Genomic DNA, 105,789 nt, shown 5'->3' on the forward strand with positions numbered 1-105,789 from the left:
GATTGTCGGAGTAGGCCCGCTTCATGCTTGACAATAGCAAGGATGGCCGCGTGCTAGTTGAATTGTTCTCTCTATTTTGACCAAATTCCCTTCTGAATTAGGGTTTGGAGAATTAGGGGAAATTGCTTCATTTGTCCGAATCAGGGTTTGAAGAATTTTAGGGTTTATATTTGAGGAAAAAACTGTTGAACAACGTCATTTAGGGCTACTAATGCTAACTTGGAGTGTCGACAATCCATGTTGGTCAAAAAAATTGAAAAATTTTTGCCACTTTAGATTTCCGGCAACCCACATTGGCGATGGCACTTAAGTAATCGTTTCTTTCTTTTTTATAAACGTGACACTAAAGTGATCTGACGAAAAGTTTTAACACCAAAGTGAGCGTCGTACAAAAGTTTGACACTTTTAATGTCCTTTTCCCATTTTTAAGAAAGGTCTTTTCCCCTAGCTGGATCATTTGAACAGAAAACTCTTTGATGATTTAGGCTCCGTTTGTTTCTCGTAAAATAAATGATTAAAAAAATATTTTTCTTAAAACAATATCTTGTATCGCTTACAACATGAACAGACAAAAAATATTTTCATCGTCCATGAAAATATTTAGTCATAAATTGTTATCGATAATGAAAATATTCTCCATTAGTTAATTATTTCAAGTAATACAAACGATCATTTTAGGAAAACTGTCTTCTAAATCATTCATTTTTCGCGAAATAAACAGAGTCAGTGAATATTAGTTGCCCAAAAACAAAGAGAAAACGTCCATGTACTAAAAAAATTATTTATTCACAAAATGATGAGATAAATAAAAATTAGTAAATGAAATGAACTTCAATATAAGGTCTCAAAGAATAATTAATCGAAATATTTCGTACATTTGAAATGCCATATAATTTGGTAAAAAGAAAAATTAACACCCGTAGTAATGCTCTCCTCTAGGCACCCAATGATCGAACCGGTCTGAAGACTGATCTTAATGGGCTATTTTCTAGAAACTATCGTCTGTTTTCTTTGCTTCCACATCACTCAAGTCACATTGCCACGTCATTTTCATCCTCGCAGGTGTAGTAGCCACGGTATCTGCTTCGATGTAATCCCAACGGCGACCCATTTTTTCCCGGACTGGTGTGCAATATGTAACAGATAGTCGAAAGATATTGGGACCATCCATACGAAATTTGACATGTGTCACTATATACAGAAAACGAGGTGGTGGCTTTTGGAATTGTGTAATGATTAGTATATGTACGTCGCAGGTTCATAAAAAGGAGGGTTGGCGTCTTCCGACGTTCGAATCTGGGATGGTGTAGGAAAGCGACGGTATACAGAAATAGTTAATTAACCTCGAGGCGTACTTTCGACGGCATTCTAAAGTGAATCTGCAGGAACTTACAGATGCAAATGTTGGATACCGGAACTGCTTATAATATCAAAATCTCTTGAGTTAATACTACGAAAAACTTCAAACTGATACATTTATAATAAATTTATACCAAAAATTTCAAACCGGTATACTTGTAACAAATTTACCTTCCGTTAAATTAGATTAATATCACGAAAAATCACAAATTGATAAACACGTGATAAATAGAGGGGTAAAACCCCAAACTAGTACACCCGCCAACTGTCATGTGTCATCCAACTCAGCAATTTGACGATAAAATTTAACATAAACTAACGAAGGGTAAATTTCTCAAAAGTGTACCACTTTGGAGTTTTTGGTAGTAAAAAAATTAGTTTGAGATAAATTTATCATAAGTGTATCAATTTAGGCTGCGTTTGATTGTCTGGATTTCTAGCAAGAATAGGACTGAATAGGATAGGATATAAAATGAAATCCAAGAAATTTGCCATATCCTATCTATTGTTTGGTGAATCGCAGTAATAAAGTCGGATATTTTCACATCTTACTATGTCTATTATTTGCTATAAACGTTATATCAGTGTAAATGAATTTAAAAATTGCACAAACAAAAATGATAAAAATCTCTCATGACACTCTTACCAACTTCATTTTTATTTGCTTAATTTTTATTATTTTCCCCCTCTTTTTTAATTCTTTCTTTTTTTTATTTCTTTTTCCCCCTTCCATCATTCTCTATTAAAATTTTATTAAATAGTAAACATACTAATATACCTAAAATATGTAATAAATATACATACTAAATGTATTTATTTATATATATGAAATTTATATCATAAGATAGAAGGAAATTTGAATATATAAATAAAAATAAGAATAAGTAAAAATGAAAATTTTGTTATATTGAATTTTTTATATTAAAATTCAAATATTATCTTAATTTTATTAATTTAACAAGTTTTTTATTTGAGAAAAATAACTTTTATATTATCGATATTAGAAATCCGATCCACCTTTATCCCACCTCCCCCATGGGATAATTTTATCCAGGCTTATCTCTCTTATATCCGACTTTATCCTGTCTTGGATAGGCACCAAACATGAGGTAGGATAAAATTTATCCTATCCTGAATTTTATCCCAACCGCTAAACATAGCCTTAAGGTTTTTCGTGGTATTAACCAAAGACTTTGAAAGTTGAAAAATCATAAGGACGGGGAAAAATAATTACATCCTGAACGCGTGGTTCTTATCTTAAGAAAAAAGTAGATTTGGTGTCTATGTAGGATTGGTTTTTAGGTTGATCGAGTCCACTCAAATGTTTAGCAGTTTTAAGTAAACACCAGTTGAATAATCCATCGTTTAAAAAAACGAGAGAATATTCAAAATTCTTGAAGAGCTACCAAGTCAGCTCTAGTCGCGATATGGCCTTAGTTGAATAATGTTTTCGACTTTGTTTCCGTTACATGATTAAATTTTTTTTTTGTATGTCCTACTCTAACTTTAAATTCACTCTCAGACTTTTGCCCTACCTCGTACAGGGCGTGGGAGTCGAAACCCACATCTAAAACTACACGTCCCCACCCTTAGCCTCCTGAGAAGGTAGAGAATCGAACTCCCCATCTCCTCCTTCCCAAGTAGGAAGGGTGGCAACTAGGACAAACCCCAGTCGTTAGTTACATGATTAATTGAAGAGGGTAAATTGTCCAAAAAATTCTCAACCTATTGTATGGGTTCAATTCAGTTATAAACCTCTTAATTTTACCAATTTAATTTAAACATTTTTGACAATTTACTAATTTAGTCCTAAACCTAGTGACCGACTAGAGGAAGAAAGAAAGAAAGAAAAGAGAAAGAAAAAAAAAAGATAAGAAAAAATATCGATAAAAATTCAAAAAAATAAAAAAAAAATTGTCAACGTCAGCGTCTGTCACGCCCCGGACCCTCAAGCGCGTGGACATCCTTCCTTGGTCGTGGAATTGCGACGTCCCAGGACGCATCGCCGACCCATTCATTTTAACTTTCAATTAAACGCAAACGGAAGCAATCATAATCCACCCAATCACAACAACAGGGATAGTCAAGAAGACATACCTCAATATATAAAACATCATCAGCAATATATCAGGTTAACATATTACAAGTCCGCTACGCGGACCTTCCCAATTACAACCACAAAAGGTAGGGAGTTAACCTATCTCCTCTATCTATAAGGGCAACCTCAAAAGGTGTTCCCCCTCAAAACAGCCGGTTCCCATGGAACGCGACGCGTACTCATACCTGAGCACCTGAAAAATAGTTAACAACAACGAATGAGATAAATCTCAGTAAGTTAACAACCTAAGCCTCGGTTAGGAAGTCAACTCACCTCGAGCGCTCCTAAACATTCAGCAACCTATTGATGGTAAATCAATAGCAAAGCAACCCTTGCTTTGCCTTAACTATAAACACAAGCAGGTTACTCAGCCTAGCATAAACAAACGTGCCATTAAACAATCACAGGCATTCTTACATTGCCTTGGCACACACACATGCCCTGCACATAATAAACCAACATGTGCAATCATAATGCAACAAGCACGTAATACAATCTAAACACACTCAGCAATTCTCATGTACAAGGTATCCAAACGAGTCCTGATTATGAAGTGAAACCGTTTTGGCCCGTCCCATACCGTGCCTCACAATTTCATCCCATAATCAGGCGCAATGCAACATACTCTTTCACGCGAGTTCCGATTACTACGATCTCACAGAGCCACGGCACAACCCGCGTTACTCGCATCAGGTTGGCCCTTTACTAACCATCATAACTCCGCAATCGCTCCAATGAGCATATAATAAGATCACATGATTGCATAAACCAGAGGCATATCATAGTGCATAAGCAGGCACAACATCAATTTAATAATCCAGACACATATAATTATCACTTTCAGGCACAATACATTCATTCGTGCATGTTGCACTCATAATAGTCTAGATTATTAAACGACCACTCAGGGCCACAACCGAACCCCCGCCGGTGTCTTCCGGCATAACCGGGCATCGTGCCGCTCCGTCGGGCATGGCAACATCTGGAACCCCGCCCAGACGGCATTCCATAAGGATCATCGGTTCGGCCTCAATCGCGACACGACATCGTCTATAACCCCCGCCTAGACGGCATTCGAACCCCCGCCGGGCATCGTCTAGAACCCTCGCATAGACGAACTTTCATGTGACCATGCAGGCACACCAACCACTCAAGCCAATTCTTTATCTTTGAATTTAGCCAATGCAACAGGGTATATGATGTGCTATTCTCTTATGCACAATGTTACATATTGCACTCACTTTTCGCACAATGTCACACATTGCATCCCCATACTCCCGCTGGGTGACAGGTTCCTTTATGTGATCACACGAGCACAACAAACACACAACTCATTTATATCTCAGCATTTAGCCAAATGCAAACGTGGTCCGTGCTCACACAACAAATTACTGCAACTTCCACACATAAAAATGCGGTAATAAATTCACACGTGATCACATACATATAATTAAACCATCAAACTTGACATACTTCCCAATTCAAACATCCACACCCTATTTAGCTCATAAAAATTGACATACAAACTCGACACCTCTGGATTTACCGTTCATATGCCCGCAATTTCATCCTTAAAAATGGCAATACAATTCATTTAGCTATACAAGCTAATTTATATGGCAATTTCTAACATAGGCATCACAATTCAAGCCTAAAACAATCACAATTTATTATTAAACTCTACACAAAAATATTAATATTTAAATTCCGAAAATTAATTTATTTAATAATAAAATAATAATAATAAAATAATCCGATAGCTTATCGTCAAATCCTCGATAGCTTATCGCAATATTGGCGATAGCTTATCACTAAAAATTCAATAGCTTATCGCATTTTCTCGATAACTTATCGACTAATCCTTAATTAATTAGCACTAAGCAAGATTAACTTAGTCTAATTAAACCCTAAGCAAGTTTAACGTACTAATCAAGGGATTAGAGCGTTAACTCACCCGGAAAAGATTCCGACGACACGGGCACGACGGCGGCGACGAGGGCTACGCGTGGCTCGGTCCGGAAACGACACGAGGTGGCAACGACGGCATGGACGGCAGCACCACAGCTTCTGTGGGCTGTTTTGGCTCGCGGTGAGGGCGAATCGGCGAGGAAACGGCTCGGACGGACGGCACACGGTGGTGGCTCGGCAAGGGCGGCTCACGGCGTGGCTTGGGGGCGGAGATGGGGGTGAACGGCGGCCAAAACAGCAGCCAAAAGGGGCGGTGATGGTGGCGGAAAATGGTGAGGCCGAGAGGGAGAGAAAAAGGTGAGAGAGAGAGAGAGAGAGAGAGAGAGAGAGAGAGAGAGAGAGAGAGAGAAGAGAAAGAGAGAAAATGAGAGAAATGAGGAAGAGAGAGAAAGTGTCTTGCAAGACACCCCAAAATGGATGGCCAAGATCCGTCCTTGCCCAACAAGTCAAGATCCAATGGCTAGGAATCAATCTTGCAAAAAGCTTCTAGAGGGCAATTTGGTAATTAAGAGAAGATGAGAGGGGTATTTTGGTAATTTCAGCCTTAACACTATTCACGTGCACTATTCACATGGGCTTGGGCTCGGGTCAACAAACTTGGGCTCGGGCTTTGAATGGGTCCAATTTGAAGAGAAACGGGCTTGAAAAGGTTAAAGGGCTTGAAATGGGCTTGAAATGTTTAGTGGGCTTAAAATTGGGCTAAGCTCATTCTTCTTGGGCCGAAATCCTCCTTGGGCCCTGTCATTGGGCTTAGTTCCTTGCGGGCTTATCATCTCAAGCTTTTCTTGCACAAATTCTCAAAACTTCTTAAGTTGGGGCCAAAAGGGCAAAATCGTAATTTCCCTTCTATTGGACCCTCGTGGCCAACTATATAGTCCATGAGGCCCATTAGGCTCTTAGAAATTCGTGGGCCCCCTTGCGAGCCCCAATTTCCAGCCCGAATTTCACTTTTCTAAGATTTCTTGGTTTATTGATAATTAAGCAATTCCTAAAAATTTTCTAATAATTGTCTCTTACACCTCTAGAGTCCAATATCCTCAACTGGATTAGAATTTGTGGTTAAAATCACTCAAATGCATCTTTCGTATAATTAGAACAATGGGCGGCTTTTAGGGGTTTCGTGTGTTTAACCCGTGGTTGATTCCAAATCAATCCACGTTTAAGCATTTTCAATCCATGACTGACCCTCGGTTGTCATGTAATCATGAGGGGTCAATAGCCCGTTTCGAAGCATCCGATCATTAGGGATTGGTTTAGTGCCGTTCGAAATCAATATAATAATCGTGCGGAATCACCCACAATCCGATTCTATACTATTGTCGAATTGATCTATAACCATTCATGGATCGGCTTGAAATGGCTTATGGTCGTCCTTCAACGATCTTTATGGTCGAATTGTCAATCCATGATTGAGTGCTTTGGTCGCGCGCAACGAAGTCTTAATTCGCCTTTCCCAAAGCTTGGAATACCCTTGAATGATTGAAGAATCAATTCAGAGCCTAATTCTACTCATTGCGCATTGATGAAATAACCATTCATTACATCCTCAATAGGATCGAAATTTGAGGATATCATAGCGTCAACTGTGCCGTATAGGACGGCCAATGCTTACTATATCGCCATGTCAGCAATTTCCGATCAAAATTGATTTGAAGGACTAAATTGGCAAATCGTTAAAGGATTTAGGACTACATTGACAAATTATTAAAAGGTTTAGGACTAAATTAGCATAACTGAAAGGTTTAGGACAAAATTAGCAAGTTACCAAAAGGTTTATGACTAAATTGGCACAAGAAAAAAAGGTTTAGGACTGAATTGGCCGTCGTATGATAGGATTGAGACTTTTTGAACGATTTTACTTGATAGAAGATAAAATAAAATAAAGGCTATAGTCATCAATTTAAAGCCACTCAGTCTATTTTTCTCGCTTTTTTTTTAATCTTAACAACAGTTCCTTAGTCATCTATAAGCATGACTGACAATGTCGAAAATACATATCCGAAGATATAAATAAAGAAAAAAAGAGAATTGTGGAATTTTTTGTATATTTCGATGTGTATATAATGACAAGTATAGGAGCCTATTATAGGTTTTACAGAGTAACTATTTAGAGTAACAAATTATTACAATATCAGTTACAATCAATCAGGGAAGATAATGTGCAATCCTAAGAGATATACAGAATCAATGGAAATAATATATCTACGATCCCCCTCAAACTCAAGGTGACGTAGAAGAAGTCAAATGGAGTTTGGAGAAAAGAGAAAACTCCCAGGTGGATGTGTCTTGGTGAAAACGTCGACAGTATGATCAATAGATGAAGTAAAAATGTGACGAACAGTGCCATGAACCATGTGATAGCGTATGAAATGGCAATGCATTTCATTATACTTAAGGCCCGTTTGGTAACGTGCCAAATAGTGAAAATTTCTGTTCTTTTGTTCCCAGAAATAGTTTGGGAACAGAAATGCGTTTGGTAAACTTTTTGTTCCTGGGCACATTTTTGCAAAAATTTGTACCGAGAAACAGTTTTGGAAGAGAAACAAGAAGTAAAAAAGTTGCTTCTTGTTTCTCGGCACAATTTTGAGAATCAGTTTTTTTTCTTCTTTTTCTTTTTTTCTTTTCTTATTTTGTGGTGTTGTTCTTCCTGGTGAGCCGGTCGCGTTCGCGTGCGGCGGCCGGCTGACCGGCCACCCAGGGCCGGCGAGGGCGTCACGGCCCTCGCCGGCCGCCGGCGGAGGCGAGTCGTCGCCCCGGCGAGGCGAGGGCGGACTCCTCGCCGCCGGGCGAGGCGGCCTCGCCCGAGATCGAGCAAGGCCGAACCTCGCCGTCGGTCGCGCGGCGAGGTCGGCCTCGCCCGAGACGGCGAGGGTCCGGCCCTCGCCCTCGCCGGCGAGGGCGACCCCGCCTCCGCCGGGCCGGCGAGGGCCGTGACGCTCTCGCCGCGGCCCGGGCGGTGTCGCGGCGACCGGCCATGGTCAAAGAAGAAAATGGATAAAAAGAAAAAAAAATTAAACAATTTAAAATATTATTTGTGAACAGAAATTTTGTGTAGTTACCAAACGCATTTCTGTTCTTTTCTACTCTGGGAATAGAAATTTTGGACAGTTTATCAAACGCCTTCAAATACTCAGAAATTGTTTCCGAGCACAAAATAAAAAAAAATTATTTCTGTTCAGAAATAGCGCTCGGGCACAGAATGGTATTCATGCACACCCTTAGTGCGCTTATGGAAAAATGACACTCTGATTGTCGCAAGAAATGAACGTTCCACCGTTATGACAGACGCCCATGTCTTCAAATAACTTTACAACCATAGTGTTGACGCACAAAAAAGATAAACTTTTGGTTATTATCTATGAGTATCATACTAAGTCGATGAGAGTAGATTTTCATTAAAATATAAGTCGTCAATGAACAGAATGATCGACAACTTGAAGATCAACAACACACAAAATGAAAGTAATAGATGAAAGTCTTCACTAGTCAACTAAGTTACTGATCACAGGCTATTGTGGATTTTACAAAGTGTTAGAACTCAAAGGTAGTGATGATGAATTGACACAAGAACATAACTGCTAGGTAGTTATGCCTATAGCTAACTTATTGTGGATAGGTGTTGTTAGATAATAGAAGATCGTGTAACCTCTTGTAACCGCCGATAGGATTAGGAAGTTATTTCTTTGTTCAAATTTGGTAACTGTTGTATGCAACCGTCATATGTATTCGTTGATGGAGGGTTACAAATACCCCAAGGGTACTCTTTGTATGGACCCCTAAATCAATCATAAAACTCAACGTTCTTATATAAATTTATCTTTATCTTTACTTTTCTGCAATTTACATAGCTGGCTGCGATTGCCTCCGATCTCAGTACCTTTAAATTTCTTGCCAATCACTTTTTTGTCCAAAATCAACAAAGAATCCTTCACAAGCTTTGTCGATTAACTCATCAATCCGTCCATATTCTACAAGGTATTTCGCCTTTTTTGGCGAAACACATAGTAATTCTGATATCATATCAACCAGAGCACAATATTCTGCTTTTGTGCTAGACCAAGCGACGTCGGCCTATTTCTTGCTGTTGACACCTATTTTTAATTTGCCCAAAATTAATTACACAAAATTTAGGAATTAATTTTCTTTAATTCCTAAAACAAAAAAATATTTCTATTTAAATGCATTGCATATAGACATTAGGCATATGTGCATTAATAGGGCCTATTAGAGCATATTTTCTTAAATTTTAAACAAAAATTTAAAAAAAACAAATCGAAATCGATTCGGGCCGGGTCGGGGCTGGGCCGACCCGGCCTTTTTCTTCCTTTTTCTCTTTCTCCCCCACGCGGGCCCAGCCCACTTCCTTTTCTTTTCTTTCTCTTTCCCTTCCCCGCGGGCCCAGCCCGCTTCTTTCTTCTTCCTTTTTCTTCCCCTCGCGCGACTGGGCCTGGCCCGGCCCAGCTCTTCTCCTCCTTCCTTCTCCCCCCGTCGCTCTCCTTCCCCTGTTCTGCCCTGCTGCTGATGCAGATCGGCGAGCGGCGGAGCAGCCTCGCCCCGTCCCTATCCGGTCAGAGGAGGCCCAGGCGGGCACGCCACAGGGACTGGCCATTAAGGCCAGTCCCGTCTTCCTCATCTCCCAGGCTCTCTCTCCCTCTCTGCCCCGTCTCTCCGCACCTTCACCGAACCCCCCTTTGCTCGCTCCGCACCGGCTCGCAAATGGCCACGAAAGTCGTGGCGTGGCGTAGGCCGGTGCGAGGTCACGCCGACGCAGAGAGGCAGAGAGACGCGTCGTCGCCGCCTATAAAAGCCGGAGAGAGAGAGAGAGGCCCGGTCGGCCATTTTTTAGAAAAATACAGAGGGAGCGTGAGAGCGTGAGCCGGGAGAGACAGGAAGCCTCCGGCAGCCACCGCGCCTCAGCCATCCATCCCCGTCGCCGAGCCGACGACGGCGACACAGAGAGAGAGAGTGGGTCGGCGATTTTCAGAGAAAAACAGAGAGAGAGAGAGAAACCGAGAGAGACCGAGAGAGAATAGAGAGTGAAACAGAGAAGAGAGAGCAAACCGAGGCCACGCCGGAGCCAAAGAAGAACCAGCAGCGGTCGTCGACACCGCCAGACCTGCCGGAAGCCATCCAGACGCGCCGTCGACCGGTGAGCCCCCCTCGGCCGAGAAGCTCCCCTGTTTTCCCCTGTTTTTTGCCTCGGTTTGGCCGGGACTCGCGCCGGCCGTTTCGCGCGAATCCCGGCCCATACCGACGTCTGTCCCGGTCCCTGCTCACCGTCTGAAGCGAACCCAAGCCGCTGGAGTCGACCGGATCGCCGGAGGAGGTCGGAATCCCCCCTTTTTCCACGCGCCCGCCAGGCGTTCGACGAAATGCCTCAACCAGGTTGGTTTTTGTTCCGTCGCCGGCCGGCGAACGGTGGTCCGACGGCGGTTCAGGTGAGTGGCACGGCCAGAGGCAGTCCTGGTCGGGCGATTTGGGGGCGGCGCTGGCCTGGGTCGGCCGGCGGACGGCCAATTTTGGCCTCTCCGGCGCCCCCCTCCCCGCGGGTCTGTTTGTTCGGGTCGGATTCGACCCGAATCAACAGATTCGACCCGGGTCAACGCCCGGGTCGGATCCGTTGACTCGGGTCGGTTCCGACCGACCCGGATTAACAGTTCCGACCCGGGTCAACGCCCGGGTCGGATCCGTTGACCCGGGTCGGTTCCGACCCGATCCGGATTGACCGATTCCGACCCGGGTCAACGCCCGGGTCGGATCCGTTGACCCGGGTCGGTTCCGACCCGATCCGGATTGACCGATCCGACCCGGGTCAACGCCCGGGTCGGATCCGTTGACCCGGGTCGGTTCCGACCCGGATCCGCCCGACCCGGGTCGGTTCCGACCCGGATCCGCCCGACCCAGTTAATATTATATTATTATATTATTTAAAATTTTTTTAAAAAAAAAATACAAAAAAATAAAAAATTTAAAAAATTTTAAAAAAATTAATTTTTTTTATTTTTCTTTTCTTCTGTATTATTATTATTATTATTTTTTTCTCGAAAAAAAAAAATTTAAAAAAAATTAAAAAAAAATTTGTGTGATATATTCTAAATGTTTAATTTATTATAGTATTATTATGCATATTTTTGTCTTGTTTAAATTAGACAAGCCTGAATTGCGCGGTAATATTTTGCATGTTAGTTTTTATTATCGCTGTATTATTATGCATGTTTTTAATACAATCGCATGAGTTGTGTTTTTGAATGTCATCTGACTTAGTTAAGGTTAGAACCTTAGGCTGCATGAATTGTTGTGTTCCTGACTGCTAATCATTTCTGATTATGCACTCGTTTGATCACCTCACATGTTAGGAGAAAGGTCCTAAAATCAATCCAAATTGCCTGACAAATGTTTTCAGAAATGAACAGGGTAAAATGGTACCGAAAGGGCATTAGTTATCCAACTAGTGTAACCAAGTCCCCGAATTCAGTTAATCTCTGGTTCGTAGGAATAGGGTGATTCTCCCATCACCCTATTTGGGTTTCTAATCGACCCACCCCAAATCGATTAATGGCGACTCCTTGGTATAAACCACTTGCATGTTAAATACTTAAACCCTAAGTCGCGATATGGTATGGGTTTGGGAGAGCCCGAGTTAAGTCCCGAACCTAGACTTAGCACGTACCAGGCGAGCCCCCCCTTTTTTTTTTTTTTTTTTTGCATGTTCGATAAAAAAGGGCTCGGGAGTTCGGTCGCGACACTTGCTATACCATGAGATAAGTGAGTTACCTAGAAATAAGCAGTAGCCTATAATGGAGCAACGAATCAAGACAATCTCCAGCTCCATCGGCATTAGAATAAGACTTCAACTCTAAGGTAGAGTAAAGAACATGAAATTAGGTATCCTTGATGTATCGAAGAATTCGAAGAATAGTAGCAAAGTGAGTTGTACACAATGCGGTCATGAACTGACTAACAATGTGGACATCATAGGCGATGTTAAGAAGTGTAACGGTAAGATATACATGACCACCAACCAGTTGTTGATAAAGTTTAGGATTTGGAAGAGGAGTCTCATCTTTGTTATCAAATTTGGCATTAATCTCACTGGGAGTTGTAGCAAACTTGTTATCAGTAAGTCCCCCTCAACAAAGAAGATCAGTGGCATATTTTGCCTGGAGGACAATAACCGGAGGAATTTGAAGCAACCTCGAGCCTAGAAAATAGTTGAGTCATTTGAGATCTTTCATTTCAAATTGTTGACTGAGATAGTACTGGAGTTTTGTAATGCTATGTTCATCACTAGTAATAACCATGTTGTTCACATACAATAATAACAAAATATACCCATGAGATGTTCGCTGAACAAAGAGAGCAATGTCATAGAAACTGAATGTAAATCCAAGACGTCTGAACTTGGAATTCCATGCACGAGAAGCTTAATTCAGTTCATATAATGCTCGACGTAATCAACATACTTTGTTGGAAGTATGAGTGTATCTAAGAGGAGGTTCCATATATACTTCTTTAGTAAGATCATCATTAAGAAATGTATTTTTAATATCCATCTGGAACAAAGGCCATCACTTAACATATGCAATAGCAAGAAGATTTCAAATAGAGGTAAGATGTGTATCTAGAGCAAGTGTCTCGTCATAGTCATTGCTGCACTCTAGAGTAAAGTCTTTCTCTACTAGTTGAGCTTTGAAGCGTTCCACCATACCATCTCCCGTTGTTTTGATCTTGCACACCCATTTACAACCTAAAACAGATTTTCCAATAGGCATATCAACCAAATCCAAGTATGAGATTTGTTTAACGCTTGCAACTCATTGGCCATTACTTGCTACCAAAGAGGATTAATACGAGCTACTCTATATGTGCGAGGCTCATGAAAAGAAGTAATAGTAGAATAATAATGGAAGCCATGAAGCTGAATATAATGTTGACTTACATGGGAGGAACGATGAATAGGGGAAGAGGGAATAACCAAGGGTGGAGAATTCACGGATGTCGCTGACATATCAGGAGCTGCCGAAATGGCATCACCAAAGGTACTTGCATCAGGATTTGGAGAAGCCAATTCCGAAGAGGAAGATTCAAAAGTAGATTCAAGTGTGTCGTCTTCAGGAAATAGATCTACTAAAGGCTTGGAAAAGAAGAAAATAGTAGGAAAGGATTCAAAAGACAGAGAGATGAGAACATCTTGCGTTCCCAAAAGGTAACATAACGAAACACGCAGAGACGATTAGAGACAGGATCCCAACATTAGGGAAACGGTGATCGAATTTCGACAATTTTAAATCGCTGCATGCACACAATTTTATTATATAGGGAAAGGAGATCGAATTTTCGACAATTTTATTATTCAGAATTATTTATTACACTGAAATCGATCGCATCCTTATTTGCTGAGACCATTCTAACATATGTCCTATGTATACGATGTATTCTTGTATCAAAACTTGTTGAGAAAGCCCTTGAACCAAACCGCTGACTGTTTCGGGTATCTCTTCAATCCGTTCTTGTAGTCGACATAGTTGATCCCAAATCGGACGGTGTATCCCGAGCTCCATTCGAAATTGTCTAGCAATGACCATGCAAAGTAGCCCTTCACGTTGACGCCATCCCTACGACAAATTTTCCACACATCACATTTCAGGTCATGTATGATGTGAAAAATAAATGAAAAAATAGAAAGGAAAAGGTGATTCCACAAGTGAAAATTGCATAAAAATCAGGAATTGAATTTCTTACTTGATCGCTTTACGAAGGTACGAGAGATGGCGATAATAATAATCGATCCTCATGTAGTCAGCCAATTGTTGCTCTAGTGGTAATGTCGAGTTGTTGAACTCATCGATTCCTGATGGCCCAAAACCAAGACATGGGGGTGTGAGAAAAAGAGTAATTAATCATAAAAAACTATTAACTCGCAATTTTAGTTAATTAATCATTAGAAATAATATTTCTCACCGTTCTCAGTTATGTAAATAAGTGGATTTTGGTACTTGGTCTTTACGTACATCAAAAGACTTTGTATTCCACTGGGATAAACAAAGAGCCAATTTGAAGCAGCCTGCAATAACATTCTTAATAGGATCATGAACATGACGGGGAAAAAATTAACTTGAAAAATTTACCTAATTCTCTCGAGTTTTAGTTCATACTATTTGGTGTTTGCAAATACTCAAATAAGGTAGGAACCCTAAGAAGACCGCACAAAAGCAGCAAATCTAGAATGTAACAAACTGAGGTTGCACGAGGATTCAAACGTACCCCTGGGCCAATTGGAACCCCGTTGCGTTCAGCTACAAGAAACCGTCGCGAAATTATTAGAAAAGAACTTCATCGAGACCGTGATTAATGTCATCCAAACAGAGATCGTTTTTCTTACTTGAGAGGTTGGCACGAGCGTCAGTTAGGTAGCTCGAATTCAAAGCATTCGAGTAGGGCATGTACTTTGCGTAGTTCGCAGTGTAGTAGTTCAACCCGAGAAAATCATACGATCCTTTCACCAGGAGTGACTGCTCCTTCGTGAACTTGGGAAGCCTTTCCCCTATGAGCGAGCGCATGCTGCGCGGGTAGTTGCCGTATGTTATCGGGTCCAAGAACCTGAAAAGGAACCACATGTTTTCGTAATGATTCACCATTTAATCAAACTTGCAAGTACTTGTGAAATTCATAATATGTATTTTGGGTGTATATCATGTGTGATTTTGGTCGCTGGAGAAGGACACTCACCATCCCAACATCCAGTCCAGGGCTCTAAGCGCTGCATTTTGATTATGCTTTGCATCTGAGTAAGGCACCATCCAATGAGAAATCAATGTTATTCCTATTACTCCTTGTTGAGATGCCTGCAAACGTCAATTTTTTTTCAGTCAAATTGCACAAGTCAATTTAAACTCGCATTAGATGTTCTATTTCTGCATATAAGCATTTGTTTTCTTCTTGGTAGATTGAGTCCATTTTTTTTTTTATTTCGGTCCATCTCAACGCCACAATTGATCAAGAGGTGAAAGATTAATTTAATTGCAGTTAATCATGAGTCATCGTAAAGCTTCAAGATTGGAGACCTGGTACTTGTCTCTGTACAATTTAACAGCAGCCGCATGAGCAAGAAGCTGGTTGTGTCCGACGATGTACGGCTCGGTGCCCGAATCGCCACCCGTGCAGTTGAGCATCTGCCAGTCAGAGCACCGACCCGGTGCGAACTGTCCGTTGGCATACCCGCTGCTAGCGTATGACCATGGCTCGTTCAGAGTTATCCAATGTTTGACTCTGTCCCCAAACTCCTTGAAGCAGACATCCACATAGTCCCGAAAATCATCCCTAATCAAGGCGGCAGCAGAATGTAGATCTGAACCTAAGCAGCTACAACCAAGGTTAAAGACCAAATCTCTTTTGACTTACACGACATGGGAACTCAAGAAACCACCATATTCCTCCTCTAGGGCTTGGGGAAGGTCCCAGTGAAATAGTGTCACAAAAGGTTGAATACCTGCATTTCGCATTAGCCAACAATAGTAAGAACAGAATAAAGAAATCGATCTATATAAGAAATATGACCAAGTTAAAGAATTGAAACAAAGCCAATACCGTGGGCTAGGAGCTCATTGATGAGGTTGTTGTAGTACTGCACTCCTTCCTTCTTGATGCCCCCCTCAAGCTTTCCCTCTGAAAATCAGCACAATCTCCTGATTAGCTACCAGACGCATGTGTAGCCTCGTGCAACGAGACAAAAATAGTGATATCTATTGGAGGGGGGAAAATAAAAAGAGAAATGAAATGGTGATGGTCTCACTAGGTAAAATTCGAGACCATGAGATTGAGAATCTGTAGGCATCTAATCCCATTTCCTTCATTATACGCACATCTTCCTGGAAAAAACAAAAAACAAATTGATCACGAGATTCCCGAATTGGTCAACCTTTCGAATTGCTGCCGAATCCATGGGCAGGCAAGAGATAATCTAGTGAACTGAAACATCCAATTTCTTTTGCCAACATCAAATTTAATTTAGTGGTACTCAGTACTGATTAGGGGGTACCTTGTACCGGTGGTATGAATCGATGGCCACATCCCCGTTGCTACCATCAGCTATTTTGCCTGTCATTCACGACACAAAAACCGATCATCGTTAAAAAGGGTTTTGTTAAAAGTACATCCATAATGTTTATCGAGCGTATTTCATTCAAAATATTTTAATTCTCAAGATGGTAAACGTGCACATAGCACAAGGAAAAAGCATTTTGAAACTAAACAACTTTTCTTAATCGCTCGTTTGGTACGTGTTTTAGGGACGCTCAAGTTACCAAAATCCTTAAGTCATTGCAAGTCATTGATGACACGTAATCATGCCGTATTGGTCAGATAAGCTGAGACTCGGTACTGATAAGACAATCACGTAAGTAATGAAAGGATGGACAAGTATAATTAGGAAAATATTAAAGAGAGACAGACCTGGATACTTGTGAGTGTAATAATCCCAGATACTTGGCCCTCTGCCATCTTCATTAGCTGCACCTTCATACTGGAAAAACAAAAGGAACAAGAAAAAGACCAAACAGATAAGCAAACAAACTAACAATATGACCGTTCTTGTAATGTTCTGTTGAAAAAATAACCACGCAGGATGCATATATGGACTCAGTTTCCCCGAGGTATAAAAATGGGGATGAAAAGAAAGTGGCGACAACGGAATCTGAATCCACCTGGTACGCGGCAGAGGCAGTCCCGAAGAGGAAGCCGGCTGGGAAGCTACTCCGGTTGAGCGAGACGGTGTCGTAGTCGGCTGGCTTAAAGGCGCCATGCTCGGCTTTGCAATGACTCGCTGAGCTCACGAGGATTAGAATGCATAAAAGCATCAGTTCATGAACACGAAACGCCATGACCGACGCACTTTCTTTAGCATAGTCCGTGGCTCTTGTTTTGGCTGTATTTATAGAGAGATCCAAAGATGATAAATGCAACGAAACCCCTATTCACGTCTCATGCGGAAAACCAGCCGTGGAATAAGACAGAATGGTGCGTGTGTTTTGGCTCGTGTGAAGATATAATGATAACTATTCCACGTAATTTTCAGTGGTCCTCTTTTTTTTTTTTCTACATTTTGGAATGAATTTTTCTGTAGTTAATTTCAATGCGGTGAAAACAAAGTTAAAAAAGATCGGAAGTTGGAGCTAAAGCGAATAAATCTTGCGCTCATTATATATACACTGACCTACCTCGTGATGCATCAAATTTTCTTCCTTTTATATTAAAAAGGCCTCCCCGAATAATTAATCGAAATATGTTGTACATATGCAATGTCAGATCTTTTAGAATGATTTCAATTCCTACTGGATGCACGCCAATGGGACCCTATTATTTTATAGCTGAGGAGAATTTCTAATTTTTTTAAAAGAAGGATTAATATCACTAGCATTGCTCAAAGACATAATAGCCAATCTCCATTCACTTCTCCTCTTAAGCATCCAATAATCAAAGCGTCTAAGGACTAATCTTAATGGGCAATTTTCTAATGCAAAATCATTCCACTCTGTGTAATCTTTGAGTCCGATGCAATCCCAATGGTGACCCGTTTGGCATGCATATAGACTTAACAAAAAGTTGGACGATATAGACACCTTTCATTAGTAGGATCATCTATACAAAATTTGATTATCTTTTGTAAAAATTAGTATAAAGGCTGGTGTCTTGTCTTCCATTCAAGAGGCCTTATTATATGTCAGTCTTTTCTGAATGAATTGAGAAAATAGTTTAATTGAACCCTCGACGTGCTTCAGACGGCATTTTAAGGTAAATCTGCGGGAACTGCCTAAATGCAGATGTTGAGAACCGGAACTTCTTATGATATAAAATTTTTTTGTCGTGTCCAAGGATTTGGTCGTTGAAAAATCATAAGGAGGGCGGTACATGCGGAACGCGTGGTTCTTATCTTAAGAACAAATAAAGCTTGGGAGAGCTGGTGTCTACGCAGGATTAGTCTTTGGGGTTGATCGAGTCCACTAAATGGTGTAGCTGTTATCAGCAAACACCAGCTGAACAGTCCAACGTTTAAAAAAACCATAGAAAGTTCAGAATTCTAGAAGAGCTATCGAGCCATCTCCGGTCGTGATGCGGCGTCAGTTGACTCCGATAAAAGAACGTCGCTATCCGACAAATCTGCGTATCCCTTGGTAGTTAGTACAGTGTCTTCGATTCCAGTTGCATTCAATGATTAATACAGGATAGAATATAAACAAAGGCTGGAGTCACTATTTTAGAGCAAGTCAGTGTTAGTTTTCTTCTTCTGTATCTTTCTGACGACGGTTCCTCAGTCATCTCTGAGCATGAATCACGATGTCGCCAATACATATCCGAAGAAACCCACCTCGTGTTTTTGACTTTAATGGCAGCAAGAATTTTCCTAGGGTTTGTCTTTCTTGTATCAGTCAACAGAATCTGCGTATCCCTTGGTAGTTAGTACAGTGTCTTCGATTCCAGTTGCATTCAATAATTAATACAGGATAGAATATAAACAAAGACTGGAGTCACTATTTTAGAGCGAGTCAGTGTTAGTTTTCTTCTTCTGTATCTTTCTGACGACGGTTCTTTAGTCATCTCTGAGCATGAGTCACGATGACGCCAATAAATATCCGAAGAAACCCACCTCATGTTTTGGACTTTAATGGCAGCAAGAATTTTCCTAGGGTCTGTCTTTCATGTATCAGTCAACAGAATCGATCGCACTCATCCAAAAAGATAAGCATTACCTAAACCTAACAAGAGAACTGTCAGCCATTGAAAGCTAAGGAAGGTCTAAGCAGAAGGATCAGACACATTACGTGAGCACCGCATTGAAGAGCAATCCCGCTCTGGGACCATACTTGAGGGACGGCCAGTCCGTCCCCAAGAACGAGAGCCAATTTGTCAAGGCCTTTTAGGGTCAACCAAGCCGTCCCTTTCCGGCTACCTTTGCCGACGGTGCAGAGAACCGTCGGTGAAGAACTCCGGCGATGGGGTCTCGAATACCATCCCCGGCTTTCTTTGGAGGCAAGCATGTCACGGTCAGGAGGTTTCAAAAACCTTGGATGATCTAACAAGAAGTGTGCCCTCAAATCTTCCAAGTATTTTTGGATTATTTTTGTATGCACTAGAATATATTTACTAGGATATTCCCTAAGATATTCTCAAGGGAGGGCAATACGGTAAATATACATATTTTTGGATTATTTTTGTATGCACTAGAATATATTTACTATGATATTCCTAAGATATTCTCAAGGGAGGGCAATACGGTAAATATACATAAATGGTGGTGTTAGATTGAAAGGGCGATCTACGACCGTAGTTCAAGCCGTACTTGTATATAAATAGGGGCCTCCTCCCTCTCATTTATATCATCTCACAAGTAATAGAAATTCAAAGCTTTTCTTTGGAATTTCTCTCAACGATTCTTATGAAAAAAGTTTTAAGGCCGCACAAATAAGGAAACGTAAGATAAGTGACCCGTGACACAAGCATATGTGCCAAACTGCACAAGGGGAACAATCCGCCAATGCTCGTTAGGGTTTAGGACTTTTGGGGACGGTTTCTCCTGTCGTTTAAAAAAATTGTCTCCTGTCGTTTAAAAAAAATTGTAATGGTGAACTTACTATATCCGTTGAAAAATACAATTACCTTTAGGTAATAACTATTAATAAAGAGGGTGTTTTCCTCGAAATATTAAATTACGATATACCTACTCTGGAACTCATAGATCATATCATAGCTGTAGATGTTTTGAAACTTGACTATTTAATCAAATACTTAACCTTGGCTTATAATAACATGTGGTTTTCAGTTGCTTGTTCATTGATATTATAGCTTGGTAAAATTTGAATCGCTTGTCTGCTCTTGTGCTCTGAACCAAATCAGTGCATTGGTATACTTTAAATTGACAAGTACATTAGTATATTTTGCATTGTATGTGATGTATATCCTCATCTTCAATACTTCTTGAGAAAGCTCTTGAACCAATATGCTGAGCGTTTGGGGATTCTCTTCAACCCATTCTGGTAATCGACATAGTTGATGCCAAATTGAACGTTGTAGCCGCTAGCCCATTCGAAATTGTCGAACAGCGACCACACGAAGTAGCCTTTCACCTTCGCACTGTCCCCGCAACAAAACGGACGAACCACGCATCAGTCGAAAGCTAAAGCCACAGCTCGTGAAGTAGCGAAACTAGCATTTCGAGAAGCTCTCTAGACGCTTTCTTTGGGTATGTCTAGCAAAAGGAGTACCGCGAAATGACAAACTTACTTAATCACCTCTCGAAGATAGGAGAGATGGCGATAGTGATAATCGATTCTCGTGTATTCGGACAGTTGTTGCTCCAGCGGTAGTGTCAAGTTGTTGAATTCATCAATCCCTAAACTTTGACCAAGAGAGGTGTTAATGACTCGAAAAGCATTTACTTTTCATCATAATAGTAGTTATCACATAATCTTGATTGCTTACCATTCTCAGTAATGTAAGTGACTGGATTATTGTACTTTTGCTTTATATAGAGCAAAAGACTGCGTATTCCTCTGGGATACACATATAGCCAACTGGAAGCAGCCTGTAGCAACAATGCTTAAAGTAATCAACGATATCAATTATGCTATTCATGTTAGTTCAAGCTCAACACTATAGAAAACAATTAGTAAGATGACAAATTTAGGACAATTAATTGTAAACGTGAACAAACCTGTGGACCAATTGGGACCCCATCGCGCTCGGCTGTACAAGAAACATAAGGTTCAATTAGAATGAACTTTAATCACTCGCTATTGTTGTTAAATATTGCAAATCGAGACCGTCTCTCTTACTCGTTTGGTTCACGAGTGCGTCGGTCAGGTAGCTCGGAGGCAAATTCGAACAAGGCGTGTTTTTTACGTAGGAAGAGGTGTAATAGTTCAATCCGAGAAAATCGAACGACCCTTTTACGATCAAAGACTGCTCCTTCATGAACTTGGGGAGTCTGCTTCCAACGAGAGCACGCATGCTATGTGGGTAGTCGCCATTCGTGATTGGTTCCAAGAACCTACGACACATGAAAATTAAGAGAATAGTTAAGTACGACTAATCACACGATGGAGTGCGAAATTAATGAGACATAGTTATAGTTCAAGGAACAAGTAATCACCATCCGAGATTGAAATCCAAAGCTCTTAATGTTGCATTTTTGTTATGCTTTGCATTAGAGTAAGGCACAAACCAACCAGACACCAACGTTATCCCAATTATCCCCTTTTGAGATGCCTGCAAAATTAATCATGAAAATGCCGTTAATCATGTCGATTTCTTGCATGATTGTTTTTAGCCGGAGTAGTAATTCAATTGAGTTCTTGATCGATTATCCGACCAACCACCTGGTACTTCTCTCTGTACAACTTCACGGCGGCAGCATGAGCAAGAATCTGATAGTGCGCGGCTATGTACGGCTCCGTGCCGGAATCACCGCCCGTGCAGTTCAGCATTTGCCATTCCGAACACCGGCCGGGTGCCGCCATCCCAGTCGCATAGCCGAAATTGCAGAAGCTCCACGGCTCGTTCAGAGTTATCCAGTGCTTCACTCGATCTCCAAACTCCTCAAAACAAACATCTACGAAATCGCGGAAATCGTCTCTGCGCGACACTAATATAATCAAACAATCGTTAGGGCTCGCCAAGCAAAAAATCACATAGAAACCCTAGCCACTGATTCGTGACTGGATTGAATTCTATGGTGACTCACACAACATGGGGACTCAGGAAACCGCCGTACTGCTCCTCTTAAGGCTTGAGGAAGGTCGTAGTGGAATAACGTCACGAAAGGTTGAATACCTGCATCTCATGTAGGCCAACAACAACATAATAGAAATACTCAAAATGCTATACTTCAGATAAATTATACGACTAAACATGCACCAAGAAAACCAGACACTTGGAAAAATCGAATTGGAGCACAGTGAGTGAGACCGTGGGCTAGGAGCTCGTTGATGAGGTTGTTGTAATATCGCACTCCTTCCTTGTTGATACCTCCCTCTAGCTTTCCCTCTTGAACATTTCCCAGGTAAAGAAAAGAAAATTCCAAGCAAAACACAATTGGCAATGTTACTACTTCGGATGAAACCAAGACCACGCGTGATTTTCTTGTTCTGGCCATGAGAATGACACGAACTTACTGGGTAGAATTCGAGGCCATGAGATTGAGAATCTATAAGCATCTAACCCCATTTCCTTCATTATCCCCACATCTTCCTGTACACAGCCAAATGACCAAAAAAAGATAATAACGATAATAGGAATTAACCCCATAATTCTAAGGGTTAATACCACAAAAAACCCCGGTATACATGTGACAAATTTACCACAAACTAATTTCGTGACCACAAAAAATCTCAAACTCGTACATTTATAACAAATTTACCCTTCGTTAGTTTCCGTTATTAATACCACAAAAAATCACAAATTGGTAGACATGTGACAAGCGGAGGATTAAAACCCCCAAACTGGTACATCCATCAATTGCCACCTGTCATCCAACTCAACAATTTGACGGTAAAATTTAACGGAAACTAACAGAGGGTGAATTTATCACAAATGTACCAGTTTGAGGTTTCTGATGGAAAAAAATTAATTTTGGGATAAATTTGTTACATGTATACCGGTTTGGGACTTTTCATGGTATTATAACCCCATAATTCTAAGAATAAGGGGCTCAAGAAATCTCAAATATATTCTTTCTTGGTCTGTGCGGGTATGAGTACCTTGTATCGATGGTACTGATCTACGGCCACGTCTCCATTACTCCCATTAGATATTTTTTCTGTCATTTACCAAGGAAAAGATTAGAAAAGAGTAATAATAATCAAAACCGAAGTAAAAAAAAATAGATAATGGATTAACTACGCGATTAGAGTCGAGGTTCAAACTGGAAGTCTTCGATGGTGGGAAGTTAAAAAGGCAAATGATCTTTTCTTCCTTTTGGTCTTTCATGCCTACGACAACAACAGCGGTCATCGGACGTCGCTTGCTTATTTTTTACAAGTCCCAACACGACAAAAACATTATTTATTCAAAAAAATATTTGATTATTAATCTTTAAATCACTCCATTTGAGAATTTCATATAGTGGTCAAGGCTCAAAGTTAAGGCTTGATTAGAGGTGTGCAAATCGGACCATCCAAATCGAGAACTGATCAAACCAAACTGAACTGGCCTGTTTAGTCTGATTTTTGGAAGTGTCAGTCCGGTTTCCAATTTCTAAAAGTGAAACCAGTATACTGGTGGTCTGGTTCTCAGTTCTAAGGGGAAATCGGACCGGACCGGATCGATTCCATATATCTTTTTTATTCTTCAAAAATATTAATAAATTATGAATTAAATCCTAAGTGATCAGTTCCTGATCGATCACCCCAAGGCTTGACAAAGTAAAAAAACATATAGATGTGACTCGTCAAAGATATGACAAGATTTCAATTTGGACTGTGCAAGATGGACACCGTCTGCCAAACACCATTTGTATAAAGTCAAAGTCAATCTCAACCTTTTACTTAAAAAATTTCCAATTAGAAGCTGGTGCATATCATATAATTAACGATGGTGACTCTATTAGTAAATAATGAATAATATGGTACCTTTAAAAAGGTCTACATAAAATTGCGACTTAATCACGTCCACCTATAATTATGTTATTTTCGATTTTTCCCGGCAAGCTAATACCATCCAAAGAGTACATTTCCATCCCTATCGACATGCCTAGAATATATATATATTTTAATCAACTTCCTACGACAAAGGATATCTCACCTTTCTGCTAAGGCATTATTTTCTTTTACTTTTACTTATAGCAAACTACTATCTTGGACTTGAGGAGGTCGTTAGAAAACTCAATCTCGATTCTCTTCCGGATCTCGAGATCATCAAGATGTAAAACATAAAGAGGGTTTTCCCTCTCCTAAGAGAAGACAAAGATGCATGGAAAATTATCGGTACAAAGCGTGCGGGCACCGGCACGAGCCCGTCTCACAAGATGGGGACAAGCCGCGGAGGCCCTCGGAAGAGTAAAAACTCCATTCCTTTAATGAGATTACCTCTTAACGGAACACCAATGCATTATTTTCTTTTGCTTTTACTTATAATTAACTACTATCTACTTGATCCAATAATTTGAAACTGCACCAAATCTTAGATGAACATGACGGCCACTATTTAATTATATAATTCTGAAAAGTGACTCCAGCCATCTTTTCGTCAGCATTCGAAGAAAGGGAGCATGCATGATCGCCGAGATTTTGCCTTTTCACTAAATTTGAATAAAAACATTAACTTATCTTAACTTAACTTCTACTTTTCATTTTAGTACCATCGGTAGGTAGTCTCACTAATCACAAGGATTATCTACAACAAGAGATATTATTGTGAGCCTCATTTTGGGGTGTGTCTTTATATATATATATATATATATATATATATATATATATATATATATATATATATATATATATATATATATATATATATATATATATATATATATATATATAGAACCTTCTTACGTGTACTCGATTCATATGTCTCGGTGCGCCGTTGGATCTTGTGGGCCACACGTGGGTCCCACAAGACCCAATAATTCGCTTGTATTGGGCTAATTATATCAGGCGCACGCAATGACTTGTTCATATATATAGCTTTGTAAGTTGCATGTAAGTGGGCCAAACAGAATCAATATGAATTTTTATCTATTTCAAATACGCAGAAAGGTTGAATGTCTTCATCATATATTATGAGCTATAGCAGATAGACCGATGCCCGAAGACAGCAGCATCTCTTCTGTTTTCTTTTGTATTAAACAACAGCATATTCTACTCCTTATTGCACTGTTTTTTTTTTTATCACAAATTCGAATAGTGTATTCATCTGTCTTCCCTTCAGAGAAATTTGATTTCTTTATCATGAGAAGGTTGATTGATATGATTATTATAAAAACATTAACCAAATGTTTCAAGTGAAGCTTTTCTAAAGGGGAGAGAGAGAGAGAGACCTGGATATTTGTGAGTGAAGTAATCCCAGATACTTGGCCCTTTACCATCTTCATTTGCTGCACCTTCATACTGAAAACATTTCAAACGTGAAATGACTTATAAAAACCAAAAAGCAAAACTGCAAATATGCTTGACATTTTCTCAGGGTATACATTGAAGAAAAAAAGAAAACCGGGCAGGAAACTGCTCCGGTTGAGCGAAACGGCGCCATAATCGCCGGGTTTATACATATAATCATTGCCGGCAGCTAAACAATGACTCAGTGAACCCACAATGACAAGAAACCCTAAAAGCAGTTCATGATGAACATGAAACGCGATGACTAATATCACACATTCACTTCGAAAGACTAACTTTCGCCTTTGCTCTACTTATAGAGGTCTCAAGAAAGCCCCTAAATGACAATCTCCAGCTCAATTTCATTCATGAAAGAAAACGAGACTTGACAAAGACGGATGATTATGTAGGTTTGATGTGTCGATTCATAAACTCACTCTCCCACCCCTAGAAAAAGAACTTTCTTGTGATCCGGTGATATCTGATTTAGTTGTGCTGAATTACTATTTTTTGCTTGACACCATTTATGAGGCCCTCCGTATGTCAAAGTATCGAAACTCCCGCTTGGTAAAAGCTGCGATCTGGTGTAACCAAGTAATTAAAGACCATTTGCCATTTTGCAGCGGCACATGAGCACGGAAGCCCGGCTATCTAAAAACCCATGAAACAGACCGAAAATTTCGTGAATCGGTTAAAGACCTATTTTGGAACTACATACTCGGGTAGGTGAATGAATCTAAAGAGGAGCAGACATTTTGGGTAATTGTGTGGACCCCTTTGTTTGGTTTATCTTAACGGACTAGTTAGGGGCATTCAATCTGGACTTTCATTTCGTGCAACCATAGCTAGCGTGGAACTTCATAAACCAAGACTCACTAAGACAAGAGAAGGGCAACACCTCTTATTGACCATAAGTCTCGTTTAAAGAAGAAGAGGACAGATTGGTCCTATGCTTAGACGTAGTACAGACGAAAAATCAATCTCGGCACAAGACATGCATAGTAGAAACAAGTCGATCTTTTTTATTGGATTACTATATGGTCTGCCGATTCAATTATAAAGAATGATTTATTAAAATGATTCTCCAATCAAAGTTCAAAAGACACGTTGATCGCCACATGAAAGTGAAACTGCAATTAATTAGAGCTGAACCTGGAAGACTGCCCAGTTTGAGGGTCCACGCAGATAAACATGTCATCGAATTACAAGTTGCATATCTTTGACTTGTGAGCATGGGAATGCACTTGAGCTATCCTATGGATCCATGCGTTTTATCTTTCGGAGCTGGCAAATAATTATTATAATAGTAATAATGATAGTAATAAGAATAAAAATAATAATAGTAACACGAAAATGATGATTAAGCTCCTCGGTTCCTGAAAAATGATTCTCTTTGCTGTTGAAAAATTCTTAGATGATCCGGATGCATGTGAACTCAACACATCCAAGCTCTTGATGTCATCAGATCTCATATAAGATCCACAAGATCTCATAACAGGGATGCACTAGACTCAGATACACCTGGTGCATCTAAAAATGTCCCCCGGCTATCGAGGTCTAGCTAGAGCTGAATTGACTACGTTTTGTAAGTATGTGGTGAGCAATGAAAATGTGAAATCATTTCAAGATTAGAAGCAAGAAGCAAGAAAGCACGTCTCGATTCATTTTTTAAAAAATTGACGAATCATCGCACCCAACGCACGCCAAAATCTTGCCCATCAAAGAAAGGTACCCGCACCAACCAGCACCAAAAATCAAAGGCCATAATAAATCTCATCTGAAACTCGAAACTGAGTAATAGCCACGTCCTCGGATCCTCCTTCATCTTGAAAAGTCAGAAAGTTTCGTGCTTCTTCAGATCACGTGGCGCCACAGGAAGACTGAGTTTGCCATCTTCAAGTCCAAGCCCTTCTAAAGTTCCATCTTGGCGTTCCATGATTAGTCAGTCGTGTATGTCCATCTTCTGAGGTATCGTTATCATTATCGTGCAATTTCTTCGGTTAACTTGCTCAAGTGTCCAATGTACAAAACCCTATCTTTTCGAGGGGTTTGGTTTGGTTCTACACATACGTAGTACCTACCGTTTAAATGCACGTATAAATTATCGCATCAGAGAATTGACATGATGTGAAATAATTAATATTTAATAATTGACTCAAAATTCATTAATTTAAGTTTTTGAATGAAATTGTGTCTAACTGGATATATTGACGGGTTCTAACTTAAACTCTCTCTTAGCAAGCTCTCGAGTGAAAGGTATCGAGCAAATGATTTTGGTAGGCCACTCCCAATTTGGTGATATCTCAAGAAGAGAATCTAGTGACCAACACAGAGTTGAAGGTGGACGTTGGAGATTCTAGTTTATCTTGATGTGGCCAATCTTAGTATAGATGGAATAGGGTTCGAATTTAGACCCCCTCTTGGTGATTTTCTTGGGTGAAAGGTACCGGACTTCTGGTGGCGCTCCCAACACATACATGATATATGGAGAAGACAGGGGTGTGAAACACCCGACTTCCCAAATCCCAAATTAATCCAATGCACTTTGCAATCATAATGTTATGAGCGCATCCACTACCAACCTGTTCATACGCAAATCACGCTGCCTCTGTTCCCGGCCGGAGAAAATTTGCTGCAGTCCATCTTCTGATTAATGGTTTGTAAATACAAAAATCGCCCAAATTTTATCTTCCATTAAGCTTTCATGCGCGACCATCCATAATTCGTAACTTGCGAATCAGAGGAACGGCTTCCTCCAAGCTAAGAATGGAGGAAAATATAGCCCAGTCTTAGTTATACAATTACAACTATTAAATGTGTGCGCATGGCATTGATTCGAGGATTCGCATTTGTCGTGCGGACAGATATCGCTCGACTGTGAGTTTCGGAGATTTTCTCGGGCCACGACTGTATATTCATATTGAATTTCTTGCTTTCCTCACGTGCTCTAGTTGACGCTGATTATCAAGTGATCTCCACTTTAATCCTTCTCGACGAGGAAAAATGTCGACCACGTCATCCTCACCTCATTGCGGCAAACAAATCAATTGGGAAAATGCAGGCAGAGCATAATTAGTGGGACCATGCAAACATTCATACTTGGAGCATAGCAGAGACTGAGATTGCAAGAAGACAACTTTGTTTAACTTAAGATGATCATGCCGTTTAACCCCGAATAGCAAGAATGATGCACGACCCTTGAGCAGCTAGAATGAGGCCAAGCACCGAAGTTGGTCGCCAGAACAAATCAAACATCAGTTCCTACTTCATTTTCAGGACTCCAAGATGATAAATGTGCAGGAAGGAGCGCACCCATTAGGATTCACGTCAACCAATTGGGTAGAATGTCAACTTCACTCCTGTGACTTCTAGTTTTTGTGTGATTTTGTCTTGCAACTTTTTCTTTCGCACGATTGAACCCTTTAAATTATAGCATTTGCTTGTCCTAGGTAAAAAATTTGACGAACAGTGCGGATGTAGTGCTAACCAGGATCTAGCCCTTTAAATTATAGCGTTTGTTTGTCCTAAGTCGAAAATTTAACGAACAGTGCGGATGTAGAGATGGAGAGCTAACCAGGCACCGCAACAGCAAAGATGAAAATAGAAGATCTAAAACATAGAGAAGAAACCCATCAGGAGAGTCCGGTAGAGAGAGAGAGACTTTTACGTACTCCAAACGTACGATGTCTCATCCTCCCAAAGTAATCATCGTCACATGCCAACTATATTGAAGATGATTTGTGTAGATGGACGAAAATGTCATGCTCCTGGTACATCTGAGAATCACATTCGACCATCAATTGTCAGGGCAGTTCCCAGTCTCTTGTTTCATCCTTACTTATCAAGGATATCTCGATGACAGAATTGCAGGAAGAGATCACCAGAAAGGTTTGGAGCTAAATGAGTACAGATAAACTAAGGAATCTTTTGGTATCGGAGTCGAAACATCTGCCAACTCTTTGTATCAGCTCATGTGTTGATCATTACACTCAAAACTGGCAAACTCCCAGCCTTTTGATTTCAGCTGCACTTTCAGGTCTTCACCATATAATATTAGCACTAGAGGCAAACCTGCACGTGAAGGCTATGATTCACCTCCAATCGATGAGACTTTGCACGGATCCACAGCTCATTCTATCCAAGCGTGATGCCGTGAACTACCGATGCCCATGGTACTATGTTACAGAGTGTAAATGCATAATGAAGCATGCACATACTCAGATTACGAAATCAAAGTACAAAACAAGAAACAGACATACATTATACAATTCTTTGTATCCAGCTATGGTGATCGACGACCTCTGCCAAAGAACACGGAGGCTATCACCACCTCTGCCAACGAAGATGGAGGCCACTTGCCGCAGAGGCAGTAGAGGCATTAATAACGTCGAGCTGAAGTGCAAACAGCATTCTCATGACCCAACTTGCTTCAGCCACCAGAGCTAGAAATGAATAAGTAGATGCAGCGGGAGAGATTCAAGGTTTAAAATCTGCAGGCGTTGATGCGGCAATATTGAAGCGCTCACGTGTATAAATTGCATCATCTGGTTGCTGCACGAGTTTATGTTTCTCTCAATCTTCAAGGAGAAATGAGATCCAAGAGGACAAGAAAGAATGAGACGTGGATTCCACAATAAGCTCTGCTCTTGCAATCCAAGAATTGAGTTAAAACACAATAAACGTTCACGGCGGCCTTAAAGGCTAGAAGATAACCTGCACGCTTGGCAAGACAAATCTAAAACTCACAACTGCAACGAGCCATCATCAAATTAAAGCATTAGAATGACAATCTTGACCATCCAAACCGTCTAACATCGAAACAAATGAAGCTGTCTGATTATCGCTGAAGTAGCCATATCTTTTTAGGTGCTTTATGCAGCTGACCAACCAATTTAAACCAGAAAGGGAAAGAAACCAGAAGAAATACCATTGGAAACGAGAAAATATGATGCATAGGATCACCAGAATATTGCTTGGGCAAATGTAACAGCGACTGGATAAACATGCTTGCAAGTGACCTATTAACAAAGCTGATTAAGTACTCAACGGGAAAAAGCTATCCCTAACTTCAGAGCTGTATATGCTATGAAAGCTCTACTAGACCAAAAAGAGATCAAGTAAGGGAATTAGCCTCAAAAAGGTTAATAACCCCGAAAACATGGAATAAAGAGCTTCATCGGTATTCATCAGGCAAAAGCAAAAGACTTTATCCGCCAAAGGCAAACGGAAGACATCCTGATCAACTTCAATCTAGCCACCAGAATCTCACTTGCATTCCACCCCTACTTCAGCAGCTCGGCGAGGTTTGCTTTTACGCCTGCTTCCATTATGCCGGAATCCATTCAACTTGGTCAAATCATTGCCACTTGATCTTGTACCAATGCCTTTCTCCTCTTTCACCAAATCCAGTTTCCCTCTTACCCGTGAGTTACGTTTCCTCTTCTTCCCCTTCTCCAATGAAGCTTGGTCTTCTTTTTCTTTGCTAGAGATACTCAGCTTTGCATCATCACCATCTTCCTCTTCTATCTTTTCAACTTCTTCCTTGTCCAATTCATCCCTCGAGAGCTTTTGTGGTCTCCCTCTCCTCTTCTGAGCCAGCGATTTTTCTTCCTCGCCACTTCCTGGATCTTCATTGTTGCTAGAAGTTACCTTTTTTGCCTTTCCTCTTCCCTTACGCATCATTCAAGAGTGACAATGCCAACGTCTAAACAGACATCTGATACACCTGCAATACCAAAAGGCAAAGCAAGTCAAGTATCAAAGCAACTGCAAAACACCTAACAGCAATCGTATGTTTGATGAATCGCAGTGTAATGAAGTTAAGTAAGTTCATTCATTCTCTGTCCATGGGTAAGAAAACGTTTCGAACTTTTTTTCTTTATAATGCGGACAGATAACAAGTAATACCAATTGGACAAACCACCATCATTTTAGCCGTTCCAACCCATAAATTGGTAAAGGGAATAAAGGAAAGAATAGACACGAGAAGGTGAAAACATCGGAGTGTTCATCCTATAAATTCAACAGATTAATAGCTAGATAGTCTGCTCCAGAGGTTAGGTGCTACAGAAGACCGTGATATTCTTCCGTGTATTACTCAGAGATACGACACAGAGAAGCACATGGACAGATAATACGACACAAGACAGCAATAAATATGTATATAAAGAAAAGTTCCAGTCATCCAATTCTGAGAAATGAAATTATACTCGTACACTCTGCGATTTCCAAAAAGAACTAAGAATCAGTCGAGTACTCTAATGCTATTTCCTGGATCCCGATTCAAAGTCAAATTATTTTTAAAAAACGAAACCTTTGCAAACAACATGAAATGCCCACAGAAAACCAAACAACCAAGATTTATTCCTGCGCATAAAACTAAAATAGCTCTCCAATGAGTGCAATGAAACTAAAAGAAACCACCGGCAGCTATTAACTTCAACTTCTGAACGACAAACCCAAGCTTTGCTACAAACCGAACTACTCTCTCAAACAGAACATGCAAAAAGAGAGAGAGAACTAACCCCATACACAAGCCTCAATCGCATCACAGCATGACATCCACCGGCTTGATTCTTGGCAGAGCAAGGGAAAGAAGAAGAAGAAGAAGAAGGGCAAAGTCAGAGACGGATTTCAAACTGTGCGAGGATTCTTGTACAGAGCGAAACGAAAGCAGGGGAACAAACGAAAAAGGAGATCTTTTTTTTTTCTTACTTGGTAAGAGAGAGCGGTCACAGGAGGAAAGATCGCACGCCCAGACCAAGGAACTTCAGCCCTCGAAGATGCTGAGGATCGGCACGCGGAAGTACTCTAGTACCACAGGGTGGTGCGCCTTCCAAAGAGAGAATGGCCAAACTTGAGAAATGGAATGCAAAAGACTCTCAAAAACTCAAAACCAACAACGAGAGAGAGAGAGAGAGAGAGAGGAGAGGAGGGTGACACATGACAGGATGTTCATTGATTGGATAAAGACTTTCTCGTAAGTAACATGTCTAGTCTACCATCTTTTGTGAATGGCTCGTGTCCTTTTCCTTGCCTATGCTCTTGTCTCATCTGTTTTTTTCCCCCAAAAATCAATTTTAGAGGTATCGAGACCTTCTTATGAAATTTACTACTAAAATAATATGATAAACTAATCCATTCTTTATTAAGAAGTTTTATAGCGATTATGGCTGACGATACAAAATTCTTTGATAAAAAGAAAATTTAGTCAGATTGTTTCTATTCAGATAAATTCAATTATGAGTTATATTTGAGTAAAAGTCATTTCGTTCTATAAATTTTTTAAGTTCGGGATGGTCGGCTCAGATCATCTCGATCCGGGTCTGTTTCGGGTCGTTTACTTCGTGAATGCAAATAAGGATTTGTTTGGGCCCTAGTAATTTTGGGTTCTCTTGGATTTATGACAATTCTGATATAAGTCGATTTCAATTTTGCTTTTGCTTTCGATTGTTTCGGGTCGGGTGTAGAAATATTAGAATTTGGTCTTGACAAGTTAAATTACTTTAAATTGATTTTATGTATATTTATGCCTTACCTTGTAACAATTTGAATATGAAGTGGGATCTGAACACTCGCCCTTTAGGCCGCAACATAGATAAATTAGAACAACGCCTAATTTTAAAGAAAGTAAAATTATATTACACCAACATTATAACTAATAAGCTATTAAATTTCCACTTTCGTGTATAAAGTAACAAGTGACGCGTGGACAATTGCTCTAGTCTTGTTTAATAAAACTACTTTTCACCGATAACAGAAAGCCACTCAAAGTAAATAAAATAACGAGTTTAGAGATGATAGACAATTATCTTTTTTTTTAATTAATCTTAAATATTTGAGGTTTGGAGTTTTGTATATTAATGTATAGAGCAAAAGAAGATAGATATTGATTTAAGAAAGGACCGTTGTAATTGCGATCCAGAAACACCTACGACTAAAATTTTTCTTGTTCTGATGCTGTCCAACCGAGACAATGGTTCCCTGATGAAGCGTCTCTTCGGGGCCTGAACTACAACCAGCATCACCGGAATTTTGTCGTCTGCAGATACCATGAGCATTACCTATCACAGAAGAGAATCTGCAGGTTCTTTTGCTTGCAGTTTGTTCCTGCAATGGGTCACATGCTTCACCTTCTGACAAAAACGAGTTGTCAGGAATGACGATCTAAGAGGAGCGAAAACCGCGATCCAGAACAGTGGACATGTATCTTCAATCTTCTGCTCTGGTGCTTTACGATAGGTTCTGCGTGTTCCGTCCGATACTCGAGCTTCTTCGCAGTAGAAGTTGACTAGAGCAGTCTGCCGTCCTGTAACGGCTCGTTCCTGGTCCGATAGACTCTGTCCTATCCCTCTTCTAAATCCAACTGTAGCCAGGTTTCTTATGGATCCTTTTCTCCCTCATCACATCTCGAACATTCTCGACCCCCTCCCATCCTCCACCGGCTGCAAGAATATTCGACAGTGTCACAAGACCCGCAGGTCTTTTCAACGTCTTGTTTGCAATATCATCTGCAACTAGTTGAGCCAAATCATTTCTTCCATGAATCGAGCACCCGTTAAAAAAGGCTCCAAGCATTGAATCGGTGATATCTACGGGCATCTCCTTCAACAAATTGTAAGCTTCTGTCATCCTACCACAACGGCACAAAAGGTCAACCACACAACCGTAGTGTTCTTTTCGGGGACTAACACCATAATCCTCTTTAATGGATCTAAAAATTTGTAAACCTTTCTCTAGTAAGCCACCATGACTGCAAGCAGAAAGAATGGAAACAAGAGTCACTTCATTTGGCCGAATCTGTCTGTCCTTCATTCCCTCAAAAAGCTGAAGAGCCCGATCAACCATGCCATGCTTGCCATAACACCCTATCATTGCATTCCAGGAAGCCACATTCTTGACAGTTACCATGTCGAAAACATTGGAAGCATCCTTGACACACCCACTTTTTGAATACATGTCAATAAGAGCACTAACTACATATACATTCACATCAAGTCCCATTCTGTATATCAAACCGTGAATTTCTCTCCCTCTGTTTATTGTAACCGTAGATCCACATCCTGGGAGAAGACCTGTGACCGTGACTTGATTTGGTTTAACCCCCGACACCAACATTTCCTGAAAAAGTTTCAAAGCTTCGTGGACTTGGTTGCTCTGAACAAAACCAGAAATCAATGCATTCCAAGTGACCAGATCGGGAATCAGCCCCTCATTTTTCATCTCATTCAAGAGTGCCATCGTCCCATTTCTATCTCCGGTCCTAGCGTAACCAGCTATCATCGCGTTCCACGTGAAGGCATTTGGTTCTAGCCCTTCCCTTCTCATTCGCTCGAACAGCTCGACAGCCTTTTCCATCTTCCCCGCATGGCAATACCCACAAATCATCGACGTCCAAGAAACTACATCTCTTGTAAACATCTTGTCAAACACCTTACGCGCAAGATCCAACCTCCCGCATTTACCGTACATATCTATCAAAGAATTCGCTACAGACACGTCATCTCGTAAATACATTCTGCACACAACACCGTGAATTTCTCTCCCCTTGAATACATCCATCACGGCAATGCAAGCCTTGAGCACGATGGAGAAGGTGAACCTATTGCACGTCCGACCCAGTTTCTGCATCGAAGCGAAGTACCCAAATGCCTCCTCGTGATCCCCATTGAACGCCGAGATCGAGACCATCCAGTTCAGCGCGAACACGCTGGGGTGCCGAATCGCGCCGAACACGAGCTTCGCGTAGCCCGAGTCGCCGCAGCTCCCGTAGGAGCCGACGAGGGTCGAGCTCAGGGACGGGGAGGAGCGACCGGCCCCGGTGGTGATCAACATGGCATGGGCTTGCCTGGACAGTGACGAGGACTTGGCTTTCATGCATCTTTGCAGCAGCGAATTGAGGTCGTCTAACGACAAGCTTCTCGATGCGAGTTTAGAGCGGCTCATCGTGTGGAGTTCGTCATGGAAGCACCCAGATTCTGATCCACGAGCATGAATCTAGAGGAGCTTGCTTCAGCACGAGCGAGCCGAGAACTGCATGCGCATTGCGCTCCGGAACATCTGAACGAGAGAACTGTGGGATTCGAGTCCAGGAGCGCTCACACGAGCGACCTTTTCTGTCCTACGACATCCCTCCGACGCACTTTTGATTCCGATGCTAAGAGATACTTTTCACATGCCCTCGGAAGAAAAGCAAATAATTGTTATTGAGATATTGTAAATTACCGAAAGTCTTGAATAACTTCCTTAAAAATAAGAGTCAAAACAAACGTACTCATGTCCATATTCAAGTTAGATAATTAAAGTTCCCGACCAAAAAGAAGTTAGATGATAAAATTAGACCTATGTTTATTCAATCTGTTTTGGTTGTGACAGTGACGTAGAGGAAGCCAAACCTAGACGCATACCGCCAACTGGCAACGCCGTAATTATTGGAAAAGGAATTTTCAGTGTGCGCTCATCGCTAACAATGTTACAAGATCCAATGATCGGTCACATATTATTTTGCTTTGACAAATATGTTCTTATGGTGCGTGCTCAAGCCTGCGAGCTAGTGCTCTATTGATCCTCATTGATTTCTGGATTTGGCATTGTTTTGTAGTATTATGGGCTTTGCTTTACTTCGATTTTCTTTGCCATAAATGTCTATATACTTATCATGTATCATTCGAGCAATGAATACAGTTTTCTTTCGACAAAAAAAAAAAGTTAGATAATCTGTTTTTGCGAACCAAAAGAGTTTGGTAATCTCGTTCCCGATCAATTTAAATTAATTTACGAACTACATGTTTTAACAGGAAAAATGTTCAAAAAGTCCTAAACTTATTATACGACGGCCAATTCAGTCCTAAAATTTTCGATTGTGCCAATTTTGTCACAACTTGCCAATTTAAGCCCTAAACATTTCAATTGTGTCAATTTAGTCCTTAAACTTTTGACGATTTGCCAATTTAGTCCTAAATCTTTTAACGATTTGCCAATTTGGTCCTTCTGGCCAATTTTGACCGGAAATCGCTGACGTGGCGGTGTAGTCAATGCCGAACGTTTTATGTGGCACGATCGGCTTTGACTAAACAATTTTTGCAAGTTTTTATAAAAAATTAATTTTTCTTCCTTTTGTTTCCTTTTTTTTCTTTTCTTTTTTCTTTTTTCCCTTTTTCTCTCCGCTAGCCATCACCGGGCCTTGTCAATGGCCGGCGGAGGTTGCCGGCCTCGAGCGAGGGATGCCGGGACTAAATTGGCCGCCGTATAATAAATTTAAGATTTTTTTTTGAACAATTTTTCCGCGTTTTAACTTTACCATATCATTTTTATTCAATATGTGACCTAGTTTAACTGATTTTCTAGTAGTTATTCTTGTCATGGAGCTAATATCTCTCGCTTTCGCTTATACAAAAGAGAAAATGGGTCGCTCGAAAGGCTAAGACTTAATAAGTGAGTTATTAAATGGGTTGAAAAACGATCGATTACAAATCCACTTTCAATTCATTTATTTTGGATATTTATCTTTAAAACTCATATTTCGAATTTAAAGTGACTTGTATATAACCCACTTCGCTATACGTAGGTTAGAATATGAGTTTGCGACCCATTTTGATAGCCATATATAAAAGAGAAATTATTGGGCATTCTTAAATTGTGATTCATCCCTTTTCTAAGTTCGTCATACAGAGATTATGTCGCCATCGGTGATGGGCAACAGCTCGTCAATTACCGTACGCGACGAGCAAACGAGATTCGAAGCAATTTTCCCATCTGTTCACTTCCTCTGTTGAAGCTGTCCTAAGAAATGGTCTTCCACCTTAAAATACACGAAGGTCCAGGTTGGGTTCCGATTTCTCAGAGCGATAGAGACTTTGCCGGCATTCAGAGATCCAACAAAAACGAAACTAAATAAAGAAGATACCCTCTCATTCTTTGTTACAAATGAAGAAAGTTGATTTTTTCAGCCATCTCTGGAGTGACGTTTGCACCTTCGTGGAGTTAATTTAAAAAAGAAGGGTATTTCCTGTCTCATTGCTTGTAATGCGCGAAACTTCCAGCTATTGCCAAAGCGTTGGAGGAGTTTGACCCTTCTTCTGATGCATTGAAGTCCACTGTTTTTGGTGAAATGCTGGTTTTTCCTGGGTTTCTGTGATCGGATGTGTTGAAGCCGTACGCGGTTTTCGTTCCGTCTGTTGCGGTTCATTTCTTACCGTTGACGAAATCTATGATGAGAGGCAAGCTCTCCTTCATTGGATGTGTGCGTTGATTAATCTATTGAAGATGACTCCGAAGTTAGCTGTCCGAGTGGGACTCATGAGATCGCTTGTCGATACTCCCTGGATCTTTCCAATGCCGTTGCCTCGGTATACTTTCCGGTTTCGTCCTGTTTCGAGCCCAGTTTTCGTCGAATGGCATTGACTGTGGTTGGTCGAGTGTTTCGGTCAAGCTTTTGGATCATCACAGGAAAAGTATGCATATGATTAGAATATCATCTGCCTTGATGTCGCTGTTCGTGATTTCTTCGACGGATGAATTACGAAGAAAGTTCGCTTTCGTTATGCTTTAAAAAATGCGATTTTGCGGACTGTGATTTTATTGGCCTATTAGGAAGCTGGCCAGCTGGAGGAAGTGAAAGTCCGCTTCTGCATGAATAATTTTATGGGACTGTTGAAAATTAGGATTTTCAGGCGCCGTCCAACGACTTAAGGATTGGAAAATTTTGTATGGTTCTCATTGTCTAGTTTAGCCGATGACCGATAGGAAGAGAGCATAGGATATTTTCATAGAAGAAATGGAAAAATACGGGTGTCTCGTTAGGCAGGAATGCAGATTTTTCAGTTGGCAAGAAGGAATGAGTTGCAGGATCTGTTTTGGTTAGATCGGGTCAAGATACTCTTCGACGGGGTCAAAGAGTATTTTGCCGAAGCAAACTTGGTGTTTAAAATGCTTCGGTAGAGCCTTGTGAATCTTTCTGCGGCGTAAGGGGAAACGATTATCCAGAGTTCCTGGAAAAATTCAAAACGAGACTACCTCTGAATGTATATTTTCATGTACTGATACCACATCAGTATAAACTAAAACGGTTTTGGGCTCGGTGTAGTTACTTGATCAATCCACCATTTGACTATCTAGCCGTAATAGCGTGTAGGATCGCATGCAAAATCCCTTTTCGCCAACAATCGTCAACCCTCTCTCTCCTGAATGCATGTAAAGAACGTTAAATCTTGATAAAACTTAGCTTATTTAAGCTGCATCCATGCGAAGATATCACAAAATGTTTATTCCAGCTTAGCGGCACTTACAGACCACACAGAAGGCTTTTCATGATTGCATACACCAGTTGTCTAACTAAGCAGAATCATCTTGAACTGATAAAAGAGTCTGGATTCAGGGGGACTGAGACTTCGACTGCTCCTTCCAACATCTGAGTGATTGTCTTCATGAAAGGCCTGAAAGCCGGATCTCCCTGGATGCACCATATTGCTGTCATCACAAATCTTTCCATCCTCTTTTTGTCACTCATTGCCTCCTCGTCACTCTCCACAAGCAGATGTACATTCCCTTCATCGTAGCAATCGTACACCCAATCAACCAATACTCTTTCAGCTTCATCTTCCACTTCCAGCTCATAGTGCTTTCTACAGCAGATGAGCTCGAGCAACACAATACCGAAGCTGTAAACGTCTACCTTGCCAGAAATAGACATATTCCGAAACCATTCTGGCGCTCAATAACCTCTGGTTCCTCTGACTCCGGTGGTTGTTTGTGTCTGGTCCGCCATCAAGAGCTTAGCCAATCCAAAGTCCGATATTTTCGGACTAAGAGAGTCATCCAGTAGAATGTTCTGCCGCTTGATTTCGCAATGGATTATTTGCCTGGTGCAATCATCATGCAGGTAAGCGAGCCCCCTTGCAACACCACAGGCAATTTCTATTCTTTTGTACCAGCTTGGCCTTGAAGCGCCGAACAGAAAATCCGCCAAAGTGCCATTGCTCATCCAGCAGTCGGTGTTGACCCTCGTTGCAGAATCCAAGCAGCTGCACTAAGTTCTTGTGGTTAGTCTGGCCAATTGCACTCACTTCTCATTTGAACTCCTTTTCGGTATCTCCAGTCTTTTTTTCCAACACTTTTACTGCCACAAAGTTTGTGTCATTCGATTCAAGAACACCTTTGTACACTGCCCCAAAAGCACCCCTTCCCAGTTCCTCTTTGAATCCATCTGTTGCTTCTTTGAGCTCCTGATAAGTGAAAGTTTGCATACCTTTGGCTTGGTTGATCTGCAATGGTCGTATCCACTTACCATTCCTATATCGGAAGCTTCCACAAAGCATATAGGTAATGAGGAGTAAAAGCAAGTTCACACACACAGAGCTACTCAACAGTGCTGATCCAATGATTATCAAAGTCGAGTTCTTGTGCTTCTTCTGGCCGTCACCTGGGAATTTCGAAGTTGAATTATCTATCCTGACCTTGATCAGAGCTATCCCACCCACGCTGAGATCCATCCTACCATTTGAAAGCGGAATCCTCTTTTTCCAGCAATTCCCGTCTCTGAAAATAGCTACTGCACAGAAACAATCAGCCAAGCAATCCTGTCTGCACCAATCCTCAGTTGGTGGCTGATTAAATGCATAATCAGATATCGGCCAGTCTGTGTTGGGCATGTCACGCAGAGTGAATAGGTCTGTTTCAGGCTTACTTCCTTCACAACTCTGTGGATCGAAGTCCTGTCTGCATCCGTTCATCTCGTTTGTTGGATCTAACAAAGTATATCCTGGTGGGCACTGACACCGTGGTCTCTGGTCGTATCCGAGAGTACAGTAGCTGTTGAAGCCACAAGCTCCAACTCTAGTAGCTCGCAGGAAGCTCGTGCATATGTTTGGAGTAAGGGTGTGCAAAGGAACCGAGAACCGCTCGGACCGCCCGGAACCGGACCGGACCGGCCCAGAACCGGCGGTTCCCATGAGGCCTGGTCCGGTTCCCGGTTCTAATTTACTAAAACCGGTGAATACCGGTCTGGTTCCCGGTTATAGGTGTGAAACCGCCCACCCGGACCGGTAATATATATAATTTTTTCGAAAAATTTCAACAAAAAAAAAAGAAAATATTTTTAGAAAAATGAAAATCATAAAATCACTAATCTAAAGCTCAACTCTCAACTCTCATCAACTCACTACCGCGCATTTAACCATTCATCGCCTCCCTCTCTCACTCTCGGTCACCTCCATTTACGTGAAACTTAGTGGGACCGGTTCCATGGACTCACCTGGGAACCGGACCGGACCGGCGGTCCGGTTCCCGGATGGATCCATGGAACCAACAGGCGGTTCCCGGTTCTAATTTCTCGGAACCCGTCCTTAGTGGGCGGTTTCCAGTTCTATGTCAGGAACCGCCCGCCCGGACCACACTCACCCCTAGTTTGGAGGGACAGGGGAAGAGACCATTGACCAGCCCATCGGCCAGCCAGAACTTGAATTTGCTGTCTTCGGGTGGACATATTGCCTGAAGACACCGTCATATTCAAGGATCGCTCTTTTGTAAAATCCACTGGTTGCGACTGTGCCTGAGGTGAGGAGATTAAGTACTGTTCCATTCCTTGCTGTGACGCAGACCTGACCACTTTGATAGAATACCAATTGAAAGCCGCTACCTATGGTTCCGGAGGACCAGTATGCACCTGTGGAGACCAGCGGCGTAGGAGTGGGATAGAACACAAGATTTCCATCGGCTTGTAATATGAAGTGGAACCTCCCAGTGGAGTAATTTGTCACCAAGTAGCGAGCATTAACCTTACTCCCTTGATTTAACGTTGGTGTCGGCAGTATTGTGTCAGTGGGTTGGCTGAACGTCTCCCACAAGTTGATGCCATCCTGGTTCGCTAGGATGAAGTTCCGCGTGTCAAGCATGGCTGCATATGCAACGCCTGCACCAGTTGGGCTAGGAGCCCAAAACTCTTCTCCTTTTGGATCGGTGAGCACTAGGCGGCCGTCGGCGGTCAACTGGACTTTGGAGCCTTCAGCTGCTAAATTGTCGCCATTTGCGGACCAGATTATAGTTTTCTCATCTATTTTGTCGAACCATACAGCTAACAAATAATCTCTGGTTCCGATTTTCTGAAACCCAAAAGCGAATTCACCAGATGGCAATAGCCAGGAGGAGATCTGATCATTGTTGTTAATGAGGAACCCAGGGTTAGGTTGCTGTAGGTCTCAGCTTTGGTGGAAAGTGAAAATGGAAGAAGTAGAAGGATCGCAAGTACTATGGAATAAGCCATGATAGATGAACTTTCTGGTTCTTGAGTTGAGGTACTTAACGATGAAACAAGAAGGGCGAGCATTAAAATATATAAGTGTAGGGGAGGCTACTATTCTTTTGTCCTTCTCCTCTTGCCTTCTTTCGAAAAGTCTCTCTCACCTTAGATGGAGCTCCTATCTGCGTGCTATATAGATTAGTGTTTTTCTCATGGACTTTGTCTAATTCAAGTCCTTGTAAAAGGCTTAGCAAGCTTCGCCAAAGAGAAGACTCGCAAAAGACTTTGTTTATTCATCACTACCCAAGTTTGAAACCTCAACTCGAGTTCACCATGAACTAGCAGCAGCCAACTTCAGGATATTTTTAGTGCAACAGAAAATTATTGAATTTTCCCCTCATGAATAACGAAGATAACGAAGATATCCATCCCATGATACGATACAAACATAAGATGCGACATTAGAGAGTTTTTTGCATTCATAATGTCAACGAGCTCTGTTCTAGATTGAATCTTCTAGTTTATCTCGAGTCTCCCGCCATTGGAAGGTGACTTTCTGTTCTCTGTTTTAGTGATCACTCCTTTTTCCAGAGCGTACCAAGCTAGTTGAACCAAATCCACTGATGAACTTCGCCAATCTACGATACTTTGGATGTCCATGTCTACATTGCTTCTTAAGTATGTACTCACTTTGTGAATGCACCATCGATGCAACTGTTTGTAGTCTCTTCTACTCTGAAAGTCGTATGATCATATAAAAGAGTTGTCAGGTCATGAAAGGAAAAGATGGCAAATAGAACTACGGTCTACAAGCAGCCTTGTGAAGAGCATGTGCTCTGATTGTTCTCGTTTCCTGATGAAGATGATATATTTAAATTGTTGTCGTAGGAGGGTTCTCTTGATCTCTGTTCTTCAAAAGAACTGTTCAGCCGAAAATGCGGTTATTGTTGCATGTTTTATGATTAGGATAAGCTCATACTGTTATTTCACTTTTGTTCAGTAGTCTAAACTTATCGATCTCAATAGTTGTAAAGACTCACCGGTCACGTAACCTTATCCTTCTATTTATGGTTTCTGACCAGAAAAATGAGCTATGTACGATGAAGCTAACATAGCAGAGGCTTGGCCATGTCAGACCAATATTGGATCGATGTTTTGTGGTTATACATTAATAGTCAACTCTATGAGTTTGAGATGTTAATATCTGACAAAGCAGCGATTGTAATTCGAAGAGAAACCTTCTCAAGGTTCAGACATTACTTAGATGGCACAAATGAATTTATGTCTCTCCTTGGCACTTCTACATCCCATTATGCTTATCCATCCATCCGACAGCATCGGGTTCGGGCATTCAAATATCAAGAAAATGGGCTTTCTGCAAAAATAGTCTTATGCTTCTTCAAAGAAGTAAGAAGAAAAGTTGAAAACTAAATACGACCCAATGCTCCTTATAAAACGTAATTTGCAATCGTGCTGCATTTATTGGGAAAGTGTACAGCAGATTTCTTCTCACTGAAGTCTAAAGACATGACAAAAGACGATATTAAGAGCAAATCATGTGGCTAAGTTGAGTACATAGAGGACCGGATAGTAGAACAGAGCTGATAAAGTTTTTTCCCTCAACGGGACTAAGGTGGTTTTTTTTTTTTCTCAATAAGACTACTACCGTTGATTGATGGCTTCTCTTCGCTGCATATTTTTCTTCCTTAGAATCATCCTAGACTGGTTCACAATGCAGGACTTCATTCGTAAGAAATTGTCTACATAATATGATAAATATGTATCACAAAGACAAGGGCTGAAATGGCTCTAAGGAAATGCTAGAACATCTCTCAGCTTACACCGTACTTATGGTACTATACGCGAAGGGGGACGGTGGTGCAGACACCTGAATTATCCCTTCAAGCATTAGCATAACCTTCTTCATGCTTGGTCTTAAGGCTGGATCTTCCTGAATGCACCAGATGGCAACCCTCACAAATCTCTCGAGCTTCTTCATGTCATTCATGGCGGCCTCATCTTCTCCAACAAGTGCTTCTAGCGTACCTTCTTGATAGCAGTCATAAGCCCAATCAGCTAAGATCACTCTATCTTCATTGCTGGCTTCGATGTCAATGCTTCTCCTACAGCAAACGATCTCTAGCAGCAGGATACCAAAACTGTACACATCGACCTTCACGGTGATTGGCATGTTCCGGAACCATTCGGGCGCAACATATCCTCTTGTTCCCCTTATTGCAGTGTGAGTGTGGGTTTGGCTGATCAATAGCTTGGCTAGTCCGAAATCTGAAATCCTGGCATTGTAATAATCATCAAGAAGGATATTTTGAGGCTTTATGTCGCAATGGATGATCTGGGTGCTGCATTCTTCATGCAAGTAGAGGAGTCCTCTTCCGATTCCCAAGGCAATTTGGGCCCTCTGTTCCCAACTGGGTTTCAGATCCTCAAACAGGAAGCTCGCTAACGTTCCATTGCTTAAGAACTCATAAACCAACAAGCGGTTTTGCCCTTCGTTGCAGTAACCGATCAACCTAACCAGATTCTTGTGATGGGTTTGTCCAATCACTATAACTTCAGTTTTGAATTCCTTCTCACTCTCCTGAAAAGACCTATCCAACTTCTTAACAGCTATGACATTTTTGGAGTCTCCAATTGCAATAACCCCTTTGTAAACTATGCCGAACGACCCCCTCCCAAGTTCCTCCTTGAAGCCACCCGTGGCATCTTCAAGCTCTTTGTATGTGAAGCTGCGTATATTTATGTCCATGCCGCTTTCATCTTTAAAGTACTTTTTTAGTTTGTTTTGGTATATCAAGAAAAAGCCGAGGCCTGTTGCAGCAATCAGTATGAAGTTGACAAACACCGAACTACCTAAAAGAACTGACCCGGCAAGAATCAAAGTATCCTTCTTGTCATCATCTGGTCCTGGAGGACTAGGGGTCTGCGGAGGAATTCCATCCTTTCTTCTCTTGATGAAGGCCTTCGAATTGAGGCTGGTGTCGATCCTGCCATTGGACAGAGGCAGCTTCTTCTTCCAACACATGTCGCCACCTCTAAATATGGCGACAGCACACATGCAGTCGTGGAGGCAGGAGTCTTTACACTCATCCTCTTTGAAAGGTTGCAAGAGCTCGTAATCAGAAGTTGGCCAATCGATATTAGTAATTTCATCAAGTACAAACATATCCGGTCTGGAACTCTGCGCTTCTCCACAACTTTGTGAATAATTAGGTACACAACCTCTATACTCATCTTTCTCGTCAAACAGAGAAAATCCCCGAGGGCAATCGCAGACAGGCCTGTAATTCACATCGAGCCTGCATATCCTGTTGAAACCACAAATGCCACTCCCTATTGGTGCTAGATCAGTTTTGCATATATTTTCCGGTTCCCGCCAAACACCCTTCCAAGTTCCCCCAGTCTTGGGGCGAGAGTACTGGATGAAGACCCCGTCTGACTCCAAAGTGGCTCTCAAATAGTAGTCCCTGGGTGATTCCCCCGAAACTGTCCTGAGAGGCGACATTTGGCCGTTGTCATGAAGGAGATTCAAGAAGCCCGAGTCATTGAAACTAATCCCGGTACCAGGAATGAAGGGCAAAGGAGCAGGGAAAGTGAAGTATGGATCATTGGCGTAACTGGAAGGCAAGTTTATTGTCCTAAGCAGGAGCTTCCCATCCTGCAAATGGAGCTGAAACCTTCCCAGAGAGAAGTTGCTCGCTGATTGTCTAGAAGACAACAGAATCCTGTTATCTGATATGATCTGTCCGGGCAGGATGGTGTCCGTGGGGTTCTTAAAGCTCTCCCAAAGAATCTCAGAGTTGCTGTTCTTAAGAACAAAATTTCCAGTGTCGTTCATGTATCCATAAGCGACCCCACCAACTATAAGATTGGAGCTCCATAGAGATCCGCCTCCTGGATCATTGAGAGCGAGCCCATGATCAGCAGCTACCGCCAGTCTTGATCCCCGGGGCACGATGACAGGTTTGTTGTTTTCACTGGCACACCAGACTATGGTTTTCTCACGAATCTTATCATACCATATGGAGACTAGGAAATTCTCGCCATTGTCGAGTTGGCTGAACCCCAAGGCGAAATCTCCAGAAGGAGAGAGCCACGGAGTAGACGCCTTATCCCCAGCAACCAGAGACTTGCCCGTGGTTATATTGGACTGTGAAATGGCAAGATATGGCAGAAGAAGAAGGAACAGCAGGAGCAGATGGCTAACAGAAGCAAGAGAAGCCATTGTTGCTCTTTTGCTTTCAGGTTTAAGAAAACTGGTTTCATACACGAGGAAGGGAGTGAACCAGGGCAACAGAATGCTGATTAAAAGCCCAACTGAGAATGTGAACGTGTACTTTCTGTTGTTTCCTTCCACTTTCTATGAGCAGCTAAAGCTTGGAAAATACTCTGCATCCTTGAAAGGAAGCTAAGTGTTTCATTTGAACGGTTCTAACTTTCTTTATTCTTTTTGCATACGTTGTCCACTCATCTCAGGATACGTAGTTGAAACTCCTACATGCTGAGAGTCAAAAGTCAAAGGAGTTTAACAAGATGTCATATCGCTTTGGACTTTTTGCATACGTTGTCCACTCATCTCAGGATACGTAGTTGAAACTCCTACATGCTGAGACTCAAAAACTCCTACACACTGTTGGGGTACTGGCTTTTCTCCAAAATGCCAATTCAAGTTGTCATATCGCTTTGGATTTTTATGTGATTTTCATTTCATTACTCCCTTGATGTTGAAGCTTGGTTTGACGGATGAGTCTATATCTTGTGTTCCAAACGCGCGAAGGCACTGGTTGACCATTTCGCGGTCCTTCTTTACTTTCTTTTATTCTCTTTAGATGGGACAAAACGATGCACTACTAACGAAAATTCAGAGGACCAGTTCACATTCTTTTAATCTTCTATAACCATCACAAAGAAAAGTAAAAGGAGGACTACATGCAATTCTCCAACTACCTCTTTGAAATCAATAAGCAAGTGAAATTGCATCTGTTCAGCTGCCATTTTGTGTTGGAAAATCACCAATTAATAAAGGGTAAGGAGCTTAAGAAAGAGCCATGACTATTGGCAAAACACTCTGCCCGATAAAGAGCCCATAGGCCATTAGGCCGGGCCGAAAATGAACCGGCCCAACCCCTGCCCCTGGAAACACCGAGACTTGGAAACTTGACTTGCACCAGGTTCGCGTTGCGGTCCGGTTTGCCCGTCTTCCTTGGACGTCAGTCGAACTAGGAACCTGTTTAGAGATCGGGTAACTGAAGTATGATCATATATTATCAAAAGAGAAGAGGGTCATATTTTTCTAATGAAAATTTCCAAACCCTCCTCATTTTCATGAAGATAATCAAGATTTCATTTAAAGTTTCTGACTTGAATTCTGAAAACAGTTTCTTGCTGTTTTCGAGATGATGTCGAATCAATAAACGGTTTTCATTCCCAAACGAAAATGCAAACAGGAAATTTGAGAAATGTCCAGAAACCAAACGGAGCCTTCGAAGGAAAAGATTTTTCATTTGCTTGTGTGATTTTGTTAACCAGGAATATGGTCTTTGGGCACTGATGACGTTTAGCCAAAATAGAAAAATGGATGTCAGATGCGAAGTTTCAATTAGATCTGGAATTATGTGCATTTATATGATAATCTCGCCATCTCTCCTTTGATTCTGCACGGATTATCTCGGACAATTCTTGGTTACTTAGATCGCTGACATGTTGCTGAATTGTATGGCTAAGACAAGAAAGTGGGAATTAGCTCTAATCTGTTACAAATTCTTCACACTGATGGTCAAACAGGTTGAGGCCTCAAGAATGATACAGATGTATTATTGAGACATCACTTGACACATACAGAGCAAATTCAAGGAAAATAATGTTCAACATATACGGTCAAGCAACTGCTTATACATCCAGTTCCTCCTACCTAATCAGAAAACCAGAAAAAGGAAAAGAAAAAGAAAGAAATTGCAAAAATGTAGAAAGAGAGAAAAAGTTGATTTCTCTCTTTCTTAATCTGAGTTGAGATCTCTATGGCCTAAACAGAACCTTCCAGAGCTACCTGTTCTGGGTCGGATTCGACTTGCTCGGAGGCGCTCTCTTCAGGCTGGCTTCGACAGATTTCTGAAGATCTTTAGCAGCTTCACTCAGCTTGTTCAAGTGATCTGAGAATGAGTTTGAGGAAACCAGCATTCTTCTTGGGTAGCTTATATCTCTTGAGTATTGGGCTTGTGTCTCTTGATTGAGAGTGAGAAGTGACAGCATGAGACAATGCAACAGAATCAATGAGAAAACAGCAACAAAGGCACTGTAACTGTTTTTCATGGTGGTGTGTTGATCTGAAGAAGATTGATGGAGGTTGAGGATTTCTCTGGAATGATGATGGGAGTGTGAGATTGCTATGTGGAGCTTGTGCTTAAGCTTGACAAAGGGTGTTATATAGAATCATAGATCCAACCTACAATAACTACAGTCAAATGCTCCGTTTGTCTTTCTCTTTCCTTTTTAATAACCCAAAATAGTACTTGACAAATTGTATTTTATAACTTAAATAATGATGTACATATATAAGATTGTACTGTTGGCATGGTAAAAAAATGGTAGTTGTTTTGAAATCATGTGAAATCTTTTGTGAGATCCAATTTTGGTCCGTGTGATTTGTGAAATAAGATAATTTAGTCCGCTTCCGTTTCACCAATGAGAAAAGGAGGAAAAAGCCCAGGATGACTACTTAATTGAGGAACGTGATTATAGGAGATTCAAGATCAACAAGACTCAAGCATGTACGGTCAGTTGGATGATATGGTATCTGATGAAAATATAATCATCATTCACTTTTTCAGATTACATCATCTATATATATAGTGAGCATTAGGGCTCAGGGCTCACTAATTATGGAGAAGACTAAACTACCCTTTCAACACTCCCCCTCAAGTTGGGGCATAAACATCAAAGAGCCCCAACTTGTTACACAAAGTAATCACTCTACTACCCTGCAATGACTTAGTGAAAAGATCAGTAAGTTGGTCTTCAGTCCATGTGTATTGAAATGTTATGTCCTTGTTTTGAATCTTTTCTCGCACAAAATGGCAATCTACTTCAATATGCTTCGTGCGCTCATGAAAAACTGGATTTGAAGCGATATGCATAGCAGACTGGTTATCAACTAAATCAACTCACTAGTCACATGAGCCATGGCCAGATATTTCGCCTCAGCACTCGATCGAGACACCACATGTTATTTCTTACTTTTCCAACTCACAAGATTGCCTCCCAAGAATACACAGTAACCAGAAGTTGATCACCTATCAAAAGGACAACCAGCCCAATCAGCATCAGAGTAGCCAATAACATCAAGATGTCCATGATTCTTGAAAAATATCCCTTTACCTAGTGCTCCCTTCAAGTATTTAATTATACGTAGCACTGCCTCCCAGTGTGCAGTACGAGGAGTACTCATAAATTGACTAACAACACTAACCGCAAAAGAGATATCTGGTCGGGTAACAGTTAAATAATTGAGCTTACCCACCAGTCTCCGATACTTACTTGGATCATGAAGTAATTCGCCATGTTCTGTATCAAGCTTCACATTAGGATCCATCGAAGTATTAACAGGCTTCACTCCAAGAAAACCAACTTCACTGAGAATATCCAGTGCATATTTCCGTTGTGATAATGAGATACCATCACGTGAGTAGACCACCTCAATGCCCAAGAAATATCGCAAACAACTCGTATCTTTTGTTGTAAACTCTGCCTGTAAAAACTGTTTCAATTTTTTTATGCCCACAGAATCACTACTAGTAATGATAATATCATCCACAAACACAACCAGGAGAACACACCCAGCAGGGGAAGTAGAGCTAAATACAGAATGATCTACAGTAAAACGTCACAAACCAAACCGAATAACTACATCACTGAAACGACCAAACTAGGCACAAGGAGACTGTTTCAATCCATATAATGCCTTGCGTAGGTGACAAACACTGGTAGACTCCCCCTGAGCAACGAACCCTGGGGGTTGCTCCATATATACCTCTTTTGCCAAATCCCCATGAAGAAAGGCATTCTTGACATCAAGTTGGTAAAGAGTCCAACCATAATGGACAGCAAGAGAGATGAAAACACGAACGAAAAGTATCTTTGCTACATGAGAGAATGTATCATTATAATCAACTCCATATGTCTGGGTGTAACCTTTGGCAACTAGACATGCCTTCAAACGCTCAACAGTGCCATCTAGTTGAAACTTCACTGTGAAAACCCAACGGCACCCTACAGCCTGTTTCCCAGCAGGTAACGATGGAAGTTGCCATGTCGCATTATCCTATAACGCCTGCATTTCATCCTCTATATCCTGTCGCCAACCTGGATGTGCAAGAGCCTCTACAACAGTACTTGGCACAGACATAATAGATAAAGAAGCAACAAACGAGGAATATATAGGAGAAAGACAATCGTAGGATAAAAATCGAGAAAGAGGGTAACAAGTATGTGTATGACAAGACAAACCACTATAGAGAGTAAACCGACGATTGGGTTTACCAACACAAGAACGTGTACCTTTGCGCAATGTAATGGGAATGTCAGTAGTAGAATCATGCTCAGAAGCAACTGGTGGATCAAAGGACAGGACATTGACCGGTGGAGAATCATGCATACCCAATGCAGGCGGTGACTGTGCTACCTCATGTTGAATAGACCGACGTCGTTGATAGGTCTTGTCGGCGAACTGAAAACTAAGCGATGACGTTGACGACTCAGGCATACTCGCCAAGGGAATAGGCGGTAGTGGAGCCATAGTCAAAGACAGAACATCTTCAGAAGGACCCACTGTAGAGGAGTAATATGACTGATCTTCGAAAAAGGTAACATCTGCTGAAACATACAACGACCGACTAACTCGACTATAACACTTGTACCCTTTCTGAGTTTGAGAATACCCAAGAAACACACACTTGTCAACCCGTGGATCAAGTTTATCATGACCAGGAGCAAGACGATGCACAAAACAGACACACCCAAACACACGAAGTGAAAAAGTAAAAAGTGGACTTGTAGGATGGATAGTGGAGAAAGGTATGCCCCCATGAAGCACTGAGGATGGAAGGCGATTTATGAGATAGCATGCTATTCTTACAGCATGCCCCCAGCACATTTTGAGGAGGTTCATATGAAAAAGGAGGCAACGAGCCACATCTAGAAGATGACGATTTTTTCATTCAACCACCCCATTCTGTTGGGGGGTATAGGGACAAGAAGTTTGATGCAAAATCCCATAAAATATAAGAAATGATTGAAAACCAGAGGAAACAGCCATATATTCTTTGGCATTATCAGAACACAGACATTTAATAGAAACATGATATTGATTAAGAATTTCAAAGTAAAATATATGGAAACAAGAAAAAACTTTAGTTCGATCTTTTATTAAATATAATCACGTCATTCGGGAATAATCATCCACGAATGTAACAAAATATTTATAACGAGACATATCACTGACACGACACAGTCCCCAAACATCAAAATGGACCAACTCAAAAGGACTTGACACACGACGCTAGACACAAGAAGGAAACGACACCCGATGGTGTTTGCCAAATTGGCAAGTATCGCACTGGATAGGACTCATAGATTCTGAAACAGGTGAAAAATGACGAAGAATGTCAAGTGGTGGATGACCCATACGACAATGCATCTGAAATAAGTTGGAAGCAGCAATGAGGTCTTTGTTTAGGTAGTACAGCCCATTGGACTTATGTCCGCCACCAACCATCCGTCCAGTCCTCAAATCCTGAATGACGCAATGAGTGGAAGTAAACGTTACAGAACAATTCAAATCTCTAGTAAGAGAACTAACAGAGAGCAAGTTATATGGGAAAGCTAGCAAATGATAAACAGATGAAAGACTAAGAGAGGGACCCAAGGTTGCATTCCCTTGACCAATGATATGGGACTGTGAACCATCAGCAAGTGTAACGGAACTAGGTGACATAGAGGTAATATCAAACAACAACTTAGAATTACCGGTTATACAATTTGTGGCACCAGAGTCTACGACCCAGGAAGTGGGCGCAGAAGAGAGTAAACATGAAGGACTACCTGAAGAAGTCTGTGCCAAAGTAGCAATAGGAGCAGAGGAATCCACCACCTAGTTGGGACGCACTAAGGACTCGTACTTGGTGCGAGTCAGCATAATGGTACTAGGTAACTCCTGTGACTGACCAGGAACCTTCTGTACTGGAGATTCTACTGCTTCGGCATAAGCAGCCCGTGGACGAAGCTCAGGATGTAGGGTATAGCAATAAAGCTCAGTATGGCCAACTCGCTGACAATGGTTGCAATAACGAGAACTTCCAGCACCCCTACCACCATCTCGACCATGACTTGGAGAAAAGACAGACCTGCCACGACCCCGAGGACCACATCCCCGGCCTCCACGACCACCAGAAGACTGAGAGACCATAGCACTCGTTATAGGTGCAGATGATAATGAGTCAGGCACGCATCGAAGGACCCGAGAAAAGACCTCATCTACTGATGGAAGAGTACCCTGTAATCTACTGTCGGAGAGAAGAATGAGTGGGACCAAGCCCCCGGAGAAATAACACAACTCTCATATCCTGTTGGCGCTTGGCCAACTCTCTAATGTCATTAGTGGCAGGCAAATAAGTATCAGTTTCTCACAAAAGGTGGTGAACATAGAATAGTAATCGGATACAGACATGTCTCCAATACATAGGTCAAATAGCTCCTCCCACACATCACAAACACAGGTCATATTATCACGACCCGAAAACATAAGAGCACATTTGTCCCAAATAGGTTTGGCCGATGTACATTGCATAAACTAATGACTAATCTTGGAATCCATGGTATTCCACAACAATGTCCGAACAGCAGCATCGCTAGAGTGCCAATCATCCTCCTTTGTTTTATCCATAGGTGGAGATGAAGTCAGATAACTCATCTGTTTGGTGACTAAAACATATGTTTCGACTGCCATAGACCAAGAAGGGTAATTGGTCCCATCGACCTTAACAGAGGTCAACTTCAGATTAGTGAGACTGGTATCCGTGTTTCCAAAATTGACAGCCATAACTTAATAATAATATAAAAGTGAACTTAACATAAATTTGCACCTTGTGCACCAAACGTAATAATTACCACCAATTACCACCAAACACAATAACTCATCATAACAGAAGCGCAAATCAACATAGGGCATTAACAAACCCAGTAATCAACCATCGTGAGTAAACTTCAACACCAGGCAGGACTTTAGTTTCGCAAGAAAAGAACGCCTATGCGATATCCCACATTTAATATTTCTTAGGCAGTTGTTTTTCATCAAAGCTTAAGAAAAGTTCCAGCTCTGCCACAAGATTCGTGTCTCCTGAGACTGGTGAACGTTCTTCAATGGCTTGTCTATACAATAAGAGGAGCGGCAGGGGTAGAATATCTATTGCTGATAGGATTAGGTCTTTTGCAATTGATGAAGATCCTTCTAAAAAAAATATTGGTCTGGCAACAATCCAAATCGCTTCTTCAGAAGAACTCTTTAACTCGAGTATTTGTCATCAGGTGAGAAGCAAGCCGGATGAGCAAATTGTGTAGCGATACCCAAGGGCATTAACAATAAGAGAAATTACCGCCAACTCGTGCATAATCTCTCTCTGTTCAGTTCTTGCCCTGTTTTTTATCGAGCCACGATGTAGGGACTCGTGCGAGACGGGCAACGGCGTCAAGCGTCGGTGATGCTTCGCTGGATCTGGACGTCAGGTGACACTAAGTAGGGTTGAGTGACGCCAGATTTGGGCTACGTCGGGCAACGCCAGGCGGTGTCAGTCAACGCCGGCCGCTCTGGATCTAGGGTTGGGCGGCGTCGGGCAATGCCGGGTGGCGTCGGGCAACGCCGGCCACTCTGGATCTAGGTTTTTTTTTTTTTTTATACTGAAAGCGGAGAAGGATTTTGGTAACGATCGTAAGCTCTGATACCATGATGAAAAACATAATCGTTATTCACTTTTTCAGATTACATCATCTCTATATATATAGAGTGAGCATTAAGGCTCACTAATTATGGAGAAGACTAAATTACCATTTCAACAGTATTGAACAATTACTCCAATTCCATGCCATGTAAGTAAAATCTTGCAGAGATGCTTGGCTTTTCATATTTACGTGAAAAACAATGGATCTATGGAGATATATGGAAAATATTGAAACAATACGCCATGTTTGTGAGGAATTTAGAAGCTAAAAGAGACTGATTTTCATCTTGGCACACTTTGGATGCCAGTCATATGTCCTCACTGTAGCCCGCTGACGTGGTCTTTGGTTCAATCTCATCTTTAAGCTTATAAAAATGGCAAAAGAAGATGAGCAGGTGAAAAGAAACGCATTTTGGGTTATAAAAAGGACATGGTAGTTTGGTCATGGAAGCATATAATAATATGAGGAATGCTTGTCAGAATTTCTTCTTCACATTGAGCATTCACCCATGAAGGCCAAAACCAAAACAAGCATTACTAAAACAATTTCCTGGGAAGATGCTTCATTTTACTAATACTTCCTCTGAGTTTCTTTTAGCTGGTTGGAGCTTGGAAGCAGCTGATCATGTGATGATGAATTGAGTATTATATATTCCTGAACATCTCTGAAATCTCTGGAAATTTAAGCAACATGTCTCATGTGACTTATCACATGAGAACCAAATCAGTGGCCTCATTTCTGTCCTTCTAACCAATTAAATAAAGGGTGTACCTTCTAATAAGTTTGACAAAACACAGCTTAACTTAGCTGGGTTTTAGTTTTAGCCTGATTTACTTGATAATACTGCTGCGTCAGCTTCCTGGAAACGCGCCATTAGTTTCTCCCTCATCATTTAATTACAGGGTTTGAGGCACTAATCACCCATGAATTATTAAAAGATTAGGTAGTTTGTAATGCGCAGTACTAATTCTGCTCAACCTCGTATATGAGACTCTTTCGTGGATTAACACTCACTTCGTTTTCTATGTTTCATGATTGTTTCCATATTTTACGATGCGGCCACATATCATATCGCTCTCAGATTTAGGATGAAATGCAGACCTTGACATATCAATCGATGTCATTCATAACCTTTCAAGTATAGTCGCAACCACATTCAAAGCTTCTCGTGTACACGCATTACAATTGCAGAGAAACACACTCGAGGTCTCTAATGACTAGTTTAATATTTGAGTCTCGTATCAGAGTGTAGTCTTAATGTTTACCATGGTTAATGTAAACTGTTACCACATTCATATCATATCAAAACATAGGTTATGATTCCCTTTCGGTTGTTTTCTTATTCTCTCCTCTTTGAATATGTTATTGCCATTTGATCTTCTTCAACTAGGCACTCTTATTAAGATATTATTCATGCGCAAGTGTATATATAAGAATGTTCTGCGCAACGTCGCTGGCTCATCAGCCACGACAAAGCCCCTCTGGATTCGCGTAAGGAAAAGTTTTTGCCCTAGTCCTATACTTTCTTGTTTTCCTAATAGATCTCGCGGCGGTCAACATTTTAAAACGAGCTTCTCTCCTCCACAAACTTCAATTAGTCTTCAAGGATAAAACAAATCAATATCCTTGGTAGCAGCAGGACTAGATCTACTCGTTCACATTGTTTGCGTCAGCCGTTCAATTGTCTTTATTTATGTATCCAAATAAGATCTCCTCACGCGAAGGGAAAATGATTTAATGCGATCGCACATGTGGATCGGAAGATTCCCTCTGCGTCGACAACATGTAGCCTCTGTCACTGCCACTACTAGGATTCGAGATTGTTGGATCTGAGGTCTGACTTTCAACCACCTTACTTTGAATGAACAATGTTCTTATGAAGCATGAACTCATCCGACGTCGAAAACTTGAATCAGATCCTGCAACTGTCGCGCTGATTGGCAGAGCATGTTGCAGTAGAAACTAGAACTTGCCATTGTTCAGTCAGGATCGTCCTCTGTCTTCAGTGACCCAACAATTCATTTCTTGGGCTCCACCTTTTAGGTTCATCCGATGTCCTCTCACCGAAAATTACCTGTCCTTATGAGTATGAAAGGACACTAGCACAACCCACGAAAAATCCGAAATTCTCTAGCCCTGAACATCACAACCAAAAGGTTCCTGTCCCAGTAGCGTCATCCTAACAGAATACCCTTACAAAGTCAAACCGGTAAAGTGAAGCTCGACTTTATGGTGCTTCAAAGAAGCAGTTCAACTGAACATAACAAGCATTCAGAAGAAACAGATTAACTTGTTTGGCAGTAGCGATATTTATCCTCCTGCTGGCGGCCATAAGGCGGGCCTGGAAGGAAATGGAATCAGCAGTCAATCTTGAAACGCAGAACGCAGCTCCGGCAAAGATAAAACTGAAGTGAGCCTAGGGCGTTTATCAATGGACAAATGGTTTGATCGGGCGGCAACAGTAACTGATACTTTTAGCCAAGCCTTGAGCAACGGGGGGCAATTGCATCGAGGAAGTTGCAAAGCACTTGAATCATATCGTAACGTGGGACTAAGGGCGCGAATGATAATCATCATATTCCATGGACGAGTTTCTAAGCCAAAATACGCATTTGATAACAATACAAAATTTCTATTTCAGAAATAGAAATTCTTTTGATAACAACACAAAATTTCTCCCTCCTAGGCGGCCGGCCTGCAAGCGGGCGGGCAATGACGAGAGGCGGAAGGAGCGGCAGAGGACGGCGGGCCGCCACGAGAGGCGACGGATGGCAAAAGGCGGCCCACAGCGATGGTGGGCGGCCAGCTAGTAGCGATGGCGAGCGATGACAAAAGTTTTTATTTCTCATTTCTGTTTCAGAAATAGAAAATTATAAAATTTTTACTTCTGATTTCTGTTCAAACCTATTTCTGGAATAGAAATTTGTTTCAGAAATACAATATTGAAATTGCATTACCAAACGAATTTTGGTTCCAAATCTGTTCCGGGAATAGAAAAATAGAAAAACAGAGAAACAGAATGATTATCATGAGCGCCCTAAATGTCATAGAGCAAAGCAGAACTGAGCGACCTCTCGGAGGAGCAACTGTTGGTGCCGAAGGCTTCTATAAAAAGCAAATCTATTGGGGTTGTCCCACATCGGTTGTGGAAAGGGCTAGTGGTCGGTTAAAAAGTATGAGAGAAAGCCTCTCCCCTAAGAGAGACCCAAGACCATCCAACATTGGTATCAGAGCCCAAGTTGCCAACAAATCTAAACTCAACATTCTCATGGGCTAGTTACGAGTTGTTGCAACTCCGACCCAAGGCCCGATGTGCGAAAGAGAGATTGTTGAAGTTGTCCTACATCAGTTGTGAAAAAAGCTAAAAATTCTCATAGGAGAGTTACGGGTTGTTGCAGCTCCGACCCAAGACCCGAGACCCGATGTGTGAGGAGAAGATTGTTGAGGTTGTTCCACATCAGTTGAGGAAAGGGCTGATGGTCAGTTTATAAGTGACAGTCATACGGGAGAAGGTTGTTGGTCCTCAATGTGAAAGGCGTTATTGGTCAGTTTATAAATATGAGAGAAAACCTCACCCTTTGAACTAAGGAAAAATTGAACTTAGCAGTCCCTCATCTTATGAAGAAATCACATTTTAGTCGGTTACATATGATGTCTGCTATGCTCGGTTCAGTTATTGACAAATTTTTGCATGAGGCATCATCTATTGTCAAAGCGAAATGATTCTGTCGAATTCGATCAGAGACTCAGCACAACCAAACCAGAGAGATCAAACATGACAATGTGAACCTTAGTGCCATTTCGACCAAAAAAAAAAACCTTAGTGCCATTGAACCAAATCTCATTCTACACGACCATGGGATTGGTCGGAACTGCAGGAGCATGATCTCTTAAAAGATGTGTCGAAGCACCATTTGGGCAACAAAATACTGCGGCTAATCAGTTGATTTATCATATAAACAATTTACTTCGAAAAATGTGAAAAAATATGCAAGCAAAATGATATTAAGATGTGTTTATTTAACGAAAAACGACTAATTTTAAAAACGCCATCCTAAAAATATTGCTTGCATCGCTTATTAAAATGAATAAACGAAAAATATTTTCATCATTCACGAAAAATATTTAAAAATAAATTATTGTCGATTAATAAAAATATTTTTCGTTAACAATTACTCCAAACAATATAAGTGATCATTTTTAGAAAACTCTTTTCCAAATCAAAGGCAAATGCACCTAGTCTCTTCATAGGCTGAAACAACATTATGTTTTGGACTCTAAGTAAGTTATTGATGATTGAATCTAGAATGTCGCGGAAAACTCCAAAGATATTTTCGTTAAAGGAAATCCGACAATTATCTTGACATATATCGCGACCTGACTAGCGATTCTTTAACACTATGTGCATTTAGCTTGTTTCATAGAAGCTAAATAATCTTAGCCTCTTCATCGTTGGATAGTCTACCAAGATAGGCCAAAAGTTTTAATGTTGTAGATTGACATTGGATACGTCAAAGTTAGTCGAATAAGTAAAAAATTCTTAGAGGACGAAGATTATGTCCACGAAAATATTTAGTGATAAATTGTTGTCGATTAATGAAAATATTTTTTGTTAACAATTACTTCAAGCGATATAAGTAATCATTTTTAGGAAACTCTTTTTTAAATAATTCATTTTCCGTGAGGCAAATGCACCTAGTCTCTTCATAGGCTAAAGTAACATTATGTTTCGGATTGTGAGCAAGTAATTGATGATTAAATCTAGAATGTCACATGCCGGAAATGTAAACATTTCTTTAGACGAAGCCAAAGATTTCTCTATTAAAGGAAATCCAACAATTATCTTGACATATATCGCGACCTGATTGGTGATTCTTAACTACTATATGCATTTAGCGTGTTTCATAGAAGCTAAATAATCTTAGCCTCTTCATCGCTCGATAGTCTACCAAGATAGGCCGAAAGTTTTAATGTTGTGGATTGACATTGGATACGTCAGAGTTAGCCGAATAAGCAAAAATTCCTTGGAGGGCGAAGATTATTTTCCGAAAAGGGGCCAAGTTAAACGGGCAACTATATCTGCGTCGAGTATATAACATCCCACAATACGGGCCCTTCTCTCGGGCCTCTCGAAGGGACTGTCTTTACCTCTTGGGACGCCATTGATCTATACCATAAAGCTCTCGGGCCTTGGAAGTGTGCTTTTTGCATTCGCCAATGACCTTGTTCGAAGTCCTCAGCTCTCCTCCATGGGGTGGGTCTTGGTTTTCCTAGACCGGGGTCGGACCGGACGTTCAACCGGCCGAGTCGGGAACGAATTCCAGTTCTGACCGGTTCTCTCCGCTCGCCGGTCCTGGACTGAAGAATTCCCAGCTCGCAGCCTCTGTCTCTCTCGCCTCGCAATTCTCCTGCCCAAACCCTAATTTCATGATAAATCTCGCTCCAAATTCTTCTTCTCAACCCCCAATTCCCTTCGCATCTGAGTTGAAGTTCTCTTAGTCCGTGACAACGAAGTTCAATCGTTCGGATTGTCGGTGTGCCTCCACAATTTTGCCGGTAATTGCACGCGAATCGGCCCTTCTTTGAAAAATTCGGGGGCGAACGATTGTCGGTACGCTGTGTTGTGATTTCGTCGCTTCCTCTCAGTTTCTACGTGTATTTATGCATCAAATTCATTTCTTTCAGGCGGATTCGATGAGTACTTACTAATGACCGGTTCGGGTTCGCTGTCGAGACTCGTGGACTCTTTCCTTGAGGTGTTCTTCCGAGTTCGTTGCGTTTAGGAGTGTGGTTGAAGCGAATTCTGGGTCTTCGTCGGCGAAAGTTCTTGTTTTGAAGCAACGGGGATGGATCATGATGTGTCTGATAGCAGCAGCAGTGAGTTTCTCGCTTTCCTTTTTTGATAGGCTTTGTGGTTTCCAAGGTGGTGTTGGTGTCTGATGTCGTTTTTGGAATTTATTAGTGGAATTTATGTTGCTAACCAATTATTAAATTCGAGAAGAGAGTGAAGTCATAGCGGTTGATGTCTGTTAATGTTTTCTATAGCAAATCAAAACAACCTGTTGGGTATTATGGAAAGTATAGTTTTTTTGTGCTTTTAGTGCAGGGTTGTACGTGGAACTGGATAATTAAGCTTTGGAAGGGTTTAAGGACTTGGCTTTGAAAGGGTTTAAGGACTATCGTTTTGGTTTGGTTATGAAAGCTCGTGTAGGAATGTGTGGTTTTGAGAGTTGTTTCTTGCTGTAGTTTTGAGGGGAATGGTAAGAAATAGTCCGAGATAGTGAGGGTGCTGGGAAAGTGCTTGGCGCTGCTGTTGTTGTTTCATCTGAAAATTGGCTTGAAAAGGTTTAGCGGCGCTTCCAATTCTAATGTCAGTGATAATTGCGAATAAATTTACCATGTTAATGAGGATCGGGTTTCAACCTTTTGTGGTTCACCCTTTGGTATATAAACTGCCGAGGCGGTGATAAAACTTTCAGATATTGCGATAGGTTGCGAGCATTCTGACTTCTCTTGGTGCTCTTCAAACTATGCTGTTGGAATGCGTGAGGAAGCTTATTGGATTTTGTGCATGATTTTTTCCTTTGTCATGTTGTCTGCAAGGTGCATTCCTTCGTCATGTCAGAAATTGCCACCCCTACTTGTATGCTTGACCAATGATGCTGATTTGCCCAAGATTATTGGCCAAATTACAGTGTAAAGATTGGTAGCTTTTTTTGTTAAGGAAAACTGCAACATGCAGTGGTTCGGGGTTTATTGGAACTTGACCATGACCACTGAGTACCTAGCTTTACATACAATTGCAAGCGTTTTATATTTAAATTTTTTGGGTACTGGTGAAGAATGAAAGAAATATAACCAATGCAGCCCACTTGGTACATCTCAAATCAAACTTTTTGCCTACTAATTTACTGCAGGTACAGATGACGACCTCCCTCCTCCGCACCGGAGCAGATTCCAGAGAGGACATACTACTGGAAATGGAAGATCTACAGTTTTAGGAACTGCGCCTTTACCCAGGATACATAACGACATGGAAAATCAGATCTGCCATATTGAGCAAGAAGCTTATTGTTCAATACTTCGAGCCTTTAAGGCTCAATCTGATGCCATTACTTGGGTATCTTTACTCGACTTGTTATTTTAGTTGGTTCTTCTTCCATGCTTCATCTTAGCTGCTTCATCGTATGGTGTTTTTGCAGGATAAGCAGAGTTTGATTACTGAACTTAGGAAAGAGCTGAGAGTGTCAGACGAGGAACATAGAGAGTTTCTTTCCAAGGTCCATTCGGAAGACATTATTCGGCGGATAAGGTGCGATAGCTTGACATCATGTACATTTTACGATTGCTGATTAATTTTTATGTAGTTACCGGTAAGCCTTATGTTTTGACTACTGCAATCAATCATGGAGCAGAGACTGGAGAAAAGCAAACGGGCTTCAACCAGGCAGGCCTGGTACTTCTCTGCCCATCCATGACCCTGCACCTGCACCTAGTCGCAATCTTTCGGCATCTCGCCAGAAACTGAAGACCACACAGTCTGTTGCTTCTTTGTCTACATTTGCACCACCTCCGGCAATACCGTCATTACAACCATCTCCGTCAGCATTTAGACAAGGGTCTCATCCAGGAGGCAGGAGTAAGAAGCCAAAATCAGTGAGTTCTATACTTGATATAGAAGTAATGGCGAATTCAAATGGATCTTTGCTCTTTGCTTGATTTATTATATTATGCTTGCTGGATCGTCTATAAATTCCATGCAGAACTCTACTGCAGGTGCTGGTGGAAGGCCTCAAGGTGCCATTCGTGGCTTGGCAGCAAACTCTGATTCACTGATAGGCAAGAAAGTTTGGACTAGATGGCCTGATGATAACAACTTCTATGAGGCTGTCATAACAGATTATAACTCAGTTGAGGTAAGTACATTCTTACTAATGAGTCCACACTGCAAACACACCTCCAATTGAGCTTCCTTTTTGTGTTTTAATAGGGTCGCCATGCATTGGTCTATGATATCGACACAGCAAATGAAACATGGGAATGGGTTGACCTCAGAGAGGTAAGGATGTCAACTCAACCTCATTACCTAAATGACTTTAGTACAGAAAATCCTGATGAGTGCCGTAATGAATCATGACTACCATGACTTAACCGGAGCCACTTGTACTCAAAATGGGCCCGGACTAGCTGGTTTTAGCAATTGGTTTGAGAAGGGTAAGCCACTTTAAGCTGTTTCAACATTTTAACCAGACGTGGTCTAAGCTTACTTACTTACTAGCCTTGTAAAAGCAGCCAGCCAAGGTGAATGGTTGATTTTAGTCGACTTACATGTTTTATGTACTCGGTAGTCAGAATGGATGGAAAAAAGAGCATGGCTTTCGAATTCAACATGGGAAATCTCATCCCCATCCTACTGTGGCCTGGTCAATGGGGCGAGTTCTCTAACGTTTTGGACCCTCGATAATCTGTCTTCAGAATGCAAGCACACAGATAGGCTGCTCAAATACTGAGACTCCTGTTGGGCATAGACTTGTAGAGGAGTCTCGTGGTCCTAGTTATTACCAGTCATGAAACCATAGCGTATTCCAGCCCTAAGATCATCATGAGAAGGACATTCTGCATTTCAAAAATTACTACTCTTCCCTTTTATCTCTGAGAAATACTCACAATTTCCTTTTTGTCGTAATGGTAGATACCTGCCTCAGACATCCGGTGGGAAGGCAATGACCATGGAATTTCTCATAGAGGGGGCCGTCCTGCTGTCAGTCGGGGAGTCAAGAAGTCCACTTCAAAAGGCGGTGCTACTACTGCACTTGGAAGAGGTAAAGGGACAACAAAGGGACAGACTCGAAAGAATCTTCCTTCATCGCAAAGTGGCATAGGCAGGAAGTCTGCGGACGAGATTGAACTACTCGACACAGATATTCTAATCAAGGAGGTGGGCTGTTGTCTTCGTATAGACTAACTGGTCAAGAGTCATGTCATTTCATTTGACGAATATAGGTTGACTTTGATACAGGTGATGAAAGTGCTAGATGCAACGGAGCCGGATGCGGCATTGCTTGCGGAAGCGAAGAGGACTCTTAAGGTAATGATGTTCTGTCTTGTCACCGGTTGAATCATATTCCATCTTGCATGGCCTTTGCCCTAATACGGGCGTTGATATGCAGCAGCAGGAGATGGACCTGGTTGATGCGATCTCCAGGCTTCAAGATGCATCCGATGGTGAAAGTGGTAATAACTGATTACTTTTACCTAATAGCCTAACATATGAAGTTAGAGCGAGACGACTCAGACGCATTTTGCGCCATGCCATTGTAGACATTGCTAGTTCTGTACGACTTGTCAGAATCAAAGTATACACAGTCAGGTTCGGCGGTCCTCAAGTTCTTCATTTCTCTCTTCTTTCTTCTTTTTTTTTTTTAAAATTTTTCACTTTCGTCCCTCCTTGTACATTGTATTTCAGTCATCCATCCTCAGAGTGGCCCTTCTTTTTTCAAATATTTGTGAAATTGGATTGAATGACGAATAAAAATATCATAGTTCAATGATGCCCATGGGGAGCAAACTTTTATGGGTATAATGTTGTCGGTTCACGATTGTCCAAAGTGCAATTTTCAATTCTTTGTACTTTTCTTCTATCTTTACAACAGATGAAAAGGGATTGTAGCCTCCCAAAAGGGCAGGAAAGTGGCAGTTTGGGACTTTGAGCACACCAAGTTCTGGATCTGATGGAGAGAACCAGAGACGGTGGTTTTCTCAACATCCCATATTTTACTGAAAGCGCAATTGCATTTCAAGTCCCAGCCAGTTCAAACAATGTCTGAGCCTGTAACCTTACTAGAGTTAGGTTTGGCTGACCTGTCATTGTAATTGAATATAAACTGATTCCTTAGTCAGTTCCTCTGTACAGCTTCTTTCATAATCATATAAACTGTATATCATTTCTACATAATGATTCACCAAGCTCTATGTGGTCTCTCTGTGTGTGTCTGTACGAGCATGTGTGTGGGACACATACTGTTCCAGATTGTTTTCATGAGACAGGACTAGAACATGGAACCTTAGGTACGGGTACTACTGCCAAATTGCCAATACTAGGATTCAACATCCTCCACCAATAAGGCAAGCAAGCATATGGGCACAAGGCCCAGAACTGATGGCGCGCACAAATGGGTGCATCACTTGAGCCTCTACTACTAACAAACAGCTGTTGGATAGTAACAAGCCAATAATATTACAAAGACACAATGAACTCGAGAATAATACTCACCATCTCCGCATCAAAAGCAGGGCCTTCCATTTGAAAATGGCCCGCTCCTTCAATCAGATGCGTTTCAGCTCGACCTGCCACTCCACTCAGCTTGTTCTGTAGCTGCTTCACACTCGTAAAGCCATCGCGAGTTCCCATGATGAAGAGCTTCGGTTTCGGGGATTGCAAGATATATTTATGGTGCCGCCCAAAGAGAATTGACGAAATCATTCCAAAAGGATAACCTATGCTAACATATCCCACGACTTGTTCAATCTGATCCACAGCTGAGCCAGCAATTGGTGCCCCTGTAAGAGAAACAAAAAAAGAAATAAACCTCCATATGTTAACGAAATCAGAGTATTAAGTGCTGCATAATCACAGGTAACTTAGTGAAATTTCCAACGTTTAGATAAGGTGGACAATTTCAGTAACTTCTATACTTGGTCATTCCATATGCAAAAAAAAAAAAAAAAAAAAAAGCTGCAAGCAGATATTCGGATCAATCAGCCTCCGGATGTATTAGATTTCACAACTTTAACTGCTATCCCCATCTTGTTCATATTGAATCAATATTTATTACTTTCCGCCCCCAATGTCTGAATTCTTTAGATGCTGGAAAAATGAGATACGCAAATAGAGTGCTCTCCCACCTTTTTCTGTCCAACCCACTCAGGCTAAGATGATGGTTCCTAAGAATAACCATCACAGCCTTCTCTGTCTTAACAAGCAACTGCTCATGTCAGGTTTAAAGAACGTACTCTTAGCTCTTAGCTGATCAGGATTAGCAGACAGATGCACAGTTTGCAAACCTAATATCTACATTTAAAAAGTCTCAACGCTGCATTTGCACAGTACATGGAACAACTCTTTTTTTCTCCAACAGTAGTCATCACACAAGCAAATGAGCAATGCACATCATCCTTCTTTCCTAATATCTTTTTGGCCCAAGTACCTCCTTAGATGCTTAATTTTGAAGGGGATTGGGATCCTTTTGATTCTGGGAAAGGATTGACTAACTTAAGATCATGACATATAACTTATAATGACATCTCATTCTCAACCACTAATGTTTCCTTCGATGTGATGTAGCATGGTCTTGGGCACCTAAATTGAGTAAAGTAATGGAAAGGATCTTGATCCTTTATAACAACTTCAGTGCGTTTTTAACCACTTTGAGAATACATAATTCTAGCTATTATCATCACACTTACATCTACATAGGTGCAAACATCACCCCTCCATTGCTATTGTATATGCACAGAAATAGAAAACTCTGTTGCAGTGCCAGTTTGGCGGGATGCTTAATGTGATTGTAATAAAGACTAAAAACAAAGTCAATAGACTGGAAACTAATACGGGAGGACACTACACTAGTATTGTCATCCAACGCGGTAGCTGCTGTAAGATGGACAGTTGAGGGATTGAGTAAACTTTCTGGTTCACACTCATAGGCTAGTACCAACATGCAATCTGTGAGATTCAGAGACAGCCATGTGGATGTATATCACAGGCCATCAATCCAAACTTCGAATTTGAAATGATAAATTGTGAGCACCCTCGGACTAAAAATCAGATAGACTCTGTCAGCCAAGACTAGCTACAATTAAAGCAGCTATGCGAAACCACCAGAAGGAAACTTTCAGATGATATAGCGATAGAAGACCTTCGTCGACCAAGATTTGCATCATAGCGAAAGGATCGACAACAAGCAGACAGCTCGAGAATGCAAAGGATCACAGTGTACAGACTAGAGACGACTCAATCAGCAAAGCGACATCTGCAAAAACAATAGTCCAAAACCTCCTATTTCTACCGTTTCGACGGCAAATTCATCACCTTCCACATCAAAAGGCACGGTGAAAGGCGATTCGCATTTCTATCTAACAAGCAGAACAGCCGGAAACACAAAGCCCCCTTCGGTAGATCTGCAACACGAAATACTTCACCAAACCATCTAAGAACCAGACGACCAAGCCAGGCTCATCCTAATCTAACTCGAGAAAAACCAAATCACGCCACCCATCAACGCTTCCCAAGAACCCTCATAAACATCACCCGATCAAATCACAAAATCCCTTCGACGAAACCGTACCGGCAGAAGAACCCACGAGCAGGACCCTGCGGAGCGAGAGGTTGTCGCAGGCCCACTTGCAGACGGCGACCACGTCCTTGACCTCGGCGAACCCGGTGAGCGACGGCCTCCCGGTGGACTTCCCGGCGCCCCTCATGTCGAAGGTCACCGCCACGAGGCCCCTCCCGGCGAGCCCGGAGGCCATGCCCCTCAGCAGGGCCTGGCACCCGCCGAGCACCGTGTAGGGGTGCACCAGTACGACGCCCAGGCCGCCGCCGCCGCCGCCGTCGCCGGCGGCCGGGCCTTCCCGCGGCTTGAACAGCCGGGTGTGGAGGACGACCCGGTCGGCGGACTCCACCTTGCAGGACTCGACGGTGTAATTCGACATTTCGCGAAGGAAATCGCGTTTTGGGTTTGCGTTTAATGTAGAGCAGAGGGTCGAGAGAGAGAGAGAGAGGGTGGGAAGGTTGGTGTTTGGCGATGGTTGGAGAGATGGGGGTAGTAAAACCCACCTCTGTACTCAGTTATGGAGAGAAAGGGAAAGGTTGATGACGATGGTCCTCATGAAAATATGTTTCTGTATTTTTTTTCCGCCGGAATGCTACGATTAATTCTTTTAAAAAATTAATCTATTCATGGTGCGTTAGATTCGCCCAAAAATAGTGATTCATGTTATAATTGAGATTCATGTATTTAGTCTTTTTTGTTTTTGCTTTTTTTTTTTTTTTTTCTTTTTTTTTTTTGTGATGGGTCAGGTCCCTCGCCGCGTCGGCGGGGCCTCGACCGGAGGCGAGGGCGCCCTCGCGGCGTCGAGTCCCCCTGAGGGCCCTCGAGGGCCCACTGGAAAGAAAAAAAAAAAAAAAAAAAAAGTAAAAAAAAAATGAAAATAAGTTTTTTTTTTTTCCTATAATTTATACAGGTGATGGGTACCAAAGCGGGTCGCTTCCCACCCTACATTAGGATCGGTTTCCAATTTGTAGAATCGAGAGCCGGATCGGACCAAACCGACCCAGTTCCAAACCCTTTATTTCTTCTTCTTCTTCTTGTTCTGGCGAGTGAGAGTTTCCCAACATTAAGAGAAAAAATAATTTACTAATTAGGGTTTGTTTCGAGATTAAAAAATTAAGAAATTTTGGGCAATCCGTCAATCCGATCCAAGCAACCCAATCGATCTTGTTCCTTATGTGGGATCGAAAACTAACTCGGTTATTCCCGATTCCAAATTTTTATGGAATCGGAAATTGGACCGCTCTCTCCCAAGAACCATCAAGAACCGGCTGGTTTGGTCTGGTTTCCGAATTGAACCGAGACCGATGCACACCCTTAATTTATATCATAAAAAATAATCACAAGTAACGCTTTTTTTTTGGTCGAACGCACGTAACGCTTACAAAAATGAATTTATATAAAATACTTTCATAGTTATCGAAATTGTTTAGATATGAGTTTTTATTAATAATTAAATTACCTTTCATTGCCTAATTTTTTTTTAAAAGGATATAAATAATTATTTTTTTAAAATAATTTTTTAATCATTGATTTTTCTTCGCTTGTTTCCCTTATAAAATGATGAACGAAAAAAAATTACATCATTTAGGAAAATATTTAAACATAAATTATTGTCGATAATGAAAAAAAACTTCTTTTACTAATCATTTTAAGTGATGATTCGTATTTTGCGAAACAAACGGACCTAGCATGGCCCATGCGAATTTAAAGTTGTTGAGATGGAGAGTAAAAGTAAAGAGTAAATAGACAATCATCTTTTTTTTTTTTTATAACCGAGGTGTCGCGCCGCCGAGCAAGGCTCAAACCAATATGATGCCCGACTAATAGACTATCATCTTTTTTTTTTTTTTTTTTTTTTTGGTAACCCAGGAACCCCGCACGGCCGGCACGGAGTAAACCCCGGGCGGGACACATGCTAGCCACCACACACGTGCCACCGGTTAGTCACCTGCTGCGCCCGGGATTCGAACACTCAACCTTTTACGAGAGGAAGAAAGGCCCCAAGTGCCGCCCATGGCGGGTGGTATAGACTATCATCTTTTAAACTATGTTAAAATCAAAAATCACAAAACGTTCCGATGCAAGCAAATTCGAGCAACGGTTATTGTGACGTAGCATTTTTGCGTTTTCTAGTACTCAATCGATACGTTCAAACAACACGAAGAAGAATCAGATTAGAAAAGGGTTGGATCATTCTTCACAACATCCTTTTAGAGCTGATTCGATTTCCCGATCCAACTCGACATTTGATTTGTCCCCTAGACGCGGTATGCTAACGTGATAGCATTCGTCTTATGCACTTCCTATGACATGGTTTTCATAAACGATGTCCCATGATAAAACCTAAAAAATTATGATCGATTGTTGCATTTGATTGGTCGGTAGAATCGTGTGGACTCGTAGCTCGATCACATCGACACAACGTGCCCTTTCTCTTGGACCGTTTGGACATGCAATCTGAAAAGCCCATGGGCCAAGACTTTAGATCCATAAAAATCAGACAAGCTCCATCCTGCGAATTAGACATGGCCACGGTTCGGAATCGGCCGGTTCCGGTTCGGAACCGACGGTTCCAGGCCGGTTCCGGTTCCGGCCCGGTTCGGAACCGGCCAGTAAAAATTAAAAAAATAAATTATGAAATAAAAAAATTATGAATTATCAAATTATGAAATAATGAATTATTCAATATAAAATATAATCAAAATGTACATTGTAATCAAATTTAGGGAAAAAAAGAGTTTCTTCACTTATCTGCAGTTTTTTTTTTGGAACCGGGCCCGGGCCCGTAGGCCACGGGCCAGTTCCGGTTCCGAACCGCGGGCCCGGTCAACGGACCGGTCCCGGGTTTGACCTGGGCCGGTTCCGGGCCGAAACCGGCCCGTGGCCATGTCTACTGCGAATGAGTTTAGCTGTTAACTACGTTAGTGTTACTGAACCCAAAAAAGGAAGAGGAAAATAATAATGAAAATTATGATGTAATAATGTTAGTATTTACTATTTATGAGGTGATTCTTTTTGGGTCGAATTATGAGGTGAATTTGATAGTTTAATTTTCACTTAAATGGATGAGATTGACCCGAAACGACCTGTTTCTCAAATTATATGTACGTGATGTGTCCAAATTCTTCGATCGCTTTGGCCATGGCAAACTGCAATGTTTAAGCGGTTATTCTCGAAGCGAGTGATGATGTTACAAAAGAAAATTTGGAGAAAGAAAATGGAAAATCATCCGTGTCGAATTCATCGTTGTTGATAATTGATGTGTTCTCCTACTAACAATGTTTGCTCCGCTCCACTCGTCCAATCCCTCTTTAATTCATTCAATATTTTCATTGTTTTTATTATCAGTCAATTTTTTTTTTGAATGACCACAGACAAAATGAGGGAAAAGTGCCTAAGAAGTCCTAAATCTATTATATTGATACCATTTCATTACAATTCAAAACCTTTCAATTGGACCAATTTAGTCCTAAACATTTTCACATTTGTATCAATTGAGTTTATGTAACTAATTTAGACTATAAATCACTGATGTGGACGCCAGCCAGCTTAAGTAACACAATTGACGCTGGAGTGGATATTTTTTAATACTTTTTTTTCTTTTTTCTTTCTTTTTATTCTTTTTTTTTTCCTTCCTTGCAAGGGCTGGCCTTGCTTAAGGGAGAGCCACCCTCGATGCCATGTCTACATCAGCGCCAACCATGCCACGTAGGACGGCCGTTGTTCACCTCAGCAATTTTCAGCCTAAATTAGCCGGATGAACTGAATTGGCACCGATGGTCCAATTGAAATGATTAAGACTGAATTTGTAACGTAATAGGTTTAAAACTTTCTGGTAGTTTTCCCAACAAAATGAAGCATGAAGCCGGTTCTGCCGGAGGAGGCTATCAGAGTTGGTGGACATTCACCATCAAGAGTAGGCTCATCCATTTCTCCGTTTGAAGGAGCTTTGAGCCACACGTTCATCGACCATGGCCATAACACTATTCAATGATCTAATCCAACAAGATCGATCCTGTATTCTCGTACATATTTACCATCAAAGGAACATCAATCGCTGGCGATTCCTTTTTCATTTTCTCCGTTGGCCACTGCATCAGTTGCAGTGGAATTTTGTTCGCTCGCGCATTGGATTGTCCTCGGTGTTGGACCAGATTGATAAGCCGTCCAACGTTCGGGGTCGCAGGAAATTGGAAAGGCTTCCAAATCCAAAGACCGGACACAGTTCCGCTGTACAGAGGTCAATCGATCCCTGATAAGATATCTTTCGAATAAGGCCATTCGATTTTCTTTCTTTTCCTTTCCGATTCGATAAGTCAGATGAGTCGCAGGGTGCAACGTATTGCCAAGTCCTTATCGCCGTCGCTTTCCTGTTATTGCTTCACTCATGATGCTAGCTATATACGTCAAAGCCAGTTTCAATTGGGTTTTGAAGGGTATTTTTCTAACTCTATAATCTAACAACATGTTCAGAAGAATAGTGAATATAGCAAGTAGCAGATAAAGATTCGGGAATTCAGTTCGCGGATAGAAGATGAGTGATTTGTAGAACGTTCTGATATTGGACTGTTATTGGTCTTATAGACATCGAAACATAGATTGAGAGTCGTCAACTATTAAATCCTCCAAATTGATCTTAGATGTTAATCTTTAAGTACAATTTGCTCGTTTACTTTTTGTTTTCCACGTCTTGAATCAGTTGCACACCAAATAACCTAAAACTACTACCCTCCAACTTCTTTGCTGTCTCCTTCTCAAGTTCTTCCTCATGCTCAGCTTTCGTGTATCTGCAACTTTTTCCCAAATTCAATGGCAATTCTACCCCCATACCAACTTCATTCAGATCGTTGATCCCTTTGTTATCATGACGACCGTGACGACGATTATATTGTACATCGATTAGACCAAAAGTATTGCCGTTTTCATACATTTCATTGCAGTCATACGAATAAAATACGATGATGTCCTTTGCCTTCAACTCTTTTTCCTTCACGAACCAGTTCCAACCCCGCGTAAATACGAAACTTTGGCTACTCTTCCAATAGCAATACCGGAATTTCCATAGCTTCATGAGCTTGTCGTAGAAAACTATCTGAACATCGTTAGTCCCTCCATGAAGCAATGCATTTCCTTCGGTGTTTTCGTTAATGCAAGGGAAATATTTAATGGCATACTTCTTGGGGATGACGAGCCTATTAAGTTTCCCTACATCGCTTGGCGTTAATTCCTTCTGAAAAAGTTGCCTCCACAAGTATTGTCCGCCGGTTGGCATCGATCTTAACTTCGGGTTGATGACTACTTCCGCTGTTTCCTCATTTCCTGACTGCTTCCTAAGAAATTCCATCAATCTCGACCGATACGTCCCGGCCCTAATCATGTCCAACACTACTTCCGCAGCGAGATTATCTTGGAACTCATGTTCGTGCCTCAAAAGGTCGGTCCACGGGAGATTCCTCTGCGAGTCCCCTCTTCTAAGTTTGATCGAAGCGCTGTCATAAGCCATGGCCGCTTCCCTCTCGGTCCGAAACGTACCGAGCCATATCCTCTGTTGATTGGCATATATTTGCGCGCCCCAATTCCCATTTGGCTGCGGCACCACCCCTATGAACTTTGTGGATGGAGCGTCATCATTGCTCTCGGAGGATCTTGGCCGCTTCCGTGTATCAGACGCTTCGCAATCATTATGCAAACTGAAGGCGGTTTCTGTCGTCGCCCTCATCCTAGAATCCGCAAAACGTTCGACATGCCTTCAACAATAGATTTAAAGAATGGACTAAAAGCTGCGAATTTAAGTAGATGAATTCCCTTGAACATGGATGTAACTTTCTTTAGTAAGAAAACTCACACACCTTGCAATTGGACTTGTCCCTTCCAGCAAGGAGATTTGGAAAGGGAGAGAGTCCTAGCCAATGATACTATCAAGCCAAAGGACAAAATCCTCATGTGGGAAGCAGCCTGGGGATCAATCAGGATGCATGACAAGAGTTAGGTTCTTATTTGGAGAGGAAGGAGGGTCAACTAAAATTTCAAACAAAATCCTAACAAGTCAGTTGGAACCAAATTGCTGATCGGAAGGCAGGAAACTGGAGTCGAAATCGAACACAATTGGCTTTTCTTTATATAGCAATTGTTCAAACTGAAGTAAAATAACCACTAAAACAGTGGTCTATTTAAATTGGTATTATCTTTTTAATTTGTTTTATATGTATTTTCTGATGGTTGGATATCTTGTTTCTGAATTTCAGGTGGTTTCTTACATTATAATTTCAGTTGCAATGGAAAAACAAGATTACATGCCTCCTTCTGGAATTGATGATCTTGCAAACCGAAGGCGGTTCAACCAAGTTGCAGGTGCTTCGTTAGGTTTTTCTTGTTTGAGTACAAAAGATAATAAGTCATCGAGGGTTCAACCGATCATCTCCTAATTTTGGGTAATGCTTGAAAAGTACATTGAATTTGAAAAATACCAGCATTTGGTAATGTTTCGAAGTCGTGCCTCGATTTCTCCATTACCTTAACCATCTAAATCGGGCACAGAAAACATGTTTTGGACCGACGTCGCACTTCAAATAAAGTCATCAACCGAAAAGAGATTTTGTTATTTAGTGCCCGAAATTCGCTCGTTAAAAGGACACTTGTCAACTAGACTAATATTCTAGACTTTAGATTTGCTTAGATATGTTGTGCCAACTATATCTTTTCACCCCTAAATTTTTGCGCTTTTTGAATATAAACCCGAAATTTCAGGTGCGCCACGAAGTCAAATTCTTCATGACCTGTATATATTGTTCTGGGATTCCGCCTCTTGTAAATTGAACATAGGCTTAGGAAAGTTTAATCCCACCTGGGTTATATAAATTAATTTGTTTAGGAGAGGTGATCATCAAAGAGATTGAAACCCAGAAGATAATTTCGGATTTTGAAGTAAGTTAATTCATCTTTCTTTAATGACGGGGGATTAAAAAGTCCTCGAGGCCCAAACCATCACTCGTAGCATCATCATCCATCATACGACTCGAAAACCCGAACCTACCGGGGAGCACACGAGAGAACGCACAAAGCAGCGGAGGAAACCCTAGAGGAGGTGCGTCGCATGCGATAATCATGCAATTTGCTTGATTAGTTCCTTGATAACAAAAAATTTCTCATGTGATTAGATGATTTTGTGTGACAAAACACATACCAACTACACAGTCTAGGAAGAACGAGTAATTGTTGCTCTAGAACTCTGTAGGTTTATGATTGGTTAACGTGGGTTCATTGGCTTGAGTGTGAAATCCGGAAGTAGTTTCGTGCTTTGGAGTTCTTTGGGACTTTAGAGCTGAGCTTTCGCGCAATGTTATGGCGAGACCTTCTTGCAGTTATCCCTTCCTAGACAGTAGAGGTATGCATGGTAGATTCCAGGTACCAAAAATTAGGAAACCTATTCCGATATGTAGGTTCCCTGAAACCTAGAACCTGGAATAAGTTTTTGTGTTTTCCCTATTCTATGTCTTCGCGCAATCCTGCAGTATTCTATGGCGTCCATTGATGAGTGTATAATTTGAAACCACTAGTATAAGCTTCCATTTCCAGCGATATCCATGACTGAGACTTTTACTTTGTTAATGTTTCGTATTCATGTGTCTAAAGATGTGTCATCAATGGATTGTAGCAAATGGTAGTCATTAGAGGTGATGATTCATAGCAAACGTTCAATTAAGAGTATAGGTGCAACCTGGGTAGACCCCGGAACTTGTGATAGGGCAGATCCCAAGTTCCTAAATATGCAAAGTAAGTTTCAGGTTCAAAAAATTAGGGAACCTGTTCCGACAAGTAGGTTTCAGGCGAAACCTGGACGGAACCCAAAACCGCTCAGCCCTACTAGCTAGCATACACATCCACACTTTGTCCATTAAGACCATGAATTTATACTTCAAACCATTTGGTGACAATAAAATTCCTACGTTCTAATTACTTTCGGGTCACCGCGAGGGCACTACGGCCCTTTTCGAGCCTATTTGTGTTCTTGTCGCATTCTTCTTTGTGGCTTGTAATTGAAGAACACCAAGTGCTCTCTCCATCGCTGCTGAACAAGTTTCTTTCCATGTTTGTACACAATCGATCTTGATAAACATATGCAGTTAGTTGATCAGCCGATCAAAGTACCAGCTCAATTTGAGTTCGATATACTATATTTTTTAACGAACAATTTGTGGACTTAATCTAGGTAACGACATCTCGATCATTTTACTGATTCCCTCAGATGTTTTGCTTTTGCACCTAATATAACGTTACCTAAGTAGTGCCTCATGGACAAATACCAGTCGTGCGAGTGTTGATCCTTACTTGATCGGATGCTCTATATGTATGTACGCTTCGAGAGTGAGTGACGCTTATAAATTTTTCTAGAAACGTACCATTCGGGGTTGCTGCTCCTTGTGCTTCGTGACGAAACTTCTTGGAATTTAACTTGTGAACGTGTATGAACATACGCACGTTGGAGTGTCAATCTATCAGTCCTCAATTGACAGCCAAAGAACCTGAAACGGACGACACATTTTTATCGTTTTCCTAAGGTTTTCCTGAGGTTGAAACCATCGCTATGCCACTGAAAATGACCTAAAACATGATGGAGGAACCCGTGGTGAAGAAATTTGTGGCGCACAAAAACCCTAACACGACCTCTCCTCCTATCCCACTAAAAATCATCCCACATCCAATGTCATCAGAATAGGAAGGTCTCGGTCCATTGCACAGTGCATGCACAAGTTGGCGTCGGAAAGCGACGCTCCCACGCACTTCCGCAAATGCTAGTTTTGCTATATATACGTGCCTCTCTGGCCGTCTCGTTGTTGCCTCTCGTTCTTGATCTCCATCGCCAACTTCACCTCCGCAAGCCAGGTGTGTGAGTGCAGTCTTTTCTCTCCTTTTTTGTGTGGCAATTGATTCTTCCTTTATGAGCAATCTAAGAACATTTTCATGGACGTACGCATTAGTTTTGGAGCTCTGGAATTCATTCTTGAGCTCTTTTTGAATGTGAAAATCGTGGATTTAGAACACCGGCTCTGGTGTCGATGTTCACGAGAACCGCGTATTCTACGGTCAGAAAAGGCATTTCTTTCGTTTCCAAGACATCCTTCAACCCCCAACTAATCCCTGAAACCATGTAAGAGTGTCTATGACATCTCTGCTTTATTAAGGAAGTCCCAAAGCAGGAAATCATCTGCGTAGTCTGAAAGCATTACAATTGTTGTTTTAATTTGTCGTGACCAATATTATGCATGTTTCTTAGAAAAGAAAATGAACTTTGTCTATTTTCTAGGGTCTCAAGGAAGCACACATAGAACTCTCGAATGAAAACAAAATGGCCTTTTACATGAGTGGTTTTTATCACAAATAATAGAGGACCACAAATTGTTTTGGATTGTAAAATCAGGAATATACATAAGACGTCAAGAATGTTTAGAATAATATTGTGGGGATAAAGCTCGGAAGAATGAAGCTGATCCAAATGGTTAGCTTCTACTTTATACGTCAAAAGTTGACAATCCATTGTACAAGATTTCATATTTATAGCAATCACCAGAAGTTCATATATTTTCGTACGTCTTGTTTTGTCGAATTCCACATACGTTATGTCCTTCCTAAGAGTATACTATATTTGCTATCTAAGCCTCTGTGATTGCATCTAATCAATACGATAGAATGATACAAGGATTCCTCCTCACTTATCTCACCTTCATTAAATGTATAATATATGAAAATGAAAATTCGGGTAGACGGGTAAGTCCATATATATGTCTAGCTACTAATATCCTCCCAAACATGCACGATCATTGATCAATCGAGAAGAGAATTCGAAGCCCCACATAGGGATGGCGATGCGAGGGGGCCAGGTAGGGCAGATGGGGTGAGGTTGCATCTCCATCTCCGTCACGCCACAGTTGAAGCTATCTCATCTCCGTCCCGCGTTGCTATTCAAGATTAGAAATTTCAATGAGTTAACTTACTATGCAAACCACACGAGGCAATTATGTGTACATCGACGCTCTCGCATGCACTGAAAACGCTTTCACAGTCGCGTTCAGTGAAATTCCTTATTAAGAAGACGATGGCGAGTGTTCGAATACTCATCTTGCGACAAAAGAAGATCCAATGTAAAGAAATTAGGAATATAAGATATAAAAGAATAGGGAGCCGAGACGGGCCGCACGTAACCCGTTCAAAACAAGTTGACAGATCGGTCACGTGATCCATAAGCCAGCCTAAGACTCGCGTCAGCTGGAAAAAAACATAGAGACGGAACGAACGCAGCACTCCTGAAAATCAAGAACACCGTCACCGTTCGGATATTGCGGGGGCTAGAACCGAAACCCGTCCGTCGTGTTGATGCGTTACCTTTTTAGTTTCGTCGCTGACGTACCCAAAGTAGCACTTGTCCTCGGAAACTATGAATCGATGGCCACGTAGTGCCATGCCTGTCTTGGGGCTTTCCCCCACCCTCCCAAAAGGTGGAAATCACGCATGAAGCTCTTCCTTTCTCCTCCTTTTTTTTATTTGTCCTCTTCGTGACGTTGGCCCATCACACATTTCGTTACGTGCTTGACTTCGTGAGCATTCGAGTGATTTATTGCGACTCTGTTGTCTTTGTTTCTCTCTTTCTTTCTCGCAGGAGGAAAAGCTTCTTCTTTGGTCCAGTCGCTGCTGCCGCCATGGAATTGTTCAACTTCAGCAACGGGGCTGTGAAGGTCAGGCAAAACTTCTTAAAACAAACAAAATAGTCATGGTGGTTTGTGATTAAGGAATGTGGGTGAGTTAGAATGTTTAGGTGCAAGATTGATGGTGATTCAGCTCCATAGCTGAAAAAGATGGAAAATCTTTTTGGTTTCTTGAAGTGCGTTTGCCCATCTTTGAGCACCCTATTCTTGAATTTGCTAATGGTGATAATGTTGTGTTGTTACCTACTGACACTACTAGATTAATGAGGAAGCACGAATGGATAGTCTCTGCCTCGCTTTCAAATTCAAGTTTGACCCCAGAAGTTAAATAGGTGGTTAACTTAATGGTGTAAGAGTTGTACTAATTTCCACAATCATGATTTCTCTTTCTTTGTAAGGAAAGAGAAGCAAATGAAGTATGTGGTGACGATGATAATGTCGGATTACACTGATTAAAGTAACTTGCCTTGATCAGGCCACTGAATTGTAATTGTGGTGATTCCTCAGAAGATTTTATCCTAAGTCGCCACTTTGCTTTCTGATGATCAGGGAAGAGATGAAAATGCAAGCAATGAACAAGCAATAGCTCCTAAGAGTACAGGAGGATGGAAATGGGCAAGCTTTTTGCTAGGTAATGAGTGGTCAAGCGATGTTCTGCATTTACAGAGCTCGAGTCCAACAAACATTTTGCTTTATCCATAATTCTGTCTCAGAGGGAATTCTATCTTTTGACCAAAAACAAAAAAATAGAGGTAATTCTATCTGTCTATCGACGAAGAATCAACAACTAAGATGATCGCTGGATAACATTTTTCCTGTTCACTTCAAATAAATTGTTGAATACAGAATGTGAGATTGTTCGTGAGTTTTTTACCTCCTCTTCTTCATCAATCTGGTGCAGTGAATCAGGGCCTAGCAACTCTAGCTTTCTTTGGTGTTGGTGTGAACTTGGTTTTGTTTTTAACCAGAGTTCTTGGTCACGACAATGCCACCGCTGCCAATAGTGTGAGTAAGTGGACCGGAACTGTTTACTTGTGCTCGCTGATCGGCGCCTTCCTCAGTGATTCCTACTGGGGCCGCTACTTGACATGCGCAGTCTTTCAGAGTATATTCGTGCTGGTAATCATGAACTATGATCTGCGAATTTTTTGGATTTCTTGAAATTACATGTTAGCATGGTCATAACAATTTGATTAATTACTACAAAATTAGGGATTGACGCTTTTGTCCGTGACATCTAGTGTCTACTTGATCAAACCTGAAGGTTGCGGCAATGAAGATATGATGTGCATGGCCCCATCTTCTGCTGGTGTGGCCTTGTTCTACTTGTCAACATATTTGATAGCCTTCGGATATGGCGGCTGCCAACCCGCTATCGCCACCTTTGGAGCCAACCAATTCGACGAGAAAAACCCAAAAGAGATCAAATCAAAAGAGGCCTTTTTCTCCTATTTTTACTTTGCATTAAATGCAGGATCTCTTTTATCCAATACCATTCTGGTCTACTACGAGGATTCTGGCCAATGGACACTTGGATTCTTTGTCTCTACCGTCTCTGCTGTTATAGCTCTAGTATTGTTTTGGATCGGAACTTGTGGATATCGGCATGTCAAACCTTGTGGAAATCCTTTACCACGCATAGCTCAGGTCTTTGTTGCTGCAACTAGAAAAATGAATGTCCTTCCAACCAAAGAGGGGGACCTTTATGAGTTGGAAGGATCAGAATCTGCAATTAAAGGCAGTCGAAAGATTTGTCATAGCTGTGAATTTGCGTAAGTTATTTGACTTCGCTAAATGACATACGTGCAGTCGGTGTGGCGCAAACGCTTCCTGCTGTCCGTGACAAAATGTTTTCTCACCGTCATTCTATTTGAATGCATCAAAAGAATTGTTGGATCTTTTCTTTCTTTACTATACTTTAAAAGCTAGTTATGTTATAGTTCTTTTCCATTCAGTTTATCGTTTTCATGATTGTTCTCAACTGTACAGGTTTCTGGATAAGGCAGCGACGATAACAGAGGATGACTTGTGCCATCCGAGGAATCCATGGAGACTCTGTACTGTAACTCAGGTTGAAGAAGCCAAATGTGTACTGAAGATGTTGCCTGTTTGGTTATGCACTATAATCTACTCGGTCGTGTTCACACAAATGGCTTCCCTCTTTGTTGAGCAAGGTGATGTCATGCGCTCCAAGTTCGGGAAATTTCATGTTCCTGCGGCCAGCATGTCCGCCTTTGACATTTGTAGTGTCCTTATCTGCACTGGACTCTATCGCCAAATCCTAGTGCCATTAGCTGGAAGACTGACCAGCAATCCCCGAGGCCTAACCGAGCTCCAGAGGATGGGCGTTGGGCTGATATTTGGGATGTTAGCCATGGTCGCCGCCGGCGCCACTGAGATCCAAAGGCTTAAACACATCGAGCCGGGAAAAAAGAGCAGCTCTCTCAGTATATTTTGGCAGACCCCGCAATACGTTCTGGTTGGCGTGTCCGAGGTTTTTATGTATGTGGGTCAGTTGGAGTTCTTCAATGGACAAGCCCCGGATGGCATAAAGAGCTTTGGGAGTTCACTTTGCATGGCTTCAATTTCACTCGGGAATTTCGTCAGCAGCTGGCTGGTTACCATGGTCACAGCAATTACTACTAGAGGTAATGAACCAGGATGGATCCCGCAGGATTTAAATGAGGGCCATATAGACCGGTTCTATTTTCTTCTAGCGGTCCTCACAGCTTTTGACTTCGTGATCTATTTGTTTTGTGCCAAGTGGTACAATTCCATTAATCTCGAGGCCGATAACAAGACCGCCGTAAGGATCGGACCGGAAGAGCAGGTGGTTGATCGGGTGTAGCACCTTGACCGCTATAGAACATTTCTCTGTTGGTCTTGTCCGATTAGTATTGGTAAGAATAGGAATTAATATGGTAAGGTGAACCTATATATATAATTTCCCTAGCTAATCCGAAAAAGGCTATGTATAGACTACAAATAGTATGTGAAATGGATGAACATCATTATAGGTGGTTTCTGTTCAAGAGCTTAGCTTCTGTATTAGTGTGTTTGTTCAACTCAATGGCAGCCGATGCACAGTTTTGATGCATCCTCTTCGGGACAAAAATCATGGTCCTAGTTAGTGAGATTTGGAAAATTACAATGTCGAGTGATTTCCTCGTCATGTTTCAACCATCAATAAGATGAACGATAAGCGTGATTGGCAAAGTTGTACGATTAGGACGCATTTGTTTATGGGGAGGATTTACGAAGCTAGCTAATTTACAGGCTTTTGCTTCTTTTGCGGACTTCTTCCCAGGGTTTTCGTGTTCGATATGCATTTTACTATTTAACATAGTAAGCTCTGGCGTTCAGCCTATGCTTTTCCAACAACACTGGGCTGGTGTCTTCACCGCTAGAATGTGTCATTTCTCAAGTAGCTCATATTGGCAAGTTGGAGGGATTATATCACAGTTTGACAGTGTCTAACGAATCTCTGAGGTTGTTGGGTCGACTTGATTGTTAATTAACACACCGACTGTCCGTGTAAATTAGACACACAACATAGGTTCGCTTTCTCACATTTTCAAATACAAATAATTCAAACCAACCCGGTGATTAGTTGAGTGATTTAACACTAGTTTTGCAAGTCAAAGTTCACAGGTTTGATTACCTAATGTATCTTCGGTTTCGGAAAACCTTGGTTAGTCTGCTAAGGACGAGCTTGGGCTTAAATGTGTTTCGGTCTTGGGCTTCCCCACTCGCACCTGGTGGAGCTGCATTGACAGGCTTGCATAATGGGCAATTGATACTTTGTTGGTGACTTAAACCAAACATTCCTTAAACGGATAAGGTAAGTACCAACCTCGTCCAAACCCTTTCTGACGATCCGAAAACAAAAACTCCAAACAATTTCATGTTTGAGTCACCTCGCGTCCGAGTTTTGGCTGTCATTGGAAAGAAAAAATCCCATAAACATAAAAAATAAAAATAAAAAGAGTCATCCAAACACTAACAATTACGACATTTACCTTCTGCAGAAATCGGTATTTCTTTGTATAATTAAAGTAAGCTTTCTACATTCGACGCAAGCTAATTTAAGATGGGAGGGAGGGTTACTATAACCTCGCGAGAAGTACACGCGGACGGTCAAATTGAATCTAACGAAAAGGAAATATGCATCGTGTGCTTGTTATCATCATCATCCAGTCGCATGTTTAATGTAACAGAGACCGGATGTACCAGAGACTTGTTTTCACGTGTTGGTTTCACGGCCTCAGATCGAATACCAGTTTTCCACCATCCCCACTACACAATTTGGATGGTGATTTCACTCGATTTCGAAGCATGATAGTTCTCACGATGACAGGAACTGTTCGTGGACATCGATGAGGCGACTTAATGTGGCTGCGTTTTAGAGCACTCGCTTATGGAGATTAGAGGGAAGCACTTGGCTTCTCAGAAAGTCTTTTGTCATTTGAATTTTTTCCTCTCTTTTGTTTGGGCTAATTTCACATCAACCTGATGGTAACTCTTTAGTTAGTCGTGTGCCTCCCCCGATCCACGGCTTGAGAACATCGATGGTGATGGGAGTTATTGCGAACGCACTTATATGTTGTTGAAATAATGTGAAGACAAAAAGATCACCATATATGAATAAGGCCAAGTGGCATGGTAGAATGAATATAGTGACTATATGGCAATGATGAATAGTTCGTGTCGTACATAACTATAAACTCAATCGATTTATTAACACATATGGAGAGAACAGACGTGATGCAAATGAGACAGATTTGTTGAAACTCAATAAGTGATTGCTCACAAAATGTATGTATATAACCTTTTGACGGATTCTTTTTCGGTTCTCACTTTGCAAGACTTATAGAGATTGATAATTCTGCTATTTTGTGTTTTTCACTTAGCTTATGGTTTCATAATTTATAGACCCGGAACTCATTTTAAAGAGCTCGACTGTCGTTTATGTACCCAAAAAAAAAAAAGATTTGGATTTTCATCATCAACCAATCCTATCATGTACCCATTACCCCAAAAGGCCCAATTCGTTTCGTGGTTGCATTTTGACGTTTCTACTCAACCTAACACATGGGAAGAGATAAGGCAGTGATTGGAATTGTTGCATCAAAAATATTCTTAAATCAACAAGCATATATAATGTCATACTGATAAACCATGAGATCAAACAATCATCAATGTCTTATATACTAATAACTAGAAAGAAAAGGCAAACGGAGAAATTTAGGAGATGGTAGAGTTTTAGCAAGAGTCTCCGTCGGATTTGAGATATAGTACTAGAATGATGAAAATTGATTTGGCGGTGGCTCTTTCCCTTTCATGCAGCAGATTTATGACGGGTGATAGCAAACCTGTGCAACTGCTGCATAATCACATGAGTTCTCGTTTTGACCTCTTCATTTCTAAACTTGATTCCACATATATTTCACGGTGTCTAAAAAATAAACAGCACTCATATCACATACCTTTAAATAGTGGAAAAAAATCAGTTTCATGCAAATTCTAACACTAATAAAGAAAGGTTTAATATTACACCAAAATCTCGTGTTTTTTTGTAAAATTATCCATATTTTTCAAAATATGTATTGTGACGATTCAAAGATGCCGGCTAATACAACAAATTTATCTCGTTTGCTGACCTCTAGTATAGCTGAAGCAAAAGCAATGGGCTAAGTTATAATCAAAATTTGAGTTATAGTTCAATAATGAAAAAAGGTTAGTGTTAAAATATATGTCTCGAGTTTGAGCCCATTGAACGAAAATCGACCCAAGATTTATTAAAGGAAAGTCCGAAATTGATTTTTATGGACGTTCGCGGTGGCGCTGCATGGAAATCGTATTTCTCGTTCGATAATAAGAGTCCAGATTGTCTAAGAATTACTGTTTCGTCATAATATCGAAATTGGTGTGGCCACACGAAGTCAACTTCCTTGACCGATCCAATTTGGGGCTTGGCACGTGGGTAAAGATATATTCATGGATATCTTTCCTACTGAAGTCGGCCAACGAAAACTGGAAACGGAAAGTGAAAGTGGACTTCGTTGACCGAAGTTCACAGTTTCCTTCTCACGTTAATGTCGGCTACTGTGCGCGTTCTTTCTTGGATATATATATTGGATCGTGGATTCCTTAAGCGCTGTTGTTGATGCAGTCCTCTTGAAGCGCCGTTTCGTTTCTGAGTGCTGTGGGTCATCCATAGGTGTTGGGTGCTTAGCAGTGGATTCGTGATTTTATTCGTGGAATTACACCAAGAATTCAAGTGTTAGTAGCAATTAAATCTTGTGGTAAGATTTGTGTACAATTCCTTCGCGAGATTGAGAGATTATTTCGTGAGGAATTGTGGGGCTAAACAATGCGTGAGTTATTGGTGTAATTGGGGCTTGGGAAACACTTAGAGTATTTGAGTGACTCGAGTGTGATTGTAATCTCCGTTATATCGCTTGATCTATAGTGGAATTCCATGTTGCTCTCCCCGTGGACGTAGGTCACTACGACCGAACCACGTAAATCTGGTGTCATTTTCTTATTCTGTCAAATTTATTATTTGATCGCTTAGCTTCCGCAACAATTGATATCAGAGCTAGGCTTGCTTAAGTTGAAGCGAATTGATGGCGATAGAAGAAGGAAAAGTGAAAATCGACAGATTTGATGGGAAAGATTTTGGTTTCAGGAAGATGCAGATAGAGAATAATCTATATCAGATGAAACTGCACTTGCCCTTGTCTGGGGAGAAGCCAGAGATGATGAAGCAAGCTGATTGGGAATTGCTCGATAGACGAGCTTTGGGTGTTATTCGGCTGACGTTGGCACGTAATGTCGCGTTTAACATCGTGAATGAGAAGACCACTGCGGGTTTGATGAAAGCCCTGTCGGACATGTACGAGAAGCCCTCTGCGATCAACAAGGTCTATTTGATGCGACGTCTGTTTAACTTGAAGATGAGCGAAGGTGCGTCGGTTGTTGATCATATTAATGAATTCAATGTGATCGTTAATCAATTGAGTTCAGTTGACATTGACTTTGAAGATGAGGTACGTGCTTTGATTCTATTATCCTCATTGCCTAATAGTTGGAATACTACTATTACTGCTGTTATTAATTCCTCTGGGTCGACAAGTTTGACGTTTGATGGTGTTCGAGATTTAATTCTGAGTGAAGACATCCGTAGAAGAGAATCTGGCGAACATGTATCTGCTGCTTTAGTAGGTGAAAATAGAGGAAGAACTGGTACACGTGTTAGCAGAAGTAGTATGAACTCGAATAGACGAAGTCAGTCTAGGACTGGTGGTGTTGTCTGTTGGAGTTGTGGCAAGAGGGGGCATCTTAGAATGGATTGCCTTAAGCTGAAGAACGACAAGGGTAAGGGAATTAGAGTTGAGTCTGCGGATGATGTTGCAGCTATAGCTGATGGTAATTCGAATAATGCTGATTATGTCTTGTCTATCACTGATAATTCGTCATTTGGCGGATGGATTATGGATTCTGGTTGTTCTTTTCACGCTACACCAAACAGGAACTGGTTTACTACTTATCAGTGCACGGATAGTAGTAAAGTGCAGTTGGGGAACAATTCTGAATGCGATGTTATTGGTGTTGGTAATGTCAGAATCAGAATGCATGATGGTATTGTATGGACATTGACTGGAGTGACGCATGTTCCAGACCTGAAGAAAAATTTGATTTCCTTGAGTGCCCTAGATTCAGTTGGGTGTCAATGTTATTCAGAAGGTAGAGTTCTGAAAGTTGTTCGAGGTGCCTTGGTGATAATAAAAGGAATCAAGCATAATGGCCTGTATGAACTTCAAGGTGAGACAGTGACGGAATTCGCTGCGAAGACGTCGAATGCATCAGTTCGAGAGTTTGAATTGTGGCATATGCGTTTGGGGCACATTAGCGAGAGAAGCCTGAAGGTTCTAAGTGAAAGAAATTTGCTATGTGGTTATGTGGCTAACGAACTAAATGTATATAGGTGATGTGATTTAGATCAACGGTGGAAAGTGCAGTTCAGTACGGTTGTTAAGGAAACCACGGATATTGCAGAATTAATTCACTTAGATGTTCGCAGGTTGTCGCGATTTCCTTTGAGGAAGAATGCCAGATTTATTCTAACAGTTATTGATGACTACTCGAGGAAGACTTGGGCGTTTGTGCTAAGGCACAAGTTTGATGGTGTTGTCAGGATCAAGTAGTTAAAAGTTTTGATCGAAAAGGAGACTGGTAAAACGATCAAGCATGTGCGGACTGACAATAGTATGGAGTTTTGCTCGAAGCTGTTAAACGAATTCTACATGAAGGAAGGCATAGTGAAACACCGCACTAATGCAAATGAACCACAACATGTTGCGAAGTTGATGAGCAGAACATTACTAGAGACGGCCCATAAAATGATCTCTAGTGCTGGTGTAGCTAGGAGATTCCCGGCGGATGCGCTTAGTACGGCGAGCTACCTGAAAAATAGATCCCCATCGACTGCGATTGGATGTCGAACTCCCGAAGAAGTGTGGTCAGGTAACGTTGCTGATTATTCTGTTCTTAGAATATTTGGTTGCCCATGTTATGTTCGAGTTAGTGATGGTGAGCTCGATGGACTGGCAATGAAGTGCATGTTCCTAGGTTATGCACAAGGTGAGCGGGGCTATAAGTTGTGGTGCCCGGAATTAAATTCACATGTTGTCAGCAGAGAAGTTACATTTGACGAGTCTCCAGTACTTTTGGCTAGGAGTGTTAATAGCAGTGTTCATACGGATCTGGACGGTGTTCAGCTTGAGGTGGAGTTGCAACCAGAAACTCCTAAGGTAGCGGGTACTAGCGAAATAATCGACACGAATGGTACTTGTAGCGAGATGGAGTTTATAGAGCCAACAGTTGCTGTAACTGCTGAAATTGACAAGGTGCGTATTCGATCTCCCGATAGATATGGATGCAACGATGGTTTTGCTTTATCTGTGATTGAGGAGGTTGTGTCGGAAAATCCTTGTGGAGCAGTTAAAGGTGCATGTGGAGTTGGTGTTCTGATGAGGTCTACGGCTATGGCGAAGTTCAAGCAAGGCTTGGACTTGGAAGATGTCTATGGCAGTTGAGCCCATTAGGGCTGTGGGAGAGTAGTAGCGAAATTCGGATTCTATCCAAGCGATTGTGACTTGACTCAAACATCAAGCCAAGGTGGAGATTGTTAAAATATATGTCTCGAATTTGAGCCCGTTGAACGAAAATCGAAGATTTATTAAAGGAAAGTCCGAAATTGATTTTTATGGACGTTCGCGGCTGCGCTGCATGGAAATCATATTTCCCGTTCGGTAATAAGAGTCCAGATTGTCTAAGGATTACTGTTTCGTCATGATATCGAAATTGGTGTGGCCACACGAAGTCAACTTCCTTGACCGATCCAATTTGGGGCTTGGCACGTGGGTAAATATATATTCATGGATATCTTTCCTACTGAAGTCGGCTAACGAAAACTGGAAAAGGAAAGTGAAGGTGGACTTCGTTGACCGAAGTTCACAGTTTCCTTCTCACGTTAATGTCGGCTACTGTGCGCGTTCTTTCTTGGATATATATATTGGATTGTGGATTCCTTAAGCGCTGTTGTTGATGCAGTCCTCTTGAAGCGCCGTTTCCTTTCTGAGTGCCGTGGGTCATCCATAGGTGCTGGGTGCTTAGCAGCGGATTCGTGATTTTGTTCATGGAATTACACCAAGAATTCAAGTGTTAGTAGCGATTAAATCTTGTGGTAAGATTTGTGTACAATTCCTTCACGAGATTGAGAGATTATTTCGTGAGGAATTGTGGGGCTAAACACTGCGTGAGTTATTGGGTGTAATTAGGGCTTGGGAAACACTTAGAGTGTTTGAGTGACTCGAGTGTGGTTGTAATCTCCGTTGTATCGCTTGATCTATAGTGGAATTCCGTGCTGCTCTCCCCGTGAACGTAGGTCACTACGACCGAACCACGTAAATCTGGTGTCCAATTTATTTTCTTATTCTATCAAATTTATTGTTCGATCGCTTAGCTTCCATAACAGGTTAGTATACCTCGCATTTTATCCTACCTACTCCATATCATCAAAATTTAGCTATAACAAATAATTACGCGAAGCTTATTTACGTTTGCATATGGAAACTAAATAATGAAGGATAGTCGGTAGGTTTCATACCTTTGGACCATGAAGGCTACAAGTGTAGGAGAAACATCTCAATGAATTTTAAGAATCCCAGAATTATCCTTAGTATAATGTTTACTATAATATTTGCATATGTTCGTGACAATGGACAGAAGTGATATCTAGGAAGGAAAAAGATCACAAATCTGTTGTGCTCGTAGATAGCACCAACGGACTTCTGCTTATGACAATGTTTGTGTCAATGCTGAAGATATCATGTCATTGGTGATGTTGGAGCAACGACCATTCAGTTGATTATTGCAAAAGTTAGATATAGTCGTTGTCACCTAGAGATGCGCACCAGAAGAAACGGAAGACATCAAAGTAACGAAAACAGGCTTTCTGACAAAAATTGTCGGAGCGATTAGCGATGGGACAATAGCGTAAGCTATTTCAAGATAGCTTGCAAATGTTCCGGATAAAGGATTGCATAGGCAGCTCCATCTCCGGACAATAGCGTCAATAGATCTCTAACGGGAAGATTGAAGATGCTTCTATAAAAGAGAAGATCTTGAAGGCCATATGTTAGACGCACAATACATAAAATCCAGAAATATGTCTTAAGCTAGTTCAAGGCTAATATTGTTTCATTCTCTTAAAATCTTCACTGTAGTGTTCTTGCTGGCTTGTTATTATGTGAAAGATCAAGTGTGCACGAGCGACAGTAACACCTAATTTCAGATAGTGTGATCTATCATCTGATAAGATTAGTGTTTGCTTATTATAACTTGTCTAACAAATTACTAGTGCAATCTATCCCAACTTGTGGTTGTTAGTGTGGACAGTAGATGTAGCCTTGGTGATAAAGCCAAACCACTATATATCGCCGTGTGCTCTTGTTTCTATCACTCTTACTTATATCTGCACACAACTCGTTCACATCTTTTGAAATATCTACTTAACCCGATCTTTGCGTAGTAACTATCAATTTTCGCAAAATTGTCAAATTCTATTAAAACAACCTATTCACCCCCTCCCTCTCTAGGTTGTATTGTTAACCTCAACAGCAAGCGCCACATAGGAAAGCAATGGTGTTGCACAAAGGGCGAGGATTGGCCTCTTGTTAGGGTAATCATAATCATCATGGCCTTGTCGACCACCACTGGCCGATTCAAAAGCCCATTGGAAAAAGCTCATCCCTGACTCCATACTATTTATCTAGGATATGTCGAGGAATAGGTTAGTTACGATCATGCCGACAAAACGAAAAAAGTAAGGGAATGATTAGGATGAATATTAATCTCTGTTGATGGAGAAGCACGAGACTTGATAAGGTTTGCATAGTAATCATGAATTCCCAATTGGAGAGGCCAGGCACTAGCATTGATATAAACTCCTCCATCAGGCACAAGATTGTCATTTTCCCCCTAGTTTTTTAAGCAAATGGTTGCATCACCAGAAAAAAATTGTATTGTGTTGAACATTATCAATTGCTTGGGGAGTGGACAAAATGACCAAAGATGAATTAACGAGTAATACATACACACAACAAAAAAGAGATGAATGATTTCTTTAAAGTAATCTTACTTTGTATTTAAGTTATCAATGCTATATTTTATATTGAAGTTGAATATTACAAGCTAGTCAAACTTTTAATGTAAAATTGCAAGAATTCTTTTTGGGACAAAAAAGGAATAGTACAAAAGTTGTTGGATCCTTGAGACGTGGTAGTCTCTAATTATATGATCAAGTTTTAATAAATTTGTAAAGTTCAGCCCATATACACATAAGTTCAATAAATTTGGCATTATATTCAATGATTAATCATAATGATCGAAAATGGAGACCGAATTGGACTTGCTTTACCAAATTAATGAAGTATGCAAATGACACATAGAGATGTACCAATTTGATCACCGTTTCTCAATCTAGTAAGTAAGCTATATGATGCAAATTACACCTTATAATCTTCCTCGATTCTTTGTTTGAACACCATTTTATTATGCAAATTGGAGGATTAGAACATTAAAGGTAGACTTAACTAGGCATGATCATAAAGTATTAGTAGGGGACTTTTTTTTTTTACTGCATAACCTACTACAAAAAGTTGTTGAAGTTTAATAACCTATTGTTCACAAAACATGCGTGTATATATAATGCCAATTCTATGGTACATATCCATAACTATCCTTGACATGAGTAGTAATAGTTTGAAAAAAGACTAACTATTCAAATCAATGATGATGATTGAGATCGTATAAATAATTTGTTTCTCTGACTATATAGTTAAAATTTATTGTAAAATATAATCTTGTGGCTATGTCTATGTGGAATGCAAATCATAAATTTCATCATCAACCAATCCTATCATGCGCCCATTACCTAAAAAGCCCCAATTCGTTTCAATAAGTAAGGCAAACGAGTGTCTAGCAAGATCTTAGAGAGATTGAAAGTTTCTTTCGAGAAACCATAAAATATAGTGAGTGAGTGTCTTTGATTTCTGTAAAAGGCTCTTGACTTAATCAAAGTCGTGGTTGGAATTTGATATTTCTCCTCAACATAACATATGGAAAGAGATAAGACTGTAATTGGAAATGTTGCATTAAACATATATTCAATTCAACGAACCAACATAATGTCATATCAATAAACCGTGAGATAAAACAACCAACAACGTCTTATATATGCAAGAACTACAAAGAAATTGCAAGTGGGAAAATTTAGGAGGTGGTGCAGTTTCAACAAGAGTCTTTATCGAATTTGAAATGTATTATTAAGCAAATGTTGGAATTATGACAATCAATGCGGTGGTGGCTATTTCCCTCTCATGCAGCTAAATGACGGGCAGGAACAAGCTCATGCAACTACTGCATAATCATTTGAGTTCTCATTTTGTCCTCCTCCTTTCTATACTTATTTTACATGCATTGCATAAGTGTCTGAAAAATAAACAACACTCATATGACATACTTTTAAATAGAGGGAATGATAGGTTTCGTGTAAATTTTAATGACAATACAAAAAGTTTTAATATTGTATCAAAACCTCAATTTTTTTTAGGGTTAATACCACGAAAAACCCCAAACTGGTACACCTGTGATAATTTTACCCCAAACTAATTTTTTTACCACAAAAAACCTTAAATTGATACACATATGACAAATTTACCCTAAATTATTTTTTTAACCACCAAAAATCCCAAACTGGTATACATGTGACAATTTTACCATGAACTAATTTTTTTACCACAAAAACCCCAAACTAATTTTTTAAATCCATGTTCCCTACTATTAGTATCTTCCTTAGAAAGGAAAGATTTCTAGATGGATGTGATAGGGTATTAGCACATCTGACAGATAATCAAAATGTGAAAATTTGTCACACCAAAAACCCCAAATTGGTACACTTGTGATAAATTTACCCTCCATTAAATTGGATTAATATCACGAAAATTCACAAATTGATAAACTTGTGACAAACAGAGGGGTAAAACCCCAAACTGGTACATTCGTCAACTACCACGAGTCATCAAACTTAGCAATTTGACAGTAAAATTTAACGGAAACTAGCGGAGGGTAAATTTATCACAGGTGTACCAGTTTGGGGTTTTCGGTGGTCAAAAAAATTAGTTCGGGGTAAAATTATCATAGGTATACCAGTTTAAGGTTTTTGGTGGTCAAAAATTAGTTCGGGGTAAAATTATTATAGGTGTACCAGTTTGGAATTTTTTGTAATAAAAAAAAATAGTTTATGGTAAGTTTGTCACAAGTGTACCAGTTTGGGATTTTTCGTGGTATTAACCTTTTTTTTATAAGTTATTCATATCTCTTGAAGGGTTGATACCCATAAAAAACCCCAAACTAATACATTCATGCCACATTTATCCCAAACTAATTTTTGTGTCACAAAAACTCCCAAACTGGTACTCATGCCATACTTTTCCCAAACTAATTTTTATGTCGCAAAAATTTCAAACTAGTATACTCATACCACATTTACCCCAAAATAATGCACCCGTGAGCCACATTTTTCCCAAACTAATTTTTATGTTGCAAAAATTTCAAACTGGTATACTCATACCAAATTTACCCCAAAATAGTGCACTCGTGTCACATTTACCCCCAAAAAATTCTAGATTTACTGCAATTTAGGACAAATGTGGCACATGTACACCAATTTGGGTAGATGTGACATGAGTTTACCAGTTTGAAATTTTTTATGACACAAATTAGAACGGGCTAAATGTGGCACAAGTACACCAGTTTAGGAGTTTTTCTGATATAAAAATTAGTTTGGTATCTTGGATGAACTAATGGATTTAGCTTGTCTTCAAATCTCTAGTATAGCTGAAGTCTGTTATGGCTAAAGTGCAACATAGAGAAGGGTAAGTAAGTTGATTATATATTTTTTGTGGAATTATCAAAATCCAATTTGATATATGTAGGAGCAGCTATTATATGCATGAACTGTTGGGAAAATCACCAATGTGGTGATTGTTGGGAAAATCCCCTATGTTGTTTTGAAGATGACAAAGACAATTAAAGGCTACTAATGTGTATATTGGTTAAGTAGTACCATGTGATATATGCACAAGCTGAAATGTAGATGTTGTCATAAAGAGCACCAGAACATTCTAATATGAGGGTGTTTTACTACTGTCAAGATATTCTAATGATATTTAAGGTGAATATGATATTGGGTAATTGAAGATGCCTACAAGCTGGAAGGATATTCAGATATAGTGAACATTTGGAAGGACATTGATCGAGGGTTAACAAGCCGAGAAGAACGGGGATGTTCGTGATGGCTTGGAGGTACAAATATCGGGTGAATAGTTGGATGGACCTGGTGAAGGTGAACAAGTCAAAAACGAGAATGTTTGGTAAAGCTTGGAAGGACCATGAATATGAATAGCTTGGTAGAGTCGAAATTACCAATATGCTTGGACTGACCAAAAAGATCAGCATCGATATCGGGTGAGAGCTACTGCCTTATACAGATGAGGTGGAAGACCGTGATGATCTTTAAAGACTACGTGATAACCATAATGTGATCCATTGGGAGAAGATCGCAAGATGTCTTGGTACATTATTCTATAAACAGCATCAACGGACCTAAAGATCAGCTGATTGACGATATTTGTGTCGATGCTAAGACATCAGGTCATTGGTAATATTGGGTTAATGAACGTATGAGGATGTTCGAGATTATAGCCGTTGAAGGGTAGAAATGCGCAACGGAAAGATCAAGAAGTCCATCAGGGAACAGGAGCAGGCGTCTATCCAAATTGTCAGAACAGTCAACGTGGGGAACAGTAGCTACAGGACCTATTTCTGGGTAGCCTGCAAATGTTCATGATAAAGGGCTATAGGCAAAAGAACACTACAAGTGCCATAACTTGTATACGGCGCTCACTTTGGTGCCATAAGTTTTTTTGGATCACTTTAGTGCTAAAATTTTTGAAAACGATCACTTAAGTGCCAACGTGCCGTACACAATTTTTTGCCGGAAATCCGACGTGGCATTTTTTTATTAATTTCTGAAGGGCGTGGCTCTCCGGAGGCTCGCCGGAGATTGGCACATAAGTTATCGTTTTTCAAAAATTTTAGCACTTAAATGATTGTTTTTAAAAATTTTAGCACTTAAGTGATCGTTTTTAAAAATTTAGCACCAAGTGATCCAAAAAAACTTATAACACTTAAGTGATTGTTTTTCCTCCGACTTGGCACCAAAGTAATCCGAAAAAGTTATGGCACCAAAGTGATCTCCGTCACAAGTTATGGCACTTATAGTGTCCTTTTGCCAAGGGCTATATGGGCAGCACCATCTCTGGATAGCAATATCAACAGATCTCTAACGGCTAGTTGATCTTCCAAGACATCTCCAACGGGAAGATTGAAGATGGCTTTTTAAGAGAAGAGCTTCTAGGCCAAAATGTTAGAGAGAGCACAATGTAGAATCCAAATGTTTGCTCTGAGCTGCTTTCCTTATTGATATTGTTTCATTCTCCCAAAGATCTTCACTATGATGATCTTGCCGTATAGTAATCGTGTGAAAGATTAAGTGTACAAGAGTAAGTGCAATAGATGAGTCCTGATAGTGTGATCTATCATTTGTAAAGGATCAGCACTTGCCAATTATAACTTGTTGAGCAGATTACTAGTACAATCCAGCCTGTATTATGGCTACTAGTCTGGGGAGTGGATGTAGGCTTGGAGATAAAGCCGAACCACTATATATCTACTTGCAAATCATCTTTATCTTTAGTATTAGCATTACCTCATCTTTATTATCACGATTTGTCAAACAGCAACACTTATCTGATTTCTACAAACTGTTATGTTTGAAGTTGAACTTGTTAATTCCGCAAATGTTTTTCATAGTTCTCAAACAACCTATTCACCCCTCCTCGTCTAGGTTATTTCGTTAGCCCCAACATGAACATACTCATTACATCAAGTGCAATGATTCTGTCAAATAATAAAGATATAAATAAAGAGATAGAAGAAAATGCACGTATATCTTTATAGTGGTTCAGCTTAAACCATGCCTATATCAACTCTCTCAAACCAATAGCCATCAACAGGGTTGAAATTCACTACTTATCCTTTGAGTAGTTATAACATAGCACGCATTACTTCTACATAAAGTCGATAGATTACACTATCAATAATCAAGTACTGCTGCACACTTGTACACTCTTCAAATCATATAATACAATCAACAACAACCCTTAATAGAGTGAAGCATAAATGAGCAATAGTTAGCTCGCAAACATAGAGAGAAGATGTGACAATTTCGGAAGTATAGCTTTCTCAATTTTCTACCTCTTAACCTTCAACATATATTGATTCATTTCTATAGTCTTTCAATCTTCAAATTAGTCGTTAGAGGAGCTTCAAGAGGATCAATTAGCCATTGGAATTAATGGACACAATCACCAGAGATCTGGTTGCTCATACAATCAAATCTTTTGGTAATTATGAGGTTTCTATTAATACAGTTGGCCACACTTTTTAATAATCCATTTATCTAAATTTGGTAATAAACCAATTGATTTATCTCAAGTATTCTTTCTATAATTTCAGTCCCCGAAGATAGCTGTTTAGTCCCTTTTGACCTATAAGATTAGTCAAAGAAATATCTTGATCTTCTTAGTTAATATAATCGACTACCTATATTAACAATCCGTGAGTACATCCAAGCTGCCCACTGGTATTCAATTCATGAGCTGCTATATATTGGTCTTATTCAGTATCTTGATGATCCAAGACTACATAAATTGTTCACCTTGTATGATAACTCCAAGTCTCCACGAACTTCTCATTCTTCATGACTTGTTCACCTCCATAAAGGTTCATCCATTTACTATCAGTCTTTTACTTCATACATGGATACCTTCATTATTGGCAAAGTATATTAACTTCACGTCTACATTATGATCCTTCCAAGCATATTGGCAATCATGGTTTGACCTAGCTGTTCATCTATACAAGGTACCTCTATGCTTTATCAAACTCCTCATTTAAGGCTTGTTCACCTCAGGTCCATTCAATTTGTAGACGCCTCGGCATCTAATATCTTGTTCACCCTTAATAGAGAACTTCTCACTTTTGGACGATCCTATTAGGACACCATTTGCATATTGACTTATACATCTCTCATCTGGTCTTGCTCAACAAATACATACATTAGTAGCTTTTAATTATTCTGTCGTCTTCAAAATATCACTAGGGACTTTTTCAACAAAAGCAATGAGCTAAGTAAGTTATAACAAAAATTCGCGGTGTAATACAATAAATGAAAGTTTGCTAAGTATACATTATGTTTTATCCAACCTACTCCAAATTATTACAATTCATATATAACAAATAGTTAAGCAAAGTTTATTTACGTATGTATTCAGAGACTGGATAATGAAGAAAGTTGGTAGGTTTCATGTCTTTGGGCCAAGAGGGCACCGCACCATATAGGGAAAGTAGTGGTATAGGACAGTGGGTCGGCACACCTCTTTCTAGGATTGTCGGTATCATCATGGCCCCATCGACCCTTTCTGGCCGATTACTTCAAAAGCCCACCGGAAGAAGAGCTCATCCATAACACCATATTATTTATTTGGGATATGTCGACGAATAGGTTGTTTATGATCATCGCCAGCAATCAGGAAAACTAAGGGTGATTAGGAGAAAGATCAATTGTTGTTGGTGGAGAAGCACAGTGCTTCGTGGGGTTTCTATAGTAGTCATAAATTCCTAATTAGAGAGAGGTCATACACCAGCATTGATATGAACCCCTCCATGATAAATGATCATTTTGATATTTCTTCTCAATTGAATATATGGGAAGAGATAAGACAATGACAGGAAATATTGCATCGAATATATATTCAAATCAACAAGCCAATATAATGTCATACTGACAAATCATGAGATCAAACAACCAACAATGTCTTATATACTAAAGAACTACAGAGAAATCGCAAGTAGAGAAATTTAGGAGATAGCAGAGCTTCAACAAGCGTTTTTAGTGGATTTGAAACATATTATTTGTTAAATACCGAAATGATGAAAATTGATGTGGGGTAGCTCTTTCCTTCTCATGTAGCTGGTTTATGATAGACAATAGTAAGCTCGTGCAACTACTGCATAATCACTTGAGTCCTTGTTTTGTCTTCCTCCTTTCAATACTTGATTTTACATGTGATGCACGGTGTTTGAGAAATAAACCACACTCATATGACATACTTTTATAAGTAGGGAAAGATCAGTCTCATGCAAATTCTAATAAGAGTAGAGAAGAGTTTACACAAAAAACCTTGTGCTTTTTTGTAAAATTATTCATATTTAGCTCATATTCTGGCATCTACTATAGCTGAAGTGAAAGCAATGAGTTAAGTAAGTTATTTTCAAAATTCACGATGTAGTTTAATAAATAAATAAAAATGATAGGTATACCTTAGGTTTTATCCTACTTACTCTTAATCATCACAATTCAGCGATATAACCGAAGTTTATTTACGTTTGTAGAGGCTAGATAATGAAAGAAAGTTGATAAGATTGATACATTTGAGCCAGGAGGGCCGTCGTGCTACATAGGGGACGCAGTGGTGTTACACAAACGGTTGGCGCACCTCTTGTTATGATTGTTGGTATCATCACGGCCCCGTCAACAACGTCTAGCCAATGACTTCAGAGGCCACTTAGAGACAATGCTCATCCCATCCCCATATTATGTCCATGTGATATGTCAAGAATAGGTTATTTACAATAATCACCGGCAAACGGGAAAAGTAGGAGGTGCTTAGGAGGAAGATCAATTCTTGTTGATGGAGAAGTATAGTGCTTGATAGGGTTTCTATGGTAGTCACGAATTCCCAATTGAATAGGCCATGCACCAACATTACTATAAACTCCTACATGAGGCACATGATTGTCATTTTCTCCCTAATTTTTTAAGCAATTAGTTGCATCACCAAAAAAAATGTGTGTTCTGTTGAACATTATCAACAAAAATTAACCTTTTGGAGAAAATAGAATTACCAAAGATGAATTAACAAGTACTGCATAAACATAACCAAAGAGAATGAATAATGTTTCTAAAGTAACTTACTTAGCATTTAAGTTATTAATGGTAATCTTATAATGTAATTAGAAGTTGAAAATGGAGAAGTTTATATATTACAAGCCAATCAAACCCATAATATAAAATTTCTAAAAAAAATTTTGGACAAAAAGGGAATAATACAAAAATTGTTACATCCTTTAAGATGTAGTAGTATCTAATTATATGATCAAGTTTTAATAAACTTGGAAAGTTCAGCACATATATACATGAGTTCAATAAAATTTGGTATTATATGCAATGATTAATCATAACGGTCGAAAAAAGATAACGAATTAAACTCGGTTCATTTACCAAATTAATGAAATATGCAAATGACATATAGATATATACTAGTTTGACCATCATTTGTTAGTCTTGTAAGAAAGCTATATGACGCAAATTCCTTCTTCTGAGCTTCACCATTTCTTAGTTTGAGCACCATTTTCTTATTCAAACGAGAAGTTTAGATCATTAAAGCTAGACTTAACTAGGAATGATCATAATATATTAGCAGTGCACTCTTTTTTCTTTTACCGCATTACCTAATAAAAGGGGAAAAAACACTGAAAGTGTCAAAATTTGTGTGCGGCGCTCACTTTAATGTCAAAAGTTTCCGCCGAATCACTTAAGTGCCAAACTTTTTGAAAAACGATCACTTAAATGCCAACTCCGGTCAGTTTGGCCAAAAATCCGACGTAACATTTTTTTACTAATTTCTGAAGCCGATGTGGCTCGCCGAAGGTTTAGTCAACATGTGCAATCAACATGTACACTTCAAAACAATGTAGTTTAGCATGTACACTTTGATTTTTTAAATATTTTTTCTGATTTTTTTTCTTTTTTTCCTTCTTTTCTTTTTTTCTTTTCTTTCTTCTTCTTCTACCTTTGGCTGATGCCGGACACCGGCCACCGGTCATGGCTGGCCACCTGGCCTCGCCCAGACGAGGTCGTCGTCGCCCGCCACAAGTGAGGGTCAGCCTCGCCAGATCTGGGCTGGGCGAGGCCGCCCTCGAAAGCCACAGGCGAGAGTCGGCTGGGCCTCGCCTATGGCGAGCGATGGCAGCCTCGTCCAGGCGAGGCCAAGCAGCTAGCCATGGTCGGTGGCTGGTGTCCGGTCACCGGCCAAAGGTAAAAGAAGAAGAAATAAAAGAAAAGAAGGAAAGAAGGAAAAAAAGGAAAAAATGAGAAAAAATATTTAAAAAATCGAAATATACACATGGAAATGCCACAAAGATTGATTTTTTTTTTTAAAAAACCCAACTCAGATTAAAATCTTAATTATAAAAGTCATGTATTAATTTGGCCAGAATTTCTCGCCGTTGGCACTCAAGTAATCATTTTTTCTCTGATTTGACACTTAAGTAATCCGGCGAAAACTTTTGGCACTAAAGTGAGCGCTATACATAAATTTTGGCACTTCTAGTGTTCTTCCCTCCCTCATAAAAAGAATTGTTGAAATCAAATAAGTGATTGTTCACATAACATATCTTAATTGCTTGTTTTTCGGTTCTCAATTTATAAGACTCTAGAGATTAATATTTCTGCTATCACCCTTGCTTGCAATCCCATGCGTCACTAAGCGGGAACTCATTTTAAAGAGCTAGAATGTCATGTGTGTACCAAAATAATAGGATTTTTATATGGTACACATCCATAACCATCATTGGCATGCGTAGTAATAGTTTAAAAAATTGACTAACTATTCGAATCAATAATGATGAATGTAGGTTGTAGAAATAATTGGTTACTCATACTATATTGTTAAAACTTATCGTAAAATACAATCTTGTGGCTATGTCAATGTGAAATGCGAATAATAAATTTCATCGTCAACTTGTCCTATTGTGTGCCAATTGCCCAAAAAGCTCCAATTCGTTGCAATAAGGCAAATCGGTGTCTAGCTAGGATCTTAGAGAGATCAAAACTTTCTTGCGAGAAATCCTAGAATATAGTGATTGAGTGTCTTTGATTTTTGTAAGAAGTTCTCGACTCAATCAAAGTCTACGGTTGCAATTTGATGTTTCTTGTCAGCCTAACTAGAAGAGATATTTCAAATCAACAAGCCAATATAATATCATACCGATTAACCATGAGATCAAACAAACAATAATGTCTTTGAACTCATAAACTACAAAGAAAACACAAGCAGAGAAATTTAGGAGATGGCAAAACTTCAACAAGAGTCGGCAAAACTTCAACAAGAGTCTTTCTCGGATTTGAGATTATTATTTGGTAAATACTATAATAATGAAAATCGATGCGGCGGTAACTCTTTCCCTCTCATGCAGCTGGTTTATGACGAGCAGTAGCGAGCTCATGCAGCTGCATCATAATCGCTTGAGTCCTTCTTTTCTCCTCCTCCTTTCTATACTTGATTCCACATGCATTGCATAGTGTCTGAAAAACAAACAACACTCATATGACATACTTTTAAATAAAGGAAAAGATCAATCTCATACAAGTTCTAACAATAATAAAGAGGGAGCTAATATTACTCCAAAACCTCGTGTCTTTTTGTCAATTTATCCATACTTTTTCAAAATATGTATTGTGATCGATAATTAAATATGTGAGGTAATATAGCGGATGTATCTCATTTTCTGACCTTTACTATAGCTGAAGTGAAAGCAATGAGCTAAGGAAATTTAATCAAAATTCACGATGTAGTTCAATAAACGAAAAAATGCTATGTATACCTCATGTTTTATCCTACCTACTCCAAATCATCCCAATTCAACCACAGCAAATAGTCAATCACATTTGTATATAAAGGCTATACAATGAAGGAAAGTTCGTAGGTTCCATACCTTTGGGCCAAGAGGGCCACGGCGCCACATGGGGGAAGTAGTGGCGTTGCACAAAGGGTTGGCACACCTGTTGGTAGAGTTGTCGGTAGCATCGTGACCCTGTCGACGGCGTCTAATTGGTAACTTCGGAGGCCTACCAAACGACGAGCTTGTCCCTAACACCATATTATTTTCCTGGGATATGTCGACAAATAGGTTGCTGGTGTTGCTTACAACCATCAGTGGCCAACCAGGAAAAACAGGAGGGTTATTAGGAGAAAGATCAATTCCTGTTGATGAAGCACAGTGCTTGGTAGGGTTTGCATAGTAGTCATGAATTCCCAATTCGAGAGGCAATGCATCGGCATTGATATGAACTCCTCCATGAGGCACATGATTGTCCTTTTCCCCCTAGTTATTCAAGCAATTAATTGCATCACCAAAGAAAAATGTTAGTTGTGTTGAACATTGTCAATAGAAATCAACATTGGGGAGGGGACAGAATCATCCAAGATGAAATATCAATTAATACATAAACATAACAAAAGAGAAATGAATGATATCACTACAGTAATCTTACTTAGTATTTAAGTTATCAATGGTGTATCTTATTTTGTAATTAGAAGTTGACAATGGAGAAGTTCAAACATAACACAAGCTAGTCAAACCCTTAATATAAAATTGCTGGAATGATTTTTTTAACAAAAACAAATAATGCAAAAATAGCTGGATCATTTAGGATATATTAGTCTCTAAATATGATCTTTTAATGAACAAGTGAAGTTCAATACATATATACGTAAGTTCAATAAAATTTGGCATCTCATTCAATGATTAGTCATAATGATCGTAAATGGATCGTGAATTGGACTCCATTCATTTACCAAATTAATGAAGCATGCAAATGACATATCGAGATGTACAAGTTTGATCGCCATATTTAAGTCTAGTAAGTGAGTTACACCTGATCTTCACCATTTATTAGTTTGAACACCATTTTCCTTTGCAAAAGGAAGGATCAGATCATTAAAGCTAGACTTAACTAGGAATGATCATAATGTATAACTTTATTTTTGCCGCATAACCTACTATGTAGGCACCGGGGTCAAAACACATATTGTAGAGTTTTCCTTTTTCAATATCTCCAGCTATAATACAAGATTCGTCCTAACAAAGTCACAACTACCATCCAATTGCTAACGATCAAGATGACCTAACAAGCAGTAGCTCGAAACATCCAAAAGAAACTCAAGTATTGTATGCACAATCTATAATGATTCCAAAGAAAAAAGAAAACCTAAAAGCAAGAAACTGAAGCAATAATCATACCTGAGAGCGAAGAGCAAGATGACTCAAGTCGACATTGTTATCAGTAGCCAAAAGAGCGGGGTCAAATTGTTGACCCTGATCTTTGGGTGGGTTTTCGCCATTATCAGGTAATCCCAGCCGTAGTGCCAGGTCCAGCTTGTTCTTCTCATCAGTAGAGCCGTTCATGGCAGCAGCTTGTTGAACCCCCTCAGAATCCATGGTCGGTCGGTGCGGATCTGAAAATGAAGCATCTTTTTCTGTTCTATTTTTATGTAGAAAAGCTAGGTAATTGGTGTACATGCTTCAATAATTCAAAAAAGATTTGAAGTGTAATAATACATGATGAACTTAGGAGATGAGAGAGACTCTAGCTTCATAAAGTGTTTATTACATGAGAGTGAGAGAGACCCGGCAATGCATGAAAGAAGTCGCAAAAAAAGCACTTGACGAGTAAACAAACTGAACTGGCTTCTTACACAGAAATCGATAGAATGAGATATAAATTAAATAGCAAAAAAACGATAATCATCATTACTAAGACCTCATGAGGATGCTCACATCTCTTGTGCAGAGGCTTTCATAACGTATGCACGCTTTTGTTACGTTCTGATCGCCCAAGAGAGCGGTTATCTAGTCTCCAGTCAAAAGAGACCAACAACCATTATAATGAGGCTGCCAGAAAAGATCGATGATCCGAACCCTGGATCAAGTGCATCATGAATTGAGCACCGATCTAATCTTCTATGGCCGGAAGGAACCGAAAAGAAGAAGAACCCGAAAAGGGATGGAACGTGTTATGATCTCATTCGTACGGATCAAGTCAATCACAGATAATCAATGAACTGCGTGACTTTCTACTAATCTAACGGTGTTCAAACTAAGCCAATGAGTTAAAGCTTACTCCATCATTGATCCAATTAAATTTTGGGAAAAATAAGGTGGAGTGAACATTGAATACGAGAATTTATCAAATCTCTAGGAAAAAATCCATAAAAAATAGATCCAGTGAAAAATTTTCTTTGGTAGCTAGATTTGCATTTTGAGAAGCCATTTTCAGGGCATTGACCTATGGTTTAAGATCAAGCTCATGGTAAAGAAAAACTCCAATTAAGAGAAAAATAGCCAAAAAATATTTCTCACAGAGGAGGAGAGGGAGAGGGAGAGGGAGAGGGAGAGGGAGAGGGAGAGGGAGGGAGGGAGAGACTTACAGTAGTCCAACTTAGAGAAGCAACCTTGTAATGGGCTAGGGTTTGTCAACCTGATCTTGTGTGGACTGTGGAGTGAAGAGAAGCCAAACATTTAAAGAGGTTGATACAGGAGCTGAGTGTGCTCGTAAGGAAAGTTTTTTCAGATACATTTCATGAAACACAAACGTGTAATTACCCAAAATTAAGAAGCAATTGGGTTTTGACACGTGTAAAGTTAACTCCTTAAGATCATACTTATCAAAACAATCAGGCATTGGCCAAATATCAAGTAAAGAAAAGACAGATTGGAGTTGTAAGCCTAATATGGAATTATATCTGGCCATCACATACCTATCATCTTGGATAGCCACATTTTCATTACTCCATTGATCAAAGAAATGATAAAGATCATGCGATAAAGCAAACACCAAAATTCACATTAATGTATCCGTCTATATAGAAAACGGTTTTTTGTAACGACGATATAACTAGTTTACTGTACTTTAGGCGGCTTCATTTACTTAATTAGCTTCTATTCGACGTACAAGGCCGTACTTTAGGAAAATTTGCATGACACGTTAAGGCAAAACGGATCTTGGATACATCACGCGCTCATTCAAAAAGCCAAAGATATAATCAAAACCATCAAATTAAGCAAAGGTATCATCGTAAGGCTTGTGACACAAATATCATTAAGATAGGCATATGAAAATGGGCATGAGCTAATATTCCACTAAATAGGCAATTCGAAGATGATGATGATGTTTAGGGTATACAACCAAGTCCAATGAGCTCCTTTCCTTTTTGGCAACTTCTTAATTAGGATTTGTCCTGGCTATAATTAAATTTCCATGGATGAATGTGGAAGTATTTCGCAAAGTGACATTGTGTTTTGCGAGTATGTTGGTACATATCTCTATTAGTTTTGGTATATGGCAAGTGTATCTAATCATTTTCCGTTTATAACAATCGAAAAGCTGAGTAAGTTCATGGGTGTAATCTCTTTTAGTCCAAAATAGCTCAAAAAAGAGATACAAAACCAGAAAGTTTATAAATAGTTTTGTGAAGTACCAATTTCAATCTATAATGTAGACAAAGGGGGAAAAAAGCTGACTCCTTTTTTTCCCATTTTCCATCTTCAAGTATTGGAGTATTTCGGGATTATAATATAATATATATTTTGAAAAGACAATTTTACCCACCCTGATGGATACCTATGGGTGGAGTCTACCTTCCCCACTTGCAGACTCCAAAGTTTCCCTCATGTTGTTTTTCTTCCCGAGAGAGACGGAATACGGAGAAAACTTAGAGAAAGATCCCTCCACCATATCCGGAAGTTCCTTCTCCTATCTCCCCTCAAGCCTTTTAATGACCTGCTCAGGTTTACCTTTTTTTCCATCTTCTATCTTCTGTAAGTATTGGAGTATTTCGGGATTATAATATAATATGCTTTTAGAAATGTAAATTTTACCCACTATGATGGATACCCACGCTCCCTACCCAAATGGATTGGAGGCTAGGGATGGATATGATCGGCCCGCCCCACAAATTCCTAACGTTCCTCCTGCAATTTTATGTTTAAATTTTGGATGAGTCCAATATTAACAATGTTTCATGACCATGTTATAGTGTATATTTGCAATTAATGATCTCTATAGTTTTTCATATTTTGGGCAACTTCATTCACTTAATTAGATTCTATTCGATGAACAAGACCATACGTTATATGATCAACCCGCCCTTACAAATCCGTAACGTTCCTCCCACGATTCTATGTTTAAAATTTGGATAACTCTAGTATTAACAATGTTTCATGATGATGTTATAGTGAATATTTGCAATTAATGATCTCAATAGTTTTTCATATTTAGGGCAACTTCATTTACTTAATTAGCTTCTATTCGACGAACAAGACTGTACGTTAGGAAAATTAGCATAACTCATTAAGGCAAAACAAAACTTGGATCTGTTTCAAGCTCATTCAAAGCCAAAAATAGCTAGCTTACATCAACGGATGGGTAATCAAGATCATCAAATTGAGTAAAATAATCGATGTAGGTATGTGACGCGAACATCACTGACATAGGCATATGATGAATGGAGAGATGCTAACATTTCTCTAAGTTGGTAATTCATAGATGATGGGAAAATTGTCCAAAAAGTCCTAAATACATTACTCAATTATGCCAATTCAGTCATAAATATTTTCAAGATTTGCCAGTTGAGTCCATTCGGTCAATTTTGATTTGAAATCGCTGACGTAGATGTCGATTGTCATATGTGACACGGCCGGCATTGACGATGACAATTTTTAATAATTTTTTTTAGTTTTTATCTTTCCCTTTTTTCTTTTCTTCTCTTTTCCTTCTTTACTTTTATTATTTTCTTTTTTCTTTTTTATTATTTCCTTGTTCCCTCCGCTAGCCATCACCAAGCCTCATCAATGGCCGGCGGAGGGAAAAATAAAAAAGAAGAGAAGAGAAAAGGAAAAAAAAAGAAAAAAAGTAAAGAAGGAAAAAAGAAAAAGGGAAAATAAAAAAAGTTAAATTTTTTTATTAAAATATTATTAAAAATTATCCATGTCAACGTCGACCATGCCACATAGGATGGCCAGCATACATGTCAGTAGTTTCCGTCCAAAATTGGCCAGACGAACTCAATTGGCAAAACGTGAAATGATTTGATACAATAAAAAAGTTTATAACCGAATTAGCAAAAGTACAATATGTTTAGGGCTTTTTGGACAAATTTCCCCATAGATTATAGTATACAATCAAGTGGTCTAATGAGTCTCTCTCCTTTTTGGCAACTTCTTAATTAGGATTTTATGTAGTTATAATTAAAGACCCCTGGGCTGTGTTTGGTCATCTGAATTTCTAGCCATGATAAGATTGGATAGGATAGGATATAAAATATAGGGGATTTGCCATATCATATCTACTATTTGGCGAATCGCAATAATAAAACCGGATATTTTCACATATTACCGTGTCCATTATTTTCTATGAACGTCATATCAGTGTAAATGAACCTAAAAATTAGACAAACGAATATGATAAAAAAATTTCATGACACTCTTACCTACTTCATTTTTATTTTCTTTTTTTCAATTATTTTTTCCTCTCTTTTTTAATTATTTTCTTTTTTATTTATTTTTTCCCCTTCCATTATTCTCTAATAAAATTTTATTAAACAATAAACTATACAAATATACCTAAAATATGTAATAAATATAAATACTAAATGTATTTATATATATATGAAATTTATGTCATAAGATAGAAAGAAACATGAATATATAAATAAAAACGAATTTATTTTTTTTTGTTATTTTTATATTAAAATTCAAATATTATTTATATTCAAATATTATTTTAATTTTATTAATTTAACAAGTTTTGCATTCAAGAAAAATAACTTTTATATTATGAATATTAGAAATTATATCCATCTTTATCCTACCTCTCCCATGGGATAATTTTATCCGAGCTATATCCTTCATATATCCGACTTTATCCTGTCTGGGGCAGGCACCAAACACGGGATAGAATAATAATTTTATCTCGACTACCAAATTTAGCCTTTATGAATATGGAAACATTACGCAAAGTGATATTGCTAGCCAGTAAATGTCCTTACCAACGTACATTTATCAAGTAGGTTTTATACATGGCAAGTACATATCATTATTTTCGTTTTCTAACATTCGAAAAGCTGAGTAAGTGTATGTGTCTGTTTCTCTATCAATCCAAAATCGCTCACAGGAAGAGTTCCAAATCGAGAAAGTTCAAATCTAGTTTTGTGAAATACCAATTTCGATCTACAATGTAGAGAAAGGGAACAAAGAAGAGTGGTTCCATTTTTTTATTTTCTTTTAAACTCCGTTCGTTTCACGGAAAATTACTTTCAAGAAAACATTTTTCGGATTTTTTTGCGTTCGGTTCATGGAAAATAAACTAGTCAAGGAAAACATTTTCCGCCAATGAAAAAAACACCTTCAA

At 40.3% G+C, this 105,789-nt stretch overlaps 9 protein-coding genes and 2 pseudogenes across 18 annotated transcripts; 2 read left to right on the plus strand and 9 right to left on the minus strand.

Moving 5' to 3' along the window:
- Nucleotides 1-13,724: 13,724 nt before the first annotated feature.
- Nucleotides 13,725-17,340, minus strand: LOC115679196 (beta-glucosidase 12-like). Its single transcript, XM_030602789.2, has 13 exons — nucleotides 17,128-17,340; nucleotides 16,877-16,946; nucleotides 16,464-16,522; nucleotides 16,218-16,293; nucleotides 16,013-16,090; nucleotides 15,827-15,914; nucleotides 15,490-15,745; nucleotides 15,155-15,270; nucleotides 14,808-15,025; nucleotides 14,690-14,721; nucleotides 14,387-14,489; nucleotides 14,168-14,276; nucleotides 13,725-14,040 (listed from the first exon to the last, which is right to left on the minus strand). Exons 1-13 carry the CDS (start codon nucleotides 17,302-17,304, stop codon nucleotides 13,869-13,871), a joined length of 1,554 nt encoding a protein of 517 aa, XP_030458649.2. The 5' UTR covers nucleotides 17,305-17,340; the 3' UTR covers nucleotides 13,725-13,868.
- Nucleotides 17,341-20,293: 2,953 nt separating this feature from the next.
- On the minus strand, nucleotides 20,294-23,626 carry LOC115679199 (beta-glucosidase 12-like; annotated as a pseudogene).
- A 6,812-nt stretch (nucleotides 23,627-30,438) lies between these two features.
- LOC115679204 (uncharacterized) lies at nucleotides 30,439-32,796 on the minus strand. 3 transcript variants are annotated; one of them, XM_056309870.1, is made up of 2 exons: nucleotides 32,224-32,423; nucleotides 30,439-31,234 (listed from the first exon to the last, which is right to left on the minus strand). In XM_056309870.1, exon 2 carries the CDS (start codon nucleotides 31,189-31,191, stop codon nucleotides 30,775-30,777), a length of 417 nt encoding a protein of 138 aa, XP_056165845.1. In that variant the 5' UTR covers nucleotides 31,192-31,234; nucleotides 32,224-32,423; the 3' UTR covers nucleotides 30,439-30,774. The 3 variants fall into 3 exon arrangements, 1 of the variants encoding a protein (XP_056165845.1); XR_008816160.1 differs by lacking the exon at nucleotides 30,439-31,234 and adding an exon at nucleotides 32,031-32,077 and having other exon boundaries at nucleotides 32,224-32,796; XR_008816159.1 differs by lacking the exon at nucleotides 30,439-31,234 and adding an exon at nucleotides 32,031-32,084 and having other exon boundaries at nucleotides 32,224-32,796.
- A 576-nt stretch (nucleotides 32,797-33,372) lies between these two features.
- On the minus strand, nucleotides 33,373-35,634 carry LOC115679247 (pentatricopeptide repeat-containing protein At1g19720-like). The gene has a single exon (XM_030602855.2). The coding sequence runs from the start codon at nucleotides 35,452-35,454 to the stop codon at nucleotides 33,865-33,867; it is 1,590 nt and encodes a 529-aa protein (XP_030458715.2). The 5' UTR covers nucleotides 35,455-35,634; the 3' UTR covers nucleotides 33,373-33,864.
- A 3,148-nt stretch (nucleotides 35,635-38,782) lies between these two features.
- On the minus strand, nucleotides 38,783-41,767 carry LOC115679246 (G-type lectin S-receptor-like serine/threonine-protein kinase LECRK3; annotated as a pseudogene).
- Nucleotides 41,768-43,191: 1,424 nt separating this feature from the next.
- LOC115679194 (G-type lectin S-receptor-like serine/threonine-protein kinase LECRK2) lies at nucleotides 43,192-46,175 on the minus strand. Its single transcript, XM_056309863.1, has one exon. It carries the CDS (start codon nucleotides 45,984-45,986, stop codon nucleotides 43,581-43,583), a length of 2,406 nt encoding a protein of 801 aa, XP_056165838.1. The 5' UTR covers nucleotides 45,987-46,175; the 3' UTR covers nucleotides 43,192-43,580.
- A 12,724-nt stretch (nucleotides 46,176-58,899) lies between these two features.
- Nucleotides 58,900-63,704, plus strand: LOC115679119 (protein EMSY-LIKE 3-like). Of its 5 annotated transcripts, none has more exons than XM_056309866.1 (11): nucleotides 58,906-59,360; nucleotides 59,435-59,626; nucleotides 60,667-60,869; nucleotides 60,952-61,061; nucleotides 61,165-61,429; nucleotides 61,513-61,665; nucleotides 61,740-61,808; nucleotides 62,442-62,687; nucleotides 62,769-62,837; nucleotides 62,923-62,983; nucleotides 63,403-63,704. In XM_056309866.1, the coding sequence occupies exons 2-11, from the start codon at nucleotides 59,596-59,598 to the stop codon at nucleotides 63,417-63,419; spliced, it is 1,224 nt and encodes a 407-aa protein (XP_056165841.1). In that variant the 5' UTR covers nucleotides 58,906-59,360; nucleotides 59,435-59,595; the 3' UTR covers nucleotides 63,420-63,704. The 5 variants fall into 5 exon arrangements, with proteins under 5 accessions (XP_056165842.1, XP_056165841.1, XP_056165839.1 ...); XM_056309864.1 differs by having other exon boundaries at nucleotides 58,908-59,360; nucleotides 62,920-62,983; XM_056309865.1 differs by having other exon boundaries at nucleotides 58,908-59,305; nucleotides 62,920-62,983.
- Nucleotides 63,092-66,597, minus strand: LOC115679120 (uncharacterized). 3 transcript variants are annotated; one of them, XM_056309868.1, is made up of 3 exons: nucleotides 66,097-66,597; nucleotides 64,023-64,309; nucleotides 63,092-63,633 (listed from the first exon to the last, which is right to left on the minus strand). In XM_056309868.1, exons 1-3 carry the CDS (start codon nucleotides 66,461-66,463, stop codon nucleotides 63,562-63,564), a joined length of 726 nt encoding a protein of 241 aa, XP_056165843.1. In that variant the 5' UTR covers nucleotides 66,464-66,597; the 3' UTR covers nucleotides 63,092-63,561. The 3 variants fall into 3 exon arrangements, with proteins under 3 accessions (XP_056165843.1, XP_056165844.1, XP_030458547.1); XM_056309869.1 differs by having other exon boundaries at nucleotides 63,092-63,610; nucleotides 66,097-66,596; XM_030602687.2 differs by lacking the exon at nucleotides 63,092-63,633 and having other exon boundaries at nucleotides 63,838-64,309; nucleotides 66,097-66,550.
- Nucleotides 66,598-70,700: 4,103 nt separating this feature from the next.
- LOC115679245 (AP2/ERF and B3 domain-containing transcription factor At1g51120-like) lies at nucleotides 70,701-71,803 on the minus strand. The gene has a single exon (XM_030602854.2). The coding sequence runs from the start codon at nucleotides 71,801-71,803 to the stop codon at nucleotides 70,754-70,756; it is 1,050 nt and encodes a 349-aa protein (XP_030458714.2). The 3' UTR covers nucleotides 70,701-70,753.
- Nucleotides 71,804-74,830: 3,027 nt separating this feature from the next.
- LOC115679063 (protein NRT1/ PTR FAMILY 7.1-like) lies at nucleotides 74,831-79,823 on the plus strand. 2 transcript variants are annotated; one of them, XM_030602610.2, is made up of 6 exons: nucleotides 74,831-74,967; nucleotides 76,739-76,814; nucleotides 77,334-77,415; nucleotides 77,686-77,903; nucleotides 77,997-78,556; nucleotides 78,774-79,823. In XM_030602610.2, the coding sequence occupies exons 2-6, from the start codon at nucleotides 76,779-76,781 to the stop codon at nucleotides 79,630-79,632; spliced, it is 1,755 nt and encodes a 584-aa protein (XP_030458470.2). In that variant the 5' UTR covers nucleotides 74,831-74,967; nucleotides 76,739-76,778; the 3' UTR covers nucleotides 79,633-79,823. The 2 variants fall into 2 exon arrangements, with proteins under 2 accessions (XP_030458470.2, XP_030458469.2); XM_030602609.2 differs by having other exon boundaries at nucleotides 74,934-74,971.
- An 18,964-nt stretch (nucleotides 79,824-98,787) lies between these two features.
- On the minus strand, nucleotides 98,788-100,820 carry LOC115679244 (GATA transcription factor 29-like). Its single transcript, XM_030602853.1, has 3 exons — nucleotides 100,623-100,820; nucleotides 99,315-99,704; nucleotides 98,788-98,904 (listed from the first exon to the last, which is right to left on the minus strand). Exons 1-3 carry the CDS (start codon nucleotides 100,818-100,820, stop codon nucleotides 98,788-98,790), a joined length of 705 nt encoding a protein of 234 aa, XP_030458713.1.
- Between the last annotated feature and the right edge of the window lie 4,969 nt (nucleotides 100,821-105,789).

This window comes from Syzygium oleosum, unplaced genomic scaffold (genome assembly GCF_021117445.2).
Source record: "Syzygium oleosum isolate NSW1041296 unplaced genomic scaffold, Sole_v2.1 Sole_v2.03, whole genome shotgun sequence".
Taxonomy (NCBI): domain Eukaryota; kingdom Viridiplantae; phylum Streptophyta; class Magnoliopsida; order Myrtales; family Myrtaceae; genus Syzygium; species Syzygium oleosum.

Bases quoted from the DNA above. Each gene is read 5' to 3' on its own strand.
- LOC115679196 (XM_030602789.2), bottom strand. From the start codon at position 17,304: ATGGCGTTTCGTGTTCATGAACTGATGCTTTTATGCATTCTAATCCTC. The intron at 14,490-14,689 runs GTACGTTTGAAT...ATGTTATTGCAG, and splicing joins GGGTTCCAATTGGCCCAGGG to GCTGCTTCAAATTGGCTCTT. The intron at 14,277-14,386 runs GTGAGAAATATT...TTGGGCCATCAG, and splicing joins TATTTACATAACTGAGAACG to GAATCGATGAGTTCAACAAC.
- LOC115679204 (XM_056309870.1), bottom strand. From the start codon at position 31,191: ATGATGCGTAAGGGAAGAGGAAAGGCAAAAAAGGTAACTTCTAGCAAC.
- LOC115679247 (XM_030602855.2), bottom strand. From the start codon at position 35,454: ATGAGCCGCTCTAAACTCGCATCGAGAAGCTTGTCGTTAGACGACCTC.
- LOC115679194 (XM_056309863.1), bottom strand. From the start codon at position 45,986: ATGGCTTCTCTTGCTTCTGTTAGCCATCTGCTCCTGCTGTTCCTTCTT.
- LOC115679119 (XM_056309864.1), top strand. From the start codon at position 59,596: ATGGATCATGATGTGTCTGATAGCAGCAGCA. The intron at 61,666-61,739 runs GTAAGTACATTC...GTGTTTTAATAG, and splicing joins CAGATTATAACTCAGTTGAG to GGTCGCCATGCATTGGTCTA. The intron at 61,809-62,441 runs GTAAGGATGTCA...TCGTAATGGTAG, and splicing joins AATGGGTTGACCTCAGAGAG to ATACCTGCCTCAGACATCCG.
- LOC115679120 (XM_056309868.1), bottom strand. From the start codon at position 66,463: ATGTCGAATTACACCGTCGAGTCCTGCAAGGTGGAGTCCGCCGACCGG. The intron at 64,310-66,096 runs GTACGGTTTCGT...TTTCTCTTACAG, and splicing joins GCTCGTGGGTTCTTCTGCCG to GGGCACCAATTGCTGGCTCA. The intron at 63,634-64,022 runs GTGAGTATTATT...CTAAGGAATCAG, and splicing joins CTGCTTTTGATGCGGAGATG to TTTATATTCAATTACAATGA.
- LOC115679245 (XM_030602854.2), bottom strand. From the start codon at position 71,803: ATGAGGGCGACGACAGAAACCGCCTTCAGTTTGCATAATGATTGCGAA.
- LOC115679063 (XM_030602610.2), top strand. From the start codon at position 76,779: ATGGAATTGTTCAACTTCAGCAACGGGGCTGTGAAG. The intron at 77,416-77,685 runs GTAATGAGTGGT...AATCTGGTGCAG, and splicing joins ATGGGCAAGCTTTTTGCTAG to TGAATCAGGGCCTAGCAACT. The intron at 78,557-78,773 runs GTAAGTTATTTG...TCAACTGTACAG, and splicing joins TGTCATAGCTGTGAATTTGC to GTTTCTGGATAAGGCAGCGA.
- LOC115679244 (XM_030602853.1), bottom strand. From the start codon at position 100,820: ATGGATTCTGAGGGGGTTCAACAAGCTGCTGCCATGAACGGCTCTACT. The intron at 99,705-100,622 runs GTATGATTATTG...TTGAATAACTAG, and splicing joins ATCTTGCTCTTCGCTCTCAG to GGGGAAAAGGACAATCATGT. The intron at 98,905-99,314 runs GTATGGAACCTA...TTTGTTTTTCAG, and splicing joins GTGGCCCTCTTGGCCCAAAG to ACACTATGCAATGCATGTGG.